We start from the raw sequence: 111,927 nt of genomic DNA on the forward strand, positions 1-111,927 counted from the left end.
GTGACACAGCATCTTGGCACCCACCCTGCTGAGGGCATCCACATGGGCTGAGGGATTGCCCACCCCCACCCCCCACCCCAGCCTGTGTAGGTAGGTGGGGGGGGGGGGGGGCGCATGGCACATGGCAGCCTTACCCCATGGTTGGCCTTGGCCCTGCCGGGGTGAGGTGGAGGTGTGGTGCTCCAACCCCTCCCTAGAACTGGGGGTGCCCCAAAATCATCGAGGGTGAGGGACTAAGGACCTCCCAGGGGTGCAGATGGGACATGGGGGCTTCTGTGGAGTCAGGCTTAAGGTGGACATTGTGGTTGGGGGCTCCAGCTGGCCCTGGGGGGAGGTCATGAGAACAGTGGCTGGGGGGATGTGGGACAGTGCAGGAAGTGCTGAGGGGGGGGGCCACTCCTAGCTCCCCCAGATGTGCCTGTGAGATAGGGCAGCAGGAAGCAGCTGCAGGGAATCCCGGTGCTGGGAACAGCTGCTGCCTGCCTGACGCCCCTCAGGCCTGTGGGACCCTCAGCTCCACTGCCTCCCTGCATGGCTGGGGTCCAGCCAGGGATGCTCTGCGTCTCTCAGCCTGTTCCCTCCAGGGGGCTGAGGGTGCCCAGGATTTGCCCTGGAGAAGAGGCTCTGCTTCCCAGTGGGAAGCCTTGGCTCTTTGTGACAGTGCTGGTGCTGCAGGCTTTGGAAATGGAGCCACAGCCCTGCTCCCAGGTGGGCTTTGGAGAGGAGGAGGGGGGTCTGGGGAAACTGAGGCACAGCTGCTAGCTACTGACCAGCCTGGACAGCTGGCCAAGGCTGGGGTCAGGGACCCCTCTGTGGAGATGTTTGCTCCTCTCCCTCCCTCAGGTGCTGTGGAACAAGCTAATGCCTCCCAGTGCTCACTCCGGCCCCTAATGACAGCAGCAGGGGGTGCCCGCGCTGGGCACTGCCTGCAGGCTCAGGCCAGGCTCCTCCCAAGCGGCTGCGGGGCGGGAGGCTCAGTCCCTGCCTTGGGCACGGGGGCTGAGGGGAGTCCCTGGGGATAATCCCCTGCACAAACAGCTGCACATTCCCCAGGGCTGGATCCAGTCTCCTAGTGACAGGCCCAGGGCTGGGGCTTGCTGCCCCTTTTTGGGTGCCTGGCCCCAGCAGCGTTGCTCTTTCACCCCCTCCCCGCTCCGGCTTTCCCCTTTCCCTGCACCTCCAGCCCCACACAGGGCCCAGCCTGGAGCCTCCAGCGCTGCCAGGCTCTGCCAGCAGGTCCCTGCGGTGGGTGAAGTGAGGCGTGGGCAAGGGAGGGGCCAGGGCCAGACTGCTTCCCAGGTGGGCTCTTGTCACACTCATGTCACTGTACATCTACCCCAGCTATGCAGCTCCAATTTACAATCTCCATCTATCCCCAAACACCCCCAAATCTGGGACATCGTGGCCCAGGATGGGGCTGCCACCGGGCCCCCAAGGGAGGCTGGGTGTGCCAACGTGTGCTGGGGGCTTTTGGCATGTCCTTGGTGAGACAACAGCTGGAGTGGGGCCATGGTGCCCACCCCTGCCCCTCTGGGAGCACTCAGCCCTGGCACAAATTGGGGCACTGGGAGAGCTGGCACCCCGGGGAGAAGCACAGTCACCAAACCTCACCGCATGGCACAGCCTAGCACGGTGCCGAGCTGCTACATGGCTCCGGGTATAGCCCTGGGGACCAAGCGGGAAGAGATTTCAGAGCTGGTATGAGAAGTCAGAATCCATTTTCCCCTTGGGCAGACATCTGGATTTCTTCTCCAGAACTGAAACTCCCTTGGATTGCTGCCATGCCGTGCTGTGCCATGCCAGGTGGGTGCCCAGACTTGGTGGTGGGTTTGACACATCTCCAAAAATCAATTAATTCAAGCGCTCTGAGCACTCACACTTGTGATGAGGAGTGGGCTGTGTCCCCCAGCTTCCCTGGCTCCCAAAGGATCCCGAGGGTCTCTGAAGCGCCCCAGGTGATGGGATTTGTACCCCGGCCCCATCCCAAAAGCGAAGCCAGCTGACCCCGGGGAGAGCGTGCCCTTTGTAGCTGCCCTGGGCACTCTGCCACAGCTCAGTCCCTCCTCTCTCCCATCCAAATCCCTTCTCTGCAGCCAGCACTTCCAGGCAGCCTCTCACTTCCAAAAGACAAGAAATCCCCCCCCAAAACACCAATGCTGTGTTCTTCTCCTGTCGTCCATCCCCCCCCCCCCCCGGGAACACCGGGACCCCCACGCTTGCCCTGGCTGCGGCAGGGCAGCCAGGGCTGAATCCAGCCCTTTCCACCCCGCGTTCCGTCCTTCACATCCTGCCACCTGTACCGACTTATTTAAGGAAAAAAAATAAATATATCCAGCCAAGCCCAGGCCCGAGGGGGGTGTTGCTTAGGGGGGGCTGTCAGCTGCTTGTGACACCCCCACCACCACCCTGGAGCAAGACCTCTACAGACATCTGCAGTGTGAACAAATCGCTTGGGATCAGCGATTCACCCCCGGGAAGGTTCTGGGGAGCAATGCTGAGTTGTACCACGGGGACACAATGACACCCCCCCGCCCCGGGGACATGGGGAGCTTCGTGTGCTCTTGGGGAGCTTGCTGAGCTGGGCACCCCCCCGCTCTGGCTCCTTCTCCTCCGTTTTGTCTTTTTTCTTCTAACCAACCCCCAGCGTGGGCCCTTTTCCCCATGAACTCATCACACTCCGCAGCATTCCCGCTCCCCTCCTCCCCCCCTTCTTCCCTCTCCACGCCAACAAATCCACTCCCCCGTCTCCGAGGACACCCCAAATCCAGAGCTGGCCACGGGACAGCACCCTAACAACACTCACTCCCCCCCCCCCCCCCCCCGCCCCCCGAAACCCCCGAGAAGCGACGGGGTGACAGCCGGATAGGGACACCCCCACACTCTCCCTTTACTCACACACTCAGGACCCCCCCAAACCCCCTAACGATTCCACCCCACCCCCCCCAAATCCCAACTATCCTCCCCCAGTCCCACGGGAAATGGCTCAGCACCCTAAAAGCTCTCAGCCCTGGGGTGACTCGCCGGACAGGGCTCCCTTTTCGCGCACATTCAGGAGCCCCCCAACCCCCAACTTCCCTCACCCCGCGAAATGCCGCAGCGGCCGGCGCGGGGCGATGCGCGCAGGGCCGGGGGGCTGCCGGGGGGGCCGCCGGGGGGGCCGGGGCGGGGAGGCTGGCGGGGGACGGCCGGGGGTGCCGGGGCGGGGGGGTTGCCGTGGCCACGCCGCGCTGTGTGAATGCAGTGACGTGCGCGGCGCTGGCGCCGAGCTGTCTGGGGCCGGCAGTTAGATCAACACAGCTGGAGGGCCCGCGCCACAGCTGGGCAAAGGCAGCGGGACCCGCCGCCCAGGCAGCGCCTGTGGGAACCAGCAACCCCCCCTGCGAACAAAAGCTTCACCCCCCCTTCCCCTCCTCCTCCCCGCCCCTGCGCTACACCCCCCTGAGCCAGGCTTTCAGCCCCCCCAGATCCCATCCCCCTCCTTGGGAAAAGAGGGTGACCGGGAGGGGTATGGGAGGAGGGGAGAGGGTGGAAAGGGGGAGATTTGGGGGGGCTCAGTGTGGGAGAAAAGGCGGTTGGGGGGGGAGAGGTTTAGTGGTTTGTTGGAATTTTTTGTTAGAGGTTTTTAGGTTTTTTGGATTTCAATTTTTTTTTCTTGGGCTCTTAACTCCTTTTAGGTTTTCAAATATTTGGGGTTAGGTTTCTTAATGTTTCTTTGTAGCTTAGCTTTTAATTTTGTAAGGGTTTTTTTCGGTAGTTTTAACATTTATTTTACGGTGGGGTTTTTGTTTTTTAACTTTTCAGAGTTTGAGAGCTGGTTTAACTTTTTAAATTGTTTAATTTTCTTTCACAGCTTTTAAAATATTTCATTTTTTTCCATATTTTTCTCGGGCATTTATTACTTTATGCTTTTAACTCTTTTTTTTTTCTCCTTGTTTTTAATTAAACCTTTTTATTCTCATTTAAAAATTACTAATTTGGTTTTTCGCTTTTTTTCTTCTTGTGTTTTATTATTTTACTTTTCACCTTTTTTTCTCCCCTTAAAAATATTTTGTTATTTTACTTTGAACTTTTTTCTTAGTTTTTTTACTTTTATTTTTTAATCGTTATTTTCTTATTCTTCCCTTTTTCCTACTAATTTTTTTAGGGGGGCGTGTTCCCTCTTAGCACCCCCAGAGCAGGTTACCGAGGGTCATGACACATGGAGACGACTTCCCGGGAAACGGTGGGGGGAGTGTAAAAAAAAGGACAAAAAAATAATCCAGCCCCCGACGGCTGGATGCAGCTCTAGGGGGGCTTGGAGGGGGGATGAAACAGCTCCCGGGATGGGGGAGAAAATAGGCTGCCCCCCGTCCTGCGGCCCCCAGACCCCCGGGCTGAGGGGGGGACAGGAGGGGCTAAAGGGCGAGAACCAAACCCCAGCGTCACCGAACCGGGATTTGGGCAGCTCTGGAATAAATCCTGATGTGGGCAGGAGTAATTCGGTCCAGGTGCCTCTGCCCTCCCCACCCCCCCCCCCGCCTTGCACCCCACATTAACTGCGACCCTTAGGCCTGAGTGGAGTCCTGGCGTGCCCCCCACCCTCTCGGCTGTTTTACCCCTTCCTGCCCTTAACCCCCGTAACCAAAATCTATGGAAATTCCCCTAAAACGAGATGGGGGTGGGGGGGGTGGGGGGGGTATTTTAACAGGGGATTGGGGGGCGTTATCCCTGGAATTTAAGAGGGGATACGGGGTGGGGGGGTGGGGATTAACCCTGGATTGTAACCGGGGGAAAGGCCTTACCCATGGAATTTCACGGGGAATATGGGGCGACATTACCCCTGGATGTAACGAGGAGTCACCGTGGGGGGGGTGTTGCGGGACTGTCACACACACCACCCCCACGACCCCCTCTAGGACTCCTCCACGTGCGGGTGACACTCGTGGACCCAGATTCCTCCAGCTTTGGGCTTTTCCAAGGCAGCGATGGTTTGGGGAGGCACGGGGGGGAGATGTGTTGCCTTCACACCCCCCACCCCACCCCACTTCATAGCAATACCCTTTTTTTGTCTATAAATCTCCTTGCCCCTCTCTCCCCAAAACCCACACACCCCTCCTTACACGCCCCCCCGCAGCCTCTCGCGGGCGCTGACCTAAATCTGGTTTCTCCATCGTAACCTCAGTTTTACCGCAATTAATTTTTTTCTGCTGGTCACAAGATAATTCCTGACGCCAGGAAGTCTGGAGGTCAGCTGGGGAGGGACTGGGGAGCGGGCGGCACTGGTTCCGTACAGGATCACCCGGTAAAACCCGAGGGGGGCGAGAAAACACCCCCTAGTCCCCTGCTAAAAATAGGGGGGGGCGATCCCACTGGGATGAAGGAAACCCACTGGGATGGGGGGAGGGGAGGGGCAGCTTGGGGGCAGACCTGCGATTGGGGTGTTTGGAAGGTTTAGGAGGGAATCCCCCCACAAAGGGGTGCGTTGAAGGGGAGGTCTGTTTCTGCGGTGGGCAACGGCGTGGGTTTATGTGTCCCCCCGCCCCATTCCTTGCTATGAGGCCACCAAGGGTCATTTTTTGGGGGTGTGAGGGAGTGTGGGGGGTGTCTGGCGCTGTACTGAAATGCAGGGGTGGGGTTTAGCGATGAATTTACATTAAAAGGGGTGGGGGCAGGAGCTCGTTAGCACTCAGGGGGTGGGGTCGCTGCTCTGCCGATATAAGGGCTGGTGCGGCACGGTTTCCTCCCCAGAGCACCAGCGAGCTGCGGAGGTTTGGTCTCGGTAGGGAGGGGTGGTGACAATCCCGGCGGTACAGGACACCCAGGCTCTGGTGGTCGCGGTGCCCGGAGGTGCCAACAGAGTCAGCCGTCACTGCACCCACTGAGACCCCCCCCCCAAGGCTCCCACCACCACAATGAAAGCCATCAGCCCGGTGCGGTCCGTCCGTAGCTGTTACGAGGCCGTTTGCTGTCTCTCGGAGCAGAGTTTGGCCATCGCTCGGGGGGGCAACAACAAGAGTCCCACCCTGGAGGAGCCCATGAACTTGCTGTACGATATGAACGATTGTTATTCCAAGCTTCGGGAGCTGGTGCCGGGCATCCCGCAGGGCACCAAGGTGAGCCAAGTGGAGATCCTCCAGCATGTTATCGACTACATCTTCGATCTCCAGATCGTGCTGGAGGAGGGGGGGGGCAAGGGTCGCGACCCTTCCTCGGAGGCCACCCTGTTGTCCCTCAAGGTAAGGGCTGTTCTGAGCTCGTGTGTGTGTGCGCAATGGAGATGCTGGTTTGGGCGGAGGGGTGGGAGTGTATGGAAAGGGGGCATGTCTGGGTCGGGATGGCTGGGGAGATTGCTCTGGTGCGGTGGGAAAGGGGGAGATGGGGACACACACTCCCCTCCCCCCCATTGCCGGGATGACCCTGAGCCTTGTCCCTCTGTCCGCAGGCGGCCGGGCTGGCATCGGAACTCTGCTCCAAAGAGGAGAGAAGTTTGTGTCACTAAGGGCTGCTCCTGCAGGTGAGTGTCTCCCCCGGCCCCCACCTCCTCGGAACTTTAATCCCTGCGAGGATCCGCACCCCAATCCCCCACCCCTCACCTCCAGCGGTCCCGAAGGGATCGATACTGCCCCGATGCAACCCGATCAGCTCCCCAGTCCCCAGAGTTACCCCCGCACTAATTAATATTTGTTGTCTCTTCTTTCTTCCCTTCATTCTTTACTTCTTATCCTTTTTTTTCTTTCCACGTCTTTCTCCTTTTTTTCTCTTTACCTCTCCCCGCTTTCCCTCTTAATTCTTTCACGTCTCCTTTCTTACCCTCCCCCCTCCTTTTTCCCCTCTCTCCCCCCACCCTCTCTGCTCTGCCCTCCCGTGCCAATTAGCAAACAGCAGCGAGCGGCGGTTCCTGGTTCGTTATCAGCCGGAGGTAAATAGCAGCTTCCTCCGCGGCGCCGGGCTGTCTGCGACCTACCGGCCCCGGCATCGACTCCCCCGGGCGCGGGGAGCGGCTGGTCCCGACCCCCCCCCGCATCCTTCCACTGCCAGCATGTCCTCCTCCTCCCCTCCACGGAGAGCAGCGTCCCGGATTGAGCAGGGCTTTGGACCCGAAGCTGCAGGAGCTCTCTAGACAGACTGATGAAGAGGAAGCTGTCTGTATATGTTTGGATTATAGAAGGTGTTTGAAGGGCATCTGGGAGGGGTGGGTGGATTTTAGGGGGGTTTTGGGGAGGGGGGGTGTCCATCCTCGAGTATGAACCAAACTGGGGCCACGGCCTCGTTGTATTGTGGAGCTCTATACTAGAGTATGAGTTTTGTACCTTTATGCAGGAAGGTGAATTTCTGCGACCATGTCTTGTACTTGCTTATAAACTTTTTATAAAAGTTACCATTTTTACGGAAGAAAAATAAAATCTGGCTCGTTTGGACTGTTCTGGGGTGGAAGGAGATGGGAGCTGGATCCATGGGTTGGGAGAACAGTGCCCTAAGGGGGTGGTGGGAGCCCCCCAAAAGCCCCTGTGGGTGGCAACTTCTAGGGTTATGGTAGGAATCTCATTAATTGTTCAATGGCTTTGAAATGTCAGCTCAGGTATGGGAGGAATTAACTCTGGGCTGCTGGCTCCTGGCCTCGATGTCTGCCAGCTGTTTTGGGTGCTGCTCTTCACTCCTTCCATATCAGATAAGGGGAGAAGGTGGAAAAACGGCACTGAGCTCTGGGGATCAGCTGGAGATGAAGCTGCAGTGCAGGGGGGGGAGGGAAAGCATGCCTTTTCTTTTCAGTGGCTTCCACTCTGCCAAACAAAAACCGCCAAAACAACGACCACCACAATGCATTTACATATAATAAAAGGCTGCCTGCTGCTTTGGGGCTGAATTGGAGCTTCTCTTGGGCTGGCAGGGGAGATGCTGCTTGCCCCAGGGATCCCTCCTGCCAAGAGAAGTGGAGCTTCTGGCCTGCAGCTGCCCTGAGCTTTGCAATCCCACAGGTGCTATCTATACACACACCCTTCCCCTGCCTGGCCTGGATTCCTCCTGGGGGGAAGGGGGAGCAGCACCCCAGGGAAGGGGTGCTGGGAGCAGAAATGCCTTTCCCTTCCCTTGGATGAATGCTGTGGTTTCCCTTTGGCCCTGCAGCAGATGGGACCCGTGGCTGCAGTGCAGCTGGGCTGGATCCTGCTCCCTTGGGAGGGTGCTGGCCTCTCTCTGTGAGCAGGGTCAGGCCTGGCTGCTCTCCTCGGGGTTGAAATCCCCCACCTGTAGAATCATCTTAGTGCCATGGGCTTGGCCAGGCACTGTGGGTACTGACTATGTGGCATGAGGGTGTCCTCAGGGTGCTGCACTCAGGGTGAGTTCAGGGGTTTCATGATGTGAAGAGGAGGAGCAGGAGGAAAGCAGGAAGGGTTTTGGAGCACAAGGCCACACAAGCCTTGCCCCATGTGCAATGACTTTAGCCTCAGTCTCTGCGATGGACAATGTGTGCCTGGGGCACAGCTGGCACCTCCCAAGCACCCCTTGTCCTTGGGCATTTCCATGGGGAAAAGCAGCATGTGGGGCATCCAGAAAGCTTCCAGGTGGTCCAGTGGGATCATGAACCCCTGGGAACATCCCTCCCTGCCTTCTTCCAACCTCTAGTCCCTGTGCTCCCTGAGGGTAGATTACCCTCTGGTAGCCTGGGATGGGTGACACGGGGTGGGACAGGGTGAGGTGGGGATGTCCCAGCGTGGTGGGAGGTAGGTGAGGGTGCTGGGCTGGAAACCACTGCTGCTGGGAATGGAGCTGCTGTTATTTTAATGGCTAAAAATAGGCTTTTGCCATCTCTGCTGCTTTTAGCTGGGGAGGAAAAGCTGAGGGGGGGTGCAGGGTGAGCGTCCCCGTGCTCACCCTGCTGTTGTGGGCCTCCAGCTGTGCGCCGCTGAAGTGCCAAAGGGATTTCATTGGGATGGGTGGGAAAAGCACCCTGGGAATGAGACAGGGGACAGGGATGGAGTTTGATAGCTAAAAAATGGTCTCCCTGGGGCGTGAGCACCCCAGTTTGTGATGGGTCCCTCAGCTGGGCTGATGGTGCTGCAGCTCACGGCCCTGTGGGAGCAGTTACTGACTGTAGTTTGGGGCTGGGGTGGCAGGGAGCAGCGAGAACAGGCACTGGCAGAGGGGAGGGGGTGTGTGTGGAGAAACCAGTCCCAGAGGGGCTTTGGGAACAGAAGCAGTGCTGGGAAGCTGGATGGGGACTCCCAGCCTGCAGGAGAAGAGGCAGCTCCTGTCCTGTCCCTCGCGGAGAGTCAGGGTAGGGGACTCCCTCAGCCAAGACGGGTGGTCACAGCTCTGCTGGGGGCTCCCCTGGGTTTGGCAGGGTGAGGGCTTGGCACCGGCTCATGGGAAGCCTCCCAAGGGCCATCACCTCCCCCTGGGTGGTGGCCGGATCCTGACACCTTTCCTGGAACAGCCTTTCCCAGGCCCTGGAGATGGTTGGAGGATTGGGGGGGGGGGGGGGGGAGTACAAACCGTGCCTGCAACTCCCCCCAGCCTGGGCTATGTCGTGATGCTGAGGCTTTCCTTGGAAAAACAAAGAAGGGGGGGAAGAAAGAAAAAAAAAGGGGGGGGGGGAATGACTACAAATATTCCCAGTTGTCCTGCTGGGGCTGGGATTTCCCTGGGGGTTGGCTCAAGTGCAAGAAATAACCCCGGCCCCCACCCTGTGCCGAGCATCCCAGGGCTTTGCAGGTCTCCTCCTGGTTTATGGGTGCAAAACCCAGAGGAGGAGGAGAGCAAAATCAAACTCCAGGGAGGTGAAGGCCAAGCAGGGGCCCAGGCCGGTGGCCAGCTGGGCCGGTGGCCAGCGAGGCCGGTTCGTTGGCCAAGATTTTGGCAAGCGCTGGGCTGATGCAATCGCTGCGCTGCCGGCGGCCGATCCCCACCTGTATTTGCCATTGTGTGCCCGGAGCTGTTTGCAGGTGTTTGCTGGCGCCGCGCTGTCTGAGCCGCACTTCCCTCCTCCTCCTCCTCCTCCTGCTGCTGCTGCTGCCCCGGCCAAGGCCTGCCCCCTCCCCGGCCCCCGCGCACTCACTCGCCTGGCCTTGGGCGGCCGTGCTCGTATGCGGGAGCAGGGACACGCGTGTGTGAGCAGGGACACGCGTGTGTGCTTGAGAATGTGGGGTGGGAGCTCAGCCTGGGTGCATATGCACTGTGTGTCCGTGTGCACACGTGTCTGTGCGTGCTTACACACCCGTGTGTGCTCACACTCGTGTCTGTGGTCAGTGACCTCTGTGCCCTTACTTGTGCCTGTGTGCACTTCAATAGCTGTGTGCCCTTGCACACGCGCTTGCACACACACGCTTGCCCTTCCCTGCCTGCAGACACACACACGTGCCTATGCACACACACTCTCACACACACATTCACGTGTGCCAGTGACACAGAGTTATCCACCCCTCCATCTCACCCTCCCTCAGCGACTCCGGCCGCCGCAGCCGGGGGACGCCGGTCCCGGGGGGTCCCGGGGGTCGTGAGGGCCATGCTCCACGGCTCGCTGCTGCCATCTCCAGGACAGAGGAGGGAGAGCCTCGGGAGGGACCGGGCTCTCCTTCCGTGTCCCCCTCACACGCTTAGACCGCCGTGCTAAGCCTTCCAGCTGGACAGTGGTGAAACCAACAGGGACCCTCAGCTCAACCCGGAGGTGGTGAGGAGTGGAGGTCTCCACATACATCTCCCAGGACTTCTTCACGTACAGCAAGTTGGGCGAGCAGAGGAAGGAGACCTTGCATGGAGTCCAACACCTCTTGGAAGGCAACAAGAACATCAGGGAGTACAAACAGATCCATGAGCTTGGCATGTAAGACCTATTGCAAACCTTCTCCCTCTTTGCTGCCTCGGTTGTTGGGTGTATGGAGTGGGATCAGCCAAGGCAAAACCTCTCCAGAGCAAGCTGTCCCTTTTGGGTTGTGGGGTGGACGCTGGTGCCTGTCACCCATCCAGAGACACTGGCAGCACAGTGAGGTACCAGCCTGTGGCAGGGAGAGAACATTGCTGGTGGAGAGCCATGGCTGGAAAACCCGTAGAAGTCCTATTGAAGAAGGATTAGATGGTGGGGGTGAAGGATGCTCCTAACTCCTCCCTTGGCTGTGCAGGAGCATAAGCTGACTCAGAAGCTTTTCTACACCACCTTTTGGGGCAGCCTCAGCGAGGGCACATTGGTGACGTGTGGGGACATCGTCTCCATTGTGTCCAAACTGCAGGAGGTGGCGTACCTGCCAGCCCAAGCTCCCTGTCCCTGTCCAATGTCATCCAGCTGAGGGCAGCCCAAGGCAGACAAGGTGACAGGGGAGTCTGCACCCTGCCACACTCAGCATTGGCTTTGTGAGCTGAAGTCCAGACAGCAGTTGCCTTCTCCTTCTAGGGGGGAAGACGGAGGTCTGGGTGGGTTGAGCTGCCAAGCTCAGCCGTGCTCCTGGCAGAAGGAAATGGTGCCCATCTGTGTGGTGGCTTTACTGCTGCCAGGGTTTCTGTTCTGCCTCAAAGCCCTCACAGGGCAAGAGGTAAATGTCTAGAGGCTCCTGGCAAGTGTCTGTGTGTCCTCCCCAAGCTGAGTTGGAATTTGGTGTCCAGGCGCATCTGGACACCAAATTTGTTAGCCTTCAAAGGAGGCTTCTTTACAAGGAAGTCCACCTGAACATCCCCAGCCCTGGGCATGAAGTTGCCTCATGCTGGAGTGGAGAACGATGGAGAGAATAGTGGAGAGGAAGGAACAGATGGAGAGGAAAGAATGGATGGAGGGCAACCTGGTGCTGGAGAGGAACGGACTACAGTGGCTTTCTGGGCTCCCCTTCCTTTGCCAGCAAACCCGATGCACCCCCAGGACGTGTGGTGGGTGGCCAATGGCTGCGCTGGGGACAGTGGGTGACAGGTTGGGTGAACTGCTGTGAGCGAACCTAGGGGTCACATCTGCTCCCGCTGAGTCCCTCTGGGGTTCCTGCGCCTCAAAACAGTGCTGACCCCTGCCCATGGTGCAGGATTGCTGACAGATAGCTTCTGGCTGGAGGACCCCCAAATGTTTTGTTTCTCAGATGCAAACCACCCTGTACCCCGGGTGGCTCGGGATGGGAGCGTGTGGGGACAGGGAGTCAAGGGGGATGAGGGGGTGATGGGCATGAGGGTGTGACCGGGACAGGGGTGAGATGGAGATAGGATGGGAGCTACGGGAATGGGGGCAATGAGGATGGAGAAGGAGGGTCAGTGAGGATGGGGGAGTGATGGGGAGAGGGGGATGATGACAATGGCAGTGAAGTGCGACCAAGGAGGCACCAAGAATAGGAAGATGATGGAGACAAGGAGAGCCACAAGAAGGTGGGGGAACAGTAAGGATGTGGGGGTGCGATGGTGACAGGGGGGCAGTGGGTACAGGGCAGGAGGGATCACTTCCCTCCAGGCTGAAACCCGCCCCAGCCGGGCTTGGGTTCGTGCTTTCATTAATAATTAATAAAGCCCAAGCCCCGTCCCTTCCCCAACCACGCCCCCAGAGGTGGTCCCACCAAGACCACGCCCCATTTATTTGCATACGATCATCCCCCCGCCTCCCGCTTAATCGCCAAGGCCCCTCCCGGGGCGGTGCCGCTGGCTGAGGCGGGAGGGGGAGGGGGTCCTGGCCTTGACGGCAGCAGCAGCCAATCAGAGCGCGGCATTTTCCGCGGGAAATCCGAATTTCGCGGGAGGGCGGTTGGTGCTTAAAAAACAACCCGCAAAAAAAGAGGGGAAGCGAAAGGGAAAGGAGGGAGCGGGGCCGGGCGGCGGCGCAGCCGGCGTGGGGAGGGGGCTCTGGGTACCCCCGACCCCGCCAGGGGTCGTTCTGGGGGTGCTGTTTCCATGTCCCCGCCCGGCCCGTGCTGGCGCAGCCTCTGTGCTGCTTCTCTGCTTTTTTTTTTGCATGGGGGGTGTGTGGTGGTTCGGAGCCCTGCGGGTCTCAGAGCCCGGCAGCCCCCCCTTGCCCCCCCCAAGCCCCGTCCCCTGCTGCCCCAAAATGCCACACCTGAGATTGTGACCCTCCCTCCCCACCTCTTGCTGTAAAATCGCGGGGTGCTCCTGCCCCTCCTCCCCCCGGCTTCTCGGAAAGGACTTTGCAATGCTGCGGCTCCCCGGGGGAGTGTCCCCCGCCCAGGGGAGACGGGGCACCGCCCTCCCGCACCCCCCTCCTCCCCATCACCCGAGGAAGATCATGTCGGTGATGGGCTCTGTGGAGCAGGGGACTTTCAGCCTCGGTAGCCCCCCGTTATCCACCGGCTGTTTCACCCAGACCTGTGCACCGGCGGCTGTCAGCGTTCCCCCTCTCAGGGGTGGGGGTCTTTATGCCACCCCCCAAGGACCCCAGCTCAGGACTCTCCGCTCGGCCTCGGCGGGACGGCTGCCGGTAAGGTGTCTGCACCCCCTCCCCGCTTTGGGAATCGCTTCGGTCGGGCCTGGGGGGAGCAGGGGGCGAGTGACCCCCGGAGGCACAGCGTACATCCCCACCTTCCAAGCTGCGCAGCTTCTCCTGGGGTGTGCAGCCCCCAGGATGTCCCTTCGGGGCGGGGGGTGGCAGTCGAGGGCCCTGCAGTGGCTCTGCCCTTGCTCAACTTCCCCCGGCTCCCCCTTCCGCTTCTCGGCGGCGTTCGGCATTTTCCTTGTCCCCTCCGGACACGGTTCGGGTCTTGGTGCCGAGCCCGGGGTCAGCCACGGTGTGACAGCAGGAGTGGGGCAGGGACTGTCCCTCCCTGCTGGGCACTGCTGGGGCCACACCTTCAGTCCGGGGGTCAGTTTTGGGGCCCTCAACTCCAAGGACATTGAGAAGCTGGAGCAGGTCCAGAGAAGGGCAAGGAAGTTGGGGAAGGGTCTGGAGAGCAGGGCTGGGGAGGAGAAGCTGAGGGAGCTGGGGGTGGTGAGGCTGGAGGAGAGGAGGCTGAGGGGAGACCTCCTTGCTCTCTGCAGCTCCCTGAGAGAAGGCTGGGGCCAGGTAGGGCTTGGGCTCTGCTCCCTAGGAACAAGTGACAGGACAGGAGGAAAGGCCCTAAGGTTGCCCCAGGGGAGGTTTCTGTCCCTTGAAGGTTGTCAAGCCCACCCCTGGGGGGCTTTCAAAGCCGTGGAGATGTGCAGAGGGCCATGGTTTGGTAGTGCCTGGCAGTGCTGCGTTCATGCTTGGTTGGACTCAATGCTCCTGAGCTTCTTTTCTAGCCAAAACGATTCTGTGACTCTATGAAACCTTTCTTTCATGTGAAGAAGTGAGGGCTGGGTGCTGCTGTGTGTTCTGGGGGCACCCAACCTGCCCAGTGTCTCTCCCTGCTGTGGGGCCAGGACCCCTGAAGTGACACAGTGACTTGTCACCTGGGGAGGTGTGGGCACATGGGGCTGGGGTGGCTCAGCAGCACTGCCCCAGCTGGGTTCCTGCCTGTGGTCACAGCAGGGTTTGCAATGTGGTTTTTTGGGTGTGTGTGAATTTGGGGCGATCTCCATGCTCCGTGGGACACCCCAGAGCTCTGAAGCAGGGACCCTGATGGGGGTTACCACGGGGAGGGAGTTTCTGGCCCTGCTTGTGTCTCTGTCACCCAGCCTGGGGACAGGGCTTGCAAAGCTCAGCACCCACTGCCCTAAACAGGAACTTAAGCCCCAGGTTGGGTGCTGGTCCCACGCCCACCATTGGGGTACATGGGCAGCTCTGCCCAGCCCAGCTCTCCTGCAGGATGGCCCCCAGTGAGCCCCTGGCCACTCAGCCCTGCTGGCAGCTGGCATTTAATTCCTGCCCACCCTAGCCTGGGCGCCTGTCCAGCCCTCACTGTGGGCCTCTGTTCTCCCCCAGATCCTGGGAGGGATCCCAGACCCTGCTAACTTCCATTCCATTTTTTTCAAGCCTTGATTTATTTATTTATTCCCCCCCTTTCCCCAGTCCCTGATGCTTGGTGCCAGCTGGGGGTATTGCCATGGCTGGAGGAGGCGGGGGGGGGGGTGGGTCTTAGCTTCCTGCTTCAGGCCACGGTTGTGGTGCTGGCTGGCACCATTGCAAACACTGTCCCTGGGGGCTCTGGGGCCACCTGTCTCCTCCTTGGCCTCTTTGTCTTCCAACCATGTGAGATGCTGCATCCTCTGCTGCCAGGAGCTGCTCTTTAAGAACCCCTTTGCTGCCCCCTCCCCTAGCAATTTCCACGCATCACTGTGGAGCTGGGTTTGGGCTAACAGCCTTTTTGGCATCACCACCACCATCGCCCATGCCAGGAGATGCTCAGGGCGCTCCTGCCCTGAGTGAGGTGTGGGGAGGCTCATGGTACCCTCGGGGATGTGAAGTGCTTGGGGTGAGAGGATTTTGGCTAATGACCTCTGTGTCATCGGTACCATCATCATTCACTCCAGGAGATGCTCAGGGTGCTGCCACCCATGACTGTCCCCTAAACAGGATCTGGGGGGGGCGCATGTGACACCTGGGGACACGAAGTGCTCTGACTGTTCTCTGAGCAGGGTCTGGGAGGGGCTCCTCTGGCACTTGGGGATGTGAAGTGCTCCTGTGTCCCCCCCGGTAGCTTGCAGGTGGCATTGCCCTCTGCCCCCACCCCGTTCCCTGATGCTGTGACCCCATTCCCAAGCCCAGTACGACGCTGGCAGCCACAGCAGCTGGGGTGCCCCACACCCCGTGTCTGGGCACAGCCTCTGCGTGCAGATCCGGGCTGAGAGGCGAGGAGCACTTCCAGCGGGACGACTGTGGCCGCTCCCAGCTGCTTTATGGCTTTGTGACCTGTAAATGATCTGGAATCACCTGGGCCAGCTGGAGGGAGTGGGAGAGCAGGAGAGGTTGTTTCTCATGGTCCACAACAGACTCAAGAGTTCCTTTAGGCTCTCCTTTGAGGGTTCTGCAGCTGGGAAATGTGCTTGACCCCATGAAAAAACTTCCTATTTTGGAGCAATACCAATCCCACCCTCAGCAGACCCCTACAGAGTCTCCATAGGGCTACCCGGACCCCTGCTACTGGCCCTGGGGCATCTCTGTAGAGGTTGTGGGATGTCTATAGGGGCTCCCTGTGGGCTCCAGGCTGTCCCTGCCTCCTGCGTGCTAGGATGAGGTGTCCAGAGTCCGCTGTGGTTTCGGTTCCAGCTGGCAGGGCTGAGCCGCCCGTGCAAAGAGCACCCAGGGTGGCAGCCCCTGTGGTTGCTGGGCTGGAGCCCAGGCCTGGGGTGGGGAACTGCTTGGCAGCACCCCAAATTCTGTTGGGGTGACCCAGGGTGATCCTGTTTCCTCTTGATCCCATTGAGGTTTTTTTCTGCATGGGTAGGAGGAGGGCACTGGAGGGGTGCAGGGAGCTGGGGAGGGTCCTTTCACCCTTGGAGGAGCTTCCAGCTCCCCTGACCTGGGCTATATCTCCAGCCAAGCCTTCCCCCTCCATCTGTGTTGGGACTGCTGGGATGAGACTCTTGGATGGAGGGGGGGGCACAGCTTTCCTCCCCACTGCAAGGTGGTCTCCCCATCCTGGGGCCTGAGCTGGGGTCAGCCTCCCTCCTCTGCCCATGGTGGGCAGAAAGCTCCATGACCACCCCAGATCTGGGCATCCTGTATCGCCCTATCTCCCTGTGCCACTAGTCCTCAGCCATTCTAAAGGCTGGGGGGGGCTGATCCAGCAGCCCTTTGGCATGAGCAGTGTCCCTGGCATGGGGGCATGATCCTGGGGTGCTCCGCAGCTCCCCTGCCAGCTCGTCCCTTGGCACTGCGTTCTCATGCCTGGGGCAGGCAGCAGGGCTGTGGCACAGGGTAGGGGGAAGGGGGGGCCTGGGCAAGCCTGAAGGAGGCAGTGGGTGCTCTTGAAAGGCAGTGCTGGCAGGTGGAGCCTGCCATGGACCCCCGGGCAAGAGGGGCGCTCTGATGCTTGGGCTGGGCAGGGTGTAGCTGCTTGGCAGGCAGAGATGGCAGCGGGCCCAGCCTGCCCCCCCCAGTGCCTTGCCCCCTCCCCACCCAGCTTCTGCCCTTGCCCAGGGCATGGTCAAGACTCCTTTCCCACCTCCAGCATCATACTGGGGTGTAACTGCTGTGCCCCCATCCTGGGAAGCAGTGGCTGGTGAGTGGTTCATTCCCCCCCCACCCCCCGAGCCCTGGCAGGGTGCTGGGAGCCCCTTGCTGTGCCCCACTCAGCTGTTGTGTGCCTAATCCTGCCTGGCTGGGGGGTGGGCAGCAGCTGGGACACAGGAGGGACCCCCTTGTCCATTGTCCTTCTGGTGTGTCCCAGTAATGCCTGAACCCACCAAAGTGTACCCCCAGCCCCAAACTGCATGTGGGGGAGCAGAGGGTCCTCTTTTACACCCTGCTGCATGTGGGGAGGGGGGAGACCACTTCAGTGACTGTGGTCCTGGGGGGTCAGAGCTGGCTGGAGATACCACATGGCTTCTGTGCCTCAGTCTCCCCATTGCTTGGGCCGGTGGGGTGCAGCTGACACCCCCTCCCCCCTCAAATCTACAACGGGAACACAGGGGTGGGCACGGCCATGGGTGTCTGGAGAAGCAAAGGTTTTGGGGGGGCTCAGGCTGATGCTCTCCCCCACCGTCCCAAGTGGTGCTGGCAGATGTGTGGGGTCTGATCCGGGGCAGGTGGTTCCCATGGGCTCGGCGGGAGCCGTCGGGGTGCCGGCAGCTCGGGGGCAGATCCGGGGGCGCGGGGGCCGGGGATGGGGGAACGTTCGCTGGGGAAAACCTGTTCAGGGAAGGGAGGGAGGGAGCAGATTCCCACAGGATCTTGGGATCGAGCCGGCTCCCTGGGGGGGAGGAAAACCGCCCCCGGCACCTCTCCCGACGGCCCCCTCGGGTGGGAACAAACCCGAGGTGCCCAACCCTTCCTTTCCCCAAAAAGTGGGGGTGTGCCCAACCCTTCCTCAAAACGTGGGGTGCGCCCCACGGAGCCGCTGTGGGAGCCGGCGCCGGGACCTGAGCACCATGCGGGACGCGCTGGGGGGAGCTCTGTGGGACAGCCCAGCCTGGGAGCAGGTACGGGGGGAATGGGGCTGTGTGTGGGGGGTGGGGTGGTTCTGTGACACCCCCCGACTCCTCTTTGCACCCACTTTGCTGCACCCTTTTTCTTGGCTTTCTTCTCCTCAGGGGACACTGGGGTGTCACTTGGGGGGGTTTCAAGGAGCTGCTTGCCCTGGTGAGGGGCAGCTTCTGCAGGGAGCTGTCTCTGCACCCAGAACCCAGCACCCTCCCACCTCACTCCCTCCCCCCCCTCACCCCCCCCCTCCCCCTCCCTACCCTGCCTTGCCCCACTTTCCCTCCAGCTGAGTGCAGGTGTCCAGGGCACCCATGGGTCCCTGGGGAGGGCTGAGCCTCGCTGGTCCCAGGTGTGCCAGTGGCAGCTGAGTGTCCTTGGCTGCCTCCAGCAGTGGGGTGGGGGCTGTTGGGTGAAACTCTGCACCCCAAAGAGCCACCTGGCAGGGTGGGATCCAGCCTTGGAGCTGCCACCATTCCCAGGGCTCAGCCCCATGGAGCTGTGCTGGGAGCTGGGGATGAGCCCCCCAGCAGCCGGGGGGATTGGGGTGCTGTAGAGGAAGCAGGCAGGAAGCCATGGGGAGGGTGCTTGCTGGGACCCCCCCATCTCCTCCTCACCCTGCTCTCAGTGGGTGCTGCAGGAGCCCATTCCAGAAGGGATTTTGCAAATGAAGAGTCTCTTGCAAGATTCTCCCCCCCCAGGCTGTGGTACCCAGGGCTGAGCTGATGGCCCGGGGAGGGGCTCGGGGGTCTCTGGTTGACCCTGACATGAGGTTTTCTCTCCTGCTCTAGGCCAAGAGGAAACTGGACCTGGAGGGCCCTGAATTTCGCACACCCAAGGGGAAGGGCAGGACACTGGTGCAGGTTCCCAGCCCCAGGAGTAAGTGGTGCTGGGTAAGACTGGGAGGGGGGACAGATCCTGTTTCCCCTCTCAGAGCTGCTGTGATGTCCCCTCTGACCCCACCCAGAGTGGCCCGAGGTGGCAGCGTGGGAGCAGCCCTCAGCCCCTTCTTGCTGGGAGCCTGTTCAGCTCCCTGGGCTGGCAGAGACCCCCGGGGGCCCTTTCTGGGTTATTCTCCTGCCAGGTTAGGGTTGTGCAGGGTTCAATGTCCCCAGCGTGTCCAGCACCCTGTCACCTCTGTCCCAGGGGTCTCTCGTGTTCAGTACTGTCACCTCCCCCCTACGCCCCACACCACGGAGGGGATGGAGCAGTGTCCTTTGTGCAGCACTGTGTCGCCTCCATCCCACGCTAAGGAGAGGGTGGCCGGGGGGCGTTTCCTTGCAGCCCCCAGGTCTCCCGGGGAGAGGAGTCGCTACGACACGTCCCTGGGGCTGCTCACCAAGAAGTTCCTGCGGCTGCTCAGCGACTCCCCCGAGGGCGTGGTGGACCTGAACGGCGCGGCCGAGGCGCTGGGGGTGCAGAAGCGCCGCATCTACGACATCACCAACGTGCTGGAGGGCATCCAGCTGATCCGCAAGAAGTCCAAGAACCACATCCAGTGGATGTGAGCCGCGCTGGGGTCGGGCACGGCACCTGGCACAGGCTGGGGCACGGCCGGCCGGGGGGGGTGCAGGCTGGGCTGTGGCTCAGGTGCCCTCTCCCCCCGCAGGGGCACAGGCATGTTCCAGGACACGGCGGTGGTGGCCAAGCAGCAGGCGCTGCGGGGAGAGCTGGCACAGCTGGGCAGGGGCGAGAGGAGCCTGGACCAGCTCCTGCAGGATGCCAGCTGGCACCTCCGGCAGCTGATGGACGATGAAGCCAACCAGAGATATCCTTCCTGGGGGAGATGTGGGGGGAGGGGAATGGGGCCTTGGGGACAGGAAACACAGCCTTGGGGGGGCCCTTCTGAGGCCTCTCCTCCACTTGCCTTCCTCAGGCTGGGGGGGGACGCCCAGAGGCTGGTGCTGGGGGGTTGAGCCATCCCAGTTGCAGCCCCTCCTTTTCCTATACCCTGCCCTTGCCCACGCTGGCCTACGTCACCTACCAGGACCTCTGTGCCCTGAGCCACTTCCAGGAGCAGACGCTGATCGCCGTCAAGGCTCCTCCAGAGACACGACTGGAGGTGCCAGATTTCAGCCAGGTGTGTGGGGGGGTGGGCACCAGGGCCAGGAGTCACTGCCCTCCTTGCAGCAGGGTCATGGTGTGGGGGCTGCTGCATCTGCACCTTCCTTGGGTTCATCTGGCGCCTCCCAAGGGTGCAGCCCAGCATGGCCCTGGGTAGTTTTGGGGTGTCTCCAAGGGGCTGTTTGACCCTGAGCTGGTTATTTTGGGCTTAAAATGCCCTACTTGGGCCCCACATGGGTTGGGGACAGTGGGGTACAATATGTGTGCCCTCCTTGGTGCCCTGACTGAGCCTTGCTTTCCCCACCCAGGACAACTTCCAGCTCTACCTGAAGAGCACCAGTGGTCCCATTGAGGTGTACCTCTGCCCACAGGAGATCACAGAGAGCCCCACCAAGAATCATGGTGTCCCCTCCACTGCCACCCTGCCACAGGACCATGCCTTGCCCCATTCCCCACCAAACAGCCTTGGTCCAGCCCCACAGACATCCCACAGCATCCCCCCGAGTTGGGGGGGCTCAGGAACCCCCTCCTCACCCTCCTCTCTGCCTCTCACCATCCCGGGGGTGTCCAGCTCTCTGCTGGAGGTGGAAGCTGGGCTGCTGGGCTCCCCCCAGCCCCTCCTGCAGCAGACGGAGGACCAGCTGCCCTGCCCCCCCACCCCCCTAGACTCAGGCTCCTTTGTCAACTTCTCGCCCCCCCTGGAGCAGGATGACTTTCTCTGGGGGCTGGAGGGGGAGGGCATCAGTGACCTCTTTGAGGCATACGACCTGGGAGACCTGCTGGATGCCTGAGCCCCCACCAGTGCCTTTGTCCCCTCCAGTCATTTGTGTCCTGAGTGTGTGGGGACTCTGCAGGGCAGCTGGAGAGTGGGAGGTGGGTTGGGGAGTGTTGGATTGTCAGAGCGTGGTGCTGGTGGCTTTTGTTGGCCACCCTGGATGGCTTCTCCTAACTCTCTGGGGTCGGTTGTCACCCAAGGGCTGTGTTTGTCCCCTTGCTGGGCTCTGGCAGTGCCCCAGGGAGGTGTAAGCCTGTGGGAAGGATCCAGCCAAGTCCAGTCCCAGCACTGCCACAAAACCAGGGGGTGCTCCCCACTATAACCCTCCCTGCACCCCACAGCTGCAGGATGGACTGGGGGTGCCTTTAGGTGCACAGGATGGGTGAGGGGCACCTTGGGGTGGCAGAGAAGCTCCTGCCTAGTATGGGCTGTGCTGGGGGTGTGTCATGTTTTGGGAGCACTCCAGTTGCTCCCCAGCTGGGTTTGGTTCTTTGGGGTCACACTTGGGTTGCTGTGAGTGGCAAATTTTGCCATTGATGTCACCTTTGGGTGATGAGTTTGAAGCTCAGGTGTGGACACTGCGCCTGCAGCCTTTGAAATCCATGGCTCCAGCAAATCCCTGGTCAGGACATGGAGCCATATTTCCTGGGGGGGTTGGGGAGGCTGTGATACTTCTTCCCCAGTCCCTACCAGCTCCTTCCAGCCTCTTGAAGCTATTGGTGCTGGAGGGACCAAAACTGCAGCATAGTGGGGGGTGGAGGGATGCTGTCAGCTGGTGGCTGTAGCAGAGAGGGGCACGGGAAGTGGTGTGGGATGAGCCCTTGGACACGGGTGGGGGGACTGGATTTATTCAATATGTGTTTATTGCACTCTATTTATAGAGGCCCCCTCCCTCAGCATGGCGCTGGCATGGGAGGTGGAAGTTGGTGTGAGTCTATTTAAGTTGTCCTGCCTTGGAGTGGTTCTCCTCGGGGGTGTCCTAGGCCAGAGTGGGGTTTGGTTTGTTTTTGTTTTGGCATGGCAAAACTTGTGGCACTTGATGTTTTCTGCCCGGGAGAGGGTGGAATTAAATAAAAGCTGGCGTCGTGAGGGGCTGGTTCCCTGCGAGCAGTGACTGGGGGGCGGTGTCGCACCTCCGCCTCCCGCAGTCCCGCGGCTGGCCAGCAGGTGGCAGAGCAGCCCCAGCAAAGGGGCTCCTGAGAACGGGGCCGGGCTGTGGCACCCCCTCCCCCTCGCCCCGCATCGGCCGTGGGTGAAGGGTTCTTGGTGTGGGGGGACTGGAGCGCACTCATGGTGTCCTCTCGTGGCAAACCAGTCCCGCAGAGCACGGCCGAGGCTTTTTGTCCCTTTTTGGCCCCCAGCCCCAGGGACGGAGGAACCCGTGGGGGGGCTCTGCGCGGCCTGACTGCTGGAAGATGTCCCTGCCCATGGCAGGGGGGAGGGAAGGTGATGGTGGTGTCCCTCCCAACACAAACCAGTCTGTGACTCTGTGTGCCCAGACACAGTGCCTGCTGTGGGGCATCCAGGCTCCTTCATCCTCTGGGAAGAGCAAATAACCGGGAACCAGGGAATGCCAGAGTCCAGCTCCTCGGACCTGTGGTGCCCGAGGAGAGGTGCAGGGATGTGTGACCTCAGAGGTCCCCTCCAAAGGGACAAAGAGCACCCCGGGCAGAGGGCTGCAGGATTCACTTTGCCCAAAAAGGGACTGGAGCAGGGTCAAGGTGGCCTCCAGTTCAATCACTGGTAGGGGTGGGCTGGGCTTAACCCCAAGATATCCCTGTGAGGTGGGTGCTGGGGTGCAGCGAGTGGCAAGGTGCCGGGGCAAAGTGGGTGCTGGGGTACAGGCAGGGGTAAGGTGGGTGCTGAGGTGCCTGGGTGAGATGTGTGCCAGGGCAAGGCTGGGGGGCGCCAGTCCAGCAACACCCCGGGGCTTTTCCCTTTCTCTGCATGCCTCAAGCCGGGACCGCGCCCCCCCCCAGCTGTCGGTGGCCGCGCCAGGGGTCACCGGGAGGGGGCCCGGGGGCCGCTTTGCCTTTAACGGGCGGGCGGCACCACCCACGTGACGACGGGGGCGGGGGGGAGGGGGAGCGGGCGGAGCCGGGGAGAAACCGCCCGGTACCGAGCGGAGCTCCGGGGCTGGACATGGGGCGCTGAGCCGGGCCTCTCCGGCACCCCGGGACACTCCCGGTGCGCTCCAAGTGCGGTCCCGGTGCCTCTCCCCGGTGCCACCCGCAGTGCCACCCGCACCATGCCCGAGCAGCTCAGCGTGGCCGAGTTCTTGGCCGTGACCGGTGAAGACCTCAGCTCCCCGGCCCCCTCCTTCGCCTCCAAGATGCAGAAGTGCCGGGGGGCGGTGGGGACTCTGGAGGAGGTAAGAGGGGCTGGAGTGGGGGGGATCGCGTTGGGCTCCCCACCTCGGAACACCCCGAACCCCGGGGCAGTAGCTCCTGGCACCCTATAGATGCTGGTCCAACACCCCCCCACCCTCCCCCGGGGGGGGGCACCTCCCTTCCTTGCGTTCCTATTTATTGAGGTCCCCCCCTTCATCCTGAGACCGCTGGGGAGGGGGCTTGTGCCGATGGTCACCCTAACGTGGGTACTCTGGGCCCCTCGGGCTGGCTGGCTGCATCTCAGTGGCCTCTGTGAGCTTTTGGGGGGCATGGCTGCAGGACTGGCAAAACTCCCTTTTAAAGGTTCTTCGGCTCCAGGTGCCAGCTGGAGCCGTTAGGGCTTAGGGCATCTCCCTGTGGCTGGCCGTGGAATCCCAGCTGGTGCCCGGACATCCCAAGTGATGTCAGAGCACACCCCCCAGCCCCAGGACCGAAGCACCCCCCTGGGGCCAAGCAGCCCCTTGAGTGATGAGTTCCTAGGCTGGACCCAGCCCTGATGCGATGTAGAGACCCTGGTGGGGGTAGAGCCCCAGGATGGGGGGGTCGCACCGCGGGGGTCCCCCCCGAGCCAGGGCAGTGGTTTTTAGCAGTATTTTTCAGCCTCCCCTCAAGATCCCCAGCGACATGGGTAGGAAGGGCAGGGGTGGGGGGGTCTCCTGCCTGGAACAAAGGCGGTTCCCAGCTGGTCCCGCGGCGCTGCCGGCTCCTCCTGGGGCAGGAATGGCTTTGAAGGGCAGCCAGGGCTGGCGGGGGGCGCGGGGCCACAGGTGCCAGGAGCCCCCGGCTGGGTGTTGCCGGGCTGGAAATTGGGGCCACACCATGGAGCGTCCTGCTCCCCACCAGCCTCTGCTGGGTGCTGCCCTGGCTCTGCTGCTCGGCTGGGCAGAGGCGGGCAGCTCCAGCCGGCGGGCAGCTCCAGCCGGCGGGCAGCTCCAGCCGGCGGGCAGCTCCAGCCGGCGGGCAGCTCCAGCCGGCGGGCAGCTCCAGCCGGCGGGCAGCTCCAGCCGGCGGGCAGCTCCAGCCGGCGGGCAGCTCCAGCCGGCGGGCAGCAGCAGGAGTTTCGTTTGGCTGCTCGGAGAGGCTGCGGTTAAGGAGGATGGGAGGAGAGGCATCCCCCAGGAAATGGGGGGGTGGTCTCTGGAGGGTTTGCTTAGTGAAGCTGCAGAGTGTGACTGCAAGCTGGCAGTTGTGACCACTGTCATGTGTGCCTTGGGGGGCATGGAGATGACCCCTCCCATCCCACCAGCGGCTGCAGGGGACCCTCAGTGTGGGGCAAACTGCTGCCAGGCCTTTGGCACCCACTGCACAAGGGGAAGAGGGAAAGGCACTGTAAGAAGCCCCAGCCCCACACCTCCCCAGTGATGGGGGTAGGACTGACGTGGGGCTGAGGGCCAGAGGCTGGTGCTCGTGTGCTGCTGTTTGCTGGAGCTGCTCTGTGACTCAGTTTGCCTCCTGGGATTCATAGAATCGTGGAATTTTGGGGTTGGGAAAGCCCCCTAAGATCGAGTCCAACCTTCAGCCCAACACCACCGTGGCCATGTCCCAAAGTGCCATGGCCACACATCTTGATCACCTCCAGAGCAGGGCACTCCACAGCTCCCTGGGCAGAGGGCTGTCCCCTCCTGGGGTTCCTGGGGCTGCTGGCAGAACCTGATGTCCGTGGAGTGAGTTGGAAGGTTGGATCCAGCCCTTGGGGGTTGGGGCTGGGTGTTGTGTGCATGTCACAGGACTGGGCACCTGGACCTGATAGAGCCCCCTGGCACATTTGGTGGCAGAGTTGGCAGCCAGGCTCTCAGATCACCCTGTCACCGGCCCAGTAACCCTGGGTCCCTGCCACGTGCTGCCCTTTGTACCCAGGGCAGTGCCACATGGTGATCCCAGCCTGCCATCGCTGCCAGTCTGGCCCCTGGCACCCGTGGTGGATCCTTCCCGAGGTGGCACCAGCTGGTGGCAGGGGGAGGCAGAAAAATTACCTCTATTGAGCATCCTGTGGGAGTGGTGCTCAGGGTCCCCAGGCTGTGAGCCCGGGTGGCAGCTGTGCAGGTGCAGATCTGCTCCTTCCTCCATGCCCACAGGGTACCCCTTATGCTCCTGTCACCGCTGTGCCAATGTCCTCAGCTCCCCCTGAGTGGCCCCTGAGCTGGGCCAGGGGTGATGGGTGCTGTGGGGGCTCCAGACATCCCCATCCTCTGCTCTTCAGGGCTGTCCCCATGCCTCTCCCTGGGCAGCCTGTGCCAATCCCTGACCACTCTTGCAGCACAGAAGTTGTTCCTCGTGTCCAACCTAACCCTCCCAGCACACTTCCAGGCCATTTCCTCTCCTCCTGTCACCTGAAACTAGACAGAAAAGCCCAACCCCCACCTGGCTCCAGGGAGCTGCAGAGAGCAATGAGGTCTCCCCTCAGCCTCCTCTTCTCCAGGCTGAACGACCCCAGCCCCTCCTCACTAGCCCTGTTTTCCATACCCTTCCCCAGCTCTGGTGCATCGCAAGACCCTTCTGGGTGGGGGGGGGTTGGCTCCTTCCTTGACCCTGGTCCCCTCCCAGCCGGCTCATCCTGGCCAAAACTGGTCCCCAGCCTCCCGTCCGACGAGGAGGGCTTTGGAGAGCGGCACCGAAGCCAGGCTGACCCCGCAGCCAGGAAATCAGCCCCCAAGCCTTCGGGGAGAGCCTGGCAGAGCCGCAGAGCCTCTCCATTGTAGCTGCCGGGCGGGCTGGTCCCTGCCGCGCTGCCGCTCACGCCCTCTGAATATTTGCAGCCTGCTCTCATGCCTCTGGTACCTGCAGCCAAGCCTCCCTTAACCCTTTCCTGATGGCTGCGGCCACTGTGTCTTCGGCGCTGATGCCCTGCGGGCAGTGCCCCAGGCGGCTTGATGTTGGAATGGTCTTGGGTTGGCCTTGGATTGGCACTGGATTAGTCTTGGGTTGAGTTTGTCCTGGTCCTTGGTGTGGGCGAGTGGGGGCTGCCTGAGCAGGGAGGGATGGAGGGACCAGGCTGGGGATGGGAAGTGCTTTGAGTCCCTGCAGGATGCAGCTGCTGGGGGCTGTGGGGAGCTCCGCAGTGCTGGGGGCCACCACCAAGACCCTGTGTGAACTGGCAGCGGACAGGGGGGTGTTTGTGGACTGCTGGTTGGGGGGTTTCTGTGATTTAGGTCCCTGTTGGATGTCGGTGGGAGGTGGATCCTCTTACTGGCTCTGCTCTGGACCCCTGCATGGAGCTGGGCCGGTCCCTCCCAGCATGCCTGGCCTCTAGCCATGGGGATGTGTGCTGGGGTGCTGTGGACAGACTGCTGTGTCGTGCTCATGGTGCTTCATCAAACAGCATTTTCGGTGGCTGCTGGAAGCTGCTGGGATCTGAAGTGGCACTGGGTGTGCTGGCCAAGCCCCTCGCCTCCTGCTGCCCCTCAGACCTAGGCTCCGTGAGCAGCCACAGCCCTGCCTGGCAGCCAGAGCCGTGGGGACCACGGGCCTGGCAGGGGCCTGTCTGGACGCTGAGCTTCTGGTGTCTCCGGGATGCCTCCAGCGCCTTTCCCAGCCCTGGGAGCTTGGCTGCTGCCCAGCACATCTGCAGGGCAGAGCAGCCTCCCCCCGGGGCAGCTGGGCTGGGGGAGCCGCGGCCGCGCTTGGCACCGCCCCTGAGCGCCGCTTGTGTTCTGTCCTTGCCTTCGCAGAGCCTGGACGGGGACCAAGCCGTGCTCCAGAGGATCAGGAAATATGTGAAAGCCATTCACAGCTCCGGGCTCAGTGAGTTCTGCTCCCAGAGTCTGTCACTGGGGTCTGTGGTGGCCCTGCCCACCACCAGTGCTGGTCCTCAGCAGCGAGGTGGCCGTGGGGGGCCGTGGGTGCTGGCCACCCTGAGGGGATGTGGGTGGTTGCTTGCTGCCAGCCAGCCTAGCAGCGTGGTAGGGTGCCCAAAACTGTCTTAAAAAGATGTAAAAAAGGAAAGTGAGAACTTCAGGGAGGTTGTTTGAGGCACACTACTGCCCCAGCAGCAGGATCAGCCCAGCTCTGCCGTGGGGGGTGAGCAGGAGGGTGCTGGGTGCTGGTGAGACCTCATGATGCAGCCTCCTCCAGGAACAAGGTGCTGCGGGGTCACCCTGTGTCCCTCACTGGTGTCTCCCCGCACAGCCCACGTGGAGAACGAGGAGCAGTACAGCGAGGCCCTGGAGACCTTTGGCAGCAGCCACCTGTGCCAGAACAACCACGAGCTCTCCACAGGCTTCCTCAACCTGGCTGTCTTCACCCGCGAGGTCACCGCGCTCTTCAAGAACCTGGTGAGCTGCCACCGCGGGGGCCCTACCCCCTGGGCCGGGACCCTGGGGTGCGTGGTGCCTCCAGTGCAGCCTCAGCTCTTCTCTGCATCTGGCTGTTGCCAAGCCAGGAGAAATCTCTGTGATCTGTCAGGATTTGGAGAAACCACCGAGTGTGTCCCCCTGCCCCCAGCAGCAATCCTCAGCCCCCAGCCTGCGCTCGGGGACATGGTCCCAGTGCTCCCAGTCGATGCAGATCCCTGGCTGCTGGAGCTGCAGCCCCTTCCCTGCTCTGCTGGGACTCGATGGGAGGCTGGGGCTGCTCTTTGCTTTCCCTTTCTTTCTTCCTGCCTTTCCTCTCACATAGTTCCCTCTCTGATCTCGCTTGCCAAGAAGTAAATCAAAGCCACTCGAGCTGCACGGTGGGGCCTTGGGGAGCCCCGGGGTGGGCAGAGGTGGCTGCCAGCCCGGCCAGCAGTGCCTTCCCCACCCTGGGAATGGCTCTGGAGGAAGGATCACTTCCCAGGGGGAGCTGGGTCCATGCACACCTAGTGGTGAAGCTCTCTGGGGGGCTCCTGTGCTGCTGGCCCCCTCTCCAGTCCCTTTCAGATCTCTCCCCACCCCCAACAAGGGATTTTTTTGACTGCCTTTTTTTTGGCTGCTTAAGAGATTTGTTTCTGTTGCCCCTCCCCCAGCAAGAATTCCAGATTTTGGCGTCTTCCTCGCCCAGTTACCCCAGTCTGGGCCTCCCTGCTCCTCCCCTTCCCCATGTCCCAGCCTGGCTGGACCCCTGTGCTCTGGGGGGAGTCAGGCTGGTTCCCTGCCTCCCACCCTGCATAGTGCTGGTGTGGGAACAGCCACCACTGCTGCCATGTTCAGAGCAGGGGGAGGTGCAAGAACCTTTGGCTGGATCCAAAAAGCCAGGGTCCTGCTCCCCACAGCTGTCAGAATTGGGGTGCCCTGTCCCTGCTGTGGCTGTTGGAAGGGGGCTGCCCTGTCCCCTCCCATTCAGGGCTGGTTCTGTGCCCCAGAGCTGTGTTCCTCCCCAGAAGCAAAACCCTCAGGAGCTTCTGGAAGAAATGTGGGTGCACAGAGGGGTCAGAGGGGTCCCACCTGGGTGCTGGAGCTGTTCTCACGTCACTGTGTGGGCTGCTGCCCTGGGGGTGCACGGAGGGACGCTGGGACTGTCCCCCCAACAGTCCCCTGCATGGCACTGGTGCCGTGCCCAGACCCCAGGGAAGGGGAACATTTTGGGAAGCCCCTTTGACACTGGGGGGCTCTTTGCCATGGAGGGGCTGGTGGCATCACCAGGTGCTGTGCCATGGTGGGATGGGGATGGGGGTGGCGATGGAGGGGAACAGCTTTGTTTTGGCAGCCGTGGTGCTAGTGTGGTTTGTGGGAAGGGCCCCACGTCAGACATCTTGCAGCCAGCTCCAACAAGCCCTAGCCTGCCCTGAGCCTGGATCCAGCCCTGCTTCCAGCCTCCTTAACCCTTCCTGGGGCAGCAAGGAAGCTGGGGGAAGAAGCTGGCACTGGGAAGGAGCTGTGTGTCCAGCTCCTCGACCTGCCTATGGTGGGGATCCCCTTGGGATAACCCCACCTGTACCCTGTGCAGGTGCAGAACCTCAACAACATCATCTCCTTCCCCCTGGACAGCCTGCTGAAGGGGCAGCTGAAGGACAGCCGCCTGGTGAGTGCCCTCCAGCTGTGTCCCCACAGCTGCAGGTCACCTGTTTGGGGTTACCCCTGTAACAAGCTCTGCTCATGCCTGTGGCCAGGGGAAGTGGGGCAGTTTCCCCCAATTTAATGTTGGGGGGAATTTTCAACCCACCACCAGAAGGAAGGAACAAATGTCTGGGGCTGGAAGGGACTGGAGCAAGGCTGCCCAGGGATGTGCTTGCAGCCCCATCCCTGGACACATCCAAGATCAGGCTCGGTGTGGCCCTGGGCAGCCTGATCCAGCTGGAGGTGCCCCTGCTGGACAAGATGCCCTTGGAGGGTCCCTTCCTTCAGCTGTGGGATGCTCCTTTGGTGCCCCTAGGCCTTTCGCTTTCCTTTACTGCTGCCATCCCCTCTCTGCTTTTTGCCACAGGAGTCCAAGAAGCAGCTTGAAAGGGCCTGGAAGGATTATGAGACCAAAGTGTAAGGAGCCTGCTGCCTCCAGCAATGCCCCAGTCCCAGTCCACACACAGCTGGTTTGTCCTGGGCTGTGGCCGGGCACCTGTCAATGCCACTTTGCCATCAGGATGGCTCCAGCCCTGCCCAGCTGCAGGAGCTGGAGACGTTGTTCCTGATGCCATCCCCACCACAGCCCGCCCCCATGGGACATCTCCTGGGGTAGAGTTGTCCCCAGTCTGCCACCATCCCATCCCACAGGGGGAAGATGGAGAAGGAGCGAGGCCGCGGGACCGGGGTCAGCCAGGCGGAGGCAGAGGCGGCTGAGGACGTGCAGAGGGAGAGGAGACTGCTGCAGCTCCACATGTGTGAGGTGGGGGCTGTGCTGGGGATGGGGGGACACAGGGGACCGCTCTGCTCAGAGCTGCATGGGGACAGCAGACCTCTCTCCATCCCCACCACCAGGGCAGCCCTGCATGGGTGCAGTGTGGGACCCTTGGCTGTCCCCATCCCATTCAGTCCCTCCATGGTCCTGGCTCAGGGACCTCCATATGGGGAGACCTTGTGGTCCCTGTGGGATGCAGCAGTGAATGGCACCTGTGGGTCACCCCACAGTGGGGCACCCACATCCTCCCAGCTCCACTCCTACCCCTCCTCTGCCAAGCCAGAGGCTGGCATCTGGGGCTAAAAGGGAGCATTTTGGTTAACAGCCCCAAGGCTGACCCTGGCTAAGGGCAGGAGGAGGCTGGGGCCATGGAGCTGGGCACGGGGCCGTGGTGCTGGGCCGTGGCCAGATGAGTCACTGCCTTGGACAGCAGGAGCAGGAGCAGTACTGGGGGTGGCTGCGAGCTCCTGGGCCCAGCATGCACCCGGGCTGCTGCTGCTTTCCCAGGGAGCCTGCCTGCAGCTGGGGGTGGGGGCAGCTCTCCCCTGGGGTTGGCTGGGTTGGGTGTGTTGTGTGTGGGTTCATCAGTGGATGCTGTTTGCTTCTTTCTGGGGAGGGTGCATCTTCCCATCGTGGGCCAGTTTGCATACCATGGGGCGTGTGGTTGTAGGTGGATCTGGACCCAGGTGCTGCTGGGGACATCCTGGGCTCAGCCACTACTGGTCAAGACCTTCCCCAGCCCAAAAGAACCCTCCCTGGGCAGGGAGCTCCATGCTGGAGGCTCTGTCCCACCAAAGTCCTTCTCCACCATGGAAAGCCCCTGGAGCTCAGGGCTGCCTTCCCCTCCCCTCCAGCTCCAAACCACTCCCCAGCTGCAGAGGAGCTCACAGGGGGCAAACCTCTTCCCCCTCCTCGTTTTTCGGGGATGTCTGCTGCCTGCAGCTGATGGATGTGTTTGATGCATCAAGCCGAATTTCCCTGTCACAAGGGACCCCTCCCCGCAGGGCTCCAGGGCCGGTGCACCACTGGCCGCCTCGGAGCCGGTCCTGGCCGCGCCGGGGTCAGGGCTCTGCCGGCGCCGCGGCTGCTTGGTCTCATTTCTCTTCCCTCGTGAGCTGGTTTGGCTTTTGGTTGTTTATTAACTCCAAAGTAATGAGCAGCAGGAGAAGCCTGCTCAGCTGGAAACCCCGGGGGCCTGCCTTGGTCCTTGAACTTCTCAGGGCTTGGAGGACTTCCAGGGCCAGGTTTTCAGAGGGTGGTCTCCAGCGAGCTGCCTTCAAATCACAGCGTCGTGACTCGACTTCCTGAAACCCAGCCAGGCTTAACCCTCCCCCCTGTGCTGGGAAGGGAGACGAGGGCTGGGCAAGCTCCTGCTTTTCCCTCCAGGATGTCTTCAGCTGTTCCTCATCTCTGTCACCTAGCTGAGTGTCTTCTCTTCTAGTACCTGCTGAAAGCCAGCGAGTCTCAGATGAAGCAGGGCCCAGATTTCCTCCAGAGCCTCATCAAGTTTTTCCATGCTCAGCACAAGTAGGTTGCCAGCTGGGTCAGGGAGCTTCATCCCTGGGGTCTGTCAGCACCCCATAGACACCCCACAAGGGTCTGGGGATGCTTCTCCCATCCCAGCTCCATGAAGCTGTCGATGAAGATGCTGGGCAGAGCCTTTGCTTGCAGGCAGGAGCTGGAACCTGCTCTGTTGGCTGCAGGAGCTGCAGACGTGGCCGTGAGGGCTGGGGGGAGGGCGCTGGCTCGGGATGGGTCCCGTGATTGGGTTCTGGGTGGATTTCCAGGGATGAGTTAAGCTGAGTGGCTGCACCACGAGCCCATGGAGCTTGTGAGGAGGGTGTTTGGAGCAAGGGTTCACAGCCCTTTGCCTTTCCCTTGCTCCATGGGGTGGGATGAGCAGCCTGTGGGGGTCATGTGGTTGCCTCCAGCTCCTGAGTGGGGAAACTGAGGCGGGGGTGGGGCAGGTGTGTTGGCTGAGAGCATGTCCTCAGCTGGGACTGTGAGCCAGAGGCCTCCAGGATCTGGCCTCCAGCAGGGCTGGTCCCCAGTGGGCTTGGATTGAACAAGAGGCCAATCTAAACCCACCCCACACGCTGGGGGCATCAGACCCCATGGCCTGGGCTTGTCCTCTGGTGGGGTCCCTCCAGCTTCCAGTAGCAGGGAAACCATGAAGCAGGAGCAGTTTCCCAGGGGGGTTGCTATGTTCTTCTTTGCTCTAACCCCCCCTCTTTTTTCCCCTCCATCCTCCCCATCTGCATCTCAATCACATGAAATAAATGCTCAGTTTCTTCCAAGACGGCTGGAAGGCTGCCCAGAACCTCTCCCCCTTCATCGAGAAGCTGGCCGTGTCCCTCCACGCAGTAAGTCCCACATCTGCCATCCACCACCACCCCAGAACGTCCCCTGAGATGCCACCCCCCCGAGAATGCAGCACTGAGGGCAGCTCCCTCCCTTTCCAGCTCCACCAGGCCCAAGAGGAGGAGGTGAAGCAGCTCGCCCAGACCCGGGATTCCCTCCGCAGCATCCTCCAGCTGGAGAACAAGGAGGTGAGAACCTGGGATGGGCATGGCAGAGCTGGGAGGGTGCTAAGGAAGGGATGAGTGCCCTAGAGTTAGCCTGGGGATGGGGAGCAGCAGGGTAAAAGGGAGCTGGGGACCAAAGGGGACATCTGTGGGAGCAGAGCCGGAGACCTGGTGGATGCTGGAGGGAATGAGGGTCTCTTGGCATCCTGGTGGACACTGCCACCCATGTAAGGATGAGGTCATCTGGGGGCAGCAGCCAGCCCTGCACCTCTCACCTGGCTTTTTAATGCTTCTTTTACCCTTGATGAGCTCAGGAAAACCTGAGCAGGAAGAACTCTGGCAGTGGCTACAGCATCCACCAGCACCAGGGGAACAAGCAGCATGGCACTGAGAAGTCTGGGTTCCTGTACAAGAAGAGCGATGGGTGAGGATGGACCCTGCCCAGGGAGCTGCCAGCCCCAACCCTGCTGCTGTGGGCTGAGGGCACCATGCTCCTGGGTTCCAGAGCTGGGGCACCCTGAGCTGGAGCTGCTTGGGTGAGGGTTTGGGTTGGACTGGTCTTCAGGTGCAGTTGGTTCTGTGTGGTGCTAAGCATCCCTCAGAGATTGGAGAAAGGGATTTTTTTCCACAAGCCAGAGGAGACCTGGGAGCTGGTGGTCAGAAGGAGGTTGGGAGGTGGTACAGGGGACCTTGCCCTCTGACGGTTTGGTGTCATCAGCCCATTCCTTATGTGGAGGCCCTCAGCAGACTCTGATGCCCAGGATGCTTCCCTGCTGGCTGGGCACAGTGGCTGCTGCTGTGTGGCTGTGGTGTCCTTGGATGAGGGTCTCTGGGGGCAGCTGCCCCGTGTCAAGTTCACCCTGAAGAGCTGTGGCAAAGGGGAGAAGAAATTCCTTGTTTGTTGGGTTTGGAGGGAGAAAGGCTCCTGATGAAATCACCTGGGGTGATAAATAAAGTCCTCAGAGGCCTGAAGAGGTCTTCACCTTCTCAGTGGACCTCTGGGTGACAGGTACCACGTTCTGAGTGAGTGCTTATGTGCTGGCAAATCTCTGCTGCTGCTGCCCAGCATGACCAGTGGGCAGCCTGCTCTGCAGGACATTTCAGGCCTCTGCTGAGGGCTGCTGGGGTGGCTGGGAGGTGGATGGATGTGGGTGGTCAGCATTGGACAACATTCCCTGATGCCTTCTCTTCCTCCTGCTCCTCAGGCTACGCAAAGTCTGGCAGAAGAGGAAGTGTGGGGTGAAGTATGGCTGCCTGACCATCTCCCACAGCACGGTGAGGAGCAGCCCAGGGCTGCAGCCCTGACCCTTCCCTGCACCCCTGGGGATTCTGAGTTTAGTTTGACCGAAGTGGTCACAAATCTGTCTGGCTTAAAATGCCATGGAATCATTTGGGTTGGAAGAGATCTTTGAGGTCAGCCAATTCAACCAACCACGGAGCCAGCTCTGCCAGTGCACCACCAACCCATGGTCCTCACCCTTCCAGGGATGGGGACTCCACCACTGCCCTGGGCAGCCTGGGTCAGGTCTTGTCGACCCTCAAGGGGCAGAAATTGTTCCTCATGTCCAACCTGAATCTGCCCTGGGGCAATCTGAGGTCATTTCCTCCTGTCCTATTGCTTGTTCCTTGGGAGAAGAGACCAACCCCCACCTGGCTCCAGCCTCCTCTCAGGAAGCTGCAGAGAGCAGTAAGGTCTCCCCTCAGCCTCCTCTTCCCCAGGCTAACACCCCCACTCCCACTGGGCAGTTTCCAGCCATTCTGCCCCAGCCTGGAGTGTTCTTGGGCTTCTTGTGCCCCAAAGGCACGACCCAGCTCTTGGCCTCGTTGAACCTCAGCCCGTGGACCTCCGCCACGGATCCAGGCTGGCCTGAGGGAGCCTCCATCCGCTGGTCCCGATGATGGATGTGCTGAGCGCGGGTCCCCTGTGTCTGGGTGTCAGAGGGAGGGGGCGAAGGGCTCGGGGCAGCCAGATGGCCCTGGAGGGGCCGGACAGGACCCAAGGGGCGCGGGTCTGTGGTGGGGGGGTGTGCTGCCACCTGGTGGTAGAAGCCGCGAACTACACCGGGGACAGAGGCCACCGCTCGGGGCGGTCCCTGAGCTCCGTCCCGCTGCCAAGGGTCAGGGAAGGTCCCACTCGCCCGCTTGTCCCAGGAGGGACCACCTGGGGGGGTGGATGCTGCCCCACTGGAGTTGCTGCTGGGGGTGAGGCACGTCCCACCCCTTCCCCATTGCTTGACCAGCCTCCTGCCCTCACGCCCTGCAGATCAACCGTCCCCCTGTCAAGCTGAACCTCCTCACCTGCCAGGTGCGGCCCCACGCCGAGGAGAAGAAGTGCTTTGACTTGGTGACCCGTGAGTGCCCTCAGTAGGGTACTGGGGCTGGGGCGGTTCTTTGACCCAGGGGTGTCGGAGCTGTGGGTAGGAGCTCCCTGCTTGGAGGAGAACATCCCAGCCCATGGCACCTGGGCACCATTTGCCCTTTTTTGCTCTGAGTGTCCTGTAAGGAGGAGTGGAATAACCTCTGCATGGAGATCTGGCAAGCTGAAGACAAAAAGCGTCTGCAGCAGGGCTCTGGTGATGGAGAAGTGACATGCAGTGATTTAATTGTAGTTTAAGAGGACCCCTCTGGACTAGTGTCAGCTCCTCCCACCTGTCCTGGACATCCCCAAATCCTTCTCTTCACTCTCCCCTCTCCCCATCCCTGCAGACAACAGGACCTATCACTTCCAGGCAGAGGACGAGCAGGAGTGTCTTGTGTAAGTGCCACCACCCATCCCCACTCCTGCTCGACTTGGCCCACCCTCCTCCTCCTCCTTGTCCTGATGGGACTTCCCCGTGCCCAGGTGGGTCTCGGTGCTGCAGAACAGCAAGGACGAAGCCCTGAGCAACGCCTTCAAGGGGGACCCCGGCGGCGGGGCGGCCTGCGGCGTGCAGGAGCTGACCAAGGTGGTGATCGGCGAGGTGAAGAACATGCCAGGGAACAAGCAGTGCTGCGACTGCGGGGCTCCAGGTAGGTTGGGGCCTGGGGGGGTTAGAGTCACAGAGTGGTCTGGGTTGGAAGAGACCTTTCAGATCATCCACTCCAAGCCTTAACCCAGCACTGCCAGGGCACCACCAACCCGTGGCCCTCAGCACCACATCGTGGACCTTCTGTCACACTCTGCTGATCCAGGCCAGGATGCTGGAGACCTTCTTGGCCACCTGGGCACTGCTGGCTCACAGTCCGCTGCTGTCTTCCAACCCCCCCAGGTCCTTTTCTGCTGGGCAGTCTCCAGCCACTCTGCCCCTGGCCTGGAGCCTTCATGGGGTTGCTGTGACCCAAAGTCAGGACCCAGCCCTTGGCCTTCCTGAACCTCAGCCAACTGATCCCTCTGTAGAACCTCAAGACCCCTCTGCAGAGCCTTTAGAATTGCAGCATCCCAGGGGTGGTGGTGCTGAGCCCCAGGTCACTCCTCACGCAGATCCCACGTGGCTCTCCACCAACCTGGGCATCCTGACCTGCATCGAGTGCTCTGGGATCCACCGGGAGCTGGGTGTGCACTACTCCCGCATCCAGTCCCTCACCCTGGATGTCCTCAGCACCTCTGAGCTGCTGGTAAGTTGCTCCCCAAGCCTGGAGATCTCATAGCTGCCAGGAAACACCCTCTGCAGCTTCCAAGCCTCCTGGGACATGGAATTCATCCCACCTCCTGCAATCCATCTGTGCCCACTTTGCTCCACTGCTTGCAGCCTTGCCTCAGTTTCCTCAGCAGCAGTTTGCAGCTCCCAGTGTGGTCAGCTGGGGGAGTGGGAGGGAGCCTGGCACAGCTCCCCTGGGTGGGGGAAGATGCTGGTGGCTCCCCAGGATTTGCTCCCTTTCCAAACAGACTCCCCCTGCCCTGAAAGAGCAACATCCCTGTGGGAGAGGCTGCTGTGGGAAGGTCCTAGGTGAATCCAGTGGATTGCTTCCCTCCAGGGTGGGGCTGTGGCTGGGGCAGGGGGGGTGTCTGCCAGCACCATCTCTCGCTGCAGCTGGCGGTCAGCGTCGGGAACAGTCGCTTCAATGAGATCATGGAGGCCACGCTGCCCACGCAGGACTGCCCCAAGCCCTCGGCCAGCAGTGACATGTGAGTTAGGCACTGCCCAGGGGTGGGCTGGCAGGAGCAGGATGAGTGCCTGGTGCCTGGTCTGTCCCTGTGTTGCTGCCCATCAGCTCTGAGACAGCCCAGGGATGGGGGCAGGGGGATCCTGGTGTCACTGCCTGGGTTTTGTGGAGATCTGCACCTTTTGGGGAGGTTGCCCCCTGGTCCCGAGGCCTCAGGGGGAGGCAGGAGCCCAGGCTGGCTCTGGCTGTGGTGGGACAGGGTGGGTCTGGTCTCCATGCCCACCTGAGCTGATGCCGTGGCACCCTTCCTGCAGGGCTGCCCGCAAGGAGTTCATCGTGGCCAAGTACATGGAGCGGCGCTACGTGCAGAGGGGGTCCCACGAGGACCCTCACCGCCTCTGGGAGGCCATTCATGCCCGCGACCTCCTGGGCCTGCTCCAGGCCTTTGCCGAGGGCCACGACCTGGCCAAGCCCTTGTCCAGCCCTGAGGGGCAGGTGAGCCCCATGCCACCACCCCGCTTCCTCCGCCGGCAGCGTGAAGGGACTTTCCCTCTGGGTGTCCATGCTCAGAGCTTCCCTGGCCTTTGGGTGGAGATGTGCCCTTGGGGTAGATGAAGCACCCTTGGGTGCTTTCCCCTTGTGCTGGAGGTGAGCACCCTGAGGCTCAGCTCTGCTCTGCCCTCCCATGTGCTGGCAGGACCCTGGCGAGCTGGCGCTGCACATGGCTGTGCGCCACGCCGACAGATCCTCCCTTCCTCTGGTGGACTTCATCATCCAGAATGGGTGCGTGCCCGGGTGCCTGGGGTGTGCCCTGCCTGGGGGGCTGGTGCCTGTGTGCTCCTGAGCCTTGAACCTCTTGTGGTGGCCCTGGCAGGGGGACGCTGGACCGGGCGGCGCAGGACGGGAACACAGCCCTGCACTATGGAGCGCTCTACAACCAGCCCAACTGCCTCAAGCTGCTCCTGAAGGGCAAAGCTGCCTTTACCACGGGTATGGTACTGAGAGGGGCATTTGGGTGGGAGCAGGGTGGTTTGAGGGTGTCACCTGCATCTGGCCCCTTGTGTCCCTTGAGCAGTGAATGCAGCGGGCGAGACGGCTTTGGACGTGGCGCGGAGGCTCAAGCACAGCGAGTGCGAAGAGCTGGTAGGAGGGGTGCAGGAGGTGCTGGGTTGGGGACAGGGGGGACCAAAGCTCTGTGAGAGGACTGGCATGGGGACAGGGGGCTCCTGAGACCTATCCTTACCATGCTGAGTCCTCTCTGCCCTGCCCCATCCTGCAGCTGGAGCAGGCACAGGCAGGGAAGCTCTCCCTGCAGATCCACATCGACTATGACTGGGAGCCCCCCCCAGAGTTCCCCTATGACAGCGAGGACGAGCTGGAGGAGAAGGTACTTGGGGTGATGATGCCCCCAGGATGGTGCTGGGGGTGCAGCCCCTGGAGGGGGCAGGCCTGAAGCTGGCTGTCTGTCCCCAGGTGAGCCCCCTCCAGCGCTCCTTCAAGGGCACGTCCCCCCTGGCCACCAGCCCCCCGCCCTCCTGCCCCCAGACCCGCTGGAGCTGCATGGGGATGGACATCACCAACAAGACCTACGAGAGCATCCTGGTGCCCTCCCGCCCCGCACCTCGCCGGGCCCACAGCGAGGAGATCCCCCCCCCACTGCCCCTCAAGAACCCCACACGGGGCAACTCCCGCCCCAGAGCCAGCCACAGCCCCACTGGTGAGCTGGGGTTGGGAGTGTTCACCCATGGTGGAGCCGTCTGGACAGTGGGTGATGGGAACAGCCTTCAGAGCAAGGCCTGTTGTGCCAGGGCAAGGGGGGATGGTCTGAACTGAGAGAGGAGTCAGAGTGGAGAGAAGGGAGAAATGTTTGACACTGAGTGTGGGGAGAGCCTGGCCCAGGGTGCCCAGAGAGGTGGGAGATGCCCCATGGCTGGCATTGTTACAGGTCAGGTTGTTTGTGGCTCTGAGCAGCCTGCTGTAGCTGGGGTCGTCCGTGCTGGGTGCAGGGGGTCGGCCTGGATGGGCTCTGAAGGTTGCTTCCCACCCAAGCCAGTCTGTGACTGTGATTCGATGGCACCGGATTGGGTTTATTGTCCCTGTCATGTGTCCTCCCCAGAGCGCCCAGAGCTCCCCCGGCAGGCATCAGAGCCTCAGTTCTCCAGTCCGGTGGAGGCTCCAGTACCCCGCAGCCTTCCCTCCACCCTGGACGCCCCTCTCGGCCCCCCAGCCGCTGGCGCCCGCAGCCCCTCCGAGAGCCGTCGGGCAGCGTACTGGGAGACTCGCTCCGAGGCGGAGAGCGGCGGCGGCCGGCGCGGGGCGGAGCTGAGCCCCCCACCGGGACAGCCCCCGCCCGGCAGCACCGCCCCCGACATACCCCCTGTCAAATTCGGGTAGGACCCCGCTGCAGCCTGGGGGTGCGGGGTGTTGGCGGGGGCGGGGGTGGTGTCATTGCATGGTGCTGGTGGCTTGAACCTGTGCTGGGTCCCCTCCAGCCATGGGGAACCCCAAATTGTCCGTGGAGGTTGTAAAGCAAAGGAGCCCCTGGCTCGATCTGGAGTCCCCAAGGGGCTGGAGGGCCCTGGGACACAGGAGTGCACAAGGGCAGTGTGTGTGGGGTGGGTTGTCCCTGGAGAAGGTGACACACAGTATTGGAGGGTGGCATCCTGTGGTGGGATGGACTCGTTCGGGGCACGATGGGGCTGGGGCTCTTCTCCAGCTACTGGTGGGATCCTGGGCCCTTGGGTGGTCCCATGGGGGAGCCCTGACCCCACTGAGACCTTGCAGAGAGGGGGTGACGCTGTCCCCGATGTCCCCAGCAGCTCGGAGAGCACTCGCTCCTACCGGCGCATCAGCGGCGTGCTGGGCAAGGCAGGGCTGGCCCCACAGAGCCCTGCGGGCCCCGAGGACCCCGCCCCGAGCAAGGTGCCCCCCGTGCCCATGCCCAGGAGATTTGCTCCGGTAGGTGCCACCCTCAGGGGGGTCTCAGATGGGCTGTAATGACAGGGCAGGGCCACCCTCTGCACGCCCAAGCACTCTGGTTTCTCTTCCTGGGGTGGGTGGAGGGGTCAGGGCTGTCACATCCCTGTGCGTACCTTAGGGGTGGCCGGGGGGGGTCTGTCACCCTTCTGTGCACCCCTGTGCAGGCCAAGGGGAGGCAGAAGCGAGTGAAGGCAGTGGCTGACTGCAAGGGGGACAAGGCTCGGGAGCTGACCTTCTGCAAGGGGGAGGTGATCGTGGTGACGCGGGAGGAGGACGAGCAGAGCTGGGTGAGTGGCAGCCTGGCAGCGGCGCCTGCTGCGGCCCCGGCGCTGCTCCCTTCCCCCTGCCCGGTCCTCCTCTTGGTGTTCACGAGGGGCAGGGATGCATACCCCATCTGGGGGTGCTCCTGCCGGTGTCACCATGGCTTTGCCTCTGAACTCCCCTGGGAATGGGGACGGCCCCCCTGACCTGCCTCTCTCTGCACCCCCAGGTTGGCTTCATCGAGGGGGACGGCTCCCGCACCGGGGTCTTCCCAGCCAGCTGTGTCCACCTCTTGCAGGACTGACCGGGTGGCAGTGGCCCTCCTGTCCCTGTCTCCTGGGCCAGGACAGAGGCTGCCCCCCACTGGCCAGAGAGGGCTCAGCAGAGCCAGACCAGGAGGGACGTGCCCAGGAACACGTTTGGGACCACTCAGCTGGGCTGGACACTGCCCTCCGAGGGGGCTCAGAGACAACACTGCCCCGCTGGGCTGAGCTTTGTGTCCTCTGCTGCTGCTGCTGCCCTGTCCCTCCCGTGGGCCCAGCCCATCCACAGGGCTTGTGCCCTGTCTGCAAGGACTTGGGGAGGGGTCAGCTGCACTCGGTGCCCCCCCAGCCTCCTTTGCCAAGGAGGACCCTCCTCCCTGTCCTGGGGAGAGCAGGGCTGGGGAACAGCCAGGGACCCCCCACTTTCTTCTCAACCCCAACTGTGAAGCCTTTGGGATGGGAAGGGCTTTTAGGGACCTTGCTGTGGGGGCTGGAGGGTCTCTAGGACCCCCACGCTCTGGTTGTTGCTGGGGTCTGGGGTTGCTCTGAAGCCCCCCTCGTGTGGCAGTGACATGCCTTTGCCATTCCTCGACCTGGGGGGGTTCAGGTGGCCCCACACAGCCCCTGCCACATGTCCCTGGCTGGGGTGGGTGCTGGATCACTGCCCCAGCCCTGGGGATCTCCCCAAGGGCATTTTGCAGCTTTCTGTGGGACCAATGTCCCCACCCCACGCTGGTGTCCCTCAGGAGCCACCTGCCTTCTCCCCCCGCCCCCCAAGCTGTCCCTCCCCCTTTCTCCTTTTTGTGTCAAATGTTTCATCTCAAAAATTATCTTTTGGGTTTTTTAAGAGGTTTTCTGTCTCATTTCTCATAAAGCCACCAGGGTTGGAGGTGCCTGGGCGGGGTGGGGGCACTGCCTCTGCCCCAGGGGCTCCCACTCCCCAGCCTGGGTGATGCTGGTGATGTACCCTGGAGGCACTGGGGTCTCTGTCACTTGCTGATGCTCATCAGGGACATGACCCTAGGCTTCAGGGGGGTGCTGTGTGTGGGGGTGGGTGCACCAGGCTGGGTTTTGGGCAACCACGGGGGGCAAAGCTGGGGCATGGGCATCCTCCCTGCGTGCCCAGATGAGTCCAGCTCCAAGTGAAGGGCTCACCTTCCAACCACCCCTTGGTGGAACAGGGACAAGCCAGGGTGGCACACTGGCTGTCACCCACCCATCCCAACCACCTGTGCCACTCAAGCCTAGGGACAGCATCCCCACCGCGGTGCCCCAAACTGCTGCCCAGTTCGGGGGGGCTGTTGGCACCCACCATAGGCTGGCACATCAGGTACTGACTGCTCCCCGTTGGCAAATACTGGTGTAGCCTTGGCATCTGCCAGGCGTGACAGGCTGTGGGGGGAGGCTGAGCTTGGTTTGGAAAGGGCAGCCCTGTGCCCACAGTGCTCACACCAGGCTGTGCTGCATCCCTCGGGACTGCCTGCTTGAGCCATTCCCGTGCCAAAGCCACATTCCCGCCGAGCCATGCCTGTGGCAAAGGCACGTCCTGAGCTCGCTCCGTGCCACCCCCCGGCAGGCAGCTCCCGCAGCCCACGGGCACGCTGGCACCGCCGGACTGTCCTGGGCCTGGCACAGGGGTGTCCCGGTGCCCTCCGGCAGGCGCCTCCCCCGGCTCCCGCCGCCGGTCCCGTCCCGTCCCGGTGCTCTCGGCTATATTTAGCCCTGCCCTGCCTGGCACAGTTTGTAACTGGCCAGCACAGCTCCACCTCCTCTCTGCTTTCCTTTCCCTCCCTTCTCTTTCCCAGCCCGGACACCGCTTCACACCCAGCCGCCCCACAGCCCCTGCCCAAGCCCCCCTGATGCCAGCAGGTCCCAGCTGTGCCCTCTGCCGCCCTGGTCCTGCTCCAGCCCTCGGAGCCGGCAGCCGCAAGCATGGGGCCCGCTGAGGAGCTGGTCCGGATCGCCAAGAAGCTGGAGAAGATGGTGGCCAGGAAGAGCACGGTGAGGCCGAGCCCCGCGGGGGGGTGACACGCGTGTGCGTGGGACAGGAGTGCGTGTTTAGGTGCTGCAAGGCTCAGAACGGGGCAGGGAGGCGATTGGGGTTTGTTCTTCAGCTCCCCTCCTGTTGCTTGTGGTCTGAGCAGCTCCAAAGGGTGCTGAGCACCCACAGGTGCCACCGGCTCCCCAGGGTGCTGCCTGCACCACCCCAGCCTCGTGATGCCACCACCCAGGGCTGCTGCCAGTCTGGGGCTCTCCCGCACCCCATTTCTCCTGGCTGTTGGGATCTGGGGACAAGGGCGGGGGGGTGTGTGGGGGGTGTCTGTGCCAGGGGTGGTGGCCGTAGGCCCATGGGCAGCTGTGGGCGACAGGTGCTTGGCCACCAGCCCGCTGCCACCACCCGATCGGGGCCAGGGCTGGGGCCAGGGGCTCAGCCGCGTGCACGGCAAAACCGCGCGGGGGGCACAGCCTCCCCCTCCCCTCCGCGCGAACGCGTGCAAGCGTCCAAGGGGAGGGGGCTCCTGGGGGGCTTCGGCACTGGGGTGCCAGGGGGCAGGCAAGGTCCGTCCCTGCCAGCCTTCGTGTCCGGTGAGGATCCGTGCGGGGATCCGGTTTCGCGTGGGCAGCGCGGGGCCCGGCCCCTCCCGGTTAATGTTTGACCGCTCCCGAGGCCTTTGACCTGCCACGGTGCCGGCCCCGAGGAGGGGGTGGGGGCAGCACTGCCACCCCCGCGGATCTGGTGGCTGGTTTAGGTGTCAAGGCTTGGGACCAAGTCCAACCCCTGCGGAAGCCAGACAGACCCCGTGGGAATTGTCCCGCGGTCAAGGGACTGATCCTGCCCAGCGGGCAGGGGACTGGAAAGGGTCTGGGGCTGGCTGCAGCGTGGGGACTTCCCCTGCGCCCATCGCAGGGGAGGGCCTGGCTCAGCCCTCATGGTGCATGGGGTCCAGCCCGGGGTGAGGCTGTGCCCCCTGCCAGGAGGACCCCTGCAAGCTGCTGCCGGCTGCTGGAGCTCCAAAAATACCCCAGGAGAGCAGGAGGAGGGCTCCCTGCCGAGTTTATCTTTAGCCCTGCAGCCGCCGTGAGCCTGGGATCAGGCTAAAATCCTGGGGCTGTGCCCCCCACGGACCCTCACACTCCGGTGTGGGGACACTTGGGTGCCCCTCAGCCGTGCCCAGCTCCTGGCAGGCAGCCCTGGCTTTCCTCACCGCGGGGTTTTCCCAGGCTTGATGGGAAGCTGCTGCTTCCCAGCCCCAAGAGCTGACCCCAGACCAGGATGGATCCAGCAGGATTTGGAGGTGTTCCTATGGATGTGTGGCTGTAGAGGGTCTGGAGTTCCCTGGGAACTGGCCCAGGGCTGCTTTGTGTCTCCTTGGAGTGCCCTTCCCTGCGCTGCCTGGTGCCAACGAGAGGAAGGGGGACACAGGAGCCACCTCTACATCCCCCATGCCAGTTCTCCCTGGCTCCTCAAAGGTCCCCACGACCTCTCCCCACTCTAGGAAGGGGCCCTGGACCTGCTCAAGTCCCTCACGGGCTACACCATGACCATCCAGCTGCTCCAGGTGAGGGGGCCTGGGTGGGTGCCAGCAGCTGCTGACAGGGTGGCACCCCATGGGGCAGCTTGTGCTGTCCCAGCTGTGGCAGCCGGCACTCCCTAAGGACTCTCCCTGCCTGTGCCCCCAGGCCACGCGCATCGGGGTGGCTGTGAACTCGGTGCGGAAGCACTGCGAGGATGAGGAGGTGGTGGCCTCGGCCAAAATCCTCATCAGGAACTGGAAGCGGCTGCTGGGTGAGCAACACTGGGAAGCCCCCCGAGTCCCAACCCTCCCTGACCTCCCTGGCACCCCAAACGCCTGATGGTCTCCAAGGGGGCTGGCGGGGGTGATCCCGAGCTGGGACTCGCTGCAGCGCAGCCACCACAGCGGAGCGCTGGCAGGGGGAGCAGGGCCCTGGTGGATTTTCTGTGTGACCCCCCCAAGGGCCGAGCATCTCCCCAGCCACCTCCCCCTTGGGCCACAGCTCCGCAGGTGCTGGCTTGGGCCACACCTGTGACACCCAGCTCCGTCCCCTAGAGCCCTCTGCCACCCCGAGGAAGGAGAAGGATGTGGATGGGAAGAAGGAGAGGGACACGGATGGGGAGAAGGTGCTGGATCTGCACAGCTGCCCCAGTGAAGGGGTGAAGCACCCCAAGAACCCATCTGAGAAGCACAAGGAGAAGCACAAGGAGAGGTGGGGGCTGCTGTCTGCTGTTTGTTCCCTGGGTAGGGGCTGCTGGGACGGTGCCTATCTGACCCTGCCCTGCTCTCTCTGCCCCAGGAAGCTCAGCAAGTCCAGCACCCCCCGGGGCCACCCTGCAGACGCCATCCCAGAGAGGTACCAGCCAAGGGGCACCCTGAGCCCCGCAGGGGTCTGCTGGGTACTGGGAGAGGCTTTGCCCCCAGTCTGGGGGCTGGTGGGGCTCAGGGGTGGCATGGCTGGAGTGTGTGGATGGGCAGTCAGCACCCAGCTCCTGCTGGGCACTGGGCACTGAGAGCCTCTCCCCTCCCTTCGGGCGATGCGGTGAAGGGAGCCCAGCAGTGGCTGCACTGTGCCCTCAAAGTCCTCTCCAGATGGCAAGAAAGAGAGGTAGGTGCCTGGGCTGGGTGGGATGAAAGAGGTCAGACCCCAGCCCCTCCCTGGGCTGGGAGTGGGGGCCTGGACCCTCTGCCTGCTCCCTGTCACAATCCTCTGACCTGGAGCTGGTCCTGCCAGGAGAGACTCTGCTGACTCGAGGTCCTCCAGCACCTCAGCTGCTTCCTCCCCACGGAAGAGACCCTCAGGGGACAGGTGAGGAAGGGGCATCCCCAGGCGGTCTGGGCAAACTTTGGGGATCCCCTTTGGTGATGCTTGGACCACAGGACCCCAATCTGGGGTGGGTGGTGATGGCTGAGAGCCCTGATCCTGCTACAGGCGCCGGGACACTGCCCATGAGGAGCGAATCTTCCTCCAGGGAGATTCCTGCTGGCTTCCAAGTGCTCACACTGATGTGCTGGTGCCTGAGGTCCTACCACCAGCCTTCACCCCTTGTCTTACCTGCTCCAGTCTGATGTCACCTCCACTGTCCTCTTGTGCCACCCCAGGAGAGCCTCTCTGAGCACCAGTCCCTCACCAGCTTCCTCTGGCTCCAGGAGGAACTCCAGTGACAGCAAGGAGGACAGGTAGGAGGTGGCCATGGGAGAAACCCACAGGAGATAGCCCTGGGAGATACCCATCCCACTGTCCTGGCACAACTGGCAGGTCCCTTTGGCCTGTGCTAGGACCCTGGCACCTATCTGTCTTCCACATGGGCCCCTGCAGAGCCAATGGCAGTAAGGCCAAGCCGGAGGCACCACAGACCCCCACCAGCCCCAGCTTCTCTCCTGGCCCCTGCCTCCTGGCCCCCTGCTACCTGACAGGGGACTCGGTGAGGGACAAATGCATCGAGATGCTGGCAGCTGCCCTGCGTGTGGATGGTGAGTGGGGCTGGGGCCTGGGGGTGCTGGACCTCTTGGTGGGGGCTGAAGCTCTGAGGGTGCCTGAGCCAACAGATGCTGGAGCCCCAAAATGAAAGCAAAGGAGGTTGGTTTGGTCTCTGGGCAGGAGCTGAGTGTGGGGATGGGGTCCAGGATGGGTAATAATTTGGGCTAGTTAGAGCTGAGCATTTGGGACAAGCTGAGGGGGACACTTGTGACTCTTTGGGGGCTCTCAGTGCAGGGTGAGACCTGCCTGGTTCCACAGCCAACACTCACCCCTTGGCCTCTCTGCCCTTTAGATGACTACAAGGAGTTTGGTGTCAACTGCGAGCAGATGGCATCAGAGATTGAAGATCATATCCTTTGGGGGGCCTGGGGGTGCCCAGGCTCCACCGGCTGCAGGGCACATGCATGGGTGGGACAGCACGGAGGGTGATGGGGACAAGGCCAGGGAGGGACAGCGACAAGGCCAGGGAGGGACAGCGACAAGGCCAGGGAGGGACAGGCTCTGCTGTCTCCGCTGCCTGCAGAGGGAGCCCAGACCCTGGTTAGAGGCTGAGTCTGATGCTTAGCAGAGCATCTCCTGGGCACCTGCCTTAGTCCGGGGGTCTGTGTCCCCCCCAAGTCCCTGTGATCCCCTCTGCCCCTGAGCAAATAAACCCAGACCCAGCCGAGGTCTCTTCTCTGAGCCTGCTGTGGGTGCCCAGCCCTCTCCCTAGCCCTGGTCTACAGCAGGGCTGTGCCATACTGGCAGGGATGGAGCCACCTCCATTCTCTCCCAGCTGAAGCTTGGTGTGTCCTGGCAGTCCAGAAGAGCAGGACCAGCCCCGTGGTGATGTCTCCTTCTGGGTAGGCTTCAGTTTTTGGTGCACCCCAGACCCTGGCTGTGTGCCTGGGGCCTCATGGGACCCTGAAGCTGCCAGCTCAGCCTTGTGACCTCCCATCCATGAGGGCAGCTGCTGGCTTCTTGGCCATCCTGGGAGGAGGAGAACAGCATGAGTCTTCTGCACCATGAACTCATGGCCCAGCACGGGGCTCGATGAGGTCCCTGTGCCCTGACAGCCTTTGGGGGTCACAGCAGGGCCCTCCCCACACGTGGCCTCCAGAAGCAAACCCCCGTTGAGATTGGTTACCTCTGTGCATGCATGGCACTGGCCCTGGTGGCAATCAGCATCACCAAGGCCAGGGCAGCATCAGGTGCCCCTGGGGCTGGCACCCCCCCACGTTCCCCCCTGACTCCTTGACAGACCCCCACATATCTTCCAGGAGCTGAAGAGCACAGACATGAAGTATCGCAACCGCGTGCGGAGCAGGATCAGCAACCTGAAGGACCCCAAGAACCCCAGCCTGAGGAGGGGGGTCCTGTGCGGGGCCACCCAGCCCAGCCTCATCGCCCGCATGACCGCCGAGGTGGGGGGCACAGCGCTGGCTCCTGGGCCGTGCCCATGCTGCCTCTGCTGGGGGTGAGGCCCCCTCCAGCCTCTGCTCTTGGAGGCTGTGTTGGTGCCCAGGGGCTGGCCGGGTCCGGGCTTGGTGGGGGTCACACCGCTGCTGGTGCTGGCTGGGACACAGCATTAGGCACAGGGGCGAAGTGGGGGAGCACTACCTGGGCCCCACAGCCCCCAGTCCACCACAGAGCTGGCAGGGCTCAGGCTCGAGGGTTCCTGTTGCACCTTCTCAAGGGGCAGGAGCCAATGGGAGCCCTGGGAGGCGCCTCCATGGTGAGCCGGGTCCTCGAAGGGGCAGTTTGGGCATGGGCTGATTCTTTTCCTCTGGATGGGCAAAGGCCTCCAGCCGGCACAGGGAGCAGGATCAGTCCTGGTCCTGGAGAGGATGGGGAAGGTGCAGCACCGTGGTGCCTCGCACCCTGTGCTGGCTGGGCTGCCAGCCCCTGGGCAGAGGCATGGCAGCGCTGCCCTTGCCAAGCTGGTGGCATCGGCAGGAGATGGCCAGCGATGAGCTGAAGAGGCTGCGGAGTGCCATGACCCAGGAGGCCATCCGGGAGCACCAGATGGCCAAGACCGGCGGCACCGTCACCGACCTCTTCCAGTGCGGCAAGTGCCGCAAGAAGAACTGCACCTACAACCAGGTCACCCCGCGGGCCCCTGTGCCTGGGTGCCCCTGTGCCTGGGTGCCCCTGTGCCCGGGTGCCCCTGTGCCCGGGTGCCCCTGTGCCTGGGTGCCCCTGTCCCTTGGTGCCCCTGTCCCTGGGTGCCCCTGTGCCTGGGTGCCCCTGTCCCTCGGTGCCCCTGTGCCCGGGTGCCCCTGTCCCCCGGTGCCCCTGTGCCTGGGTGCCCCTGTCCCTTGGTGCCCCTGTCCCTGGGTGCCCCTGTGCCTGGGTGCCCCTGTGCCTGGGTGCCCCTGTCCCTCGGTGCCCCTGTGCCCGGGTGCCCCTGTCCCTTGGTGCCCCTGTGCCTGGGTGCCCCTGTCCCTGGGTGCCCCTGTCCCTGGGTGCCCCTGTGCCCGGGTGCCCCTGTGCCCGGGTGCCCCTGTCCCTGGGTGCCCCTGTCCCTCGGTGCCCCTGTGCCCAGGTGCCCCTGTGCCCGGGTGCCCCTGTCCCTCGGTGCCCCTGTGCCCGGGTGCCCCTGTGCCCGGGTGCCCCTGTCCCCGGGTGCCCCTGTCCCTCGGTGCCCCTGTCCCTCGGTGCCCCTGTCCCTGGGTGCCCCTGTCCCTCGGTGCCCCTGTCTCTGGGTGCCCCTGTGCCTGGGTGCCCCTGTCCCTCGGTGCCCCTGTCTCTGGGTGCCCCTGTGCCTGGGTGCCCCTGTCCCTCGGTGCCCCTGTCCCTGGGTGCCCCTGTCCCTGGGTGCCCCTGTGCCTGGGTGCCCCTGTGCCTGGGTGCCCCTGTCCCTGGGTGCCCCTGTCCCTCGGTGCCCCTGTCTCTGGGTGCCCCTGTCCCTCGGTGCCCCTGTCCCTCGGTGCCCCTGTCTCTGGGTGCCCCTGTGCCTGGGTGCCCCTGTCCCTCGGTGCCCCTGTCCCTGGGTGCCCCTGTCCCTGGGTGCCCCTGTGCCTGGGTGCCCCTGTGCCTGGGTGCCCCTGTCCCTGGGTGCCCCTGTGCCTGGGTGCCCCTGTCCCTGGGTGCCCCTGTCCCTGGGTGCCCCTGTCCCCCGGTGCCCCTGTCCCCCGGTGCCCCTGTCCCCGGGTGCCCCTGTCCCCGGGTGCCCCTGTCCCTCGGTGCCCCTGTCCCTGGGTGCCCCTGTCCCTGGGTGCCCCTGTGCCCGGGTGCCCCTGTGCCCGGGTGCCCCTGTCCCTTGGTGCCCCTGTCCCTCGGTGCCCCTGTGCCCAGGTGCCCCTGTCCCTCGGTGCCCCTGTCCCTCGGTGCCAGCTGTGGGGCTGGTGGGGGCTGTGCTGATGCCAGGCTGCCCGCAGGTGCAGACACGCAGTGCGGATGAGCCCATGACCACCTTCGTGCTGTGCAATGAGTGTGGCAACCGCTGGAAGGTCTGTGCCAGGGGGCTCTGGGCACCAATGCACAGCACTGGCGCCGGGGGGTGGCAAAGCCCCCCGCAACGGTACCAAGGGGGCTGGGTGAAGGCTCAGCACCCACCCTGGGCTCTGCTTCTCTTGCAGTTCTGCTGATGGTGCCCAGCAGTGGGGCTGGAGGGAACGTGGGGCAAGAGAAGAAGCTGTGATGGCCACCATGGGTGGGGAGAGAGGGTGATGGAGCAGCACTGGTCCCTGCACCCCAGGTCCCTGCACCCCAGGTCCCTGCACCCCAGGTCCCTGTCTCCTTGCACTGGGCTCCCTCGAACACCCCAGAGCTGGGCTCTGGTGAGAGCTGGCTTTGCTGGAGGAGACCCTGGTGAAGTCAAGTAGCTCCTCCCTGTGAGGACCTGCCCTTGGCTTGGGGTGCACTGGGAGCCCACTGGGAATGGACCTGAGTAGCTTGCCCTTCCCTGGGCATGGATGACTGGAGGGCAGCCACGGAGGTGGGGCTGTGGCACTGTCCTGGGGGCTGAGGGTGGGAAAGGGACAGGTGTGAACTCCAACACCTTCCTCGGCGAAGTGCATGCTGTGGGAGGACACAGAGGGAGGTGGGATGCTTGTAGGGTGCTGGTGGGATGACACCTTGTCCTTCTGCTCTGTGACACAAGGCCATCCACCCTGCCCTGAAAGCAGTGTCCCCAGGAGAGAAGGGATGGGGGGAGAGGAGTGCAGGAGCCCTTCAGCTGGAGCAATAAAGGTGTGAATGTTTCTGGCACAGGCTGCTTCTGAGGGGGGCTGGCATCTGCGTTCACACACCCTGGGCTCGAGCCTTGGGGTCCTCCAAGAGCCCACAGCCAGCTCCAGCAAGTCTTGAATCTGCCAGCCCCAGCTTGGGCAGAGCAGTGTCTTGATGCCATCCATCCCCTGCTTGGCCATTAAAGACCTTTAGTGAAGCCTGGAGCAGCTCCCTGCGTGGGTTTGGATGCTGAAGGCTGTCCCGTGGCGGGGCAGCTCATCCACAGCTGGGAGAGGTTTTCCAGGGAAAGGGAGTTGGGGGCCAGCCAGGAGACCACACCGTTGGCTACAGGAGGTGTGGGATGGAGCCCCACAGCACCAAGCCCTTCCCGTGCTGCCCTCAGCCTCTCGAAGAGGCTCCCTTCAGAGGCACCTGGCAGGGGCACAGGGCAGGGGCTGGTGACTGTGGGTGGCCGCGGCTGGTGAGGGTGCCGCTGCCACCCTTCTGTGAGCTGAGGGGCAGCCCAAAGCTCTCTTCCAACCAAAGGGCTCTGCGGTTCGGAGAAGCTAAACTGCTTCGAGGGGTGGAGCTGCTACTTCCAGCCTCCATGGCTTGCCCCTCCCCATGCCGCTGGTGATGGGGACAGCCGCCACCCCTGCCACCAGACCCCCTTCCCTCCCTGAGCCTGCATCAGGCTCCATCCTGCAGATGCAGAATCCAGCAGACAGAGCCCTCAGCACTCGCCTCATCCTTTGGCGTCCCAGTTTGCCCAGGGGCCCGAACCCTGCTCCCCAGCCCCCTTGGCTCGCCCCTGCTGAGGGGCTTTGCCACTGCCCTTCTCTCCCACCATTCTCCCCCCCGATTTTTCCAGCCCTGACAAAAAAAATCCACCCTCAGCCCTTCGCTGGTCCCTCGTTTCCTTGGCAACTCCATTCCCCCAGCCTCTCCTTCCTCGCTATCCCCCGGCCCGGGTGCAGGCCCCCAAAGCAGGGACCCGGCGAGTCCCGGCACAGGGACGGAGCAGGTGAGGGTGGGGCCTCCGTGGAACCCCCACCTCCAGGGGAGGGCTGGGCCTGGGGGGGACCCTCAGCCAGGACGTACCCAGCATTTGGGGTTTTGGGTAGGGCATGGAGGGGCTGGTGGTGAACCCTGTTGGAACTGAACCCAAGTGATGCAGTTCTGGAGCTGGCTCGGTCCCTCCAGGCAGTTCCTCATCTTCCCTCTGCCCTGGGCAGCAGCACCAAGGAGGGGTCAGACCTCTCCAGACCCCTCTGGGGTGGTGCCAATTCTGCACAGTCCCCCAGGAGCATGGCAGTGTTTGGGGAGCTACTTCTGGACCATCTCTGGAGCTTACAGTGAAGCCCAGTCCTGTGCATGCCCCAGGCTGTGCCATCACAGCCTGCTGCGTGCCAGGATGAGCCTCACCAGCAAATCCCATCACTGCCACTTCCAGTCTGGAGTGAGGAACTGGGGGGCAGCAGAGGGTGTTGGGGCTCACACTGATCCTGGACATCCAGTCTGGTGCTGGGCTCACCCTGCACCATTAGGGCTTGGAGATGAGCCCTGGACCCAGGGCACAGCAGAGCCCTCAGCACTGAGGTGCACCCAAAGAGCTGTGTTTGGAGGGAGCATGACCCTCATTAGGGCTCCCCCATAATTAGCAATCAAGGCCTGGCATCCTCAGTGCCACCCCAGGCTGCCAGTGCCTGGAAGCTCTGCTGGTATTTACCCAGAGCTTCACCAGCTCTTTTCTTTTCCCTCTTGTTAAATGTCAGGAGGCTCTGCCTGCTGCTCCCGCTGCAGAGCCGTGGGGATTGTCCTCCCTGGTCACCAGCAGCAGGGCAGAGCAGCCTGGCCAGGTGACAGCTCTCACTCCAGCCTGGTGGGAACCAGCCAGGAGCTCAGCTTTTAGCCCTGTGCATGATCCTGCTTCATCCTCCTGCACTTCAGGGCTGCTCCAATCTGTGGTGGGTGACGAAATCGCAGAGGAGCTGCCCCAGCAGCCACCTGGCCATTGTGGTCCTGGGCAAGCTGCTGTGGGTGCCCTGCTGGAGCAGGGGGCTTGGACTGGGTGATCCCTTCCACTCCACACCATGCTGGGATGCTGCAGTTCTCTCCTAGGCCTCTCCTTGCCAGACCTCAAACCCCACATGCAGGTGCAGGCTCTCCACGTGTCCCACTTTGCTGGATGACAGCAAAAGAGGCTCCAATTTCTTTTGGGAGGACCATGTCTGCTGCATTCCCTTGGAGCCTTGCCTCAGCCAAAGCCCTTTGGCTGCTGTGCTGCTGAGCTTTTGGGGTTTGTTTTAATTAAACCCAAATTCTGTTTTCCCTGAGCACGAGTAGCAGGGGAGGATGGGATGTGCAGGGATTTGGAGCTGAATCCCATGGGAACTGCTGCTGAAGGCTGTGGAGATGGGGTGGGTCCCTAGATGCCCCGAGGAGCCAGGCAGGGGTGTAAAGGGCAATGCCAGGCCCTGGGCAGTGCCACAGCCATCACTGAATGAGGTGGGGGAGACTGCTGAGCCTGTCTGCTTCATTGTTCTGCATTGCTGTGAGCTGCCTCAGAGCTGCTCTGAAAACAAGGTGATTGCCCAGCCAAGACAAAAAGCTTGGAGCAAAGCCATGGCTTCAGCCTGGCTGTGTTCAGGGCTTTGTTCCTGCGAAACAAGGAGGGAAATCCTTTTGTCAGCAGCAACATTTGCAATTGATCAGAGGGAAAAGAAAATCACTCCCCAGCCTCCCCCAGGGTTCTGGATGATTAAATGCATCCAAGGATCCCACAGTGGACCCAAACCTTCCCATGTTGCATGGAAAATTACAGACCAGGCTTTTCCTGCAGGAACCCCCCATGCCCTTTTGTTTCTGGGCTGAAGAGGTTTGCTGAATCTGCAGAGCACTTTGAGCTCAGCCCTCCTGAAATCACAGCACTTGGCAGAGTCTTTTCTTCCCCCCCCCCCGCCTTGGCTAAGCAAAGATCCCCCTTAAAATCAAACCAGCTCCCCACGGAGCCCAGTCTCCCTGGACTCCCATGGGGGACACACGCTCTTTTCCCCGCTGAGGCCGGGAAAGGACCCCGGCACAGACCCCAAGAAATGCTATAAACCTTCTCCCTTCTTCCCCAGCCCACAGGAATTCCCACCCCACACCTCCCACAGCAACGTCGACCTAAATATTGTGAAGCAAGAAAATCCCAAACCCCACCTTGGCTGCTTCTGCTGGCTGCTGCTTCCCCTCCCTGCCAGGAGCTCAGTGGCACTCAGCAATTAGGAGCAGCAGATTAATGTTGAGTGAGATAATGAAGAGCCAAGCGGCTGGAGCCTGGCAGGGCAGCTTCGGGGCCACTGCTGCAGCACCCTGCAGGGCAGCTCTGGATGCAGGCAGAGCACCCGAGGTGGTGTGGAGGGGAGAAATGGGAAGGGATGAGCTGGGCTGGGCAGCAGGGCTGAGCTCAAGGCTTGCTCCCCCCACCCCCTGGATCAGGCAGGGTTTGTGCTGCAGAGGAGGAATTGTCTCTGCACGTTCTCTAACCCTGCCCTGCTTGTCTGCAGTATCCCCAAATGATCTTTCCACCACTTTGCACCACCCCAGCGTGTCCTGGCCACATGCAGCCCCTGACCAGTGACTTCCTTGGTCAAAAAATCAGAGAATCACAGAATTGTGGAGTCCTTCGGGTTGGAAGAGACCTTTCAGGTCACTCAGATCACCCAATCCTGCCAGACTGAACTGTGCCCCTCAGCACCACATCTCCATGCAGGTCAGGCTCAATGAGCTTAGAGCTCTATTCCAGCTGAATGAATTCTGTGAACCTTCAGCCCTGTGGATACCTCCAGGGATGGTGACAGAGGTGAGACACTGCAACAGGTTGCCCAGGGAGGCTGTGGATGTCCCCTCCCTGGATGTGCCTGGGCCAGTGGGAAGTGTCCCGGCCCATGGCAGGGGGCGTTAAGGACCCTTCCAACCCATCCCATCCTGTGAACCTATGAAGCCCTTCCCTGGGCTGAATGCCCCAGGGTGTCAGGCTGGGGTCGTTCCCAAGCTCTGGTCCACTCCAGTAATCTCTGCACCTCCTTGCTCCTAGGTCCCTCAAGCGTGAAGGCTGAGCACAGCTGGCACCCAAGGCCACGTCCTTCCAAAGAGCCTCCTCTGCAAAGGGGAAACAAAAAGAGCTGGTTCTGCGAGGAAGCTCTTCCCAGGAGCCTGACACCACCAGCAGCCCTCTCAGCAAACCCATCACCCACAGCAGCCAATTTGCTCCTGAGGCTGGCAGGGTCAGGAGCGTCATTGAAGCAAATGGTAATTAATTGCTCTCCGCAGCACTGCAGCCTGGCTGGTGATTAGCGAGGCAGCGGCAGCCGGGGCCGGGGCTAACGGGGAGGGGGAGCTGCCGTCAGCTGGGCTGGGGGGGGATCCACTTTTTGGAGAGGAATCCATTTGGTGGGGAGGGATCCACTTCAGCTCTGGAGCAGTAGTTCAAGCTGGGGACAAGGGCTCACACGTGTCACGCTGCAGACGTGAGCCTGGCCAGGTCACCCTCACCCCTTTGGTCCCTGCACCCCCAGCACCACCGCGGGCTGTGCCCTCTGTCGCTGGGCCCTGCCCTCTCTGCCCAGCCCTTTGCAGGTATCTCCTTGGGGCGGGAGCGCTGCTCTGCACGGAGGAGCTGCTGGTGATGGGAGATGTGGAGCCCCAGGAGGGATGAGGAGCTGCTGCCCTTCCAGCCGTGACTCATCCCGGCCCGCCGAGGATCCCGGCTGCGCTTGGATACGGAGGAAGGTAGAAGTGTGAGGAGAGGAGAAAAATTGCTTGGCTCATGAGAGACCCTGGCTACAGCAAGGAAAAAACAACACTAAATGTCCCCTTGCCACCCACCCACAGCTCTGGTCCCCAGGCCACGGGGAGGAGGGGGCTCAGTGCTTGCCGTCGGGTGGGCGAGAGGAGGACCTTTCAGCAGCACCGCGGGAGCGCCTCCCCCGGGGCCGTTCCAGGCCATTAACAGCGCAATTAGCTGCGGGGTTCTTCCCCCTGGTAGCTGTGATCTCTCCCCTGGAGGGAGAGTGGCTGGAAACTGCCCAGTGGAAAAGGACCTGGGGGTGCTGGGTGACAGCAGCAGAAGATGAGGCTGAAGTGTACCCAGGTGGGCAAGAAAGCCACCAGCATCCTGGCCTGGGTCAGCAGGAGCAGGACAGGGATTGTCCCCCTGGACTGGAGACCTCAAATCCGTGCCTGCCATGGGAGATGCACAGCCACCTTTCCAAGGGAAGGGTGAGTTAAAAGCCCCAAATCCCCCCAGAACCCCTTAAATCAACTTCACTGTCACTGAGCCAAGTCCTCCTGCAGCCAAGGCTGCTCCAGACCTGGCTCTGCCTCCATGAGCCACGGAGCGAGCAGGGATTTACATACCAAACAGCCTGCCCCCCAAACCTGCTGCAGCCAGAACCTTGGGAGGGAGGAGTAAAGGCTCTTTCCAACCTGCTGTCCTCTCCTTCAACAACAAACATCTCCTGCCAGCAGAGCTCTTCCTCCAGCCCAAGGGTTTCTCCAGGCCCCGGCCACTTCGTGTGGCTTTTAAGCACTTGTCTGTGGCTCTCAGCTGCTTCACCTGGCTGGGAGCAGGGGTGTTGGCATTTGTGTTTAGAAAATAAATCTCTGTGCTCAGTTGGGCAGCCAGGGGGGCAGAGCTCTTCCTGATCATTAAACCACTGCTTTCAATTTGCCCTTATTGCTCTTTATTTAACCGCAGGCTGGGCTGGCCAAGCGCTCCCTGGGGACAGCCCAGCTGAGACCTGCAGGTTTGCAGCCCTCAAAGGCTTCTCCAGAAGGAAAACTGAACCCTGCAAATGTCTTTTCCAGGAGAAAGAACTCAACCCTGACCCCACAGTCAGAGGAGAAATCAGCCCTGAAAATGTCTTCTTAAGAACAAGGATGTGGCTGGGGAGATGAGCCAGGTGGCCCAGAGCTGAGTCTGTGATGGCTTCAGGGAGGAAGAGTGGGAGAGGGTGGGAGGAAGATGCTGCATGTCTGGGAGATGCAGAAGCTGAGGGGGGATTTTTGTGCCTTTCAGGAGAAGAAAGAAAAGGGGGAGAACAATCCATTTCAGTGATCAGCTGTGGCAGCTCTTGCAGGCTGGAGGAGGGGAAGCTGCCTTTGAAGCTGGGAGAAACACAAACTGGAACACAGCAGCCTTCTCCAGCACTGCTCCTCTTCCTCCCACCCCTGTTCCCTGCCTTCACCCAGCCTTGGACCAGTGCCACAGTGCTGGCAGCCCACCCTCGGGATGGCCAAATTCTGCAATGCTCAGCATCCTGCCAGGGCCCCAAGGGTGCTGGGCTCTCACATTTCCTAGGAGGAAACCCCTTGGAGGGGATTCTTCCAAGAGCCATCTCTGATGGGATTCAACTCAGAGTTTAAGCCACCCCAGCTGGGACCACGCTGGGTGCCTCCTCTCTGTGAGTAAAGACCAAAACACAACTGCCAGCACCCCACAGGGACCCCCAGCCCTTGCTGGCATTCCCACTCCTTTCCCCAGTGCCCCTTGCTTTTCCCTGGGTATCACCCTGGCCACGTCCATGCCATCCCCCCAGGCTCCAGAGGCTCCCAGTGCTGGCTGACGGGCCAGGAACACCAGTGACAATATCAGTAACACCACCAGTGACACCAGTGATGCCAGCTGTGCCCCACGGCTCAGCATGGCTCCCAGCAGGGCACAGGAAGCAGGTGGCTGTCTTGGACAAACATGGCATTTGGCAGCCACCATCTGTGCCCCTTTGGATGGAGGAGGTTCTGCCCTTCCCAGGAGCACTCCTGAGGCCACTGGGACAAGCTGGGACAGATGGCAGCGGGCACCTGATGCTATCATGCTGGGAACTGAAGCAAAGGAAAATCCCCAGCACTGGCAAAGGGACAAAGGAGGAACCCACCCATGGCAGGGGTGGCACCAGTGTGAGCACTGACATGCACCTTCTGCAGCTCTCTGGGGAGGGTGGGGAGGTCCAGCACTGTATTTGAGGCTCTGAGGACAGGGCTGTGCCCTCCTGCTCCTCTCCAGGTGCTCACACACCCAGGAAGGTGCACAGCTGCCACCAGGAGAAATGGGGCAGGACCTCACCTTGGGGCTGTGGCTGACACCCAGTGGAGCTGCAGAGACCAGCACCATGCACATGGAGCTTCCTGCACATGCCACGGGTAGTCGTAGACCCCAAGGATGAGGCTGGGCACCTCCAAAGCCCTGACCTGCAGCACCTGGCTGGAAGGCACAGGTAGGGTTGGCAGCCACAGCCAGGTGCTTTCAGCCCCCAGCAGCCATCAGGGAGATGTCGGTGGGACACAGAGGGACCTGCAGCTGCAGTGCCAAGGCAGCCTGGGCTTAGATGCCTCCTGATGCAGTGGAGGTGTTGCAACCCCCAGCCAGCAAGGGATGTTGGAGTGTCTGCTGCTGCAGACCTAGCTTGGACACACTGGGCATGAGCTGGGTGGAAAGGGGGTGGCTGGTGACCAAAAGGCTTTTCTTGGGCTGTGGCCAAGCCACATCCAACCTGGCTCTGGCTGCTCCCCTGACCTCCACAGTGCCCTGCACAGACAAGCTGCCATGATAGCAAAGTGCTGGTGGGAGCCAGATGCTGCTTCTGCAGCTCCTGGTGCTCTCCAGGTCCAGGCCACCCAAATCTCCACCCCTTAGCACAAACTCAACCTTACCAAACACTCCTGTGCTTTCCCAACAGCTTTCCATCAAGAGGAGGATCTTCCCCCGGCCCCAGACTAACATCCCATGGACATCTGGAGGATGAACAAGTGAAGGGAAGAGCTCAGCTTTGTGCCCAGCACACCAAAGCAGTGCCAGGGAAGAATTTGGCACAGTTTGGGAGTGGCAGAATTGCAGCTGGGTTGGTGCTGACCTGGATTCCCAACATCAAAGACAGCTCCCATTTCCTCTCAGCAGCCCCGGAGCCCTCACAGGAGGTGGATCCACGGGCTCAGTGCCCAGGCATCCACCCTAGCACCGGCCTGTGGTGGCTGTGCCCACAGAGGCTCAGCTGTGGGTCATGGCAGGAGTAGCTCCCCTGCTGTGGGGGCTGCAGCAGGGAGAGGAAGAGCTGCAGGAAAATCTCCTCTATGATCAGGGGGGTCAGAAGCAGCCCAGGGGGTCTAGCCCGACTCCTGTCCTGCTGGAACCACAGCAGGTGCTGGCAAATCCCCTGCCAGATCCGTGGGAGATGCACAAACGGACCTGACTCCCTTGGGAAACCCAGCATGAGGCTCCCTCCTGTGCCTTGGGGTGCAGCACCTGTGCCTGTGCTTGCACCCCCCAGCGCAGGGCCCCTCATCCCCCCACTGTGTCACAGCTGGCACAGGCACCAGGACACACAGTCCTCATGTCACAGCCAAGTTTTCCCCAGGACACAGGGTCTGTGTGTCCTGGTTCCTGTGCAGGCATCCGGACGCGTGGTCCCCAGGGCCCAGAGGGCGCAGCCCCGTCGGGACGCCCGGGATCCTCATTCCCATCACTTCCCTTCGCCAGCAGCTCAAAGCTTTATTTTCTCACAGCAGCTCGGGCTGGAAGCAGCATCCCAGCCTCGATCTCCCCCTTCCCAAGATGGTTCACTAAGGAGATGACTCACAGGTTGTTAACGCTCCCGACACGAAGCAGCAGCGATGCCACCTCCGAGAGCCAGCCGGGGAGGGGGCGCAGCCTGGGCTCACAGCTCCTCAGCACCCCGGGAGACGCTGCCCGTTCCCAATCAGTGCTCCATTGTCAGCCAAAAGCAGCGCTGAGGAGGGCGTGGAAAGACCGAAATCAACATCAGGGCAAAAAAGATTCCTGTGGGGACTAAGTCCTCCGAGGATGTGCTACAGCGCAAGGTCTTCTCTGCCAGCAGGACTCGAGCAGGCTGGCAGCACCCTTGAGCTCTGTCCTTGACCCTGCTACAGGGCCAGGCATGATCCCGACTGAAGGAGAAGGGTTTCGTGACCCCCTCAGATAAAACCTTCAGTTTGGAGACATTTGTTAAGGGCTCAGGACGAAACAGGAACCCATCCTGTGTGTGAGAAGCCTCAGTGCACCCAGCCCTGGGTGGGAGCAGGGGGCTCAGGACAGGCTGGCACCGGCACCACCCCAGAGAGGAAACAATCTCCTTTGTGTCCTGAGACCACCTTGGGGGACACCAGTAGCATCACCCCTTGAGACAGCATTGGTCTTCAGGAACGGATTTGATGCCTGCAAGGCTCCGAGCTGCGATTTCCGTCCCACCTCCTGCCGCAGCTCCAAGCGCGGCCATCTGACAGCAGCACGTCCGGCTATGCAAATGCCCTGCCCTAGGAGACAGGCTCCCTGCACACAATGCCAAGGAAAGAACGCTGCAAGAAGCCTCCCCCCTGCCCACCCAGCCAGGCAGAATGGCGAGGCAGGGAAGAATCTCATCTAATTTTAACTCCCCTGACGATGGGCTTTGTTCTTTCCCAGCAGCTGCCCCGCAAGGTATGAAAACACTCAGCTCTGTTGACGTGGGAAAACAAAACACACAAATCAGCCTATTTTCCTCTTCAAGGCCAATTTATCTGGAGCTGTCAGCGCAGGCAGGGGAAGTGATGAGCTCCAGGGAATTGAGGGGGAGCAGCTTGGACCCGCAGCTCCGTGGGTACTGGTGTGGTTGGGCTGATGCTCATGGAGCATCTGATCCATGCACTCCCTGTCCTGCAAGCCCCCCAAACCTCTCAGACCTGCAGAACAAAGAGGGTGACATTTCCTGCTGCACTCCCCCAAGGTGTGACCCTGGACATGGACCAAGTTAGACCTCTGAACAAAGCAGCATCCCCCAAGGGTGGCTCACCACAAGCTGGGCTCCAATTGGGGTGCAGACACCACCCTGCTCCTTTTGCAGGCAGCTTTTGGGGTGCTGCAGCACCCACCTGGACATCTCTCAGGCTGCCCAGAGAGGTGGGAGCTGCCCCATCCCTGAACCATTCCAGGCCAGCTTGTGTGGGGCTCTGAGAGACCTGCTCTGGTTGGGGATGTCCCTGCTGAGTGCAGGGGGCTGGTTTGGATGGGCTTTGAAGGTCCTTTCCCACCCAAAGCATTCCAGGATCTCTATTTGTATGGTTACAGCTCCCCTCTGTCTCCCTGGCTCACACCTCAGCCCCATGAGCAGCAGCACAGCAGCAGCGACCATGACATTGCTGGAGCCCTGGTGCAAGGCTCTCTCCAACAGGATTATGGCAGCAAGCACAGCTAGGGGGCAGGGCCATCCCAGCTGCCTGGGCACCCTTTCTGTGTCTGGGAATTGACCAGCACCAGCAGTGGGGGTCAGGACTTGCAGGGTCCACCACATCCCTACCCTGCTCCTCAGGCTTCATGCACAGCAACGAGGCGATGCCTCTGATGCCACCTCCCTGCCTCAGTTTCCCCATTTTGGGACCTACATGGGTGGCCCTGGCCCAGCTCATCAGCAGAGCAGCAGCCAGGGCAGGCAGATGAGCAGTGAAGCCCTTTAAAGGTTTTCCATTTGCTTTGTGCTTCCGCTGGGTTTATTTTTAACATCCCAGCTGAAGCCAGCGGCGAGCGGGGCTGAGCGGTGGCAGGAACCTGCCAGCACGGTGAGCCCTTGGCACATAACCCCCTGGAAAAGGGCTGGTGTGGGGGCTCTGGCTGTGCTGAGAGCCCCGGGAAGGGACGAGCCCTCTTCTGAAGAGCTCCTCAGCCACGCTGGGAGCTGCTTTGCATTCCCTGACGAGAGGTTTCCCTCCCGCCGGGAGCCAACGGCAGCAGGGCTGCGTCAGAGCCCTGCACAACACGGCCCCAGGCCCTTGCCCCGGCAGGCTCCTGTCACCCAAGGGAGGTGTTTAAGCCTCCTGTCCCTGAGGACAAGCAGGTATGGGACTGGCTGGGACAGAGCCTTCTGCTTTGCCCTGGCTTTTGGTGCCTCTTTGCAAAACCATCACAGCACTAGGAAGAGCCTGTGGGCAGCAGGCTGGTGCATGGCTTGGTGACCAAAGTGCAGGACCCAAGGCAGCTACAGCCCACTAAAGCCATCCCTGTGCTCCCAGTTTCTGCCCACATACATCCCACCAGCCCTCTGGGGCACTGCCAGAGTTGCTGAAGCCCTCCTTGCATGACAGCAGAGACCTACCACATGTCCTTGGTCAATGGCCCGGGAGCTGTTTTCACCAGAGGCAGAGGATGGATGAGGAGCTGCTAACTCCCTGCTCAGCTCTTGATGAGGTATCTGGATGCTTCCACACTGCAGGGCCTGGATGCTGGCAGCGCTGTGCAGGTTAAAACCCTCCTCTGCAGGGCCAAAACAGCTTTGGGGCTGTCCTCCAGGTCCTCAGACTCCCGCTCTGTCCCACCCCGAACTGCAGAAAACCACCCCACTGGTCCTGGGGCACAGGGCAGTGAGGGAATCCATCCCCAAAGTAAAGCAATGATGGACACCCCCAAAATGGGTCCCTGCAGCCCCCACACCCACTGGGAATCCAGCAAAAATAAAGCTGCTTTGTAGACCCTGAAGAGGGGGAGGCCTGCAAAGGGGGGGGGGCTGCCCCAAGGAGGGTGAGGATGACCTTCAGCAACCCACAAGCCCAGCTCTGCCGAGCAGGTGGTGCTGATGGGCAGCACTGTTTGCAGCCCCACCCTGCAGCATCCCTCCTGACCCCTCAGAATCCCTCCTAGCTCCCCACTGCTCCCTCTAACTCCCCCAGCAGCCCTCCTAATTCTCCCAGAATCTCCCCAGCCTCCCCCCCATCCCTCCTGTGTCCCCCTGGAACACCCCTCCCCAAAACCACCTCAGCATTCCCCCCAGTCCCTCCAAGCCCCCCACCCCACAGTGTATGGGGAGGGGAGATGGGGAGGGGAGATAAGGAGGGGGAGAAGCAGCACAGGGTGGTAGTGGACAGCAGGTGGTGGCTTTGCTTTGGGGACAAAGGAGCTGTTTGTGTCCCCCTGCTCCTTCCAGACAAAGGAAAACTAAAGCAGCCATCGCAGCCCCCCTGAAGCTGGCTCCTCCCGGGGTGCTCGGGGCTGGCCCCACATCTCTCGATGGCTCCAGGGGAAGGCGACAGGCAGCGGTGGGGACAGGCAGCGGTGGGGACAGGCAGGGATGGGAGGGACACAAGCAGGGATAGGGACACGCAGGAGCTGGGGGGCACACAGAGACGGGGAAACGGAGACCAGGGAGGGAGAAAAGGACCTGCCGGGGAGGGGTGGGGAGGGCTGAGAGGCGGAAACGAGCCGAGGAGGGAGCGGAGCGGGCAGGGGACCGGCGTGCGGGGGGCACAGCCAATGAACAGGGTGGGGGACAGCCCGCAGGGAGCGCGGGGAGCAGACAGGGGAAGACAGCTCGGTGTTGGAGGGCGGTGGGAGGCTGGCAGAGGTGGAGGCAGGCGGCGAGGGGGGCCGCCCCCAGCCCCACGTGGCTCCGGGGACCCGTCGGGTTTATAAAGCGGCTCCGGTGGCGGCGCGGCTCCGGGAGGCGGCGGCGGCGGCGACCGGCAGCGGGACTCGAACCGCGGGGCTCGGATGCTCCCGGCAGGGCCACGGGCGGCCACGGGCCATGGAGCTGTCCACGGAGCTGCTCACGGGGCTGCCCACGGAGCTGGTCACGGCTGCTGCGACCACTTGGGACAATGGCACCGCCTGGCCCCCCCTGCCCGGCCATGGGGGCAACGAGACAGGGTCAGAACGGGCCAAGAACGCCACGTCCATCCTCATCGCCGTCGTCATCACCGCGCTCTACTCCGTGGTGTGCGTGGTGGGGCTGCTGGGCAACGTCCTGGTCATGTACGGCATCGTCAGGTGAGGACAGGGTGTCCCCACGCACACCGGCCTGGGTCGTGGGGAAGGTGTGAGAGGGGCATGGGGAGGGCTGGGGGGGAGGGACGAGAGCTGGCGGGTGAGGGTGCACCGTGGGTGGGTGTGTCGAGTGAGAGATGGCAGCTGGAGATGGTGAGCATGAGGTGAGGGAGAGGTGAGGGGGAAGGAGGGAAAGTGACCCAGGACCAAGTGTGAGCCGCGTGTGACATGGCCACAGGAGTGACCATGTGCCAGCACTTGTGACCAGGACCCAGTGTGCAGCAGGGCCGAGTGTGCTCCGGGTGCGAGCAGCAGCAGCTGTGAGCAGGTAGCCCCGGGGTGGGTGAGCAGCACACATGTGCGTGGGGGATGTCTCCAGGTGCTGCATGAGAGGAAAAGGCCAAGATGTGGGAGCATGGAGCACGGGGGGGAGCTGAGGTGGGGGGGAGCTGGGGGGGCACAGCCTGAGCCCTGTGTGAAGGCACAGGAGTAGGCACGCTGTGCTTGGAGAGGCTGGAGGGTGTATTGCTGCCACCCAAATGGCACCACAAAGAGCTGTGCCCCATGCACCCACTCCACAGCCGGAGCAGAGGGGCTGGGGGGAGCCCACTGGTACCTTCCCACCCCATCCGTGGGAGCTGGGCTGCAGAGGCTGCGGTTTGCCCACCCCCAGCCCTGCCCTGGGCTCCCACAGCCACCTGGCTCCTGCTTTTCTCTAACAAAGAGCAGGAGCCTGCACTGCCCAGCCCCAGCTCGCTCCACAGCCCAGCTGGCCCCTGCCCCGCCGTGAGCACAGCCACCCACTCGTGTCCTGGAGCCCCTGAGCCCTGCTTTGGCTCTGCCCAGCGTGGTGGTGGCAAAGCAGCTGCCAGGGTAGGACCTTAGCTGCTGGAAGCATCTCCACTGTGGTTTTGCTGGGCAGGGAGGGGGTCTGCAGGGTCTCTGCACCCCAGGACAAGCAGCAGGACCCCAGTGTCCCCTTTGTCAGCAGACCTGGCATGGTGAGGCACTGCTGTACCCAGCCCTGGGGTGCAAATTCCCTGCCTATGCCAGCCCCTGTGATAATAGCTGATCCCAGCTGGGGAAGGGGGGGTGGCACCTTGGCCAAGGCTGCAGTTAACAGGGGACAGTAAGGCCAAGACCGGCAGACCACAGGACCACCAGTGGCAACAGGGGCTGGCAGTCCCCCAGCCCCCTGGCAGCAGAGGCAGGAGCTGTGCAGAGGCAGGAGCTGTGCTGGTGGTCACAGTGCAGGGACTTCAGCCCTGCAGCCTGGCTGGAGGGAGCAGAGGCCTCACTGCATGCCCAGGTTCCCACCACCCCGTGGCATGCTGGGCAGGGCTTGACCTGGGGGAGCCCCAGATCCATGGGGCTAGCCCAAACTGCCCTCACCCCAGGGGCTGCTGTCACCCCAGCTGAAGCCAAAACCCAGGGGCCAAACCAGAGCTTGTGGCTGGATTTAGGCAAAGCCCCAAATTGCCCCTTTTTTAACCATTTCCATTCCACACCACCCAGCACCATGGTGTGAGGCTGGCACAGCCTGGCACTGCTTGTGTGTGAAATAAAGGCAGTGACTCACTGAGGGGGAAAGGAACCCGGCCTGAAACGTGCCCAGGAGTCAACAGGGCTGCCTGGCACCCTCGTGCCTGGCACCTTGCAGTTTTGGTTAGCTGTGCTGTGTGTTTTTACCCCCCAGGAGGATGGGCAGGCAGATGCTGGGCTTGGGGTGCCACTCCTTGGCCCTGCCCACTCTGGAATGGGATTTTTCATTGCCTTGAAGCAGCTTTGAAAACTTCCCACCCAGACTGCAAAAGCAGCTGAAGGTGCTGGCTGCAGAGCCAGAGGCCAGGGAGGATGCCAGGCTCAGGATGAGGGTTATCAGACCCCCCCCAGCTGCTGCTGCTTGGCCACAAAAGGGAAGGCATTTCGGAGAGGCAGCAACACTGTGCCAGCAGCTCCTCACTGCTTAACCAACCTCACCCATCCCTTGGCCTGACTCCATGCCACCCACAGGTCCCAGCCCCGTGTAGCCCAACCCATTGCTTGATGCTCCCCTCCAGGCTGGGAGCACAGAGCCCAGCCCTGAGCCTGCCTGGAGCTCCACAGGAGGTTTGGGAGCAGAGCTGCTCCACACCAGCAGGGCTGAGGCCAGCACCAGGAGAGTTCCACCGGAGAGAGCCAGGATGGGATCAGCTCCAGGCTGAGACCTTGCTGCTGGGGAGATGCTCGACACTGTGGCCCTGGGGACACCTCCCTGTGTCACCTCCTGCCACCCTTGGGACCTGGGCATGGTGTCTGAGCAGTGCATCCTATGGGGCTTGGGGGCCTGGAGCTGAGCATCACAGAATCATGAAAGGGTAGAAAATACTGCACCAGGCAGCACCAGGCAGCAGAGCCCCACACCAGAGCCCATGAGTGCCAGGGAGCAGGGGCATGCAGGACCCTGCTGCACAGCCCCCATCTGAGCTCCCCCAAATGGGCACCCAGCACCCCAGAGAGCCAAGCACAGCCAAACCCCAAAGCAGTCCTTGCCCCGAGCAGCCAAACCCAGCGCTGTGCCCGGAGGGAGCTCAGCCTCCCCAGCACCCTCCAGCAGCAGCCAGTGACAGCTCTGCCATTGCCACTGCGTCACTGGCAGCTTTTTACCCCTCCCAAAAAGCAATTTGCAGCTGCAAGCTCAGGCCTGTGTGTGCCCAGGCCCCTGCAGAGCCCATCAACCCCCTGCCAGCTCCAGCATGGGCATCACTGTGCTGGGCACAGGATTTGCTCAGCCAGGCTCTTTGACTGGGTGGCTCTGAGCAGCTCCAGGAGGCTGGCACCGGGGTTCCTTCACCTCTTTATCTTCTGAGTGTCCTGGGGAGCTGAGGGGTCCCTGCTTGGGGGTCCAGGGCTGCTGGAACACGGAGCTGCCCCATGCTTGCTCCATCTCCTCCAGCCTTGTCTCTGCCCCAGCTCCTTCCGGACTGGCTCCTGCCACACTGGCTCCTTCAGGTGGGGAGGTTCCAGTCAAGGCAGTGCCTTAACTGTGAGACTCTGTCAGCCCAGGGAGCTCCACAGCACAGGCTGCCAGCTTGCAGGCCAGGACCTGCCCTGCAGCTCCTTCCAGGCTCTTTCCTGGAGCAGCTGTGCTGGTTGTAGCTCAGGAAGTCACCAAGATGAGCTCCCCTGCCCTGTGCAGAGGGTTTGACCCTCATCCTGATCCTGGAGGGGGTTGAATCCTGCCCTAAACCCCCAGCTCTGGGGGCTAATTTGTCACCCCCCTCACACCAACCATCCCAGCATCATCTTCACCATCCCAGCCATCCTCATCATTCCAACCATCCCCATCCTGGCTTTGCCTCCTCCCTGGCCCCAGCACATCCAGCAGGGGGCTGGAGACGCCCTCGCCCAGCGCAGCTGGACACATCTGGCAGAGCACAGCATCAGTGCCTGATTTTGTTGCACTGCACTGGAAAAGCTGAGCGCAGAGAAGTCTGAATTTACCCAAAAGGACAATTTTCTGCCCTGGGTGAGGCACAAGCTGACAACAGGAGGAATTCTCAGCTTTTGGTCTAACCTGCAATGAAGCAGCTCCAAGAGCTGCATTTGCAGAGGAGCCTGGGAGGTGACACTGAGGAGAGCTGGAAAGGGCTCCCCAAGGAAAGGGGTTTGGTTTGTTGGGGTTTTAAATGTCTTATTTCCTATAAAACCTCTCCAATGTTCCCACCCTGAGCCAGGGGCTGCTGCCTGCAGCCAAGATGAGCAAAACAGGACCGCGGCTGGGGCTGGGCTGAGCTGCTGCTTTCCCCAGGGAGAATGGAATCAGGGAATGGTTTGGGTGGGAAAGGATCTCTGAGGGTCACCTGGTGCACCCCTCAGGCAGCAGCGACGTCCCCAGCCGGAGCCCCACACAACCTCGCCTGGAGCAGGGTTCCTCAAAGGCTCTGGAGCTCCAGCCTGGCTAATTGGGCTGCTTCCAGATGGCCTCTTTCCGGGGGTAATCGATCCCAGTTCTGCAGGGAGAGTCGGGAGGCAGGTTGGATAATCAGGATTTACTGGGTGGAAAATCAGATAATGGAGACCTGGGGAGGGGAAGGACCTGGTGCAGCTGCTTCAGGGCACTGGAGGAAATCGACTGAGCTGGAGAAATGACTTCTCTAGAGCGGTCTTCAGATGTCCTTTGAGTCTTTACTCCAAGGCATGGGAGCAGGGGTGCCCTGCCTGGGCAGCTGAGGGACCAGGGCAGGGTCCATCTGTGGTCTGCAGGTCCCAGCTCAGTACCCTGTGCTCAGCACACACCCAGACAAAACCTTCTCCACCTCCTGCCCCATGAGCCTATGAAGTTGTGCCCCCTCCTCACCATGCTGAGCGTGTAGACCCCTCCTGGGGCACAGGGGTTGGACTGGATGACCTTCAAAGGTCCCTTCCATCCCCAACCACTCCATGACTCAAAGTCTTCCGTGGTAAGCCAGCCCTGACCACCTGCCACGGCCTCCTCCACTGCCACCCCCAGGTACACCAAGATGAAGACAGCCACCAACATCTACATCTTCAACCTGGCCCTGGCAGACGCCCTGGCCACCAGCACGCTGCCCTTCCAGAGCGCCAAGTACCTGATGGAGACGTGGCCCTTCGGGGAGCTGCTCTGCAAGGTGGTGCTGTCCATTGACTACTACAACATGTTCAGCAGCATCCTCACCCTCACCATGATGAGCGTCGATCGCTACATCGCCGTCTGCCACCCCGTCCGGGCCCTGGACTTCCGCACCCCGGCCAAGGCCAAGGTCGTCAACGTCTGCATCTGGCTGCTCTCCTCCCTCATCGGGGTGCCCATCATGGTCATGGCAGTCACCAAGGCAAAAGGCAAGTGGCTTCTAGGCGAGGGTCCCCTCCTGTCCCATCTGCCCACCCCTGGCAAACCCAAGCCTCCTGGTCCTGTGGTGGGTCGGAGCTTGGCGATGGGCAGCCCTCTGTGGGGCCATGAACCTGCCCTGGCATGGAAGAGTCTTTGTCCCACAAACTGTCACCCCCCTTCCCCATCGCCAGTCCAAGCAGTGCCTCTGCCCAGCTCCTGGGGTGTAAATCAGGTGCCTGAAAACACCCCCAGTGCCACAGCAAAGTGCCCAGCTGGCCCACACAGAGATTTGCAGCCCCTGCTAAGAATGCCCTGGGCATCCTGAGGAAGAGGACAGGTTTCAGTGGAAGGTGGCATGGGGACATGCCCACCGTGGGGCCTGGGAGGACACAGCATGGGGGTGGCTTGGGAGGCTCTGTGGGGAATGAGCCCCTGGGGTGCTGGACCCACAACGTCCCCTCGGCACCCTGCGGGCTGAGGGTTGGTAGCACCAAGCTGCTGGGGAATCTGCCAAGAGCTGGCAGGTGGGCACCTGTCTCCTTGAGCTTTCAGCAAGCATGGAGGTGCCCAGGCCTGGCCAAGCAGAGCTGGCTGGCACCCAGAGCAGGCACCCAGAGCAGGCACCCAGAGCAGGCACCCAGCAGCTCCCTCTGTGCCCTCTCCTGCAGATGGGGTGGTGCTGTGCACGCTGCAGTTCCCTGACCCTGCCCTCTACTGGGACACTGTCACCAAGATCTGCGTCTTCATCTTCGCCTTCCTGGTGCCCATCCTGGTGATCACCATCTGCTACGGGCTGATGATCCTGCGGCTGCGCAGCGTGCGCCTGCTCTCGGGCTCCAGGGAGAAGGACCGCAGCCTGCGGCGCATCACGCGCATGGTGCTGGTGGTGGTGGCAGCCTTCATCGTCTGCTGGGCTCCCATCCACATCTTCGTCATCGTCTGGACGCTGGTGGACATCGACAAGAGGAACCCCTACGTGCTGGCCGGCCTGCACCTCTGCATCGCGCTGGGCTACACCAACAGCAGCCTCAACCCCGTGCTCTACGCCTTCCTGGACGAGAACTTCAAGAGATGCTTCCGGGAGGTCTGCGTCCCCTGGGGCGCCCGCGGCAGAGCCACCCCCGGCCAGCCTGGCACCGCCCGCGGCACCGCCGGCGCCCCGGCCCGGCCCCGCTGCCAGCCTGCATGACTAGAGGTGGGCAGCCTCCAGCAGGGCTGCCGGCGCCGGGCGGGGGACGACCTGCGCTCAGAAGTGACCCAGGTCACCAGCACGGAGCTCTAGCAGTGCCCTGGCCTGGCTCTGCCCGTGGCACCGCCGGGCTCACGTCGGCCTGGCAGCAAGGGACTGCCCCAACTCTGCTCCCTGGAGAAGCAGGGACAGGGGAACCAGGACCCACCAAGCTTTGTGGGGAGAGGACCAAGACAAGAAGCAGCCTGGGCAGAGCTGCTCTGCTGCTGCCCCCACAAGGCTGGGCACAGCTGGCAGCCCCATGCACCCAGCAAGGGCCACCGGCAAAGCCTAGGCCTCTGCCCCTGAAGTCATTAAGCCTGAGGAGCTCATTAAGGGAGCAATTAGTGGGGACCTGAGCACCTGCTGAAGCAATTGACATGGACTGGGCTCTGCCCTGGGGCCGGTGGGTGAGGGATGAGCAGCACCCTGCCCGCAGCAAAGCCAAGAAGGACACCAAGGCTTTGGCGTCTGTTTGTTAGTAGAAGATGGTAAAACCACCACCACCATTCCCCAGACAGGGAATGCAGGTGCTGAGGAGGGACACAGCCTGTGGCAGAGCAGCTCTCGTGCCCCCCGTGGGGATGGAGCCAGCACCCTCTGGAGAGGGAGCTGAGGCTGAAGGCCATCCTGCAGGAGCCACCCAGGGACCTCTGCACCACATCAAATGCTGCTGACAAGGAATCATGGAACAGTCCTGGTGAGAAAAGACCTTCAAGATCATGGAGTCCAAACACTCCCTAACTGCCCAGGCTGGGGCTAACCATGGCCCTCAGCACCACAGCTCTGCAGGGATGGGCATCCAGCCAGCTCCCTGGGCAGCCTGGGCCAGGCTCTGAGAACCCTGGCAGGGAAGAAGTTTCTTCTGATGTCCAACCTAAACCTGCCCTGGGGCAACTTGAGGCCATTTCCTCTGTCACTTGTTCCTAAGGAGAAGAGACCACCCCCCACCTGGCTCCAGCCTTTCAGGGAGCTGCAGAGAGCAACGAAGTCTCCCTCAGCCTCCTCTTCTCCAGCTGAACACCCCCAGCCCCCTCAGCTGCTCCTCCCCAGCCATGAGCGATGCCTTTCCCCTGGCCTCCCACTCCCTGAATCCCACCCCCCACTCCGTGCTGGCTGTGAGCAGCATCCAGGAGCTGTGACTTTTCCTTCCTCTTACCTTCCTTCCACCAGAACTGCAGTCAGGAGGTCCAACAGCTGGAGGATGAAGGAGGAGGGAGAAGGAGAAGGAGGAGGGAGAACGAGAAGGAGGAGGGAGAAGGAGAAGGAGAAGGAGGAGGGAGAAGGAGAAGGAGAAGGAGGAGGGAGAAGGAGAAGGAGGAGGGAGAAGGAGAAGGAGGAGGGAGAAGGAGGAAGGAGAAGGAGGAGGGAGAAGGAGAAGGAGGAGGGAGAAGGAGAAGGAGGAGGGAGAAGGAGAAGGAGGAGGGAGAAGGAGCAGCAACAGCATTTAGTGGACAAATTGCTGCAGCTGGAGGAAGCAGGCAGCTGCTGGATTCACCTGGGGCTCAGGGCGCGGGGGCTGGCTGCAGTCTGGCTGCAGTCTGGACTGTCTCTGGTTTTCCAGTTGCATCAATTTAGCCTAATCAGGGCCATTACTTCTCCTCCCCAGCTTCAGCCTTCTCTAAAGCCTGTGGAAGTTGCTGCCTCCCCATCAGGAGGGCTGAGCCCCGGAGGCAGCTGCAGCATTTCTCTGCCAGAGGAAGCAAAGGGGGCGAGAGGCCCCAGCCTGGTCTCCACTCAGTCACTGCTGCAGCAGCCAGCGATGCTCCTCCTCTGCCTGCTCCCTGTCCACTCCCACCACGAGCAAAAGCCACCTGCTCAGGCTTGCATATCCACAGCTCCTGTCCGAGGATCCCGAGGAGCCCCTTGCAGGCGTGGAGAGAGTCCTGGGCCACCAGCAGAGCCACACTTGATCTCCTCACCTGCCCTCACAGGCCTGGCTGGCTGTGGAGCATCTGGTGTGGGATGGGGATCCAGCTTCTTCCCACCCAAAACCATCTCCACCAGTCCCTTGTTTGGGTTGGGAGTCCCAGGGGTCAAATCTTGGCCCAGAGAGTCAGAGACTGGTAGGGGTTGGAAGAGACCTCTGGAGATCACTCAGTGCCACCCCCCTGCCAGAGCAGGGACACCCAGGGCAGGACACAGAAGAACACATCCAGGTGGGGCTTGAAAGTCTCCAGAGGAGACTCCACAACCTCCATGGGTAGCCTGCTCCAGGGACACACCACTGGGAGCTGCCCATGAGGATCCATGGTGCAGCTGGGACAGGTGGAGGCCACCTTTGTGCTTCTGTAGATAGCTCTGTGTGCAGCTCTGTAGCTGTGTGGAACCCCAGTGAGCAGCTCACCCCCATCCCACCCCTCTCTACAGCAGCCCTAGCTGCTTGCTGTGTGATGGAGCTCAGGCTCCTGCTGAGCCTGCTGGGGCCACAGCAGCAGGCAGGACCTCAGAAAGGGCTTCAGCCACCACCCCCAGCTGCAGCCCTGGGCCTTGGGGCTCTGCTGGTGCTGCTGTAGAGGATCCTTGCATTCTACTACAATAAATGAAATAAAAGCAGACATCAAGCAGCTCCCAGCTCTCCTTTGACTCTTGGGCACTGAAAATCATTGAATGCTATCTTGGGAGGGTCCTCAAGGACCATCTGGTCCAAACTTTCATAGATTCACAGAGTCATAGAAGGGGTTGGGTTGGAAGGGACCTTGAAGACCATCCAGTTCCAAGCCCCTGCCATGGGCAGGGACACCTCCCACCAGCTCAGGCTGCTCAAGGCCTCATCCAGCCTTCCAGGACATCCCCATGGTCATGCTGGGAGGTACTGCTCAGATCTCCAGCCTGAACAAAAGGGCTTAGGGAGGTGACGCCGCCCAAGGACCAGACCTTCATCAAGGACCTGTGGGACCCCACAGTCCACAGCGGTCTCTTCAATTAGTCCAGGGAAAACCACCCGGCCCTGGCAGCAGCCAGCTCCACGATAATTAAAGCTCATTTCCTCTTTGAGGCAGGAAAAGAAGGACAAGAAATCAGCTCAGCATCCCCCAAACCCTCTGAAGATGCAATTCCCTCCTGGCAGAGCCTGCACAGCTGGAGTTTGGTGTCCAAATAAAGAAACAGAGAATAAGAGCATTGCTTTGACTGGAAGAGACCCCCAAGGCCCTGGAGTCCAACCTTTGACCACAGCCACTGAAACCACCTTCAAATGTCAAAGATGGTAAAGAGCAAGGGGAACAAATTCCCTAGCAAAAGCCCCACAAAATGCTTTGATTTGGGGGGCACAAAGAGCCTGGCACCACCAGAGCTCATCCTCCACAGATGCTCGAAGCCCCAGATCCCACATTGCCATCTTTTGTCTGGGAATTAAAACCATTTTAGGCACTTTAAATAGCAACCGATGGAGACTGGGAGCTGGGGACACCCCTCCATCCCCCCAGCAATGGGAGAGGCTCTGGTTGTGCTGCTGGAGGAAAATCTTCCCCTGGCACAGCCAAGGGTCCCCCCCGCAAAGCCACCACGGGACCCAGATTGCTCCTCCTCACTGCCAAGCCCTCGCTGCCTCCCTGCACGGAGCAGGCTCTCCTTGATGAGTCGTTTCCCGTCTCAATCAAAGCTCTTTGCCCTTGCCCACCCCCGGCCCCAGCGCGGGGGCTCAGCCTCCCCCGGCTCCCGTCCCGATGTCACCGCAGCTCCCGGGGCTGATTCATCAGCCCCGAGCATTCCCAGCTCCGCTGTTGTTCTCCCCAGCCCTTTTTCCTTTCCTCTTTCCTGACGGTATCAGCCTGCCCCCTCCTGCCAGGGGGATCCGCTCCCGTTCCCGGGAGCAGCCCCAGGGGCGGGTGGCTGGCAACCGGCGCACCCCGGCCGGGAGCCGCCGCGCTCCTGCTCTCACCCGGCCGGGGGTGCCCAGCGCATGGCAGGACCTGTCCAGGCCCCTTCCAGCCGTGCCAGCGGCCTCAGCTCTACCTGGAGGCCTAAGCATGGCAGGAGCACGTGCGGGCGGGGGTCTCACAGGAACAGGGGTCTCACAGGGACGCCGGGGTCCCATCGGGACCTGTCCCACTTGCGCCAGTCCAGGCGTCCAGCAGCCCCCCGCGCCTCCTGCTGCCACCGCGTGGCCATGTCCCGCAACTGCATCTGGCATGGGGGCTGGCATCAAAGCAGCGCCCAGGGGTGGCCTCACGCCCCTACCGAGCAGGCACCCACCGCACCCCGTCCCCAGGTACCATGGCCGCAAAGGGCTGGCCTCACGCTGTGGTGGCCACAGCAGCCCCCCTGCTCAGGGGTGGCAGGAGGACCACCTCAATCTCCCTGAAGGATGCCGAGCTTCTGCTCAGCCCTGGGCTGCCCTCCTCAGGGCCACCTCGGTGCAGATATCAAAGCTCAGCTGGCAGCACAGCTTCAGTGGTAGCCTGGGGCCAGAGCTGATGAAGAGGTGGCAGAAGGGGACATGAGCAGCCCTTCTTGGTCCTACTATCCTCGGGGTGATCCCAGAGCAGGGAGGAAGGGGCTGCCCCCAGTGCAAACCAAGGGACAGCCCCAGGCTGTATCAAAACTGGCTTTATTCCAAAGGTTAAAAGCTCACAGGTTCTCTTCCTCTCAGCCTTCATTCCAGCAAAATACTTTACATTTTCTTTTATAAAATTCTACCTATTCTGAGCCATTGGCCAAGTCCCACCCTCCCCTCCTTCCCCCTATTGCTATAAGTTAACACAAAAGTCACCCTTCAAAGCCCCTCTGCTCAGCCCAGGCCCCTGGCAAGCGAAGAGGGGGCAGGCTGGGAGCAGGGAGCAAGCCCAGGTGCCCAAGCCTGGAGACAACCGGGAGGGAGCTCTGCTGTTCAGAGGGGTCTGATGCAGAACTGGGTGATGGATGTCCTCTCAACAAGGCCCCACCAGCACCTGAAGCTCCTTCTTCAGAGAAGACAAACCAAAGAAACCAGCCAAGCCCTCCCCTGGCCCAGGGTGGCTTTTGTTGGGGCTCTGAAGCTGAAAGGAAAGAGGGGAAGGGGCTGGGACTGCAAAAAACAGCTCTGGAAGGGCTGCTGCAGGCAGCAGGGTGCTGGGGAGCCTGCTCCTGGCCTGGCTGCTTGGGGGATTTGTCTCAAAGGGGTAGGGGGTGTGGGACAGAAGGCTCTCTTCCAGCAGCTGCAGGGCAGTGCCCAGGTTATGTGCCCCCCTGCAGGCTCCTGGCAGCACCTCCCCGCTGCAGCCACACACTCTTGAGTGTGAGGAGAGCTCCCCAGGAGGGGCCTTGCTGCAGAGATGTCCCAGGCAGCAGGCACAGCCAAGACGGAGAGCGAAAAGGATATTTAGGTGTGGGGGATGGAGGAGCACCCAGGGATGGGGACTGGGGGACATGGGAAAGCTCTCGGCCCAAACCCTTTTGCACAGCAAAGACCAAAGCTGCCCTGCTTTGCCCAGCCATGAAGGATTAAAACCAACCACGAAGAGAGGGAAAACCCTTCCAGCCCCAGCACGGAGATCAGTTTAGGGTTGTGCCAACCTGGGGCAGCCAACAGAGCACCGTGGGAAGATGGACACAGGGAGGACATCCCTGAGGAGCCCTGCTCCAGCCACAGACACTGCCAGGCCCAGCTCCAGGAGCCTCCTGCCCATCCTGCCACTGCTGGTGGCAGAGCAGAGCTGGGCAGCGGCGTCCTGGTGCGGGTGGAGGACGGGGGTGGGCACAGGTCCTGCCGCCCCGTGGGGCTGGGCTGCTCCATTAGCTCTGCTGCCTGTCCCTGACCAACAGCACCGTGTGCTGCCCGCCGCTCGACACTGCCAGCACCCAGCGGTTCTCCAGCTGCTTCCCTGTCATCTCCACTGGGCTCCAGACGTCCTCCTCCTCCCCTGTGCCCAGCTGGTAGTTGGTGCCCATGCCCCAGGCAAAGGCTCGTCCTGCAGCAGAGGTGATTCAGGTTTTGAGTTCAAACTGGCTGGGCAATGGGGTGGGAAAGGGACCCAAAGCCAAACCCAAGGAGATGTCACACCTGGGCAGGGGGAGATGGGTGCCAGACACAGGCAGGGGATAGGAGCAGTGCTGGGCAACTCAAAGAGCCAGGTCAGGGAATGAGAGTCCTGTAGGTTGGAAGAGACCTCTAAGGTCATCCAGTCCAACCCTTACCCCATCACTGCCAGGGCACCACCACCCCATGGCCCTCAGCACCACAGCTCCAGGGCTTGGACACCACCCCAGGGATGGAGACTCCAGCACTGCCCTGGGCAGCCTGGGCCAGGCCTGGACAAACCTCAGGGGGCAGAAATTGTTCCTCGAGGCCAACCGGAACCTCCCCTGGGGCAACCTGAGGCCATTGCCTCTCACCCACCCAGGCTGATGGCAGGGGAGGGGTTGATGGGGGGGGGAAGTGGGAGGTTGATGGGGTGGTCCCCAGCCCCGGGGAGCCCCCCCAGCACTCACCATCGGTGCTGACGGCGTAGCCAACCGACGCGCCGCAGGCCACGGAGGCAACGCTGGGCAGCTCCGCGATGGCCGTGGGGCTGCTGCGCTCCTGCGCCCCCGCGCCCAGCCCCAGCCGCCCGTACTCAGCCCTGCCCAGGCTGTAGGCCCTGCCTGCAGCACGACACAGGTGACCCCAGGCTGGGGGAAGCCCACGGTGGGTCACCTCCAGACCCTCTCCCTCCCGCCTAAGCACTGCTCCCACCCCCCCAGATCCCAGGTGAGGGGTGGGACAAGGACCCTGGGGGTGGGTGGGTGCCGGCACGGAGCAGAGGGCACCAGGCACCTGTGCCCCCAGGCTCCTGCCACCCTCCCTTGCCCTCCTACAGATTCAGGCTGCCCTGGTTGCCTTGAACCCCAGCACTTGGTGGGCTCCAGCACCTTGCCCTCCCCCCAGCACCTCCCCAGCTGGGACAGGCTGTGTGTGCCCCCAGCCCCCTGCCCATCAGTGCTCACCCTCAGAGTCAACACAGACTGTGTGGTGCTGCCCACCAGAGAAGGCCACCCAGGACTTGGTGGAGTTCTTGAAGCAGGTCAGGTTCTGTGGGGAGAAGCAGGGCTCGGTGCCCTGGGTGCCTGCAGGGTGGGACACAAATCAGGTCTGTGGGCACGGACAGCCCATGCCAGGCGCTGGCACCGAGCCGCCTGCCCCGGGGCTCTCCCGAGCTGACTAACCCAGCCCCCCCGAGCCCCCAAATCAAATTTCCACTCAAACCCAGCAGTGGCAGAGGCTGGGACCAGAGCTCTGCAGGGTGACCCCCACCCCAGCCTCCAGCCCCAGCTGGGTGTCTGGTGGGTGCTCTTCAGGGGGTGGGGGGCCCAGCAACACCCCCCGAAGGCCAGGGGGGTCGGGGGCCCCGTGCAGAGCAGGCAGCAGCACAGGGCTGTGGAGCTCACCCAGCTGGTGGTAGTTGGAGAGGCCGAAGCCATAGACCTGCCCCTGGCGCGAGATGGCGAAGGTGAAGTAGGCTCCGCAGAAGGCATCCTGGAAGCGCATCCGGCCCCGGCCGCCCCTGCCCCGCACCGGCACTTGCTGCGGCTGCAGCAGGCGCTCTGCGGGCACACAGCGGTGTCGGTGCCAGGCTGCCGCTGCAGGGGCACACCGGCACCCGGGGGTGCCACCCGCTCCTTCCCACCTCCACCCAGCCCAGCAGCCAGTTCGCCGCCAGCCCTGCGCAGGGCGGCTGTGCCCCTCTGCTCAGGGCAGAGCTGGGGCTGAAGGCCAGGCCCCGAGCACCACTGGGACTCACGCAGCCCTTTCCTTCCCCCTCGGTTGGCAAACACCTCTGGCACCCTGCCCAGCTGGCCCTGCTCGCCGCAGCCGCACGTGAAGAGGTCACCGTCCACCGTCAGCATCACCAAGTGATCATTGCCTGGGAGGAGAGCAGAGCAGTGACGCAGGAACCCAGCAGCACCCAAAAGCTGAGATCAGAGAGTGCTTTGGCTTGGAAGGGACCTTAAAGACCATCCAGTCCCAGCCCCTGCCATGGGCAGGCACACCTCCACCAGCCCAGGCTGCTCAGGGCCTCATCCAGCCTGGCCTTGAACACTTCCCTCAGCAACCTGTTCCAGTGTCTCACAGGGCACCCTTGTGGGGCCCTGGATGTGACTGGTGAAACACTACCAGCATGGCTGGGGCCAGGGCAGACACAAGGCCTGCCCTCAGCAGCCAGAAAAGAGCAGGCACAGCCTGGACCTTCTGGACCTGGGCCTGCCCTGGGCTGTGCCAGCGCAGTGCCAGGACCTGGCTCACCTGAGGCAACCTTAACGACCGGCACCGGGAGCTGCAGCGGCACAGGCACGGAGCTGGTCTGCATGGGCTCCAGCAGCCCAATGACTCCATTGTTGTCCTGCAGGGACAGACAGACAGACACTGACTGGCAGCAGTGCCCAGCAGCAGCAGAGCTGGCAGTGCCCCGGTAGCCGCCATACCCTGAAGGAGCCCCAGACAAAGACTCTGCCGTCCTCGGTCAGCGCTGCCGTGTGGCTGTCCCCTGCCGACACCTGCACCACCTTCTCCTGCAGCTCCACCAGCCCCGGGCGCATCTCTGACCCTTCTGCAGAGGTGTCTCGGCCCAGGGCACCTTCATCATTGCAGCCAAAAGTGTAGACCTGCAGAGAGCCCTTCTCAGGAGCTGCCTGCAAAGAGCTGCTGAGAGAGACCCCCACCAGCAGCCCCACTGGGACCCAAGCTGAAGGAAGACCTCAAGAAAAGACAAAGAAGGCTCCCAGCCCTCCCTTCGTGCCTGTGGCCTCACTCCAGCAGGTCCTGCGCTGAGGACTTGAGAGCTGAACCCAGCACTGCGAGGGAGCTCCCAGGATGGGACCCAGGGAGCCACCATGCCGAGTGTGGAGCCAAGGGACAGACACCCTCCAGGCTGAATTATCCCTTTGACCCCCCAAAATTCTGCAGCCCATGGCATGGAGACCCCGGAGCTGGAGTCAGCCACACGCGAGGCCAGAGCAGGATCCTGACTCGGCCTCCCCTGCCCTGCCCTGCCCCTGCCCTGCCCTCACCTTGCCGCTCTGGCTCAGGCACACGGTGTGCATCCCCCCAGCCTCCGCCTGCACCGTCGGCTCCGGCAGCGACACCAGGGCTGGCTTCTTCCTCTCCATCACGTCCTCGCCCAGGCCCAGCTGGCCGACATCGCCCTGCCCCAGCGTCAGCACCAGCCCGGGCTGCGTGCGGTGCGAGGGGTGGCAGACTGGGGACACAAAGGAGAGGAACCTCTGTGCCGTGCTGGGGACAGCCCTGCCGCAGCGCTGCTCCCCGGGAGCCGGCAGGGAGAACTCACCTTTAATCTTCTTAGTCCCTAGAGGATCTTCCTCCGGCGCCGGGCTCTTCACTGCACGCTTCCTTGGCATGGTGCCCTGGGCGCAAACAACAAACGCACGCCGTCAGGCGGGCACGGCGGCGCCGTTCTCACGGCGTGAACCCCAGCCCCCTTCGAGTCCTGGCAGTCCAGGGGATGACGCCAGACAAGGCAAACCAGGACTGCGACCCTTCCCTGCCCTCCCCAAGGCTGAGGCCCACGTTCCGCACCCCATGCGGGATCAGGGTCCTGAGGATAGAGCACTCCGTGACCGCCCCTCCCCGCGTCCCAGCCCCGGGAACGCCGTGCCCCAGCCTCACGGCTCCGGACCGAGCCGTGTCTCGGCCAGTAGACTCCCTTGTCCCGGCGCAGATCTCCGGAACGAGCCGAGCGTGTCCCAGCCCTAGGACCCCCACGTCGCGGGCTCACAGCCCCAGCTGGGATACTCGGCCCCAGGACACGCGTGTCCCGGTCTCACCGCCCCGGACCAAGCCGTTCCGTGTCCCGGCCGCAGGACTCCCGTGTGTCAGGCTCATTGTCCCGGGACGAGTTGTCGGTGCCCCGATCTCTCCACCCCGGCGGATCCCCGCAGCCCTTTCCCGCCGTTTGAATCCCCCGCGCCGCCCCACGTGGAGCCGCGCAGGCCCGCGGCCCGGCTCGGCCTCTCCTCCCGTCGGCTGCCGCTCGCCGTGCCAGGCCGTGGCAGACGCTCTGAAGGCAGCTCAGCGCTCGGCGATCCCCATCCTCTGCCACCCCGCACCCCCGTTCCCCTCCTTACCGCCGACCCCGGCCCACGCCGCGCTCCACCAGCGCTCCGCCGCCGGCCGCTACCGCCACAGCTCAGCGCGCATGCGCGGCGCAGCGCGTACGGCGCCCCCTGCCGGCCGGCGGCCTGACACTGCAGGGCGGGCAGGGCAGGCCCCGCGGCGTGGGCAGGGCGAGCAGGAGAGGGCAGGAGAGGGCAGGAGAGGCAGGGTGGGCAGGGCACGATGATGCCCAATTGGATGACGCTAACGAAGCAGCACTGACACGACACTGGTGCACGCTCCCACGCTTGGCAGCCAGGACCACAGGCCAGATGCCCCACGACAGCGTTTTGGAGCTGCTTGATGGAAAGAGGAAGTTGATGGACATGGGAATTATTGCTTCCCCCAAACGGTTGTCCAAGCCTCATGCAGGCTGCCCAGGGCAATGGTGGATCCCCCATCCCTGGAGGGTTTTCAGAGCCATGAAGATGTGGTGCTGGCAGTTTGGTGCTGCCCCAATGGCTGATTGAGGACAGCCAGAGCTCATCCCCCTCTCCATCCTCACCTTTTGCTGGAGACAACTCTGCCTTCTCCATCACAGAGGGCAAAGCCCACTTCAGATCTTGATGTGGGGACCAAACCATTTTACTACCAATCCCAGTATCCACCGGGAGCCCTATCCTCACCCAAGGGGCTGAGCCCTTCCCCATCAGTTCTCTTCACAGCTACTGCCTGACACGGGGCAGGACACTCAGACAGCTACTAGAGGGTGGCCACAGGCAGCTCAGCAGCTACTTTGCTCCTTAACCCTCGCAAACACCCCTCGATGTGAGGAGCGAAGAGCAGCCTTGACCCCACACACACCCTGCAGCAGCCTGAAAACCCTCCTGGGTTTAGCCTGGTGTAAAGGTTGGGGGTGACCCAAAACTGGAGGTATCCCCAGCTCCCAACCCACCCCTTGCAGGGGGCTGCCTGCACCTCTCCCCAGCAGGCAAATCCCAGCTGACACCGAAGGACACTTCCAGCAGACTGAAGGGCTGAGCAATCACTCCACACAAGGACTTAAAACAGTGCAGTTTATTCAGCTCCACCCAGAACTGCAAGACCTTTATTCAAGTAACATGGAGGCAAACATTGCTGCTCACCCACAGCCCGAGCCTCCCCTCGGGGAGCAGTTCCCCACAGCACACTCCCAACACAGGGCTCAAGTCCCATCTTCTCCAGCAGCTGGCATCAAGGGAGGCCCCACGGATGGGGGCTGCTGGCAAGGCCCAGATGATGTCCACACAGAGCACATGGCCTCTTCTTGTACTTGTTGGGAGCACCCCGGGGGTGGCTCCTTCCTGGTGGGCCAGGCCACCCAGAGCACTGCCAGGCACTGTGGTGCCTGTCAGGGATCTGCATTGCAATTCCACCACAGCCCTGGCAGGCTCCAGCACACAGCCCTCAGCAGCATGCACAAGCCTCCACTCCCGGCCCTTGTTTGCAGGCAGAGGCCATTTAGCAGGCAATCCCCAGCACCCAGCAGGGGCAAATGCTGAATCTTCCTCTGCTTCCAGCCCCTTCCGATCCCTGACTGCAAGCATTGAACCTCAGCTATCCCCACCCACTACTGCTGGGGCTGCTGCACTCCATACTCACCCTGCTAGACAGGAGGACTATGTTGTTAGCATCTCATGACCGGTCTCCATCTACAACAGAATGAAAAGCAGGTTTGAAGAGTCTGTAAATCTTTCTACTCAGCAAGCAGCACAGAAACTTGGGAGCCATGGGAAGCCGCAAGCTCGCAGTGCCTGACCTGTGCCCCCCCCCACGTGCTTCCCCTCAGTATTGTCCCAGTGCTCACCATCCAGCTTTGCTTTCTCGAGACAAAAAACTGCTCTGGGACCGACTACGAAGGAATGTAGGCGACTGCAAGAGTCTAAGCCAGTGCCTTTGTCATTGTCCAGCTTCTCCTCTTCCCCCGATTCCCACATCTCACTGGTCTCAGGCTCATTAAATCATCTTTCACACAAGACTTTCCCCCGCCTGTAGGATTCAGGAACGGGCTCCCTTGCCCCCATCCATCCCAAAATCATCAACTTGGAAGCCAGCGAAGCTTTCACTGTTCAGCAAGGCCAATAAAGCCCCGCGCTGCGATTCCAGCACTTTAAGCCGATCCAATCATTTCCATAAAGCACTTAGACACAGCTCAAGCTTACTCAAACTATCTGAACACAGAGCTACGCACAACCAGCATCGCATCGCCAGAGCATTACCTTCCGCCTGGGCACTGCGCCGCCAGCTCCGCACGCCCGGACCTGCCAACAAAGAACTGCGTTGGAGGAGGTGCTGCAGGGGACGGCCCGGGAGCTCCTCCCGTCCCTCTCCACCCTGCCCGCATGCCCGGCGCCACGCCGAGTGGCCAACTGTGTCCTGCATGGTTTATCTCCTCTGTAACCGCCCGGAGGCTCAGAGAAGCAGTAGGAATATGCAGGCTGCAGACTCGGGGCCCAGCTTGCTCTCCAACGCCGTGGAACGGGACTCTACGTCACGGGCCCGGAGGCCTGCGCTCCCCTGCGCCACACGGGCAGAGCCGAGAGACAGCGACTTCTCCGGATGCCCTCGTTGGGTGAGCCCCCTCCCCCCAGCGCCCCCTCCCCCCAGCGCCCCTTACCCCCAGCGCCCCCTCCGCCCAGCGCCCCAGCGCCCACTGCTCGCAGCCCGGAGCCCCGGCGGCCGCGCGAAGGCAAAAGGGAATTTGGTTAAAAAAAGAACAAGCGAGGAAACAAAAAACGCAGAAGCAAAAAGAAAAGAAAGGGTGAGGGGAAAATAAAGAGAGCAGAACAAAGAGAAACAAGGCAGAAGCTCTGCAGCTACCTCTCCTCTGGGCGGCCGGCGGTGAAAGAGGTCGAGGGCTCCCGCGCGCCGGCATTTATAGCGGGCAGTGGGCGGGGCCAACGGCGCATGCGCGCTGCGCAAGGCGCGGAGCAAGAGGCGGGGCGAAGCAAGGGCCTCTGCGCAGCTGGCTGGTGGCCGCCGTTGGCGCATGCGCGCGGCGAAGGCGGGAAAGTCTCTGCCTCACGCCGGCCGCCATCTTGTGAGCCTCTCCTTCCCCCCTCCACTGCCCGCACTCCCACTTCCCGCACCCGGGCGATTAAAGCAGCACCACAACAGCGCTTACAAAAAATCCTAAAATACTTTAATTCAATAATTAAACTCTGGCTGAGGAGACTGATTTACAACGCAATCACGTAGCCTGCAGGGGTCCTGCGCAGGGGAGCTGTGGGGGAGGCTCCTCCGCCGTCCCCCTCGGGAGGCCACGGCCAGGGGGCGCTGCTGGGCCGCGGCCTTGGCACAGGGCTGAGCGCCGGGGCGGAGGGCCCGGCCGCAGAGCCACAGAGGCAGGCCTGCGAGCAAGGCAAACGCTTCAGCCCTTGCTGTGCTCCCCCCCAGCGGCACCTCCGCAGGGGCTGGGCATTGTGCACCATGCAGGCGGCCGACGCCAGGTTGGTGTTCTTAAAACCCCACATGTAGGAAGAACCAATCTGAGATCATTCCCAGAAGAGCATCTTTTTAAGGTCACTTTTTAAACCTCAGCTTCCCCTCCCTCCCACCCACACAGTGAAATTCTCAAGTTTCCAGTAGGTGTAGCTGTAAAAAGCAAAGGCAAGGCTCGCCCTGGCTGGCGAGTGAAAGCCTCCAAGAGGAAGCCCAGGAAAGAGTTGGCCGCTCCCCGGCGCCCCCGGGACGAAGCTGCTCCCCGGCACCGCGGCTGGCTGTGCCCCGGGAGCCCCGCAGCAGGGAGCAGCGGTGAGGAGTGCTCTGCACAGCACAGCTGTGGCTTTCCTGCCTTGCTTTGCACAAGGATGCAGCATGTGTTGATTTCTGTGCAGTTCCCTTCCAGCACAACAAACCCTTGGTCAGTAGTGATTCAGGACACGGAGGCCACGACAGAGACACAGCAAAGCCTAAGCCATGCCGAGCCCAGGCGGGCGGCTGCCCGGCTCTGTGCAGGCTGCTGCCCAGCACAGCCACTCTGCACTCCTCGGGCTCCCCACACTAGAGCTGCCTTTGCGTTTTCTCCTGAACCCCCTCCCTTTGAAGAGGAAATGAAGGAGTTGCATCCCCAGAAGGAGAAGGAAGAGCTGGGAGCTGGGCTGGGAGCTGGGGCAGGCCCAGGCCGTGCCTTTGCGCAGGGCTCCTGGCAGGCTGCAGTGCGGAGCTGTGCCAGGCAGTGTCAGTCCCAGCCTGATGGCACTCGAGAAGTGTTTGTTCCAGTGAAATGCTACATTCAGACAGGACTCCCCTTCCCTGGCCAAAAGCCCTTTTCTGGATATGTTTTGAAGGCAAATCTTGGAAGAGCAGAGGGCTCAGCCTCGCTGTATTGCCTGGGAGAGGGGTGCAGAGAACCTCCAGTGCCCTCAGGTCTCTTGGCTCCCTCCCTTGAAGGTTATGGTCGATGGTACCTAAAAGCCAAGGGTAAAAGCTGAGCATCAGCCTTGGAACTCGGGGTAGAAGGCTATGAGGCACTAGAGGTGGCAAAAGAAAGGTCAAGTAAGTTCTCCCTCTCAGCCCTCAGCGGAGCTGCTACCATCTAAGAGGTTCCCCTCTGCCTTCAGAAGCTCTTCTGCTCTGCAAGCCAAACTTTCCTAGGCGCTGCCAAGCTACATTACTGAGAAGCACTCAGCCACACACAGCAGCTGCTGGGGGGGAACCATCACCTGGGCATGATCCACTTCATAGATAATTAATATCTGAGCTAATTACTGAGGAGCTTGGGACCCTGTCTGCACCCCAGCCCTTCAGCTGCGAGGTCACGCTGGGTCCAGGCACACCTAGGCCAGGCCCTGGCCACGCTGAGTTTCCCGGATCAAGGTTTCCCCCCAGTGCCCGGCGCAGGCCTGGACAGGAAGCCCCCAGGGCTGTGAGGCTCCCCCTCAGCACAGCTCTCCAAGGGGGCTCAGGCTCACCTGGTGAACTGTTTGCTGTCCTCATGCACTTCCATTTCACAGCTCTTGAACTCATTCAGCTCCTTCCGGATGGCAGCCTGCAAAGAGGGGCAGCTCTGCCTGATCTTCTCCAAGGCACACATCCGGCACCCTGCCTGCCATCCCGGGTCAGCTCAGGCCTCCAGCCCCTTGCTCAGGGCTCATCCTGCACCGCCCCTCGGTGCTGAGCACCTTTGGTACGCAGGGCTCACAGCTCCTCTGTTGAAGGCAGCAGCTCAGATGGCAGCAGCCAGACCAGCGTTTGCAGGCTGCTCACACCAGGCTGAGCCTCCCAGGGCTGCTGTCCCCTCAGGGGGCCAGGGAAGGTAGCACAAATGGCCCTGGGGCAAGCTCCTTGCCCAGGCCTGCCCCAGCCTGCAGCAGCACTGCCCAGTGCCCTGCACCTCCCACCCTCCGCCCGTGCCCCGCTGAGCACCGCTGCGCTGCCCCCGGGCCGCCCTGGCAGCGCCCCCGGGCCGGGCCCCGGCTCTCACCTTGTCTGCCGGCGTCAGCTTGGTCCAGGGTTTGTCTGCCCTGCGGTCGTAGTCCTGGGCGTCCGTCACCTCCACGTACTCGTTGAACCGCAGGATCTTCCTGGCCTGCAGCTCGGCCACCGTCGGCCTCTGGCTCAGCTGCACGCGGCAGGGGCACAGCGGCGTCACGCCGGCACGCAGCAGGGGCGCGCCGAGCCGTGCCCGAGCTGAGCCCCCCCGGCGGGGCTGAGCCCAGCTCCCTGCGCCCTGCCCCTGCTGTGTGCCGCTGGCAGCCCGCGGGGGCAGAGGGGAAGCCTCTCAGCAGGGTGATCCCTGCAGGCCGCTCGGCCAAGGGAGGCACCGAGGGGCCTGGCAACAGCCACTACCCAGGGGAGCCCCCAGGTGCCAGCCCTAAGCCAAGGCTGTTGCCACGTCAGCACCGGCACCGCTCGCACTGCACACCCACAGCTAAGGGCAGCTGCTGCCAGCTCAGAAATGGGCTCTGGGCAGCCTGCTGTGGAGGCTGTGGCCATGGAAGGTCCACACTACACCAGCCCAGCCAGCTCCACACACCTCCCCAGAGCCCTCATCCAGCTTGCCACCCTTGATGCCAGCTCTGACCTCTCACTGGCAAACGTGGCCATGGTGCCAAGGCTCACCCTTGGTGACTGCCCAAGTCCCAAAGGCACCACAGTCAGAGGGCACTGGGGACATTTACACAGGAGCCCAGTGCCCTCAGCACAGTCTGGCAGCCATGGGGTGCCCAGGGCCTCCCCCAGCCCTGCCAGGCGGCCCTGCCAGCAGGGGCCCAGCGCTACCTTTCTGGTCAGCCTGCGCTTGATCTCCCTCTTCTCCGCCTGCCGCAGCTCCTCGTTCTTGGCTGCAGGGGAGAGAGCAGGGATCAGCTGTCAGGGAGGGATCAGCTGTCAGGGAGGGATCAGCTGTGAGCCAGGGATCAGCTGTCAGGGAGGGATCTGCTGTCAGGGAGGGCAGGGATCAGCTGTCAGGGAGGGATCAGCTGGGAGCCAGGGATCAGCTGTCAGGGAGGGCAGGGATCAGCTGTCAGGGAGGGATCAGCTGTGAGCCAGGGATCAGCTGTCAGGGAGGGATCAGCTGTGAGCCAGGGATCTGCTGTGAGCCAGGGATCTGCTGTCAGGGAGGGATCAGCTGTGAGCCAGGGATCTGCTGTGAGCCAGGGATCTGCTGTCAGGGAGGGATCTGTTGTGAGAGCAGGGACCAGCACGACACAACCCCAGCAGCCCTGCAGCAGCCTCCAGGCACCCCGGGACCAGGACACTGAAGGCAAAGTCCCTGTGCCAGCCCCCTCTGTGCCCCCAGCCCCACTCACGCTGCAGGATGTTCCTCTGCTCCAGCTCCTCTGCTGTGGGCCTCTGGCTCAGCCTCCTGCACACAAGAGTCACAGAGCTGTCACCTCAGGGCTGCTCCTGCAGCGGCAGGGAGCAACAACACAGCTGGAGCCAGCCGGCTGCAGAGCCTCCTCCTCAGCCCTCCTGGAGCTCACTGCTGCCTTGCTCTGCCCTCTGCTCCCCTCCAGCAGCTGCCCACGGCTGTGGAAAGTGCCAGCCCCGGCAGCCCCCAGCCCCAGCAGCCCCCAGCCCCACACCTGATCAGGGTGGTGCCGATCTGCTGCCGGATCTCGTTCCACTCCTCCCTGCTCTTGCGGGGGAAGGGCTTCTCCTCCTGCAGCGTGCCCATGCTGCCCAGCTTCATGGCCAGGGTGTCCTTCCTCTTCACCCTGTTGGCCAAGGTGCCTGCAGAGAGGGAGTGGAGGATGGCACCCAGCCTGTGGTGCCCCAGCACCCTCCGCCTGCCCCTGCCAGCTGTGCTCTGCCCTGGGCTCAGCACCGCAGCTCCCAAGCTGCCCAGAGAAGTGACAGCAGCCAGCACCGCTGTGCCATGCCCCCCGTGTGCCATCCCAGCAGCACCGCTGTGCCATGCCCCCCGTGTGCCATCCCTGCAGCACCGCTGTGCCATGCCCCCCGTGTGCCATCCCTGCAGCACCGCTGTGCCATGCCCCCCGTGTGCCATCCCTGCAGCACCGCTGTGCCATGCCCCCCGTGTGCCATCCCTGCAGCACCACTGTGCCATGCCCCCCGTGTGCCATCCCTGCAGCACCGCTGTGCCATGCCCCCCGTGTGCCATCCCAGCAGCACCGCTGTGCCATGCCCCCCGTGTGCCATCCCTGCAGCACCGCTGTGCCATGCCCCCCGTGTGCCATCCCAGCAGCACCGCTGTGCCATGCCCCCCGTGTGCCATCCCAGCAGCACCAGCTGCTGCAGGAGCCACCTGCACCTGGGGTGCACCTCAGCAGGAGGGCACAGCTCTAGCTGCAGGGCCTCTGACAGTGAGGAAGAGGACCTGGGGTGCACCAGGAGCCCAGGAGCCAGCTGCTGAGGTGTGGCACAGGCCAGGGCCTTGACCTCACACAGCCTGGCACAGGCCCAGCAGAGCAGCAGAGGCAGCTGCAGTCCGGAGCCTTACTGTTGTGGCTTTCATCTTCCTCCTCCTCCTCGTCTCTGTACAGGATGGGTCCCTCCGAGTCCGAGTCGCTCATCCCTGCGTCCCCCTCCTGCTCCTCGGGCAGGGCCTGGGCTGCCAGCGCGGGGATGACGGTGACAGCTGGCACCTCCCCGATGTACACACAGGGGCCTGAGCTCTGCTCCTCCTCCTCCTCCTCCTCCTCATCGTCTGGACTAACAAGAAGCAACAGTCACAGCCCTGAACAGCCACAGCAGCCCGGGCAGCGGAGAGCCAAGAGCCTCCCCAGCACCCTGCAGCGCCCAGCCCGAGCTCAGGGGCACTCACACTTTGAGCAGCTCGATGGTGACGGGCAGGGACCTGGCCCTGCCCAGGCTGGCACTGTCCTGGGCACCGTCGCTGTCGAAGAGCAGGGAGTGTGCCCGGTGGGCACCGTCGGGCGGGGGCGTGGCGGGCAGGGGGCTGGCCAGAGCCTGCTGGATGCGGATGTGCAGCGGCACCGGGGGCAGGCGAGGCGGCACCGGGGGGTCCCTGGGGCCCTGCTCCGCTGTCCTCTTGGGCACCTCCCAGGACCTGAGGTCCTCAGCAGCCTCTCTGGGCAGGTCCAGGGAGTGCGGAGGGTCGGCGGGGCTGGCGGCGGGCGGGGGCGGGCGGGGCGGCTCGGGGGGCACATGCGTGGGCAGCGGCGGCGAGGGCGGGGGGCAGGCGGGGGGGCTGTGCACGGGCACCAGCGGGGGGCGGCCGCCTGGCACCAGCCTCTCCGCAGGGGGCTTGGCGGGGAGGACTGCCTCCGAGGGGTTGCTGGGCAGGAGGCTTCGCTTCGGTGGCAGAGGAGGGGAAGGCTTGGACAGGCCTGGAGCGGTGCCCGCGGCCTGGGAGAGCTCTGCTGGAGAGAGAAGCACAGGAGGCACTCGGTGAGCAGGGAAGGGTCTGGGGGGAAGGGACCTCCAAAACTCACCCAGTGCCACCCCTGCACTCAGCCGGGACATCCCCGGCCAGAGCAGCTTGCTCAGAGCCCCAGGCAGCCTGACCAGGGATGGTGCCAGCCATGGGGCAGTTCCCACCTCTCTGGGCAGCCTGGGCCAGGCTCTCCCCACCCACAGCACCACCAGAAACCCTTCAGCAGCCCGGAGCAGGCAGAGCCAGGCGCTCGGTGCTCGGAGCAGTCCCTGCAGGAGCAAGGAGCCAGCAAGAACCAGGTGGAAGCTGCTGGAGTCTGTCCTTCCTGCAGCAAAGGCTTGGGAGAGCAGCCAGAAGGAAGCAGGCCGGGAGGGGTCTGGGCTGCTCCGGCAGATACGGAGCGGCAGCCTGCGGTGAGAGCAGATGGAGCTCCCAGGAGCCAAGGAGCACAGCCGGGGGGGGCTGTGCCACAGCACTGTCTGCACATGCCAGGCTCCAGCCGTGGCAGCAGCTGCCCTGCACGAGGACCTCTGGGGAGCTCTCACCCCATGGCACAGGTCAGAAGTGCAGGCAGCAGGGTGCTGGAGGTGTCCCTGCCAGGAGGGCTGTGCAGAGCTGGGCACCAGCAGCGGGGCAGGGGGAGCCGAGCCCTGGGACAGCTGCAGGGCTGCAGGGACATGTTTGGGATGTTTGGCATTTTTAGACTTCCCCTTGCAGATTAAGGGAGAGATTTGTGCAGGGCACCCAGAGGGCCTCCAGCACCTCCGCAGCAGGACAGGCTCCAGGCACCTTTGGGCAGTAACAGGCTCTGAAAGGGACCAAGGAGCTGCCAGAAGGGACAGGAAAGGGTCGGGTGCTGCTCTCAGTGTCCTCCTGAGCCAGCCTCTGTCACAGCACTGCTGAGCCAGGCCAGGCACACACCGGCACAGGTCCTGCTGCCCACCACCCCCAGGTCCTGCAGCACACCACACAGCCTCCCCCGAGGGGCAGGCTCCGAGCTGGGGCTGCTGCACCCCGGGGCAGAGGCACTCACCTAGCACTGAGCTGTTCCTGTTGACAGGCTTGGGAGGAGGGACAGGAGGCTGCTTGGCAGGGGCTGTGCTGGTTGTGCTCGTGGCAGCAGCACTGTTGGCACTGGCAAGAGCCAGAGGCAGAGTCCTGGGGGCTGGGGAAGGGGCAGTGGTGGCACTGGGAGTCTTTGCTGCCGTGGGGGCTGTGCTGCAGGGTGCAGGCTTTGCAGTGCTGCTGGCAGGTGCTGGCTCCTTGCCCTGCGCTTCGTTTGCCTCCTGGGCAGCAGAGGGAGGCCTCTTGGGAGGGAGCAGAGGCTGCCTGGGCACCTGGGGCTCCTGCAGTGGCTCCAGCTCGGGCCCAGAGTGGCTGCTGGAGGAGCCTGAGAAGGGAGATGCTTGGCGTGAGAGGCTGCAGGGGTGGGAAGGGTCTGGTGGGATTCAGAGCTGGCTGCATCAGCAGCCACAGGCTCTGCACACAGCTGGGGCCTTACCCTGCCTCTTCTTGGCTTCCTCAGCTGGAGCAGGCTTCCTGAGCCCAGGGGGCTTGATGGCCTCCTCCTCCTGGTTACAAATCCCAGGCCCACCGATGGGCACCGTGTGGCCATTCTTCAGGGCAGGCAGGTTCAGCTTCTCAGGGTCCTCACCATCTGCAGGGCACAGGAGGGAAGAGGGCAAATAGAGCACACTCAGAGAGCATGAAAAGGAGGAGATGTGGCTGAGCTGCCTGAAGCTCCAGCAGTCCACATCAGCTTCTCTCTGGCCTCTGGAGCAGATGAGGTCACAGGGCAGAGGGCATGGCAGGCAGGAACCAGGGCAGCAGAGAGCCCTGGAATGCAGCTCCCCAAAGGAAGAAGGGCTGCATGGGTGAGGTTTGGCAGAGGAGGATCAGCCACACACACCACAGGCAGGAGGAAGAAGAGGAGGAGGAGCAGGCTGTTGCAGACTCACCCTGCTCAGGCTCCTCCAGCAGCACTCCCCTCTTCACCAGCTCCTCCCTCGGCTTCCGCATGGAAATCTTCCGCTCTAGAACTGACAGCAGAGTGAGAAAGGCACTGAGCAGGGGGCTGGGCTGGGGGCTGCGCAGGGGACCCTCTGCAGGGGGGAGAAGGGCTTCAGAGGGCCCTGGGCTTGTGAGGAGGGAGGAGGCTGGGCAGGTCCAGGCCTGCACTCCGCTCTCGATGGGGGTGGTGCAGCGGAGCCTCCCTCCCCAGGGCTGCATGAGAGGAATCCACTTGTCTGAGTCCTGCTCCATGGCAGCTCCGCAGGCACCGCAGCCGCCAGCCCACAGCCGTTCTGCTCCCCGCTCGAGCCACACTCAGGCTTGTGGCACCAAGTCCTCGCTAGCCAGATGGCTACTGGCGGGTTCCCCAGGCTGAGGAGGGGTCTCCCACCCAGCCCCCATGCGGTTACCTTCTGAAGTCTCCTTAAATTTGTCACTGCTTTTCTTTTTCCTCCACTTCCAGGGTTTGAAGATCTTCCCGAAGCTGGGGAACTTGCTCTTCCTCTTGGTGGGAGGGGTGGTGTCACCCGACTCCAGCACGTCCACCCCCACCCCATCGGCCGGGGGCTGCTCCACCTCCTCCGCTGCATGGGCAAGAACAAAGCTGTCACCGCCGTGCTGCAGGGGAGCTGCAGCTCCCAGCAGCCTGGGGAAGGTGCTGCAGGTCCATGCAGGAAGGCAGCAGGCCCCAAGCCCTCAGGAGCCCATCGGCACCTCACGGCTCAGAGAGACACGAGTGGGGCCCTGGGTTAAGAGTGCAGTGTCCAGCTGCAGGTCACAGCATGGCTCAGCTTGGAAGGGCCCTCAGGGATCGTCTGCTCCCACCCCCTGCCATGGGCAGGGACACTTCTCAGCTAGACTCAGCTGCTCATCCAGCCTGGCCTCCAACACCCCCAGGCAGGAGGCAGCCACAGCCTCCCTGGGCAGCCTGTGCCAGAGTCTCATCAGCCTCACACTGAAGAACTTCCTCCTCAGCTCCAGTCCAACCCTGCTCTGCCTCAGCTTCCAACCATTTTCCCTTGGCCAGTCTCAGACACCATCAGGAAAAGTCTCTCTGCAGCCTTCCTGCAGGATCCCTTCAGATACTGGAGAGAAAGCAGCTCTGAGGTCCCCTGGAGTCTCCTCCAGGCTGCTCCCTCAGCCTGTGCCCACTGCAGAGGTGCTCCAGCCCTTGGGTCACCTGGCTGCAGCCATCTCCATCTGGAAGCCACTGGTGCTAGCCATAGGTCCCTGCATGGCCACAGGCCCCTTCCAGCTGCAGCCCCTCGAGCCAGCAGCAGCTGCAGGCAGGGCTCAGCCTCGCAGGGTTTCTCCCTCTATAAATAAGAGCAAAGTTGGCCAAGAGCAACAGAGCACAGGAAAGCAGCACAATGCAGGCCTGAGCCCCACCTACTGCACTCCAGGGCAGACCCAGGGCTGGGATCAGATTCTTGTCAGAATAGAACCAGAAAGGTTGGAAGAGACCTCCAAGATCACCCAGTCCAAGCCCTGAGCCAGCACTGCCAGGGCACCACTGAACCATGGCCCTCAGCACCACATCTCCATGCCTCTGAGGAAGCCACAGTGCCACGCTCAGGGACAGCACTGGGGCACCAAAGACAAACTGGAGGAGCAGGGAAGGGGCAAGAGCACCAAGAAGCTGATGCCTCACCCAGCCTGGTACCAGCTCAGCACCATGGCCAAGGTCCTACATGGCAAGTCTGTGCCCAAGCCTCACCCTCACTGTGGTGCCAGGCTGCAAGCCCCATTTCAAACGTATGAAAAAGGTTAAATGAGGTCATGGAGGTGACCCCAGGATGTCCTCATCAGAAGGTCACGAGCTCTCCAATGAGCAGGTTCCTGATGTGCCCCATGCCAGAGCTTGGCCTTGTTCAACCTGACCAGAGGAGGAGCTTCTGTGGTGTGAGGCTGCTGGAGGCCTGGAGCAGGCTGCCCAGAGAGGCTGTGGAGTCTCCTCTGGAGAGCTTCCAACCCCCCCTGGCCACTGTGCCCCTGGGCAGGCTGCTGGGGGAGCCCTGCTGGAGCAGGGTTGTTGAACTGGGTGAGCTCCAGGGGTCCCTTCCAGCCTCACCCTGCTGGGGCTGCCATCTCCCCACCAGTGCCTGCGACCATGCTGAGCTGGCTCTGAAACACCTCCTGGTCCTGTCCCACTGGGAGGCAGGGAGTGGAGCTGTGTGGACAGCAGGTCTGTGTGAGCCCAAAGTGCTGGACTGAAATAGTCTGGGGAAACGTCACCAACTTGGCACAGTCTGGAGACAAGGTGGCAGAAGGCTGCAGCAGTGCCAGGCAGCTCAGGATGCCCTCCCCCAGCAGCCAGCTGGCCCCTCAGAGCCTCTGCTGTGCTCATTCCCACCAGGTCCTGCTCAGGTGCAGAGCACTGGGCAAGGCCACAGGAGGTGCTGAGCCACCAAGCTGCTGCTTGCTTCCAGAGAGCAGAAACCACTGCAGGGCAAGGAGCTGCAGCCCCCCAGGTGGGCTCTGAGCTCAGCAGGCAGGCAGTGAGTGGCTGTGGTGCTGCCTGTGTCATCTGTTGCCAAAGCTTTGCCCAGGCTTGGAGCTGCCATTCCCAGGACCATGGAAGAGCCCTCTAGGGTCCTCCAGTCCAGCCATGCCCTAACTGCCCAGGCTGGTGCCAAACCACTGCCCCTTGCCCCGTCCTTGGCCATCCCTGAGTGGAGCCTGGCTCCTGCCCTGCACATCTTCGTCCCCGGGGCTGAGGGCAGCCCTCAGGCTGCTCTGCTCCTAGCCCCAGCAGCTGCCTCAGCCTGGCCTCACAGGAGAGGTTCCACTGCCTGCAGCGGCTCCGTGGCTCTGGGATGGACTCTCTCAAGCAGTTCCCTGAGGTCCTTCTTGAGCCCAGGGCCCAGAACTGGGCACAAGATTCCAGATGTGGCCTCAGCAGGGCACAGGAGAGGTCCACCAGGAGCTTTTGCTGAGGAGGTGTCTGCTCCTTGCAGCCCCCCTGCACTGCAGCCCAGGGGCAGGTTGTGCAGCACAGCCTGGCAGCCCCAGCACGTGGAGCCTGGCACTGAGGGACCACAAGGACCCTGCCACTGCCAGCAGTGCCAGAGCCTGGGCCGGGCACCATGGGCTCCAGCCGCAGCTGTGTTGTGCCAGGCTCAGCAGCTCAGGATCCAGAAAGCTTTCAAGCACAGCCCAAACCCCTGGCAGACAAAGGCTCTTTTGAGGGCAATGCTGCTAAGGTTAAGGCAGCAGCGAAGCACCAGGGGGAAATGTTCCCAAGCTTCCTACAGCAGCCTGAAAACCTTCCTCTGCACTTCCTGAATGGCCCTGGCCAGAAGTGGATCCTGACCCTCAACAAAGGGTTGTGGCCACAGAGCAGCCTCAGACAGCCCCAGGCCGCCCTGCCCTTCGTCCACACTCTTCAGCAGACAGCACCCTGCCCAGGTTAGGACAAGGACTTCCTCTGGCTCACAAGCTGTGAGGTGAGAAATGCCTTCAGACACAAATGCCCAGCAGAGGAAACTGCAGGTCTGCTGCCCCCCAGGAAAGGACAACGTCACCAAGTGAGCCCAGCTGCCCTGAAAGCTGCCATCAGCTCTGGTGCCCCGGGGAGAAGGAGCCCCAGGCTGGCACCCACCAGAAATCCACGGAGAAGAAGCTGCTGATGCTCACCCACAGCACCCCAGGTTGGTCTTCCCTTCCACTCTCTCATGCCACTCACTTCAGCAGCTCTTGAGCCAGATGAGCTGGAGTACAGTGGGGGTGTGGAGGTTTAACCTGAGACTCCCCCAGGACTTGAGAGGTTCCAAGTTATGAACAAGAATGAGAGGAAAACTTCCAGTGTCTGGAGGAGCCCTCCCAGTGCAGGCACCGAGGGGGCTCTGAACCTCAGGCAATGCCCCTGGGCAGGCTGTAGACAGACCTGAGCCCAGGCAGCTGAGTCCCTGGGAGGCAAAGGGGAGCAGCAGGGTGCGCGGCCTCTCTGTCAGAGCATCTCCATCCCAGCGGGGAACAGCTCCCAGGGCACAGGCTGGGATCAGCAGCGAGCTGCCCACGGTGCCCTCAGCTCCTGCAGGGCTTGGCTGTGTTTGGTACAGCACCCCGCAGAGCAGAGACAGCAAACAAGCTGCCCCAGACCCCGGGGCGGGTGATGCTGCACCCCAGGCGGCAATCCCGGGCAGCTCGGGGCTGGCTCCCAGCCCACACTTCGCAAAGCTGCCGTCCCTGAATGCGGGCAGGTAAGGCAGAGACCACCCCCAGCGCCAGCAGCCTGGGGTCGGCAGCGGCTGCCGTGGCGGCGCAGGGTCGGTGGCTGGAGCCGCTGTCCTCCCAGGTCTTCCCCAGCCCAGGCGGCAGGCAGGCAGCGCCGGGGCCGTCCCCGGCCGGGCGCAGGTTACACAAGCGCCGCATTCCAGCGCTCCCAGCGCCGCCACCTGCAGCCCTGCCCAGCCCCGCGCCGTGCCCGGCCCCGGCCCCTGCCCCCCAGCACTCACCGGCCGCGGCGGGACTCAGCGCTCTGGAGACGTGCGGCTGCCCCATCGGCTCCGGGAGCGGCGCTCCGGGAAGGGGCGGGAGGGGGAGAGGCGGAGAGAAAAGCCCCCCGAGAGCACTTGGGTCCTGGAGTCCTCGGGACCCGGAACCCCCCCGCAAGGACCGGCAGGGAGCGCGGGAGCGGCGGCCGCCGGCCCTCAGGCAGCGCTGCGGGAAGGTCCCGCACGGGTCGGTGCCTGCCCGTGTGCCATGGCCGGGCACCCGCGGCGCGCTCCCGGTGCCAGCTCCCTCGCACGAATGCCGCTCATTCCACAGCCCGGCGCCGCGGCTCAGGAAGGGGAGGAGACAGCGAGGCAGCCGCAGCCTCTCAGCTGCGGGATCCCAGCGCCGCCACCCCCCGCGCCCGGGCAGCGCCCGCGGGGCACCGAGCAGTCCGCCCGAAGGAAGGGCTCGGAGGAGCCTCACAGAGACCTCCGGAGAGCATCGAGCCCACCCCCTGCAGAGCAGGGGCGGCCAGGACAGGTCGCACAGGAACAGATGCAGGGGGCCGAAAGTGACCAGAGGATACCACAGCCTCTCCGGGCAGCCTGCTCCGGGCTCCAGCACCCTCACACCAGGGAAGTTTCTCCTGCTGCTGAGGATTCCCTGGGACTGAGTTTGCAGCTGGAAGGGTTTGACCCCTGAAGGGGACCGAGGAGGCAGCAGTGCCCAGGTCCGGCGAGCACAAAGCAGAGGGGGCAGGGATCAGTGCGCCTGGTGGTACCCAGCTGCTGCAGGCGCTGCACAGGCCTGGGAGCAAAGCAAGTTCCTTCATCGGGGTGCCCAGGGACAGCACAGGGGGCAAGGGACACAAACTGGAGCCTCAGAAGCTCCACCTGAACATGAGGAGGCAATTCTGTAATTGAAGGGTGGCAGATCCCTGCAGCAGGCTGCCCAGGGAGGTGGTGGAGTCTCCACCTCTGGAGACTTTCAAACCCACTTGGAGATCTGGACCCTGTGCAACTTCTCCTGTGACCCTGCCCTGGCAGAGGGTTGGACTGGATGGTCTCCAGAGGTCCCTTCCAACCCCTGCCAGTCTGAGCCTGTGAATTTCAAACTGCCTGGGTTGATGCAGTGCCAGGAGCAGGGACAAAGGCTTTGAGCAGGAGGAGAGCAGACTGAGAGTGGAGATGAGGAAGAAATTCTGCACAGTGAGGGTGGGCAGAGCCTGGCACAGGCTGCCCAGGAGGCTGTGGCTGTGCCCTGCCTGCAGGTGTCCAAGGCCAGGCTGGATGAGGCCTGGAGCAGCCTGGGCTGGTGGGAGGTGTCCCTGCCCATGGCAGGGGCTTGGAAACGGATGAGCTTTGAGCTCCCTTCCAACCCAAACCCATTCCATGGTTCTCTGAGACCCAGCAGATGCCAAACCAAACCCCAGCCCCAGCACAGCTGCTCTGCACTGGAGGCAGCAGCAGGAGCAGGGCTGGTGGCTGCCTGCCTCATGCAAATGCCAGAGAGCAGGATTTGCATGGCACAAGCCAGGGCTCCCTTCTGGCTGCTGTGCCACAGCTGCTGCCGGGGCACAGATTTCCTCCTCCAGATCTGCATCACAACAACAAAGTGCTCAGAGCTCAGAGCTCCACTTGGAGTCTTCACCTTCTCCCCAAGGCTGCTGGTAGGGCTCCAGCAACCCAGAGCAGTCCCAGCCCTGTCCCTACACCATGGAAGAGAGAAAACCCCAGGCCCCCCCCCGGCGTGCCCCCCCCTGCTCCCTGCCCTTGCACACCCCCTGCCCACCCCAGGCATTTTCAAAGCCATGCAGCAACTTGCTGCAGCCCCAGCAGTGCCTCCCCAGGAACCTGAAGCCCTCCAGCCCCTCCACGCTGGCACCCAGGCTGCCCAGCCACAGGCAGCAAATGCCCAGCAGCAGGAACCTTGCTCTGCTCTGAGGTTTCATTTCCTCCCCCTCCCACCAGCAGCCCTGGCACATGAATGCTGTTGATAAGCACTGCCAGAGAGCTCTGCTGGGCTGCTCCCCTGGGCACCCAGTGCAGGCCACAGGAGCACCAAGCCCAGGTCCTCTAATCCAGGCCCTGCTGTGCACAGCTCAGCTCACACCGACGGGCACCACCACATTCAGCTCTGGTGACTCAGGCCTTGGTGCTCCATGATTCAGCCCCAGGAGCAGGAAAAAGGCCTCCTGTCTTCTCCCACCCTGCAGCCTGAGCTGCCTGCGTCCAGCCAGCGGTGCTGGCCCTTGCCTCCAGAGCCCAGCAGAGCAGGAGGCACCAAAGGAGGTGTAAGGCTCCTTCCCTGCCGGAGAGGCACCCGCTTGGAACCCTGGCACAGGCCCACGGCACCATCTCTCCAGGGGGGTGGGCAAGGAGAAGGAACTGTGGCAGAAGCAAGGCTCTGGGTGCATGCCCCCAGCTGCAGGCCTCAGCAGCTGGCAGGACAAGGAGAGCCTGAGCTGGGATGGTGTCAGACAGACATGGAAGTGCTTTGGCCACCTGCTCCCACGGAGCTGGGCACAGGACGAGAGGAAATGGCCTCCAGATACGGCAGGGGAGGCTTAGGTTGGACACCAGAGCCACAGAAGAGCCCTCAGAGATCATCCAGTCCAACATCAACACAGCACCACCATGGCCACCAAACCCCAGTCCCAAGTGCCATGGCCACAGGGTTCTGGAACCCCTCCAGGCATGGGGACTCCACCACCTCCCTGGGCAGCCTGTGCCCATCCCTGTGAGCCCTGCTGCGAGGGCCTGGCTGGGCTGAGCCACAGCTGAGCTCACTGCTCCTCAGCCCTGTGACTTCCTCCCTGCTTCCTCTGGCATTGCCAAGAGGGAAACTCCTATTTCCCAGAGCATTCCAGGGCCCTTGTCCCCACCCATCAGCCTGCACAGGGATGGTGCCTGCTGCAGCCCAGATGGCAAAAGGGCAGCAGACCCAGGATGCCAGGGCTGGCCTGGCGCTGACACCTGTCCAGAGAAGGGCAGGGAAGCTGCTGGAAGGTCTGGAGAACAGGGCTGGGGAGCAGCAGCTGACTGCCAGCACCTGCAGGAAAGCCAAGCTGGGGGTGGCTGGAACCCACAGAGTCACTCTGCTGTCACAGGGAGCAGGCTGCAGAGATTCCTCCAACAGGTCATGGGCAAGAGGGGCTCAGGGCCAAAGCACCTCCCAGCCCTGTCTTGGAGAGGGGAAGAGCAGCTCCATGAGAGCTCACTTCAGGCAGTGCTGAGAAGGTGCCACCTCTGGTGCCACCTCTGCACTCGCTGCCATTGCAGCTCAGCCTGGTGCTGCTGAGCAGGGAGGGGAAGCTGAGGAATGCAAACCCTGACAGCAGGAGAGAGGCTCCCCCAGCCTGGCTCACCTGGGTGACTCATGGCTGTGCCATCCTGACAGGGGAACCTCCAAAGCTGACAAACCACTCAGGGCAGCACCAGAAGGACCTCCCTGGTCAGAGGCCAACAGCAAGCACAGGGACAGAACCCACAGGACCTATTCCAGCACAGCAGAGCCAGCAGCAAGGCATCAGCTCTCTGCCCACAGGGAAGCACTGGGAGGCAGGATGCCCACCTGCCACTGCCAGCTGTGCCATGGGGAGCAGGCTAAGCTAAAGGCCATCAAGGACTGCATGGCTCAGGGGAGAAGAGGCCCAGCTCTGAGCTCAGCTCTTCTCTGGCCCTCTCCAGCAGCAACAACTAAAGGCACCAGAGCAGAACCTACCAAGTGGCATCACCATGGCAGGCAACACACTGGAGACAGAGAATGGCAAAGCCAGGAGAGCTGCAGCACAGACCAAGCCCAGGCTCCTCTCAGCCCTGTGAGCCACCAGTGGGTGGCTGTGGTACAGCCCTGTGACACCCTGGGGAGAGGCCCCCAGAGGCAGGAACTGAGGGCAGCAGCAGCCAGGTTTGGTCTGAGGCACTGAAATGCAGCAAGGAATCCTCCTGCTCCCTGCCCTGCCCCAGAGCCCCCTCCAGACTCTCACCCAGCTATCAGCTCCTGAAGGCTTCCCTTCAGACCTGCTGGGTGCTCAGGAGCCATTTCCATCAGGTAATTACAGGTCTGACCTCCTCCTGTTGCACAAATCAGCCTTTGGGAACAATGCTGATAAATATTTGCCCAGCAGAAGACAGCTCCAAAGGGCCCATTCCAGTCTGTCAGCTTTGCCCTTCGTGTTGCTGCAAGCTCCAGCCTCTGCTTCAGCAGCAGCTGCAGCTCTGCAGGGAGCTCTGACAGATCCACACAGATCACCCTCAGCAGTGGCACAGCCACACCAGGTCTCACACCCAGCCAGGAGCCATCAGCCTCTGAGTGAACCTCAGCCCCCAAATATTTGCTCTTGCTCAACCTCTGAGGAGTCTCCAAGCAGCAAGGGAAGGATCAGTGCCAGCATGGGCAGAGCAGCTGGGCCTGTGTGGACCCTCCTCTTCCTCACTGGGGAGGAGCTGAGAGCCTTCTGCCTTCTCTGAGGCAGCCTGGACCTCTGAGGCAGCAGGTGAGTCACCAGCAACACCACAGCTCACTTCTGCTCCTCAGAGCTTCCAAACCAACCCTCACCTTCATCAGGGGAGCAGGGAAACAGCAGACCCTCACCAGATGCCTGCAGCTCTTCATGAGATTCACAGCAGCCCTCAGAACCCAGAAGGGGAGTCACAGCCTGGAGGGGAGAAGCTGACCCTGCACAGGAACCTTCCCACCTGTGTGGCTCTCTGGCACAAACCTCTCTGTTCCTGGCCTTGCCTGCACCTTGCACTTCACCAGCTGCCGGGAAACAAACTCAGCATCACTGCCTTGAAGGCCCCACCAGCGGTGACCAATTGCCACAGGCTGCCAGGGGTGCAGGAGGAGACTTCAAAGCAGAGCTGATCCTGCTCTGCAGAGCTGGGGACAGTCCCCAGCACAGGAACTCAGCTGCAGGAAGCCATGACGAAGGGAAGTCTCCTTTTGTCCTTGTCCTTCACTCCTTGTCCTAAACATTCCTTTAGGGATGGGCTCAGGGGATCTTTGCTGTGGAGGAGGGAATGGCTTCAGGAGGCAGCAGGCTTCTTGTTAGCCAGCTTCTGGGCTTAAGAGAAATCAACCCAGCACCCCTGGAAAGCAGTGCACCAGGCACCACCTGCAGATCGGCTCTAGGAAGGCTGAGGAAGAGGAGGTGTGGAGGGTGCCAGCCTGCCTGCTGCAATCCCATTAGAGGCAGGCAGGAGCAGGCAGGCAGCCCACAGGATTAACTCTGTGCTCAGCAGCACCTCAGCCTCACAACTGTAGCATCACCCCTGAGGTCCTCCAGCCACTGATTCAGCAGGGGGGTTCTCACCACCCTCCCCCAGCAGCCCCAGCCCTGGGAGCCTCTTCATTAGCTCAGCATCTTAACTTAATTACTTGGAGAGGTTTTCCTTTCCTCCCAAAGCAAACTGCAGCTTAACCCCTGCAGTGCAGAACGCTTGGGCAGAGCCAGCTCCTGCCTGCCCTCCAGCAAGGGGCAGCCTCTGCTTCCCAGCCCCTGCTAACAGCTCCAAGATGTCCTGGGAAGCTCCAAGGGCTGGGGGTGGGAGCAGCTTTTTCACCGTTTTGGTTGAATTTCAACAGAACTCAGGGAGGCTGCAGGCCCCTGGCTGATCAAAGGTCAGGCTGCTGCCCAGCACTGCCCTGCAGGGACAGCCAGAGGCTGCTGCTGCCCAGCGCTGCCCTGCGGGGGCAGCCAGAGGCTGCTGCCTGCCCGCCGAGCAGAGCTACCTGCGCCCAGGGCAGGCTCAGGCTTTGGGACCCAGGTCCCTTCCCAGGCCATGGCTCAGTGCTCTCCCGGCCCTGGGAGCGAGCCGCTGACTGCAGCAGCTCAGGGAAGCCAAAGGAAACCCCAGGGAGCCAGCAGGGCATTGCCCAGCCGCGGGACACAGCCATGGTGCTGCGGGCCTCGCCGGGCGCCCCCTGGCGGCCGCCGCGGCCCGGTGCTGCGGGCCTCGCCGGGCGCCCCCTGGCGGCCGCCGCGGCCCGGTGCTGCGGGCCTCGCCGGGCGCCCCCTGGCGGCCGCCGCGGCCCGGTGCTGCGGGCCTCGCCGGGCGCCCCCTGGCGGCCGCCGCGGCCCGGTGCTGCGGGCCTCGCCGGGCTGCGCTCCAGCTCTGAGCAGACAAAAGGCAGCTCCAGAGCCAGCGCTGGGCTCCTTTCCACCACAGGTGAGAAACCAACCGACAAAGTGCTGCCGCCAGCCCCGCGGGGCCCCGGGGCAGCTTTGCTCAGCACCGGCAGGACACCAACGCCTCCTGCCTCTGCCCCACAGCCTGCACTGCCTGGGCCAGCAGCAGGCACAGCCCAGAGCCAGGTCTCAGCAGCAGTGCAGAGCTCAGCTGCTGCCCTCCCCACGGCACACCAAGGTCCCAGCTCCTGCCGTGTGCTCACTCCAGCTACAGCCACAGCCCTGCAGGAATCCTCTTCTCTGCACTTGAAGACCCCAGGGCAGGGCTGGGAGCAGCCCTGCAGCTGCGTTCCTGTCCTAAACCAGGCTGGTCCCTGCAGCTGCCTGCGGACCAGTCCCCCCCCCCAGCCTCCGGGAGGAGCAGGAATTCAAAACCTGAAGACAGCAGCAAATGTCATTTGTCATTCGGCAGGGCAGGCAGCCAGGGGCTCCCCACCCACCCACGGCCGCTGAAGCCTGACAGCTCCAAAGGCTCTCTGCGTGGCTGTGCAGCCCCCGTGGGCACTGCCAGGGCAGCTGCAGCAGGCAGCCGTGCAGGGCTGGGTGGTTAATGAGCAGCCAGGCACCGAGGGGTGAGGGGACAAAGGCCGTGGGCCGCAGCTCGGCTCCGGCACGCAGCAGCTCCACCTCGCCTCACCTCCCGCCCCAGCGGCAGCGCCCCCAGGAGGCCAGAGCCCAGCAGCAGCTGGAGAAGCATCCCTGGAAGCCAAGCGGTTTGCAGGAGACAATCAATAAATCTGCCCCTTCCTGCCCTGGGTGCAGGGCTCAGCCCCCAGCAGGCAGCACGGCTCGGGGGCTCTCTGCATGCAGAGGTCAGCCCCAGGGGCTCCATCCCAGCCCTGCTTTGAGCCAAGTTTTGCTCAGAACAAACCTGTGTGCTGCAAGGCAGAGCAGCAACAGGCACAGAGAGGGCAGAGGAGCTGCCCCAAGGCTTGCCAGCGTGCCCTGCTCCATCTCACACCAGCTCAGTGCCTCTTCCCTAGGGGGAGAGGAGCTGCTCCCTGCTCTCCAGAGCTGGGGGTGCCCAGTTGAGAGGAATTCCAGGTGGAGACTCAAGGAAGAGCACAGAGCTCTAAGCAGGCCTGGGCCCTGCAGCAGAGCAGTGATGTCTTTGCCAAGCTCCCTTCTGTTCTGTTGTGAACTGAGACACAAACCTCAGTGGCCAGGGAGGACAGCACAGGTCCAGCCCCTGCAGCAGACCCCCAGGAGGGTACTCACCAGAGTTCTCTTCCATCCCTCCTGCACTCTGGCTCCCCAAGGAATTCCTGCAATCACAGCAAACACAAAGCCCAATGTTTCATGGCTCCAGCAGCAGTGCTCAGCCTGCACACAACCAGGAGCAGGAGTCCCCCCCAGCAGCCTGGCACTGAGCCTGGCAGCTTCACTCCTCCGTGAGGACATCCCCAGCTGCTGCTCACAGAGGCTGAGGTGGAAAGAAAAGGGAAGTGAAATCCAGGGGAATCATCACAAAGCATCAAATGTTTGCTCCCAGAGCACTCATCCCACCCCTGCCTCTGCAGGGCTCATGGAAGGATGGAATGGTTTGGGTGGGAAGGGACCCTCTAAGCTCCTCCAGCACAGACCCTGCAGCCAGCAGGGACATCCCCAGCCAGAGCAGGCTGCTCAGAGCCCCAAGCCACCTGGCCTGGGATGGTGCCAGCCAGGGGGCAGCTGCCCCCTCTCTGGGCAGCCTGGGCCAAAGCCAGGGCCACAGGAACCTTTCAAGCACTGCAGCCCAGGACCCGAGAGAGAGCAGCTCAGAGCAGGGCACAGCAGGAGCTGAGGGCACAGAAGCTGAGGTGCCCCTGCAGGGAGCTCTCAGCTCTCCTCTGCCAGCTCTCCAGGCCCTGCAGGCTGAGCTCCCAGCACAGGGCTCCGGGACAGCAGCGCTGGGGCTCGGCAGCAGGCACCCCGGGGGGCTGCACAGCTCAGCTGGCTCAGGGGCACCCTCGGCAAACCTGCCTGGGGTAAGGGAGGGAGGGTCAGAGCCAGCTCAGGGGCGGGGGGAGGGAAGCCCAGCATGAGAAAGAGGCTGAGGAGCTTCAGGGGGGAACTGAAATGAAGGAAAAGGTCCTAAGGAGCCGAGCTGCAAGCTCTGACCTCCTGCAGGCCTCCCAGAGCAGCCCCAACCTCCCTGCCCCTGGGCACCAGCTCAGGGTCGTTAGCATTCTCTGACCCCCACACCCCCAGGGGCCAGAGGCTGTGCTTTGCTCAGCAAACAAAGAACTGCTGAGAGGTGCCAGGAATGTCTGACCCTGAGGGTGGGGAGAGCCTGGCCCAGGCTGCCCAGAGGGGTGGGAACTGCCCCCTGGCTGGCACCATCCCGGGCCGGGGGGGGGCTCTGAGCAGCCTGCTCTGGCTGGGGATGCCCCTGCTGGCTGCAGGGGCTGGGCTGGATGGGCTCTGCAGGTGCCTCCCTGAGCAGCCTGTGGCTCTGTGACACCAACCTGCAGGCCCTGCCCGCTCTCAGCTGCCAAGGTGCCAGCCTGACCTCTGCACTCTGAGCAGAGCCCCGAGCCAGGGCATCCCTGCTGCATGCTGAGTGTCTGATGGTGACAGCCCCGGCCCTGCAGGTAGCAGAGCTCTGCTGCAGGGCTGCCACCAGAGCAGCACTCAGCTGAGCTGCCAGCAGGACCCAGAGCACCAGCAGCTGCCAGCCCCAGGTTTTGAGCTCAGCAGGACCTTGCTGCTCACCACCCAAGGCCAAGCACCACCTGGGAATTCCAGTTCCACCAGTTCCAACCCCCCTGCCCCCGTGCCTCCCACTCTGCTGGAGCCACAGGCAGCAACAAAGCCTTCCCCGGTGCCCCTGGCACACACAGCTCCCTGGGGAGCCCAGCACCACCAGAGGCCCTGGCAGATGCCAGGGCAGGCAGCAGGGCAGGACAGGCACAGGCAGCCCCAGAGCAAGCCTGAGGGCAGCCTGCAGAGCTGTGTGAAGGGAGCCCAGCCCCACACGGAGCCCACTGCAGCCCCGGGGGGCTCCCCCTGCCTGCTCCTGCCCCAGCCCCAGGGCCTGCAGGCCAGCTGGGGTCTGACCTGCCCCGAGCAGGAGGAGAGGCAATGGCCTCAGGTCGCCCCAGGGCAGGCTCAGGCTGGAGGAACAATTTCTCCAGCAGTGTCCCCAGCAAAGTCACCTTGCAGAGGGCTCCTGAGCAGAGCCTGCAGCTGCCAGGAGCTGCAGACAGCATCAGCCCTGGGGGGATGTGGAGGCCACAGCAGCAGCTGGGCCCAGCTGGCTCTGCTGCCTTGGCAGGGAGCTCAGCACCTCACATCAGCACCAGCTCCCCACACTTGCTTCACAATCCCAGCAGGGAGGGGCTGGAAGGGATCTCTGGACCCCATCCACCCCCCTGCTCCAGCAGGGCTCCCCCAGCAGCCTGCCCAGGGGCACAGTGCCCAGGGGGGTTGGAAGCTCTCCAGAGGAGACTCCACAGCCTCTCTGGGCAGCCTGCTGCAGGCCTCCAGCAGCCTCACAACAAAGAGGCTTCTCCTCCTGTTCAGATGGAGCCTCCTGGGTTGCAGTTTGTGCCCCCTGCCCCTGGGCACCACGGAGCAGAGCCTGGCCCCAGCCTCTTGCCCCCCACCCTTACACCACTGCTCAGCACTGCTCAGATCCCCTCAGCCCTCTCTTCTCCAGGCTCTCAGCCATTCTTCAGGAGAGATGTTCCAGGCCTCTCAGCACCTTCCCAGCCCTGTGCTGTGCCCTCCCAAGCTGTCCTCCAGCACAGCCCCCTGAGGAACTCTGATGCCAGAGAAGCTGTCCCGGGGCTCACTCCCTGCCCTACAAACTCCCCTCAGCGCCCCCCGCAGTGCCTCTGCCCAGCAGGACCAGGAGTGGCCCTGGGTGAGCAGCTGAGGGCACTGCAGGAGAGCTTCACCCTGCTGGCCAGCACTGCCCTGCCACAGAGCCTGAGACCCAGCCACAGCCCTCCTGCAGCCAGGGCCCCACAGCAGCCCCTCCAGCACCCCCACACCACAGCAGGAGACACCTCCCAGCTCCCACCAGCAGCTCTCTCTCCTCACCTCCTGGGGGGCTGCTCTGGAGGCTCTCTGGTCCCCTGTGAGCATCTCACAGGTTCATGGAATGGGCTGGAGGGGACCTTGAAGCCCAAGCCCCTGCCATAGGCAAGGACACCACCAGCCCAGGCTGCTCAGGGTCTCATCCAGCCTGGCCTTGGACACCTGCAGGGAGGAGGCAGCCACAGCCTCCCTGGGCAGCCTGTGCCAGGCTCTCCTCACCCTCAGGCCTCATCTCTAGCCTCACTCTGCCCTCCTTGAGCTCAAGTCCATTCCCTTCCATTCCTCTTCCTTACCTTTTGGGTTGCTTTAGCAGCTGCCTGGCTCCTGGCAGTGTTCAGAGCTGCAGGCAGGCCTGATCCAGTTGTGGCCAAATGGGTTTGGAGCCCTTTGCTCTCTCCCTGCCTCTGGACCAGCTGGGTCTCTGCACTCCCTTTCCAATCAGAGCACAGCAGAGCTGGAGGGGGTGCTGGGCTCAGCAGCAGCCCCCAGCCTGCAGGCTGAACAAAGTGGATTTAGAAGAGGTTTAATATTGCCAGGGCCTAATGCTGCCAGAGCAGAGCAAATCCCCCAGGAGAGATTACCCAGAAACTGCCTCCTGAGAAATGAGGATACCTGCAGGGGGGCAGGAGCAGCACCCACAGGAGCCCAGCTCAAGGCAGGGACAGAGCCCTGCTGCCTGCTGCCCCTCCAGATGGAAATGGAGCACAGCAGCTCTGCAGCCACCCCTGCCCAGCGGGCCCAGGGCAGCCTTGTGCCCAGCACAGCAGCAGAGCTCTGACAAAGCCCTCTGCAAGGGGCCTCAGCAGGAGCCATGGGCAGGAAGATCCAGGGTGAGACCTGCAGGCATGGAACAACTGAAAGCAGCACAACAGGGGGCAGGGAATGGCTGTCCTGGAGGGCCCAGCTCACTGCTCCAGTGCCAGCTGCCAGGCAGAGGCTGCCCAGAGGAGCTGTGGAGGCTCCAGGCCTCACCAAGGGGTGAAGGGAATCTGCTGCCCCATCCCCACCCCTCAACTGCTGCTGCAGGCCAGCAGAGGGGAAGCCCTAACTGCCCAAGCTGCAGGGCTCAGCAGGACACCACCTGGCTGCCCTGCAGCCTCCTCTGGCCCAGGTCAACAGCACCAAAAGCCTCTCTGCAGGCAGCTGGAGCCCCCTAGCCCCCTGCCCCCAGCACTCAGCCACGAGCAAACAGAGAGCCCCAGAGAGTCAGGCAGGCTGGGGGCCAGAGCTGCCTGCAGCCTCCCAGAGCTGATCACCCAGCCCGAGGGGACAGCAGGAGAGCAGCACAAGAGCCAGGGCAGCTCAGACTCCTCCTCGGCAGGGAGCAGGAATCCCAGAGTGAGTCATCCCCAGAGGCTCTGCAGGGTCACCTCCCAGCCCCCGAGGCACAGAACCATTGCTGCTGGCAAGGCCTCCAAGATGCTCCAGGCCAACCACCCTCCACCCAGGCTGGGGCTGAGCCATGGCCCTCAGCACCACAGCACTGAACCCCCTCCAGGGATGGGCATTCAGCCTCCCCCCTGGGCAGCCTGGGGCAGGCTCTGAGGATCCAAAGTTTCTTCTGATGTCCAACCTAAACCTCCCCTGGGGCAGCCTGAGGCCATTCCCTCTCCTCCTGTCCCTTGTTCCTTGGGAGCAGAGCCCAAGCCCCACCTGGCCCCAGCCTCCTCTCAGGGAGCTGCAGAGAGCAGTGAGGTCTCCCTCAGCCTCCTCTGCTCCAGGCTGCACACCCCCAGCCCCCTCAGCTGCTCCTCCCCAGCCCTGCTCTCCAGACCCTTCCCCAGCAGACAGGAGCCAGAACCTGCAGCCCCAAGCCTGCCCCCAGCCCCCAGCAGACCACACCAACCTCTGCACCCTGCTCCCTGAGCTCCAAGTCCCCTGGGACAGTTACCACCTGGGAAGCACTTTGGGACCCTCAGGGGAAGGCTCTCAGCCTTCTCTCCACCCTGGGATGTGCCCCTGGGTTTGGGGGGCAGTGTGGAAGGAGTTAACCCTCCCCAGGAAGGGTCTGGCTGCAGGCTGTGCACTGCCTGAGCCCAGGGCAGAGCTGGAGCAGCTCTCAGCACAGCATTGACAGCTCAGCAAGAGCCACTAATTAAATGATAAAAATAGGCCTCTGCCAGGGCTGCCTTCTCCCCCTGCACAGAGCTGAGGCCCTCACACAGCTCCCCTCTGCCAGGGCTCTGAGCCTGCCAGCACAGCAGGACCCAAACTGAAGGCCTCACACTGAAGGCAGCCAGAGGGGGCAGAGCCAGCTGCAGAGGTGAGGGATCAGGGCAGGCTGGAGCACCTCTGCACAGGCTCCAGGAGGCAGGGACAGGAACCCCTCCTGCCTTGGTTCTGTGACTCCACCTTTGGAGGGGACCCAGATGAGACCAAGGAGCTCAGCAACCTGCTCCATGCAAGGCATCCCTTAGAGCAGTGACAAACCAGCCCCAGCACAGCTCCCAGCAGCTCAGGGGCTTCACTCTCAGCTCCCCCACTCCCACCCCAGGTTTTGTACAGCCTGCAGCTGAGTCTCCACCACCCAAGGGAGCTGCAGGAGCTGCAGTGTCAGCAGCAGACAGAATGCCCAGCACAGGCCACAGGCAGTGCAGCGAGACCAGACCGGGAGCCCTTTGTTCAGGCACAGATTTGGCTCTCGACTGTCAGCAGGCTGAACAGGAATCGAATCAGCAGTGGTGGAGAGGAGCAGCAAGGGCAGAGCCACGGAGCAGCAGGGACACAGCCACCGCCGTGCTGGTGGCAGCCCCTCGGCACTGCCCCCTTCTCTGCCCCCATCTGCCAGGGCTGGAGGTGATCTGAGCACCTCGTGAGGCCAAAGGGCTCCTCTGGAAGCAGCTGGTGACAAAGGCAGCCCTGGCAAGGACAAGGTGACACAGCTGGCACCACACTGAGCACAGGGAGCGCCGCTGGCACCACTTTAGACCCAGCCTGAAGGGGAGAAGGGTGCCCTCAGCACCCAAGCCGTGCCAACCAGCTGCACTCACAAGTGGCCTCATTTTGGCTCCATTTCTCCTCTCTTTTGCACACTTATTTGCAGAGGAATTTAAACCAGGTGAGGCTACACCTGTCTGCCCCAGGAGGTGATCTGGATTCAGTCTGAGCGAAGAGCAGGAGGAGGCTTCTCTGCCGACAGGGCTGAGCCACGCTCCCAGGGAGCCCAGCTCAGTCCATCCTTCAGCCACCACCAAGGCCCCACAGAACACGGCACTGTTCCACTTCCCATGTCAGCAACCAGACCCTGCCCGGGGCCTGCCGCTGGCCACACTTTTAAAGTTAGTAACAAGTGACAGAAGAGGAAACGGCCTCAAGCAGCACCCGGGGAGGCTCAGGCTGGGCACCAGGAGCGACTGCTCCACTGGAAGGGCTCTGAAAGCCTGGCACAGGCTGCCCGGGGAGGTGGCTGAATCCCCAGCCCTGGAGGGGTTTCCAGGCCATGCAGAGGTGGTGCTGAGGGCCACGGTTAGCCCCAGCCCGGCCAGAGTTAGAGAGTGCCGGACTGGAGGCTCCCAAAGGGCATTTAAGGTCTTTTCCACCTGGAAAGGTTCCAGGATTCTTAGTTTAAACCTCAGGCTTTCTGCCCACCCGCACCCCCGCGTCCCTCCCCGGGCTGCTGGAAGCGGCACTCGCAGACGCTGGCGCCTGAGAAGGAGCCCCCCAAGCTCCGCGCAGCCGCTCCTCACCTCCCGGCGCTCCCTCGGCCCCGGCCGCGCAGCGCTCTCCGGCCCCGGCCGCGCAGCGCTCTCCGGCCCCGGCCGCGCAGCGCTCTCCGGCCCCGGCCGCGCAGCGCTCTCCGGCCCCGGCCGCGCAGCGCTCTCCGGCCCCGGCCGCGCAGCGCTCTCCGGCCCCGGCCGCGCAGCGCTCTCCGGCCCCGGCCGCGCAGCGCTCTCCTGCCGCGGCCGCGGTGAATAATTCATCCGCAGGCAAACACGGGGAGAACAATCGGACGGCGAAGGGCAGGGACGGTTCGGATTTCAGTCAACAGCGAGAGGGAACAGATCAAACAAAGAAATACCAAAGGGGCTGCCTCGGACGGAGCCAAAGCAGAGCGCAGGGCCCCGGCCGGGCAGGGCTGCGGACCTGCAGCCTTCGCTTTCGGCCCCGGCCCCTTCCCGGGCAGCGCCGCGGCTCCGGCCGCCGGCTGCCGCTGCCCTGCTTCGGAGCAGGTTTATGGCCGGGGGCTGAACCGGGAGAGCCTCCCGGGCGGAGGAGCCCCCGGCCGGGGGGGCAGAGCCCGAGACGCCGGCGAGCTCCGGGGGTCGGCACCGGGCAGAGCAGGGCCCGGAGTGACCCTTCAGCCCCGCTTCCCCCCCCGGGCGCAGCTCGCCCCCAGCGCCCCTCACCCCAGCCCCCCTCGGCCCCGCTCGCCCCGCGCCGCCCCCCGCCCGCAGCGCCGCCGAGGAGCCAGGGGCCGAGCCCGGCCTGGCCCCCGTGGCAGGGCTGCCCTCACCGCTGCCCTCACCGCTGCCCGCTGCCCGCCGCCGGCTCCGCCGCTCCCGGGCCGGCCCCGCCGGAAGCCTCGGCGGGAACCCGGCCGCGGCGCATGCCGGGAGCTGTAGTCCGGGAGGGGCTCGCGGGGCTCGCGCGCAGGACACGCCCTCTAGGTGAAGACCACGCCCCCTCGTGTGAAGACACGCCCACGGGGCAGAACCACGCCGCCTCGCGGTGGTGCGGCGCGGGAGCGGGGGGAGGGGCAGGGGGAGGGGCAGGGGCGGGGCCCGGGGCACCGAGGGGCGTGGGGAGGCTGGAGGGGGTCGGGGGGGTGCTGCCCCTTCCCTTTCCTGTGGGGCAGGCGCCCGGAACCCCGCGGGATTTGTTTCGCCCCCTTCTGCCGGCAGCACACACGGCCGCGAACCTTCGCTCCCTTGGGTTGCCTCAGCTCACACAGAGCCCCAGCAGGGGGGGCTGGAAGGGACCTCTGGAGCTCACCCAGTCCAAGCCTCCTGCTCCAGCAGGGCTCCCACAGCAGCCTGCCCAGGGGCACAGTGCCCAGGAGGGTTGGAAGCTCTCCAGAGGAGACTCCACAGCCTCTCTGGGCAGCCTGCTCCAGGCCTCCAGCAGCCTCACAACAAAGAGGCTTCTCCTCCTGTTCAGATGGAACCTCCTGGGTTGCAGTTTGTGCCCTTGCCCCTGGGCACCACTGAGCAGAGCCTGGCCCCAGCCTCTTGCCCCACCCAGGTCCTTTAGCTCTCGCTGAGCATTGCTCAGATCCCCTCTGGGGCTGCTCTGCTCCAGGCTCTCAGCCTCAGGGCTCTCACTCAGCCTTTGCTCCTCACAGAGCTGCTCCAGGCCCCTCTGGGCTCTCCAGCAGGTTGCTGTCTCTCCACCATCCCCTCCTGATGCACAGATCCCGCCCGCCCCCCGGCAAACCCCAGACTTTTGGTGTCACAGCTTCAGGTGAGCCTCTCTGGAAGCACCCAGAGCTCACTCTTACAGCTTGAGGCTGACTCCAGGGACCTGTCCTGCAGCTGGCTCTGGGCACTGGAACTCAGCCTTCAGTCTGGTTGCTGCTGTGGGTCTGCACCAGCCTGACTCTGCAGCACGGGGAGAGGGTGAGCAGGGCAGGCGGGGGGCTCATGGTCCCCCTGCTGATCCCAGAGGAGCAGGACCCTGGGGCAGCCTTGCCTGGGGTGGAGCCATCAGTGCGGGTCAAGCTGCGGAGCATCCTCGTTAAAGCTGTGGGATGATGAAGCAGCTCCTGGTGACTGCAGCTGAGCCCGGCCCGAGCCGAGCTGCTGCATCCCAGCAGGAGCAGCCAAGGACATCCATCACCCCCCACGCCTCTGCTCCCTCCTCCCGCAGCTCCTCCCGCTCCAGGGCCTCTGAACGCTGGAGACAGCACCTTGGAGAGCTGGCCAGGCGCAGCCGGCGCTCGGGGGGAGCTTCCCCTCGCTGCTCACCCAGGAGCAAGGATTTTTATCGGCCAGAGAAGCCACTGCGGGGCCCTGCGCCCTGCCCAGCAGCAGTGACACGCGGCTGGCAGCAGTGCCAGCCTGGGCTGTCAGAGGGCAAGCCCCAGCGTGAGGTGTGCAGGGTGAGCTGCCTGCCCCTGCAAGGGTGGTGGAGGGGGCAGAGGATGAGCCCACCCCAGGCGCTGTGCTTGGAGCCACCAACATCCTCAGTCGTACTAGGGGCTGGCACCAGCAGCTCAGGACCGCCCGAATTTGGTGTATGGTGCTGGGAGCCCTGCCATGGGTGAGGGGATTGGGGAGGGGTGAGGGGAACACAGCATGGACACCCCCCTAGCTAGGGAGCTTTGCAGCACAGCTGTGGGGAAGGTTTAGAGTGGGAGAGGTCTGCAGTGGGGCTGCAGTGGGGCTGGGTTGGGGCTGGGCTGCAGCGGGGCTGGGCTGCAGCGGGGCTGGATGGCAGTGGGGCTGGGTTGGGGCTGGGTTGCAGCGGGGCTGGATGGCAGTGGGGCTGGGTTGGGGCTGGGTTGCAGCGGAGCTGGGCTGCAGCGGGGCTGGGCTGCAGCGGGGCTGGGCTGCAGCGGGGCTGGCTTGGGGCCGCGCTGCCGCGGGCGGCTCTCGCCGCTGCTGCCGGTTCCCAGCGAGTGTCGCTGCCGAGCCGGGAAAGCCAGGAGCGGCTGGGAGCCACCGGAGCGGCGGGGAGCCCCCCGCCCCCAGTCCGACCAGCCCCGCTCCTGGAAGGCTGCGAAAGTGATGTCAGGTAACGAAACGGGGTGAGAGGTGAGCAGCGGGGGGGCTGTGGGGATGCTTTGCTCCCCTCTATTTCTCGGGCACGTGGGAGGCACCCATCATCAGCACCCATCAGCACCCACCAAGGTGCTGGTCCCTCGGCTGGCACGGAGCTAAGGGTGCAGGCTGGCACTCCTGAGCCCAGGCCAGCTCAGGGACACCCTCAGCCTGCAGGCACCCTGATGGGTGTCTGTGTTGAGGTGCTGGAGGGTGGGGGGTGCAGGATGGATCCTGCAGGTGGGGTCCCTACAGAGGGACCTGGCCAGGCTGGGCCCATGGGCTGAGGTCAGCTGGATGAGGTCCAACAAGGCCAAGGGCTGGGTCCAGCCCTTGGGTCACAACTACCCCAGGAATGCCCCAGGCTGGGGGCAGAGTGGCTGGGAACTGCCTGGCAGAGAAGGACCTGGGGGTGGGGGTTGGCAACAGCAGCTGGAGGTGACCCAGGGGGTGCCCAGGTGGGCAAGAAGGGCCTGTGGGCAGCAGCCTGTCCTGGATCAGCAATGGTGTGGGCAGCAGCAGCAGGGCAGGCATTGTGCCACAGTGTGTGCCCTGGTGGCAGTGTCTGTCCCAGGGCAGGGACAGTGGCACAGCCGTGGGCTGGCAGGGCTGGGCACGGTGTGGGTTACAAGAGGAAGCGTGGCTGGCGCCGGGCACAGATGGTGCCAGGGGATATTTTGGGCTCCATGGGCAGGACACATTCTGTTCCCATGAGCTAAGGCAGCGAGTGGGGGCTGGTCCCTTCCCACCCACCCCCAGAACTCTCACTGAGGACCCTGGGAGCTCCACCGCAGGGGAGAGGCTGGGAGGGACTGGGAGCAGTGGGGGCTGAGCTCCATCACACTCTGGGGTGACCATGGCAGAGGCTTTGCTGGGGCAGCTGCTCCCTGGGGACCACCCATAGCCACGTGGGCATGGGCACGGCCCTGGGCAAAGCTGGGGCAGAGACCTGCAGCCACTACCCCTCCTTGCCTGGGCTGAACCTCCCGTGCCCACCTGGCCGTGGCAGAGCTGCTTTGCCTCCAGCTGGGATTCCATCCCCAGCCCACGCAGCAGTCCAGGTGTCTGCTCCCTGCCATGGGGCAATGAGCTGCCAAGGCTCAGAGCAGCTGGCACGAAGCAGCTCCTGGAGCACAGCCGGGGGGGGCTTTGCTCAGCCTCCTTGGCCAGGGCTGGAAAACCCCTGGGAA

At 62.8% G+C, this 111,927-nt stretch overlaps 7 protein-coding genes and 1 non-coding gene across 11 annotated transcripts; 5 read left to right on the forward strand and 3 right to left on the reverse strand.

Moving 5' to 3' along the window:
- The first annotated feature begins 5,869 nt into the window (after positions 1 to 5,869).
- Positions 5,870 to 6,501, forward strand: ID3 (inhibitor of DNA binding 3). The gene is made up of 2 exons (XM_009904931.2): positions 5,870 to 6,215; positions 6,422 to 6,501. The coding sequence occupies exons 1-2, from the start codon at positions 5,892 to 5,894 to the stop codon at positions 6,476 to 6,478; spliced, it is 381 nt and encodes a 126-aa protein (XP_009903233.2). The 5' UTR covers positions 5,870 to 5,891; the 3' UTR covers positions 6,479 to 6,501.
- A 6,580-nt stretch (positions 6,502 to 13,081) lies between these two features.
- On the forward strand, positions 13,082 to 20,799 carry E2F2 (E2F transcription factor 2). The gene is made up of 6 exons (XM_054170877.1): positions 13,082 to 13,366; positions 18,736 to 18,823; positions 19,229 to 19,448; positions 19,554 to 19,712; positions 19,910 to 20,024; positions 20,317 to 20,799. Exons 1-6 carry the CDS (start codon positions 13,082 to 13,084, stop codon positions 20,797 to 20,799), a joined length of 1,350 nt encoding a protein of 449 aa, XP_054026852.1.
- Positions 20,800 to 22,994: 2,195 nt separating this feature from the next.
- ASAP3 (ArfGAP with SH3 domain, ankyrin repeat and PH domain 3) lies at positions 22,995 to 40,255 on the forward strand. Its single transcript, XM_054170853.1, has 26 exons — positions 22,995 to 23,154; positions 26,842 to 26,914; positions 27,299 to 27,444; positions 29,036 to 29,110; positions 29,513 to 29,562; positions 29,797 to 29,908; positions 31,362 to 31,447; positions 32,208 to 32,283; positions 32,383 to 32,469; positions 32,760 to 32,869; positions 33,651 to 33,720; positions 34,709 to 34,796; positions 35,152 to 35,200; positions 35,288 to 35,454; positions 35,906 to 36,039; positions 36,456 to 36,550; positions 36,843 to 37,023; positions 37,226 to 37,311; positions 37,403 to 37,518; positions 37,604 to 37,671; positions 37,808 to 37,915; positions 38,002 to 38,245; positions 38,645 to 38,918; positions 39,348 to 39,486; positions 39,672 to 39,794; positions 39,998 to 40,255. Exons 1-26 carry the CDS (start codon positions 23,032 to 23,034, stop codon positions 40,070 to 40,072), a joined length of 2,955 nt encoding a protein of 984 aa, XP_054026828.1. The 5' UTR covers positions 22,995 to 23,031; the 3' UTR covers positions 40,073 to 40,255.
- Positions 40,256 to 41,739: 1,484 nt separating this feature from the next.
- Positions 41,740 to 49,412, forward strand: TCEA3 (transcription elongation factor A3). The gene is made up of 14 exons (XM_054170854.1): positions 41,740 to 42,032; positions 43,529 to 43,591; positions 43,713 to 43,818; positions 44,102 to 44,258; positions 44,346 to 44,402; positions 44,595 to 44,654; positions 44,781 to 44,855; positions 45,149 to 45,226; positions 45,366 to 45,520; positions 45,820 to 45,876; positions 46,776 to 46,930; positions 47,463 to 47,609; positions 48,887 to 48,958; positions 49,088 to 49,412. Exons 1-14 carry the CDS (start codon positions 41,964 to 41,966, stop codon positions 49,094 to 49,096), a joined length of 1,260 nt encoding a protein of 419 aa, XP_054026829.1. The 5' UTR covers positions 41,740 to 41,963; the 3' UTR covers positions 49,097 to 49,412.
- Positions 49,413 to 62,224: 12,812 nt separating this feature from the next.
- OPRD1 (opioid receptor delta 1) lies at positions 62,225 to 68,997 on the forward strand. Its single transcript, XM_009904942.2, has 3 exons — positions 62,225 to 62,466; positions 66,956 to 67,305; positions 67,966 to 68,997. Exons 1-3 carry the CDS (start codon positions 62,225 to 62,227, stop codon positions 68,484 to 68,486), a joined length of 1,113 nt encoding a protein of 370 aa, XP_009903244.2. The 3' UTR covers positions 68,487 to 68,997.
- Positions 68,998 to 73,883: 4,886 nt separating this feature from the next.
- Positions 73,884 to 78,633, reverse strand: RCC1 (regulator of chromosome condensation 1). Of its 3 annotated transcripts, none has more exons than XM_054170848.1 (10): positions 78,567 to 78,633; positions 77,771 to 77,846; positions 77,493 to 77,680; positions 76,908 to 77,087; positions 76,729 to 76,825; positions 76,226 to 76,348; positions 75,873 to 76,028; positions 75,432 to 75,551; positions 74,937 to 75,089; positions 73,884 to 74,416 (listed from the first exon to the last, which is right to left on the reverse strand). In XM_054170848.1, exons 2-10 carry the CDS (start codon positions 77,838 to 77,840, stop codon positions 74,241 to 74,243), a joined length of 1,263 nt encoding a protein of 420 aa, XP_054026823.1. In that variant the 5' UTR covers positions 77,841 to 77,846; positions 78,567 to 78,633; the 3' UTR covers positions 73,884 to 74,240. The 3 variants fall into 3 exon arrangements, with proteins under 3 accessions (XP_054026823.1, XP_054026824.1, XP_054026826.1); XM_054170849.1 differs by lacking the exon at positions 78,567 to 78,633 and adding an exon at positions 78,267 to 78,545; XM_054170851.1 differs by lacking the exon at positions 78,567 to 78,633 and adding an exon at positions 78,104 to 78,241.
- A 2,307-nt stretch (positions 78,634 to 80,940) lies between these two features.
- Positions 80,941 to 81,145, reverse strand: LOC128898265 (small nucleolar RNA SNORA73 family). Its single transcript, XR_008462786.1, has one exon. It is a non-coding gene; the product is annotated as a small nucleolar RNA SNORA73 family (small nucleolar RNA).
- Positions 81,146 to 82,497: 1,352 nt separating this feature from the next.
- On the reverse strand, positions 82,498 to 101,443 carry PHACTR4 (phosphatase and actin regulator 4). 2 transcript variants are annotated; one of them, XM_054170845.1, is made up of 13 exons: positions 101,235 to 101,443; positions 89,797 to 89,970; positions 89,335 to 89,415; positions 88,878 to 89,033; positions 88,410 to 88,766; positions 86,804 to 87,359; positions 86,480 to 86,691; positions 85,602 to 85,749; positions 85,326 to 85,381; positions 84,796 to 84,857; positions 83,999 to 84,136; positions 83,487 to 83,563; positions 82,498 to 82,982 (listed from the first exon to the last, which is right to left on the reverse strand). In XM_054170845.1, the coding sequence occupies exons 1-13, from the start codon at positions 101,248 to 101,250 to the stop codon at positions 82,967 to 82,969; spliced, it is 2,049 nt and encodes a 682-aa protein (XP_054026820.1). In that variant the 5' UTR covers positions 101,251 to 101,443; the 3' UTR covers positions 82,498 to 82,966. The 2 variants fall into 2 exon arrangements, with proteins under 2 accessions (XP_054026820.1, XP_054026819.1); XM_054170844.1 differs by having other exon boundaries at positions 86,804 to 87,362.
- Positions 101,444 to 111,927: the final 10,484 nt, after the last annotated feature.

This window comes from Dryobates pubescens, chromosome 20 (genome assembly GCF_014839835.1).
Source record: "Dryobates pubescens isolate bDryPub1 chromosome 20, bDryPub1.pri, whole genome shotgun sequence".
Classification (NCBI taxonomy): Eukaryota; Metazoa; Chordata; class Aves; order Piciformes; family Picidae; genus Dryobates; species Dryobates pubescens.

Excerpts from the sequence above, each read along its gene's own strand:
- OPRD1 (XM_009904942.2), top strand. The coding sequence starts at position 62,225 with ATGGAGCTGTCCACGGAGCTGCTCACGGGGCTGCCCACGGAGCTGGTC. Across the intron at positions 62,467-66,955 it reads GTCATGTACGGCATCGTCAG|GTACACCAAGATGAAGACAG; the intron begins GTGAGGACAGGG and ends TGCCACCCCCAG. Across the intron at positions 67,306-67,965 it reads GGCAGTCACCAAGGCAAAAG|ATGGGGTGGTGCTGTGCACG; the intron begins GCAAGTGGCTTC and ends CCTCTCCTGCAG.
- PHACTR4 (XM_054170844.1), bottom strand. Across the intron at positions 89,416-89,796 it reads ATTTAAGGAGACTTCAGAAG|TTCTAGAGCGGAAGATTTCC; the intron begins GTAACCGCATGG and ends CTCTGCTGTCAG. Across the intron at positions 89,034-89,334 it reads GCTGGAGGAGCCTGAGCAGG|ATGGTGAGGACCCTGAGAAG; the intron begins GTGAGTCTGCAA and ends TGTGCCCTGCAG.
- TCEA3 (XM_054170854.1), top strand. The coding sequence starts at position 41,964 with ATGGGGCCCGCTGAGGAGCTGGTCCGGATCGCCAAGAAGCTGGAGAAG. Across the intron at positions 43,819-44,101 it reads GAACTGGAAGCGGCTGCTGG|AGCCCTCTGCCACCCCGAGG; the intron begins GTGAGCAACACT and ends TCCGTCCCCTAG. Across the intron at positions 46,931-47,462 it reads TCGCCCGCATGACCGCCGAG|GAGATGGCCAGCGATGAGCT; the intron begins GTGGGGGGCACA and ends TGGCATCGGCAG.
- ID3 (XM_009904931.2), top strand. The coding sequence starts at position 5,892 with ATGAAAGCCATCAGCCCGGTGCGGTCCGTCCGTAGCTGTTACGAGGCC. Across the intron at positions 6,216-6,421 it reads CCACCCTGTTGTCCCTCAAG|GCGGCCGGGCTGGCATCGGA; the intron begins GTAAGGGCTGTT and ends CTCTGTCCGCAG.
- RCC1 (XM_054170848.1), bottom strand. The coding sequence starts at position 77,840 with ATGCCAAGGAAGCGTGCAGTGAAGAGCCCGGCGCCGGAGGAAGATCCT. Across the intron at positions 76,349-76,728 it reads GGTCGTTAAGGTTGCCTCAG|GCAATGATCACTTGGTGATG; the intron begins GTGAGCCAGGTC and ends CTCTCCTCCCAG. Across the intron at positions 76,029-76,225 it reads AGGGGGAAGGAAAGGGCTGC|AGCGCCTGCTGCAGCCGCAG; the intron begins GTGAGTCCCAGT and ends GTGTGCCCGCAG.
- ASAP3 (XM_054170853.1), top strand. The coding sequence starts at position 23,032 with ATGCCCGAGCAGCTCAGCGTGGCCGAGTTCTTGGCCGTGACCGGTGAA. Across the intron at positions 27,445-29,035 it reads CCGCGCTCTTCAAGAACCTG|GTGCAGAACCTCAACAACAT; the intron begins GTGAGCTGCCAC and ends TACCCTGTGCAG. Across the intron at positions 38,246-38,644 it reads AGCCAGCCACAGCCCCACTG|AGCGCCCAGAGCTCCCCCGG; the intron begins GTGAGCTGGGGT and ends TGTCCTCCCCAG.
- E2F2 (XM_054170877.1), top strand. The coding sequence starts at position 13,082 with ATGCTGCGGCTCCCCGGGGGAGTGTCCCCCGCCCAGGGGAGACGGGGC. Across the intron at positions 18,824-19,228 it reads GCAGGTTCCCAGCCCCAGGA|CCCCCAGGTCTCCCGGGGAG; the intron begins GTAAGTGGTGCT and ends GTTTCCTTGCAG. Across the intron at positions 19,713-19,909 it reads GACGATGAAGCCAACCAGAG|GCTGGCCTACGTCACCTACC; the intron begins ATATCCTTCCTG and ends GCCCTTGCCCAC.